The sequence below is a fragment of the Rutilus rutilus genome, assembly GCF_951802725.1.
Source record: "Rutilus rutilus genome assembly, chromosome: 1".
Taxonomy (NCBI): domain Eukaryota; kingdom Metazoa; phylum Chordata; class Actinopteri; order Cypriniformes; family Leuciscidae; genus Rutilus; species Rutilus rutilus.
Window position 1 is genome coordinate 49,038,218 of NC_140209.1, and position 144,179 is coordinate 49,182,396.

General features: G+C 37.5%; 4 protein-coding genes across 7 annotated transcripts; all 4 read right to left on the reverse strand.

The window, feature by feature from the left end:
• Positions 1-975: 975 nt before the first annotated feature.
• On the reverse strand, positions 976-19,682 carry syngr1a (synaptogyrin 1a). 2 transcript variants are annotated; one of them, XM_084420444.1, is made up of 4 exons: positions 19,338-19,674; positions 5,904-6,141; positions 4,786-4,931; positions 976-2,540 (listed from the first exon to the last, which is right to left on the reverse strand). In XM_084420444.1, the coding sequence occupies exons 1-4, from the start codon at positions 19,431-19,433 to the stop codon at positions 2,349-2,351; spliced, it is 672 nt and encodes a 223-aa protein (XP_084276570.1). In that variant the 5' UTR covers positions 19,434-19,674; the 3' UTR covers positions 976-2,348. The 2 variants fall into 2 exon arrangements, with proteins under 2 accessions (XP_084276570.1, XP_084276571.1); XM_084420445.1 differs by lacking the exon at positions 976-2,540 and adding an exon at positions 2,936-4,063 and having other exon boundaries at positions 19,338-19,682.
• Positions 19,683-21,018: 1,336 nt separating this feature from the next.
• fam171a2a (family with sequence similarity 171 member A2a) lies at positions 21,019-62,486 on the reverse strand. 2 transcript variants are annotated; one of them, XM_084420410.1, is made up of 8 exons: positions 62,030-62,486; positions 46,797-47,024; positions 38,730-38,822; positions 30,307-30,465; positions 29,968-30,147; positions 25,191-25,304; positions 24,825-24,951; positions 21,019-23,329 (listed from the first exon to the last, which is right to left on the reverse strand). In XM_084420410.1, the coding sequence occupies exons 1-8, from the start codon at positions 62,127-62,129 to the stop codon at positions 21,796-21,798; spliced, it is 2,535 nt and encodes an 844-aa protein (XP_084276536.1). In that variant the 5' UTR covers positions 62,130-62,486; the 3' UTR covers positions 21,019-21,795. The 2 variants fall into 2 exon arrangements, with proteins under 2 accessions (XP_084276536.1, XP_084276537.1); XM_084420411.1 differs by having other exon boundaries at positions 24,825-24,945; positions 62,030-62,254.
• A 41,029-nt stretch (positions 62,487-103,515) lies between these two features.
• On the reverse strand, positions 103,516-125,092 carry itga2b (integrin, alpha 2b). 2 transcript variants are annotated; one of them, XM_084431051.1, is made up of 30 exons: positions 124,786-125,092; positions 123,753-123,880; positions 122,706-122,803; positions 122,166-122,325; positions 121,977-122,026; positions 121,820-121,865; positions 121,538-121,612; positions 121,207-121,251; positions 121,025-121,068; positions 120,835-120,897; positions 119,840-119,892; positions 119,529-119,740; positions 114,727-114,912; positions 113,788-113,833; positions 113,316-113,423; positions 112,958-113,013; positions 112,178-112,329; positions 111,734-111,838; positions 111,582-111,649; positions 111,355-111,502; positions 107,816-107,908; positions 107,632-107,711; positions 107,313-107,393; positions 106,448-106,553; positions 106,200-106,352; positions 105,416-105,529; positions 104,633-104,749; positions 104,434-104,535; positions 104,235-104,357; positions 103,516-104,088 (listed from the first exon to the last, which is right to left on the reverse strand). In XM_084431051.1, the coding sequence occupies exons 1-30, from the start codon at positions 124,959-124,961 to the stop codon at positions 103,996-103,998; spliced, it is 3,081 nt and encodes a 1,026-aa protein (XP_084287177.1). In that variant the 5' UTR covers positions 124,962-125,092; the 3' UTR covers positions 103,516-103,995. The 2 variants fall into 2 exon arrangements, with proteins under 2 accessions (XP_084287177.1, XP_084287176.1); XM_084431050.1 differs by having other exon boundaries at positions 121,490-121,612.
• Positions 125,093-126,745: 1,653 nt separating this feature from the next.
• On the reverse strand, positions 126,746-132,583 carry LOC311304762 (aquaporin-1-like; the record flags this gene model as incomplete). Its single annotated transcript, XM_084431998.1, has 4 exons — positions 126,746-126,937; positions 127,089-127,169; positions 130,833-130,994; positions 132,137-132,583. The coding sequence occupies 4 exons, from the start codon at positions 132,581-132,583 to the stop codon at positions 126,746-126,748; spliced, it is 882 nt and encodes a 293-aa protein (XP_084288124.1).
• Between the last annotated feature and the right edge of the window lie 11,596 nt (positions 132,584-144,179).

Genomic DNA, 144,179 nt, shown 5'->3' on the forward strand with positions numbered 1-144,179 from the left:
TATTTTGTATCCCAGCTCCACAACTGCACATATACATTATATAATACCGTAACACATCTGATACATCACCTATATAACTGATTGTATTGTAGCGTTCCTTTTTAAGATTTTAAAATAAACAAGAAATAAAATAAAAAGTTTGCTGATTTAGAAAACAATGTCACTAGAGAAAGGATAAACATTATTCTATGACCACTTTAAATGCGAAATACATACTATTATTATTTTTGATAATTATTTTGGTAATAAATTTATAAAGATATGTTTGTGTACTGGATTATATTACATCTTTGTCATCAAATAAAAATATGCTGGTTTTATATATTCAGGTACATAATTATGAACATTGTTTCAGAACTCAATTTAAAATAAAAAAAAGATTTATCTGTAATGCATGACCTGCTGCTCTAGTGCAAAAGTTATTACAGTAACTATGATCAAAAATAAAATTATTAAATGATAGAAAATATGGCCAGATAACACTATGTTAAGGGTGCTACAAAGAAACTTGTTAGCATACACAATGATGAATAACATTTTCACAAGTGTCAGACCATTATAATGACATGGACATTCACCCTAAAGATTTATACTAGTCTATTAATCTGTTCTTCATATAGCTTCACTGTGAGGTATTGGCTGGATTTGTGTTGTTAGTTATTAGCACTAATTTTTCATGCTCAGGGGCTCTACGTCTTTTTGTTCACATTTTTGAGTGAAGCATACTTTAACTTCGCTGCTTTTGAAGCTGACTGCTAGTCTGGCCCTTTTCCCTCTCAAAAATGTGTTTCAAAGTCTCATGAATTTCAGTGTTGCATGACATATGTTTACATTGGTGATTAAAAGACATCAATAACATAAAAAGTCATCATGTCTAGATCACTGTCATAAAAATGTAAACGTGCACCATGTTGACAATGACATGCACAGCGGCCCTAAACATATGTGGACTCTTAAATCACACTTTTTTTTTTTGTGCATGAAAATGCATGAACTGACCCCACTGTGATTTGTAGTGGTATTTTCACCTCACGGGTATCCTAGCATGTTAACCACAGGTGTTCATCAGATGTTCGGCGCATTTCAGCGGGTGAAATCCAATCATTTCAATATGAATTTGCATCTGAAATTTTGTGAGAGGTGAAAGTTTTACCCCTTAGATTTCGGCTCAGACTCGAAGTTGGTCACGCTAATGTGCCTTGTTACCTAAAAAGAAAGCTGCTTGTTTTGAAAGTGGCTCCTGTGTAAGGTGTGCTTCATATATCGCTACACTGTTGACACTATTATATTCACTGGACCTTTTTTTTGCCCGCAAAATGTGACCGCAACTTACAGTAGCCTATAAGTAAAAATTTTATTTAAAAACTTTTGATTTAAAAGTGTGTTTGTACAGTATTTCTTTAAAAATAATTTGACACTTGGTTTGGTATTTTGTGCAATGTGACAGCCATATATTTAAGTGTTGCTTAAGTGTCCAAAACTGTTTATGGCCACTGTGCATATGGAAAGAAACAGACCTTAAATAATGTAATCACAGCCGTACAACTTTGCAGTTCAGCAGCTCTCACAGAATTCACTTTCAATAGCCTACAATCACTCTTTTACTTTCACTCTCACTCTCTGTATTACATTATATACTATTCTTTTTTTCTCCTCTTTGTACGTTCTATGTGAACAATGCAGAGAATGATTTATTCCTAGACCTGATATTGTTAAAAAATAAGATCATTTAAGACCCTTGGACATTGACAAAATGGCAGCAGAGAGCTATCAATGGAGAATATGTGACAGGTTAAGGGTTAAAGTAATGTTCTATTGTATCACCTACACTTCACCAACAAAAAGACACTGTGGTCTTTAGAAACATTTTGTTTGGTCAGATTTTGTCACAAGTGTCTAGTTAGCTTCTTTGCCTATTAGAGACAAACTTCTATCAGTTTAGATTTGTTTTCACAAATTGGAATTAAGTGTAATAAACCAAAGTGAATGGACATTTTGTAGAGTTTGCTCAGGAGGACACTGCTGACCAATCAATTGTCCCCAAACCCATAATATAACCCCAAAGGCAAAATTTCCTGTTAAAAACAAAAAACAAAAACATTTTGAGAAATCTAGTGCCACAGTCCCCAATCTGCAAAATATTATATTTTATAGACTATAGATGAAACACTCATTCAGTGTTTGAAACGCCCAAAACCCACTATAAATTCCACAAGTGGTTATTATAGCATCCATATTCTACCCCAAGTGCCCAAAGTTCATTTTTGTCCTTTTCACCCCATATTTTGTTTCCCCAACCCCATCAGCCTAGCTTGTTAAGGCTGTTGTGTACATCCTTATACTTGACCTTAGTAGTCTTGGTTCTGGTATCCACCAGAGCCGTCATAATTAGCCTCCATGTCGGGGGTGTATCCAGTGTACTCCGTGCCAGCAGTGGGCGCTCCTGCGGGATCCTGGCTGGGATCAGTGTAGTCCTGAGAGAAGAGAGATGAGCTTGCGCCTAATTTGTACTTCTGGAATCCAAGGAAAGCTTGACCAGCCTTTAAGAAAATGAAGATGCCGGAAGGAGAGGTTTAGAGGGTGGGATCAGAGGGATTAGCAATGGAAATTACAGGATTATGGCAGCAGGAATGGAGGATTTTTTTTTTCCAGTTTGGATGGTGAATAGTCAATGAAAAGGCATCAGTTAAGGAAGCCATGTACGGTTTAATTGGAAGGAGGGAATGAGAATGACAGGATGGGACAGAGAGAGAGACGGAGAGGGAGAGGGAGAGGGAGGGGGAGAGAAAGAAAAGCAACATTAGTTAAGATACAAGATTAAGATGGTTAGTCAGCTTTAAGCTTAACAGAGTCAAGAATAAATTTAGGAAATGCGCAAGTGACTGGCTAGCACATAGAAAACCCACATCCAAAACAAAATATGTAGAACTTGAGTCAAACTTAATAGAGTTTAATCAAATCTATCACAAAGGATAAATACACATCATAGATAGCAACAACAGCAGCTCAATTGTAAACAAAAATAAGATCATGAAATGCAATGGCAACAATAGAGGCAAATGAGCGGGAAATAGTGTATTTCAGACAATGTATCAGGAAGACAACCTATACAGTTACAAAACAATTCTGTAAAGAGCTCAGCTGAACGTTTCATGTGGAACTGCCGCCCCCTAGTCAATTAAAATTGTAACCGCAATTTAAAAAACAATCAAATAATAATTTTCTGGAGAAAACAGATTATCTGGCACCTTCAAAGGTTTGGGGTCGGTAAAATGAATTTTTGTTTTTGAAAGAAGTCTCTTATGCTCACCAAGGCTGCAATTATTTACTCAAAAATACAGTAAAAAGAGTAATATTGTGAAATATTATTGCAATTTTCTATTTACATTTATTTTAAAATGTAATTCATTCCTGTGATGGCATAGCTGAATTTTCAGCATCATTCTTCAGTGTCACATGATCCTTCAGATATAATTCTAATAATATGATGATTTGATGCTCATGAAACATTTCTCATAATTATCAGTGTTGAAAACAGTTGTGCTGCTTAACAGTTTTGTGGAAAACATGATACATTTGAACACGATAAAAAGTATTTTTCTAAAAAAAAAAAAATATTATAATAATCTCACTGACCCCAAACCTCTGAACGGAAGTGTACCTTTAACCCCAAGCGATAATCAGCATTACTATAATAAAATGAAGAAAAATTATGTTTTTCATAACTTCATAATTCCAGCCAGATATGTGTTGAAATGTTATTTGAAGCTCTTCCCAGTTCATACAAGGGGGTTTAGGGCTTGATATGGCACTTGATGTGGCTCTTGACATGGCAAGAAAACAAACAAACAAACAGATAACATGTAATATCTTCATTGGTATTCATTGGTGACTATAGGATTTGAAGGGTGCTTTTGTAGTTGATGTCTATGGCATAGTAAACAAATGTGTGCGGTAAATGTTAGACAAATGGAGGTGGCGTATGAGGGGTGAACAGTTTGTCGTATTCCTCTTCAAACGAGACTTTCTTTAGGCGCTCCAGGGCCAGCAGTGTAAGAACACCCTAGAGAAAAACAGATCGGCCAGAGCCAGCGATCAACAGAAAGAATGACTGGAAAAACATTTCAACAACACTGGGTTAATCTTATGGATGCAGCTGGGTGGTTTCTGTAAGAGAAGTGCTTTGAGAGATTAGAGGTTAGAAGGATATATGCAAACAGTGAAGCAAAGATTACTGGGGTCAATAATTCTCTGGAAAAGTACAGAAAGTAGATTAGAGAATGAAGCTGTGTTGATGTTCACAGGTCATTCATTGAGAAGAAAGACAGGCATGCAATCTAGCAAATTTTCAGCTGAAAGAGAAAATAGGCTGAAAACATGAACAGAACTTAGACTGGATAACACGTTGTCTCTGGATATTTAGATGGAAAGAGATTGCATTTTCAATGTATTTGAGAAATATTTTTACCTTTATTGGAAGTTATTAAAGGAAGTTAGTGTAATCACTTTAAAACAAATATAAATATGTTTTAAATATCTAATATTAATATATTAAATCTATAAAATTAGCATTTTGGTCAAGAGAGTCCTGAATGTTTTTGGTTTTGTTATTGTTAACTAAAATGATTAAAAAATATTTTCAGTGATTGAAAAAAAGTTTTAAATAAATAATTGTATTTATTTAAACTATTAGCTGAAATTAAATTTTTAGATGAAAAAACTCAAACTTAAAAACTTACTGAAAGAAATGACCGAAACTAAAATGGAAATATTCTCAGTACAGACCCATGTGAATATGGAGAAGAAGGCGAAGGTGATGGCTGCTCTGGCTGCGTCTCCGCCCTCTTTGAGGGGGTTGTCCTCTGGTTTAGCCACCTGCCACTGATTGGCCAGGAAACAGAATCCCACAAACCACACGAAAGACCAGAAGGCTGAGAGAAAAAAAGGGAAAAAGGTTCAGAATTTCAGATCAATAAACAGCACAATAAATGCCTTTGTTTGAAAAAACAAACTAACAAAAAAGCCACGAATAAATATAAAATGATCTGCAAACAAACCTAAAACAGAGTGATATTCACAATCTAAAGAAGGTCTGATCAAAACAGTCAATTTATATTTACAGGCATAGATGGCGCCATTGCACCACAAATCCAGCATAGCACTGCAGCAAGTTTAGAAGCAGTTACATTTTACCAACAGAGGGCAGTGTCTTAAAGTAATGCTGCGGTACAGGAAGTTCGGATCACTGCTTCATCCGAAAGCTAGAGGTAGAAGGCAACAAGATACCTTCATCTGATTGATTTTTGAAGGCAGCATAGATGTATCCTTCGCTGCCTATGATATCCCACAATCCTGTGCTTTTGATTCTGAGACAGTTGAGCTAAAAAATAAAGATGGCATCTGAAAGTTGCGGTTAGTTTGTGTGTATATGTACGTTTTTGATCAAAATTCCATATTTGATGTAATTTCTAGTGTGAAATTAGTGTTATCACCAAAGCTCTCACTACTTTGTTGTAGATCCTTAAACCATTATGCTGCATCAGAAGTTTGTCCTATATCAGTTTTGTGAGGGACCTTCGTGCGCAAACACTTCCTGCTAAGTCATGCTGACAAGGTAGCAACGCAACAAGTCAGCTTCCTAAGCTTTAGGGACGTAGCCCTTGACTCTAAGTGTGCTTTTGAGCCAAGAAGACCTTAGAAACAAATGCATATGGGAAACATTATTAAAACCTTCTTAGAGCCACATCAAATAATTTATAAGTGTTCAAATGAATAAAATATAATGTGTGGTTTGTAAAAAAAAGAAAAGTGAGGCAGATTCAGCATGAGCCTTGCAGTAAATGTTTCATATTAGTGATATAAACTATTGATATGCAATACTTCCATTCATATCAGCAGTTTACCTGAAACTCCAATATCAGCTAACACAGCCTTCTTGCGGTCTTTGACGCTGCTTATCTGAGGAAAGTAGATGTCCAGTGCCATAAATGCAGCACAGCAGAGGAAGGCCAGGGATCCCATCCCAACGGCATAGTTACAGGCGTTCTGGTTGCGGTTAAAGATGCAAAATTCCTCTACCTCATTTGGACGGTTCACATAGCCCTCGTTAGCAATGCATCCAAAGATCACGATGGAAAAGATCTGAGGAGGAGAATTAAAAGAAGGAGACCATGAAGGGAAAACGTGGAAAGAAAATGAGAATTTGGACTTCACACTTTCATTTAATAACCCTGGGTTATTTCGCATATTCACATTGTTCATACAGCCAACAGTATCCTTCGTACACAATGCCAAGTTTAAAGTGTAAGCTAGATTAGTACACAGAGAAGATGTGAAATGCAATGTACCAGTTTAATACAAGAAGGGATTTTGAGGAGGCACAAATTTGGATTTGGAAATGTTTGTCAGTATAATTTTAATTTTGTTAGTAAAGTCAGCATGAAACAGAAGTTTGGATAGTCTTTTCTTCCTTATTATGATGTATATGCTTCTCGAACAGGAAAAAATGTAGAGTGAGACTTGATCAGGAATTGATTGGATTGTTGGATGGTTGTGGTTTGCTATTGCTGTGATGTCATGTGAGTGACAGTTTGTCCCGCCCTCACGCCGGTAAACACGTCATCGGGAAAAGATGTCGCTGCACCATGAAGTTATTTTGATTAAAGAATATGAGGGCAAATTAATTTTAAATCAATAACGAGGTGCATGGATCAGTCATATAATATAATAAATACTGCAATATTCCATAAAAAATAAGTCAATTTTGCCCAAAGCACTTAGTAGAAAGTAAGCTAGATACCCACAAACAGAACTTTATAATATGCTTTGTTTTCTGAGTTATGTTATGCTAAAAAAAAACAGTGATTTAACAATTATAATAAAAAACTTTGGGGCAGATTTGATATACTATTTTACACCGCAAAGGCATTTTTACCTAGCCTGACTACGTCAGACTTCTTACTTCCGCTCAATTTCATTTCGCTTCTGTACTCAGTCTGAGACAGCGTAATAGCTTTCCGTTTTCCTCCGGCCTGAAAACAGCCGGCCAATCAACGAACAGAGGGCGGGCTGAGAGCCGTGACGTAGACACTGATTGTACCGTGGATGTGTAGATTTACTTCACATAATCTGCAAAAGTCGTTCACAGCCATGTTCACTCCGGTATTTCGCTCGATGGTTTTGTTTTCGCATCATACTACGTGTTTACAGTGGAAGTTAGATGCGGCTGAGCATGCGCATAACACACGCCATAACCAAACGTTATGTGATTGGCTTACGGGAACCAATGATTTTAAACTTCAGACAAGCGCCTCCCCGCGAGAAAGAAAACGTTTTTCAATTATGCCATGCCAGACTCTGTCTACGAAGCAAAGCGAAGTAGCAGAGTTTGGTATTACCAGGCTAATTTTTACCCTCCTCTGTTCATAACTTAGGTCTTAGTCCAGCGTTAAAAAGAAACATTAACCCAGAGTTAAACACAGTGTCAAAAGACCTAGAGCCAATTAAAGTTGTTGAAATGTTATTTATGTCCACTGTAGTGCTGATTTCAGCTTTTCTAGTATACAAACAAAGGAAATTAAACTGTCTCTCACAGCCACCCACAACTTCTGGCTGAAAACATTGTGTGCAGATGCCATCTATCACCACATCACTGATTGATTCATGTGTACATCTGTTTTTAATCTCACTTTGTTGCTTTCTACTGGGTTTGTTTTCTACAGGGAAGCTAGGGTATATTTGGCACTTCCATAATAATAAGTGCCTATTTAGATTCTGATGAGCCTACTGTATGTTCTCATTTTGGCTCCAGGAATAGTCAACTATCTTCAAGAGGATGAAGGCAAGTTTTGACAAAGGCCAGGGTTTTAACAGCTGGTCTGTGCATCTGTAATATATGTCTGAGAGTGCGAGAGAGGCACATCATTACTCCACTCATGCAATTAAGTTGAAATGCTCTTGGCTGCCAGCAAACTCTCCCATAGTTGTTCCCTTAATTGTCAGGTACAAGCCCATGATTTAACCCAGAGAATCAGCTTTATCATTAAACTAATGTTAAGGGGTTTGGCAACATCAAATCAAATAAACCCTAAATCTCCTAAGATAAAGGTTCAATGGCTCATTCAAACCTTAATCTTGATCAAGCACATATAATCAAGAAGATTAAAACATCATCAGCATGAGCTAGTGAGCGAGTAGTAAACAAAGAGCAAGATGAATCGCACTTTGGCAATTGTGTTTTTTATGTGCGCTGAGGAAGCGAAAGAGGAGAATATGGACGTGATCATGGCTAGGGAAAAGAGGCCAACATGGCATACCAATTTTGCAAATGGAACTTGAGGTAAGTAGTTTTTAAGTCTTAGCGCAATGTTGTGTTGATCAATGATCAATTTGCATTTCATGTTGCATTTTTAATGGCTAGTCAGTAGACGTAGGTCGTAGCAGCAAACACAATGTGAGGTGATCATGCTAAATTTCTGAAACTGTCAGAAAATGATCGCAGGCTATCTTTGGCCGCAAGAACGTGACAACGGCCGTCTTTGACCCTCTCTCACTGTATGATGTAGAACCACCGTTTAGGAGTGAAGACCACAGTCATCTTTTGTCTGGGACAGCCCAAAATCGTATAATGTGTACTGGGCATAATGGGTTCAGACTGCACAATATCAGCCCGATTTTGGCATGATCCGCTTGACATTGGGTGTCGTGGTGATTCATAAACTACAATGGTCGTTGGGACGCAAGAAACGCGTTTCATCACGTATAGTGTGTCATAGTGGACGACAACTGACGCCGCGTCTATGACAATGGTATTGGTGCTGCTAGGTGGAATTATGCAATAGAGAAAAGTTTAATGGAGCTATGGCAACAATACTCCTACCTTTATGATGTTTCCTCAAGGGACTACCACAACTGAGTGAAAAAAGTAAAATTTTGGCGAACGATAGCAGAGGCGCTTCAGCAACCCGGTGAGTACTGGAATTAGCATTAAAGCGCCTGTTTTATAATTTTTCGAATATTCCCTTTCATGCAGTGTGTAATACAGCTATTTGTGAATGTAAACGTTCTGCAAAGTTGTAAAACCGAAACTGCACGATAAATAGTTATTGCCCCTCAAAAGAAAGAATCAACTCTGAACTGCCTATACGAGTCGTTTCTATTTTAAATCCTACTGCGTGACGGTTTTACGTCACTAGAAAATACATTCGCATAATGCCCCCTATGTTGTACGTTGTCCAGCCCTCAAATCTCTCAAAACGCGGGATTCGCAAAACGCTTGCTCTTGAAAGATGGGTCAGTACCCAGTTTATTTGGACCAGCTTTCTCCTCAGAATCACAACCTGTAAGTATAAATAATTATTGATGCATATATTTTCTACCGGGTGTATATTGTGTATGTTTTCGGCTTACCGGCTAACTCATGTTTTTACTCTTACTGAAATACTTACTAAGCAGCTGTGGGCCACTATTACCTAAACTGTGTCTATTAATGCAGATTGTCTGTCGTTCTTACTACTTTGAGTAAAGATAAAGGATGGAGCAAGAGTTGTTTTAATATGTTTACGTTACATCCGTCATTCACGTTAGTGCTGGGCGAACATATGCACCGTTATTGATACAGTTCGCATGTGCACCACAATAAATTATAAATATACACATCGGTTTGTTGATGGACATACACTTGTTAATGCTGATGGTGAGAAATTACAGTTGCAACATCTCATAATGTACCTCAAACTAAGTAGTATATCACTGAGAAACGTCCTGCTCAAGTCGTCCTTGCGATGGAGGTTCGGGTTGAATAACCAGCTCTTCCAATGTTTCATCATCGGACTCGCACTCGGATTGATATGGTAAAATCGACGTCATCGTAAAGGTCTTTACAGTGTGTACCATCGCTGAGCTTTAGGAAGCCTCTGGACAGACCTTAAGTTCAGTTATGGTAATGGGCATTTAGCTTCCGAAACACACGCTGTACACGGCAAACCAATCACAACAGACTGGGCCATTTGGCCAATCAGAGCAGAGCAGGCTCGGGGAAAGGAGGGATTTAGAGAGACTGATTCATCCGTCGAGTCATTTGAGAATCGCTGAAAAATGTGGTGATGTGCAATGAATATTATGAGAAAATGAAACTGTTTTTTGACTTTTGATGCATATAAACCTGTTGTAGGAGACATCCAGAACAAAATTAGGAGCCTTTAAAATAGCATAATAGGGGAACTTTAAGCTAGTACAACCATTGTTTGTTTACGTTCTTGTTTCGGGAAGTCAGTCGCTCGTTCTGGCTTCTTGACATTACGCACATCGTTAAAGACGGCAAGCGGCAAGCAATAATAAACGTTAATTATGCACGACACAGCAAGAATTTAGAAGTCAAAATCGCATAATCTGACACAGTGACGATTGTAACAGACAAAAATATTGTGTAGTCTGTACCTGGAATAACAGTCCTGCATTGCATTTTAGAAAGTGAGCGTCTTTAGAACACATATAACACATATTTCTGGAGTTGTGAAAGTAGGTTTGCAGTCTGTATTGACTGTGATGCAATAAAAATACGATGTATCCCAAAAAAATGCCAAGAAACATCTATCGAGTTGTCCAAGTGGAACGAATGGAAAAAACATACACACGATGTAGTCTGATTCATGAACTAATTACACTATGAGCTGGAGCCCTTTTTAGTGAATCACAACCATACAGCACGACCATGTTCGTGACAAGATTGTGAACATGGATGTGACTGTAAGGTTAGCCTCAGTATTGTCACGGTTATATATGCGCCACAAGATATCATCATGACAAAGCAGTATCACTGCTGACTGATTGTCCATATGACAATGTTGTTGTTCTTGTAGAAGTTTTTTTTTTTTAATAATACATTTCTCTCTCTGAGTCTGTGGATTTAAGGAGCTACTGGTCAAGTATTTTGCATGCTTTTAATTAGCTGTCTGGATTACAAGGCTCCATGGCGAATGAGTGCATGAAAGCAAGCATTGTAACAGGCAGCACACGGGATCCTGATCTTGTGATCATCAGGAGCAGAGCTTTACATGCTCTTTTTTTCAACCTGATTGGAATGTTTTAGGCACATGTGTGAATGCGAAACAAGCCATTTGAATATTTACATTTTTTAAACAGTGATCATTTGTAAATGTATTACTTGTTAAAATGTTTTTTTGAACAAAATTGTCTTAGTTGTCTTTTTGTTTATCTTGTGACAATGAGGTTGTCTACTGTCCATATTCTATAAATACACATTATTTTCACAAGCTTGCATATTGATATTACAATAATATTAAGCATTTTAGAATACATTTAATTTATATTCTGTTTTTGTTTTGAATTATATCATACTGTGCAGTATTGTATTGTATTGTTATTTGCCTTAATTTCCTACAGTGGATTAATAAAGTGCTACCCTAAATATTAGATACATGTCACATTTTGTAGAGTTTAGCACCTCCCACAAGTTTAGTGTGTCGTATTTTATTGGTTTTCATTGGTCCTCAATGTAATTTATGGTTCTTCAATCATCCAGACATATCAGCTGGGGCTGGTTTATGCTTGCACCATTTTAGAGCCAGCAACCATGGCTCATCCACCAATAAATCAATCAGCACTTTGAGAGGAGGAGAAATACAGTCAAATAGAGCTGTCTAGTTATTCATCAGGGCTCTTTATACAAAGCACAGTGGTGTTCCTGTAGCCGGTTGTGTAATGTTAGATAGTGGCCAAGACAATGACAGGTTATAGGAAACCTACAATAAAGTAAAACTAATCTACAGCTCATCAGTGATGCTCTAACATCAATTAAAACCGACTAGGAAAAATTACAATTCTGTTATGAACAAATGAATTTTTTAAAGAATCATTTGACCTAGTTCAGTCTGAATCACTGAATTCAGACTAATCCAGTTCTTGAGTCAGTGAATATACATTTTTGTATTTTTATTACACAAGGCTTCAGATTACCTTAATTAAGGCTCATAGACCACTTTTATGATGGTTTTACAGTGCATTTGCATTCATTTTGAAGCTTGCTTCCATTTATTGTAATTAATTGCATGAAAAAGGGCAACCATTCTATGTCTTTGATGGTGTGAGGATGTCTTCTTGACAACTAAAAATATATAATTTCCTGTCTTTTTCTCAGTCTATTACATGCCTGCCGAGCTTTGCCTCTCACTCTCCTCTCCCCTCCCCCTCCAATCCCTCGCTTTTAATCTCCCTGACCTTGTGTTCACTATGCGGGGAAAGAGAGATCACGAGAGAGAGAGACTGAGTCATAAGACTACAGATGAAGACCACCTATACATCTATAGCGCTTCCCCACACAATCAGCCTGACCATCCCTTGTTCACAGTATTCAGAAATCATGCGTCCATGCAGCAACACTGACCGAAGAAACAAGATTAGGATATTTATAAACATCAGTCATAATGTACAGTAGAGCAATAGGTCTGCTGTGCTATAAACAGGAAAATTAAATCATACTGCGTTGGTAAACGCTCTGGTACATTTGCAAAATAGCTTACTTCATGTTAAAGATATTGTAATAGTGCTTCTGATAAAAACTACAATAGCCAACATGCTGATGTATATTCTTATATATTATATCAACTTTGATCAGGGGCTCCGTTGTGTGGTTGGGGGGTTGTAAGTAGGTCCTAATCTCCCCCCGTTACGGCGCCCCTGAATCTGACATATATTCTTAAAGGGGTTATATGATGGTTCTAAAAAGAACATTATTTTGTGTATTTGGTTTAATGCAATGTGTTTACGTGGTTTTAGGTAAAAAAAAAAAAATTGTACACATACTGTACATTATTGTTGCTCCTCTATGCCATGCCTTTCTGAAACGCGCCGATTTTTTACAAAGCTCATCGTTCTGAAAAGTGCGGTGTGCTCTGATTGGCCAGCGACCCAGTGCATTGTGATTGGCCCAAAAACCTTAAGCGTGTGATGGAAATGTCATTCCCCTTACCATATTTGGAACATCAGCTCCCAAAGCAATAATGACAGATGATAATGTCGGTACCTTATCAATTCGAGCCGAATCTGAACCGGAAATATTCAGATGACGATCAACTTTGTCAGCGCGACTGGACCAGACTGTATCACCGATTGATAAGGTTGTATTTCATTGGGGACATAAATTACTGATAATAATGACTTCTACTGTCTTTTTACACATCATGCAATCTACGGGTGTGAGAACACTATGTTAACATAAAACTATGTCTGCATTTGTGATCGTAGATTCAGATTCACATTATTTTATTTAATGCCATATCAGCATTCAAAGCTATTTTCATGGCAAAAAACTATATTACAAAAATACAAATATCATATAAATACAATAAAAACAAAACAAACAAAAACAGGAAGTCATATTATACAAGATTTTTTTAAATTAACATGATAAAAAAAAAAAAAACCTTTTCAGGCATAATCTTATTAAATATGTCCCTAAGAGAAGTAACTAAAAGAGCATTCTGTTTGTATTAAGTCCAGGACAATCCAATAAAATATGTTTGACAGATAAGGGAATCTTACAAAACATACATAAAGTTGGGTCTTCACCTTTAAGCAGAAAAGCATGGGTCAAACTTGTATGACCCATACGACTGTGATCTTAGAAACGACAAGCAAGCGCTACTCTATACTGCTCAAAACTCGCGTTTGAATTGTCAGTAGCAAAACATACTTACAGGCTGTGTCTGTGAGTCAGAAGCGCCAGAATGAACTTGCAAAGATGGAATTGCCCCACTTTTTAGAATCAGCCTTTGTGCACAGCCGGCCTTGTACTCTCCCAGGTTCTGGAAACAGTCCTCCGAAAAATGCGCAGCACACAGTCGAAAATTTTAGTTGTACTTTTCTCGAACAGTGTTGTAAATAAAGCTTAAGCACTGTTTTCTAATTGTGTCCTCTTTTGAAAGGCCAAACAAAGTAGTTTGGCTTACACAACGAAAAACACAGTGTCTCCACGACATGGCAGCGCCGGCGGCAACAATAACACAGCGAGAATAAAAGTTATGCCTTCTTTCTTTGTGTATACATTTGGGCGGTGTTATGAAACTCTGACCCACACACTGACGTAGATTTGTGGGGGTGTGTTTGAATGAAGCGTTTTAGGAAGGCGTTGAGCCTTAACTTTTATAAAGAATATCTCTTTAGGTTTGACATTTTGAGCTTTGTAACTCTGCAGATCTTATACATGCACAAACAGCTACATAACACACTAAAGAAAAACAAGAAATCGCATCATATAAACCCTTTAAATTAGTTCAAACTTAAAACTGTCCATTTAATTGAACTGATTCAAGAATCAATGATATGTAATGTATGCATCATCACTCTAAACCTTCACTTTAGCCCATGTGGCAGTCTTCATATATTGAAAAAATAAATGCCATCCGTCAAATTCATCTTTACTTTCTTTGTGTTTTTTTTCTTTTTTAAAAGAATCACACCATTGCATACAAAAGGCTTCTTATCACAGAATGATTATTATATTATTTTATAGTTTTCTATACAGTAATAAAGGCCATGTCGATTGGCATTGCATTATAAATATAGCCTACATAATCCTTATGAAAATACCCAAGATGGCTTGAAGAACACAGGTAAACTATGGATGTCTTTGTCCATATTAGGGTTTTCCTGGAATGTCATATAGGGTTTATTACTCTTATGAATCTCACTTGTGGACTTTCCGCGCGAGGGTTTCACAATCATGACAGAAAATGAAAACACTGCATTAAATTAAAAAAAACAGAAAGGCAGTAGGCTGGCTAACGTCAGACCTCGTCTCATTGAGACGTGGTCTGGGAACCACATGTTCATTTTCTCGTATTTGAGGCGTGGTTTACGAATGCCCAGAGCCGTTTATTGGTCGCTACGAATGTCTATCAAATGCGCCTGTACGTAGCTCATAGCCAATCGTTTCAATTATACCAGATGACGTATGTAGAGCGACAGAAATTAGACAAGGAAGAAGACGAAATAAACTTGCGTTCTAAACTACTTAGAACACTATCTAAGGCTGCATCGAAAGGTAACTTCGCGTCTGATGCCATGTTGGATCCATAGATATAAACAAACTGCTTCGGTGTGTCGCATAGACGCCGTCATCGTCTTGCTGCTCCCTCCCCGTTCTGTGATTGGTTCCCTTTTTGAGGGGAAAATCTGAATAAAATCGCGCTGCGCGCAAGGCAGCATGAGGGAACCCAGGCTAGAAAGGCAGCGCAATCCTCCTAATATGGCGTCTAAACAAGACAGTTACCCAGAATTCAACACTGAGTGACGTCAGCTTTACATTCTCAATATCGGTATATTGTGACGACCTAACGATATTTCATTTTTTAAATATCACAATTATTGTCAATACCAGTATATCGTGACACTCCTACGGTATATCCAGTATTTCTATGTATGTATTTTATATTGATGCATGTAAATTAATATTATTATTTTTATTATTGTGTTAATTTTTCTCGTTTTTATTCATTAAACACATTGGATCTACTTAGCTTTTTTGTTTTAAATACTGACTTGAATCCAGAATAAGAGTGCAAGATTGTATAAATGTGGATTAGATATGAGCTATGCTAATGCATGAGTTAATAGTGATCCATTGCCAGAATATCACAATCCTGCCAGGAAATAAATGAATCACAAACTATGATAATAATGTTAGAGAGATAAAGAGGCTCTGTAAACCATGTTTTCCCCCTTGACGTAGTAACTGTGCAGGAAAAAAGGTGGACATATGGAGAGAAATGGAGAGTGTGTCACCCTGCAGCAGTATTCAACTGTGCCATTAGTCCCATAACGGACAACAGTAAAACGACTGTGCTATATTTAAAGCATCACATGCGCACTGTAAAGGACTGGGCAGGCAGGAAGGGTTCTGATTATAATATATATCCTTAAAAAAAAAAAAGAGAGCAATTGCAACAGACGAGCTGGAAAATTATGTGGTAATTCTGTGTTTCACAGAAACAGACATGCTGGTTGAATACAGTATGACAGCTTGGGAAAATAAATGAATGAACTGCTGCTTATTCTTGCCAAGAGGTTTTTCATCACCCATGTTTTCAAGCTCTTTCTGTGAAATATTTGTCTGTGGAGCTTCCTGTGTGAAAGAGACTGCTCACATAAGTCAAAGATCCAAAAGATCATCAATTTTAAAGCGAGACTCTGTTTACAAACAGCAATGAGGAAAGACTCCAAGCCTATCGATCATCATATTTTCTACCAGATCTGAATCATGACTACTGCATGCTAATGTTACCGTTTACAGAAGGAGTGAAAGTGGAAAGAGACACTGTTATCAGACATAGGATAAATGAAAGGTTTCAAATAAATATTCTAGAAGCAATCCAATTAATGCCTTTACTGTTCATCTATTTTGATTTTCCTCATAGTGAGCCTGTTAGTATCCAGCCTGAGGTCTCTGATTGTTGTCATGCCAATGGAGCAGCATTCACTCAGCCAATCAGAGTATGAATCAGACAAATACACCTCCAATCCATCCTGAAGATTCCATACAGCACTGCACACACACACACACACACACACACACACACACACACACACATCCATGCCACTTAAAGGTGAAGGGTGTAATTTCTGTGCATACATGTATGCAGGTTGTCCGAACACTCTCTCTATCCTCCATTGGTTGGAAAAACAGGAAATCCCACCTCCAACTCACAGTACTGGTTGATCTCAGGATACTCAAACAAACAGAGGAACAATAACTAAAGCAACTTAAAGTCCCTGTAAAGGCAATTCTACAAAAAAATTCTAAACACATTATAAGTGCTAGAAATGTATTGCTAAAACATGTTACAAAGACTGAGAACTGTGAAGTACTAAATTGTGGAGTTAGACCGTTTAACAGTTTTTCACCCTTGCTGTGAGCCGGATTTTTTGGGCGGGGCTAAAACGGGGGCTCGATGACGCACTGCGACCCCCTGAGCTTGATTGGGCCCCTACTTGATGACGCACGGAGTCACTAAGCCTATCGCTCAATCGCGAGTTACTATCAGACAGCCTACAGTTTGCTAGCTACTATGCCCACGGCTCTGGCTATGCCTTCGTCATGTAAATGCGTATTCCCTGGATGCAATCACTTAGAAAACAGATCGGTGTCCTTATTTAAATTTCCGAAAAATGATCATATCAAGAAGAGGTGGATTTATCTTGTGAAGAGCTAACGTTACCTTGATGGAGAGCTGATGATCACCATCACACCCGCCTCTGTAGAGATCAGGATAGTTTACTTTCGTTGGAGACAACTGGAATTCACTGATAATCCGCTGTTACTGGTGAATGGGGCCGAACCGACTATCTCCCGCTGTCCGCTTCGGCCTTCATCCTCCCGTCGCGCCGACATGCACGAGCTGTGCGCGAGTCATATTTCCCGCGAGTGGGCGTGGTTTCAGCGCAGCCAGCGGACACGCCCCCAGCGTTTGAGAGCTGAGACTACTGCTCATTTTTTCGAGATTTTGATAGCTTATTTTATTTACTTGGCGGCTTTTTTAATCATTGAAATTGGGCTGGGTGGCTAATAACACATTTTTCGGTGGTATGACAAACTCAGAACACATACTTAATTTTGACTTTACAGGGACTTTAAGCAATTCAGCTTACCTACTAACAGTCACCCTGATCAACAATAGGCCTATATATCACACAGATGTATCCAATACAGCCAAAACCTTCCAACCCTTTCTGATCAATACATTTCCATGACTTTTCTAGACATTCATGATTGCTGCAAAAGTATTTAAATATAAATCTCAAAGTTTATCAGGGGAACGCAAAACATTTTGCGAGGGAACGCAAGATCGTTGACATAATTTTCCCTCCCATCTCTTTTTTTTCTTCACCATGTGCCTTTAGGGGTTTCGTACTATTTATGTGTGTTGTTATCATTAACTAAAAATAAACATTATTTTCGTTAATTGAATTAAAAGTGATTTTTGTTTGAAAAAAACGTGTAAAATTAGAAAAGTTGCCTTGGCAACGAACTGAAATATAATAAGTTAGAATTACTAATAAGTTGAGTGACTAAAATAACTAAAACCGAAATAAAACAATTAATTAAAGCTAAAAATATTTTTTAAATAACAAATGTAATTAAAAATACAAAGGTATGAAAAATAATTGTTTTTATTAAACAAGAAATATTAATACACAACACCTTAAAATATTAAAAATAAAATAAATAACAATAATTTGTTTTTATTTAAATAAATTACAACAATTTATTTGTCAGATTCAGATAATTATTCACATTTGCGTTAAAAAAAATTGCCTAAGATTTGAATCTGGCTCAGAGGAGTTTTCTAAGCCTCCATGTAGAATATAACCACTGAATTGTTTTATAGACATTTCCATTAAAAATGAATGTCTTTTTTTTTATTTTTTTTTTTATAAATGAGCAATGAATGAGTCAGTGGTCATATTACAAACTCATTATAAAGGCAAATGTATCGATTCTCACAGGTAAATAATTTCAATTCTTGTATGATATCACCTATTGTATAGTTGTGGCTTAATAATCACTTCAGACACCTGGCCACCCCTCCCCCAAATCAGCCACCCTCTTATAATCTCCCACCACCCCCTCACCATGTGTCTCTCTCTCTCCACAAAACGTTTTTATCAGCAAACATGCTCATTCATGCAAGAGGCACATCTTTAAACAAACCAGGAGCCACTTGATTGAGTTCAGATATGATTAAGGAAATAAATGATCAAATAAGCAGTGTTAAAATTGTTCAGTTAGTTGCCATGCAGTCAGAAATCTCTCTTGTGAAGGTAAGAGGCAGCCGTTGTCAGGTAGAGTAATCCACTTTTCCTTTATGAATACTGAGCTTCTTGAGCTAGTGTCAGACTGTGTTATTCTCTACAGCTGAGGTCTGAGTCATGATCAAACTCTCTATTTACAAATAAATTCATGAAATTGAGCTACAGGACAAGTATAGTTTTTTAGGTGATCTTATAGTAGGCTATAGCCTATAATATGATCTGGTCCATTAGTTATAGCCTACAATGTTGCCCTAAACAATGGTTGTTTACAGCAACATTTGTATGCTGAATTTCACAAATTATCAATCAGAATCACGTATTCCAGAGAGCTGTGTAATTAAAAAAAAAAAGAAATTGAAGAAAAATGAAATTGAAGAAATGCTTTGCGAGCGCGCAGATTAGCGCGCGAGATGTGCATTTAGGCGGCAAAGCTTTACAAGCCGTTAACGCGTCATCACATGACACTCGGGTTCGCGCTTAAATTATGCAATTAGTAGAATCACTCTCACCCATGACACTATTCGAAGAATAGTCTGCGGTTGCTGAAAGAACGTAATTGGATCGAAGGTGCCGCCAGCCTTGCCAGCCCCGTATGCCTGCTCCATCCTCAGAGGTTCGTGATTTCTCCGTGTCGGAAGTTTTTGTTATAGAGAGATAATTGACCTTGATTTCGAATTAATTTATCCCCGCGCTACACCTTGACTCTTCGTGCTTCACCCTCGTCTGTCGTGCGGTCTCGATCTCGGCTGCCCGTTCGTGGAGGGTTTCTTGTAAAACGATGTCTCTTCCACTCCGTACCTCTCTCATTTCAAGGGTGGAGAGAGGAGACTGAGTAAACGCGCATCCGGGGGAATGCGAGAGCGCGCATTATGCTGTCAAGCTTGATGCGCACTCTCGAGGATAGGCGCGCCGCCGACCACGTGCCCGCCAGACGCGTAGTAGTTACTGTCTGTTTATGTGACAGAAATACATTTGAATCACGCGTAGATTACTTTAAAAAAACGTAAAATGTATGTTAATATTCCCAAAAATGATGAGAACCCATAGAAGACCATTATATTGGATTTTATAATTACAAATCCTTGTAACATTGTGCCACCTAGTGACTGCCCATAGCCCACACCCAGAGGACAAATGCTTAGTCATATGTAGACACAATATTTAATAAAAAAAAATATTTATTTAGTTTATGTTAAGTAAAACCAAAAACAAGGATAGGGGTGCACCGCAAACTGCTCCAAATTTAGCTGCCAAATGCTTTTATGTGAAAATCTCAACTTTACAGGTGATGTACAGATCCAAATGATGAGATTATAATGCAAAATGTTTTTCAAAATGTATTTTGTAACCATTAATATATAATTTATTATATAATATAATGTAATAAATTCTTTAACATAACTTCAGTAATGATGTAGGAACATCTCTAAAACAATCTATACACTTTCCAGGAAGTTGAGGGCACTTGTGAAAATTCAGCAGTTCGTTTGAAGAGGAATGGTGAGAGACTTCTGTCGGTACATGCATGGTAGGTTCTCGTTGAGTGTATAATGTATTCAATGGTAATTGGCTAATGCTTCACAGGTTATGAGGGCAAGTCTTAAAGTCAGTATTACAATAAAATGTCAACTACTTAACGAAAATAACAGGTACAAGTGTGATATGAACAATTTGGCCAGGAACCAGAGCCCGAAGGTGATTGGTAATAATCAGACAAAAATAAAATGCATAAAACAAAAGTGAGGGTGTACATTTACTAAGGTGTTATTTACAAATAAGTGGTTCACAGAGTTTAATAAGAGCGCTTAAGCAATACTTGTTAAAAAAAAAAATTGACAATTTTTTGGCGTACATTCATCCATGCACATCCATATAAAAGCACAATCTCTATCTTCAGTCACACACAAAAACTCCATAAAAAAGGTTCAATTTTTTACTTCCACAGTTAACAGTTGCAGTGGTTCTGATTTATGGCAAAAATTCTGATGCAATGCAGCAAATATTAGTCTGAAAACATTTTCACAGGTGTCCAAGGTAAGTCCCTCAAAACACAATTCCTATTGCTGCACCGATCCAACAGGAAGGCTTATTCAGAGTACAAAATGTGTTCTGTATATAAGCAGAACCTTTTATTCATATCTAAAAGTAGCTTTTCCTAGCCAAAACAGTCTCCTTAAACATATATATATATTTTTAAATGGCAACACTGGTTTTAGATAAGTACAAAAGGGGAACTTTTACCAACAGTACAAAATACAGTGTCATTATCTGTCAACCACTAGGATTCAATAAGTCACATAGGAGTAAACACAAATTTATTTAGCAACCATTTCACCCGTTTGTGAAATGTACGATTTCCACACATCTTAATGGTTCAGGTCTACATAGTCACAAAACAAATTAAATGTTTAAGTAAACCACTACAATAAAAGAAATCTAAACTGATAAAATCTCTCAACTCTTACAACAGCCCATATTTTCATCAATATCAAATTTATATTCATTTCCATTCATATATCTTTTGAAAAGGAAAAAGCTTTTTAAGGCTTATGGATTGCTTCCCAAAGTCAGTTTTAAAATGGCTCATGGTAATTCTTACAAAAAAATGGGCATCACTTAAGGAAAGCGAGACAACATCTTAAGTGCAGATTCAAAGTTACGACTCCCTCTGGCCTCATAACTGCTGCTAGAACAACATCAGATGTCTAAACCATCTAAAGGACATCTAAGAGAGTGTGAGGACTTCAGACGCTTCATTACAAGTGACATTCAGTGCTAATTCTTGGTACCTAGTCTTGATGGCTGGAACAGATACCTCACTCAGGTAAGTGCCATGTCTCTTATTGTGCTTTTCATCCAACTTTTTTCTCCAGCTCTGCATCTTTACACCTCATCACTACTGAGCATCTATGCAAAAGAAGGGTATAGCCAAGACGGTGCCATAATCAGTCCTGGACAGCATGTGAGTTACTTGACATTGAACACTATGAGGGGCCTCTCTTCACGCTTTTGCCAGGGGCTCTTCTTATTCTCGCCGTCGTCATCTTTGTCGTCCGCTTCGTTGTCATCATCAGGACTCGTGACAGAGTCTCTGTGGACCTCGCTGGCACTACTGCGGGTGCTGTTGTCACGACTGCGGCCCTTACGAGGAAACGTCCCACCTCTGGACTCCGAGGTCTCATCAAGCAGTGGTGCTGTGGAGTTCTCCTCAGGGGAGTACACGGCTGAATGGCCCTCACTGCTCGAGTCTGGCGTTTCGATAACGGGAAGTTTGGAATAAATCTTTCCATGAGCTTTTCTTTCACCTCCCTCCTTCACCTTGCTCTCCTCTTTTGTTTTTCGGTGAGTAGATTTCCCTGAACTCATGGGGATTCTTTTAGTACGGTGGTCCTGGGCTAGATTGCTGGGGCCCACGGGTGCACGCAATGCTTCATTGCTCAGCTCAATGTAGGAGTGTCTAACAAGAGAGTTTGAACGGCCATCAAGGGAAACAAACCATGCACGGGGGTGCGGCTTTACCCCAAACTCCAGCAGCTTCTTCTCTGTCATTGCTTGCAACTCTCCATTCATTTGTGCAATAGTGGAGTCATTGAAAAGGACAGGAATACGGACGGGGGCAGTGGATTGTTCAGATCCCCAGTTCTCCTCTGAAGGTCCCTCTGCTTGCTGGCTAGACTCTTCCTCTTCCTTTTCTTGCCTGGGCTGCTGCTGCTGTTGCTTTTGGTGTTGACCCTGTTGCCGTGGCAGTGTCATGCTAACCTGGATGCCCTCCATATCATGCTGCAGCTGTTGCTGCCTTTCCATGGCCTGCTCCACAGCTGACAGGTCAGAGGACAGATGCATGTAATGTGCAGGGATGACCAGTGTGGGCACCATGCTGTGGTACATGCTCTCTTTCATCTGCTCCATGGAGTGACAGAAGATCAGCTGGCCAGGCTGGGTGTTGACAGAACTGGGCCGAGTGAGGGGATCCCCTGCCGATGCATAATACTCTGGAGGTTTGCTGTCCTGACTGTGATCCTGATAGTGACCAGCAAACGGTGGCAAAAGTGGAGGTGGAGACGGTGGGTCTGACGAATAACCCTGGTTGTCTTTAGCATTATGTTGATGGTATCTGCGCTCATCGGAGTCCTCAGCAGAGCTGTAACCTTTGCTATAGTCGTCCTGTAGAAGCGGATTTCGAGTTCCTGAGTTTGAAGAGTGAGTGGCCTTCAATGGGAAGCTCTCTCCTCGCTTTGTGTCAGCATTCATCCTGGAGTTGCGCTGCCTCTGGGTGGGGCCATGTTTGAAGAAGTCCTCTCGAGAGCTGTGGAGATCACGGTTGGAGGAAAGTTCAGATCTGATGCCGTCATGGTCACCGGCCGAGGAGGCTGTCTCCACGTGTCCACCACTGATGAGATTGAGGTGGGAAGTGGATGTGCCCTGGTCTCTCTTTGAGCTCTCCAGAGTGGATGAGGGGTGCATTTTCCGACTATGGTGCCGAGGTTTCAGACATCGCCTCCTGGAAAAATAATAACAATATCTGTTAGCTATTATCACACCAAGTACAGTGTATACATATATATATATATATATATATATATTTATATTTATATATAATATACACACACACACACTGAACAAAATGATAAAGCGCAACACTTTTGTTTTTGCCCCCATTTTTCATGAGCTGTACTCAAAGATCTAAGACTATAAGATCCAAGATCCAATACAGTAAAACTGCACATTTTAGAGTGGCCTTTTATTGTGGCCAGCCTAAGGCACACCTGTGCAATAATCATGCTGTCTAATTTAGCATCTTGATATGCCACACCTGTGAGGTGGATGAATTATCTCGGCAAAGGAGAAGTGCTCACTAACACAGATTTAGACAGATTTGTAAACAATATTTGAGAGAAATAGGCCTTTTGTGTACATAGAAAAAGTCTTAGTTCTTTGAGTTCAGCTCATGAAAAATGGGGACAGTTTTGCCAAAAGACAAATACAAATGAAGTTTAGTGTCTTGCTCAATTTGCTCATGGAACTGATCTTGCCATGACATATTCTAGGGCTGCCCCCGACTAAAGATTTTTCTAGACGACAAGTAGTCGTTCATTTAAGCCATTAATTGACTAATCGCATGCTTATTTTTAATGAAATATATACTGAGGAGAATACTAAACCATAAAGAGCGTTTAATATATAGGCGTAATATAGCCTATTCCACGCTCAAGCGCACACATCAAAGCTTGCTGCAAAGCAATGAATGTGTCAGAAAAAATAGCAAGGAGACATTTTATTTATTTGTTAATAAACAAAATTTTTTTTAGTTGGTGTTGGCTGCAAAGATGAAGTTCATGATGCTGATTTGCCATTTCCACAGTATAGTGGATGCGCCTATAGAGACAAATGTATCTTTCATATGGATTACATAAGCAGAAAGTAGTTCTTTTCATTTTGAATTGGTTCATTTAACAGTAGACATTTCAAGCTGTCTAATGATATATTTCTCATGTCTGTCAGGCAAGTAGCCTATACGCTGAGTTCATTTTTGTTAAGCGCTTCAGTTCACAGAGGCTGAGACAGCAGAAAACGCATCCTGTTTGTTTTCTTTATTTTATAAAAGCAAGTTTTTTTTTTTTTTAGCTTGTTATTGTGAGTTTACACAAATAAAAGTAGACCCTTTACAGTTTTCAGAAAAAATGCAAAAGATCGCGCCGGTGCCTCCATGTCATGCATATTTAACGTTTGGATTTCCTGCCGGACATACTGTAATTATCACAAAGAACCGTCGTTAACAATCTGTCCCTCTCACAGACTTCGTCACTAGTTTTTTTTCTTTGACTAACCGACTAATAAAATTTTGGTCGACTAAGCCTCTTCTAGTCGACTAACATTTAGTCTACTATTAGGGGCAGCCTTAGTTGATTCAAAACTTGCTATGGCCAAGCCTACAAGGATGAGCTTTTAATCACTTTTTCGGGCACACAACAAAAATGCACACAGAGCGAAAATACCTGCAGTAGTACAGTAGTAAACACAGCAGAACAAGCACTAGCAGGGCCATGGCACCCAGAATCGCTAGCAGAAAAATGGTGTGGTAGGTAGTGATGTCTCTCAGACCAGAGGTGTTCAGTCCTGTTCCTTCAACACAAAAAGTTTTTTTATTTTCCCATCTCTTAAGCATTAAAAAATTAAACCAACCATGTTTAGAAATTAATGTTATAAAAAGATGTAAATGGATATTAAACAAAAAATTGTAAAGTCATTGTGTGATTTACTGATCCAGAAAAATCCAAACCTTAAACATATTAAGTATATCCTCAAAATGTCTCTTATTTGTCATACAACATAACATGCCATGTAACTGCTGCTGTCCTCACCTGAGGTTGAAGGAAATGCTGCAAGCCAGTATCCTAAATTTGGAGCCACAAAACTCCATGTCATCTGAGTGCCCTCTTTTTTAATGTATCCAGCACCGCTTCTGATCCATAGACCTGCAGCAAACCAGGACTTTATTACAAAATGAGCAGACATGGATAAATGCAATGAAATCTTGCTTCAGCATACAGAAAAAGCTCAATTTAATGTGAATGGGCAGTGTGCCAGGGACAGATTAGGCCCAAACTGTGCCAAATTACACATCCAATAGCTTTTCTTAATTAAAAAGTAATTTTAGGATCAGCCTAGGTTACCATTCAATATTCAAAATCACATCTGATAATGGAATATGGTGCACCAAAGCAGGGCAGCGAGGGGCACACATTTTGCAACAAGCCCTAAGGCCAGACAAATGAGCACAGAGAGCTAATATGTTCTGACAGGGTGAACCCTGACAAATACGATTTCAAATGTCTCCCTCCACTAAAGACGAAATGCTCTCCCTGTGCTAGACTGAAGCATACAAATTGGACCTGTTACTATATAGTAGTAAAAAACAACAACAAAATTGAATTATTAGACATTGATGCTTTTTATTGTCTATTAAATATGACTTATTTATCATTTCAGATTTCACAGCTTTGTGCACTTTCAGCTCTACAGCAGAATCCGAAGTACCAAACCCTGACTCATGCACAAAAACAGACCCAGGCAGCTGCATGCAATGTGTAATTATGCACACTAGAAGGTGCTATATGTTCATCTCAGCAGGGGCTTTCCCTGTATAGTAAGCTCCTGAAGTACCATGTGCATAAGTATTCCCTGTCTCTGTATGGCCTACTTCCTCTGTGATCTGTCTCCAAAACAAACAGGACCTTAGTAGTCACATGGCAAATTTCAGCAACACAATGAATGTTTTCACAATCTGAACACATTGGGGCATTCAGGCCCCACCCTTTTTAGATAAAGCAGAGGGCTGGGACTCAGCAGTCTGTGACATCATGTCAATTTGTGCTGTGTTAGTATGAGACTTGGTGACTTAGGGCTTTGGGTTGTGCTTTGAGAATGGAATCGCCTTCTCATTTATATTCCCAACATCCACGTTTCTACAGTCTACAGAGCAAAGTCTTAGACAAAACGGACTTTTGTAGTTTACAGCCACACGTGTCCATCACATGGTCAAAGACACACTTACAGAAAGATTGTATCTGCCCACACTCAATAATACAGGATCATGTTCTGCAGAACTGACTCTTCTCTGGAACGCAGTTCTCTGACCACCCCCACACACTAAATATTCAGGGTTTTCTTTCTCTAAAGCTGTTCAGCATTCTCCATCTAGATTTAGACAAGATAGACTTTTCCGCATCCTTGTAACAGTTGGCACCGTTTGAGCAGCTCCATGTACTAAGCTACTATTTGCTCTAAAATCTTTCTTTCCTTGGCTCTAAATGGAGTGCTTGTCCACCTTATCACTCATGAAGAAAAATTGTCTAGAAAAATATCTAGACAAGACTTAATTATAGTTGAATTTTTTCATGTTCGAAGGAATCACAATATATGATATATAATAAATAAATAAGTGATTACCAAATTATGAATACATGATTCATACACTACCATTCAAAACTTTGAGGTCAGTATGATTTTATAATGTTTTTGAAAAATGTCTCATGCTCACCAAGGCTGCATTTAAAAAAAATGAATTACTGTAAAGTAATATTGTGAAATATTATTACAATTTAAAATAACTGAATTAGTATTATTAATGAATTATCGCCAATAATAATTTAACCAGTATATTAGAATGATTTCTGAAGGATCATGTGACACTGTTGGTAAAGCTTAATTTTCAGCATTACTCCAGTCTTCAAAGGAATAAATTACATTTGAAAATACTAGTGCAGTGCCCGCAAAATCAGTTTTTGTGTGTGTTTTTAGTAATTGTTGGTTTGGTTTGTTTGAGTGCTCATTGTTACAATTACAGAGCAAAAGTTCAGTGACATTTTTATTTGTGCATGGTAGAAAGCAAATACTGATACTGACATAATGACATACAATAAATATGGAAAATTGAACTACATGGTTGCAAAACAATTTATAATGGTCATATTAGATGACATGTATTTGGGTATCTGTGTACAGGTAGCAGGAGTTTAGATTAGATTAGATTAGTTTAACATTAGTTTCAACTTTGTTGTCATTGTGCAGATTATAATTATAGAGACAATGAAAGGCAGTTAGCGTCTAACCAGAAGTGCAAAAATGCAGTAAAGTGCAGCAGTAGACAAGTAGTGCAGTATAAACAGTACATGACATATAGTGCAGTGTAGACAGTAGTATACAGTTAATGAAGTGGTATGGTGTACAGTAAGGATATGGGGATTTGCCGTCACAATCGGTAAGAGGAGAGTTAACCTCGTTTAAGCCTGCATAGCCTACATGAGCTATCCTGTTGAATAGGCAGGGCAACTATTTAACATAGCAAAATAGTTACAGGCTAACTTCAGCGCGCATGACACAGTAATAACTGAGCAAACAGTTGTGAATAGGCTACTACAAATGATGGCCGTAAAAAAGAGACTGTGAACGCATTGAATAGGATATGTTTAGTTGGTGAATAGCATAGGCTACTATTACACAGTAGGTAGCGATAACGTTAAGTGCACCAGAATAAAATATTATATTCCAAAGTAAACAGTGTAGCTGACTTACAGATTCAGTTAACAGCCACAAATGAATAAGCATGACGATTCAGGGAACAGGCTACACAGTGAACTCGGAGAAAACGCTACTTAATCTCCGCTGCTTTCTTCGACCCTCTCTGTCTCTGGTCCTGCGCTGTGCTCACTCAGTGTGAGAGGGGGAGTGGCCAGCGGCTAGAGCGGCAAAAGCCAATGTGTGCTTCTTTTACAGATATATTTAACGATGTCTTTTGCATTTCTAATCCAAACAACGTCAAACTTGGCACTGCGCTTACTCGTGCCCGTAGAAAGACACCTGTCAAGTTTGAAATCCATCGGACTAATGGTTCGAGAGATATGCGAATAACAGACACAGACAGACAGAAAGACATTCCTGTAATTTATAGATAGATAGATGTTCAAATAGAAAACAGTTTAATTTAAATTCAAATAATATAACACAATATTACTGTTTTCTGTGTAAATATATTTAAAAATGTAATTTATTCCTGTGATGGTAAACCTGAATTTTCAGCATCATTACTCAAGTCATATTTTATCTTATGTATACATATATTTTTATATTATATTTTAAAATATATTCAAATAGAAAACAGTTCATTTAAATTCTAATAATATTACACAATATTACTGTTTTTACTGTATTTTTTAATACATAAATGCAGTCTTGGTGAGCATAAAAATAATTACATTATTTGTGCATTGTTAAATAATGCTAAATCTGAATATCCATCCAATATTAACAAAAAAGTCCAGTACTGTAGGGGTAATACTCAGACAACAGAACATCCTTTCAACAGACTTATCTGTCAAGGGTCAAAGGAGGCTTTTCCAGGCCAACTGACTCTCTTATTGCATTGTGAATTGAATGGGGACCTCTTATTGAATCTCTTAAATGCATTGTGGGACATCTTTAATTATTGTACTTATATTACCCACCAAGACCAGTTCAGGAAAACAAGCTGAGAATGACAAACATACAATCACACATGGCAAAGGGACCAAGACGTTGAGGCACTGCATACTGAAATGGGTGGGTAAAAGGGGGAGCTGGGATTAGGTTGCCATAGACTAAGCTGCTTAGTTTAAAATCATTTGAGATTTCTCTGTGGAGCTAAGAGAGGCTAAATGAATATTTTACCACACTTTAGGAGAGATCCCAATAAGCAGTCCAGACATTAGGGAGAAGAACTGAAAAAAATAATAACCTGGAATGACATGTGAAACTATATCAAAAGCAATCTAAGGGAAATTAAGACCTAAATGTACAGCCAGACAGTGGGCCAATACCCTCTTTTAGTTGTATTGATTTTTCCACCAGAGCTGTTCTCTTTATTAAGCGGGCACCAGTGAAGGATCTAGGGAATTCTGCAGATCTTGCCAGGTACTAAATCACATCCTGTTTTGGGAGCTGTGTCATGACAGGGTCAATGTCTGGAGATGATTTCTGCTTTATGAATTGGCAGGCTATTATCTCTCCGTTGTGAGAAGACTGAACAGCTTTCTTTAATTTGTACTGCACATTCACTTCACCTGCTCTCACTTTATCTGAACCTGCTTAAATAACTCAACTAAATTTGGAAAGTTAAACAGTCTTTCTCCATCTCCCCTTTGCCATATTTTCTTACCTTTTCTCTGCTTCTTGTACACTTCTTAACAATTTACGACCCCCTTTTCCAAATGCTGCCTTAATCCCTTGTGGTCTTCCTGGAGGCTTAATTTTGCATGTACTATGACATGGGTTTCTAATCCTGCCTCAGAAAAGTCAATGTCATACAGAGTTTCGCACCAAGCTGCCCCAACACACTTGTCTGGAAGTTTCTAGTAATCCTGAAGACATTGTTTAGCTGGTAAATGTGTTTAATTATGATTAGAGATAAACTAGACCACTATAGAATCTGGATCAGCAAAAAGGGGTGCATCAAGAGAACATGGTGCCCCCTAAAGTGGGCGTCCGTGATCACCCTCCTAATTACATTGGTAACAAAGTTGCTAGTTTGATTAATATAACTTGGATAAAATTGTCCATATACCAGTGTCCAAATCTACCCATATTTTGTTAAATGCTGTTTACCTGTTCTGTCCTCGAACCTCCAGACTGGGACACTGGTGGCAGTTTTGAGAGGAGAGTCAGAAGGAAGAGGGATAGAGATGTGAATGGCTTCTGACACCTGGACCTCAGTGCCGTTGGGCCCAGTGAGCTGAGCACACATTGCAGCTAGTGCAGTTAGCTCCACCCAGCTACTGTTGGTTCCTGAATCAGAAGTAATAGCAGAAAATGTATAACACTCCATGAAGCCACAATGTGCTGTGCGTGCGTGTGGGGTGTGGGTGGGGGGTAATAGTAATGGCCAGATAGATGGGTAACTCCACAGAAACATATCTCTTTGAAGAGGTGTTTGGATAAACTCACCTGTTGAGTTGTTCTCCAAGGCGAGGGGGTAGGGGAAGCCCCCAAGCTCATATTGACTGCGGGAAGAGGTGAGCATTGCAGAGAGTGTGATTTGGGAGGTGTTTAGTGGTGGTCTGATGGCTCTCCTCTGAATTTGTACCCATGGCTGTCTCCGGGATCCTAGACAACAGAGATAAAGACTTTTTCTTTTTAAATGTATAGGTATAGTGAGTAAGAATGGATTAATCGTAAAGAATTTATAGATTCTGTTAATGATAAAGAACTGAGTCACAACTATTTCTCACATTATTTCACGTTATTTCTCACGTTATTGGTTCCCAACCCTAATAATGAGCTGCTTTTGGGATTTGTTGTTTCCTGCATTCACTCGTGAATGCAGTTTTATAGGATTCAGTAACCACTTCCTTTAACCAGTGTTGCTGTTATAATGAGCAAGTGATTCAACCTCTCTCTGCTATGGCCAGTCCTCTCTCTTGCCAGTCAGAAGGAGAAATTGTGGAGCAGGATAATTAAGTAATTGCTAAAATACCGCAAGAATATAAAGAAAATGTTTCCCAGAACTATAGAGTTCTTCAAAGTTTCCTGAAACATTTTACAAGAATCCAGAGTTCAGAATCCACACTGCAGTAATCCCTTCCCCTCCTCCACTTGGCTTGCTTAGTCTGCGAGAGGCAAATAGAAAGGCCTAAAAATACAAGCGTGTATCTCTCACTGTAGGCTGTCTGCTCTGATTAGTGCTGGGTTAGCTGATCACTGATCGGCCCAGGCATTCAGGATAGCGTGGCTGCAGTGGCAGTGCTTGGGGACCGTTGAAAGCTGGCAGGCCTGGATATTCCCTTTTTGTTGGTAACTGTTTTTGGTCACAGTTATTCATTTACTTACCATATCCATCTCTTGATGAGAGGAGAAACTAATACAGTCCAAAGGAATCTCTAAAATTAAACCCTATACCAATTATCTGACCATCTATCTTTGGGCAACATAAACAAACATGTATACCAGCATTTAAGACAAGTGTGAGATTCAATTAGGCTATAAATGGCAAGGCTAATATGAGCCTACTCACAGTCTAACTTTAGCTTTCAGACTCTAAGCCTAACTGCATAATCGTGGCACTAGTAGCGATTTGCATCTTACATGATGATAAGGAAGGCTGCAACAGTGTCTGGCCAACAAAGCTTCCATTTCCTCTAGGATTGCTCAAGGATTGGGCTGCAGATGGGTTGATCCCCGGTAAACCTGACACTGAAAACTATGATTATGCAGTAGAAGAACGGAACGGCCTATTTGGGACTGATGCATTGCCAATTGGCAAGCCTCCTAAGGAGCTTGGGCATTATGAATTGCTTTGAGAATCCCCTTCATGTGCAGCATCATGTGGTTGGCCACCTCTGATGGGGCCGTCTACTGTCAGAGAGATGGTTAGTAGTGGTAAACCTCACAAATGTCAGTTGGCTTCATGAACAGAATGAACATAACTATATAAAAAATATATTCCCTTTAAAATGTCTTGTTGTGTCACAGATTTTCACAGTTTCTAGGTTTCCTTTATTCTCTTTTAGTTGGGCAATTGGGCCTATTTCGAAGTTCTGCCAACAGGCCAAAATCTTTCTGGTTCAGAGAGGAGTGTTCACTGACACTCATAATTTTTAAGTCGGACAGAGGGCTAGATTGAGAAAAATTAATACCCCTCAGGGAGTGAGCTCACCAAATAGACATACCACTCATGATAAATCACTAAAGTGCACTTCCCTACTAGCCTGACTTCGTCATACTCATATTCTAGTCAGAATGTGAGTCTGATACCGCTCCATAGAGATTTGATTATGGGGCGTGTCTCAACCGAACTAGGAAAAAAAAAACCTCTGCACTCAATTGGATAGACCTACAACCAATCAGAGCAACGGAGTAAATGACGCATGTCCTTCATTCATATTTTCAACCAACAAAATGTCGCGGGCGCGGCTCTCTGTTCCTCTTTTAAAATAAATGCGCTGTCGATATCTTCTATAACAGACGCGATGGCGGAATCTACACATGATGTTTCATAAACAAAGTTCGGGAGGAGCACGTACTCAATCCAATATCAACTTGTCATCAAACAATACCATGTCTAACGTTACCGCGGAAGCATATTCACTCTGTCAACTTACCTAACACTCCTTGACAGTTTTTCAGCATCCCTCGGTCCCTCCACCACCCCGAATCCTCACTCTTGTCTTGTTCTCTCACAACCAGGAACACGGGGGGAGTAAGGCTACCGAGCCCACAGCCCTCTCGGACAGCACGTCATATACGCATTTATTCTATCTTACTTATTTGTGTGAACTCATGACATCTCATATAGCCTACGCATTTATTCTATCTGACTTATTTGTAAATGTGAACTCGTGAAATCTCAATTCTCCAGCTGCAGTCGTCTTTGTTGTAAACTAATTCAAATCAAGTGCTCTTTGGTGACGTAACCGCAGACCATCTGTCCATCATCGATTAAAGCCCGCCCTGGCAATTTGATTGGCTCGGCCTTCTAGGAGCCGAGCATAATTACTCCTCAATGGATCGAGTCCAGACCGAACTTCCCGACCAAAAAATGTTGTGGGCGGGGTTCGGGCTGGCACCCAGGCTACTTCCCTACACTACACTAACCAATTTATCATAATTTCCATGACAAAGCTATAGATGTTAGTAGCATCAGTTGGCCTTTTGTACAGAAGGCTGTTTGAATGCTATAGATTAGTATTGCTGACCTTGGGGTCAAGCTATCTGAGGAAAACAATCAGAGTTAACACTGAGTGTCTGTTACCCACTCTGATATAGAGTAGAGACCTTCAAATGTGGGAGTGGCCAGGTCAATGAATGTGTACCATCTGCTTACTATAAATTAATGTAAGTTTGGATAAAAGCATCTGCTAAATTAATAAATGTAACTTTTGTCTTTAAGAAGATTAAATGGTTCATAACCCATCAGCTGGACTTTTGTCATGAGTATCAGAGATGATTGTTACACAATATTACATTTTACCTCAGGAAAGTAAACCATTAATCATAGCTTTCACAGAATCACAGCTCATAGCTAGAAAAATAAACTGATGAGCATATCATCACATAATTGAAATTATAATAATTTAAACTCATAACATCGAGGGATGTCCCGATCAAGCTTTTTGTGCCCACCGATCCGATCTGAGTAATTGAATATTGAGTATCTGCCGATACAGAGTCCCGGTCTGATACTTGTATTTACCTAGTGCTGGGTGCACAGAAGTACATTACAGTTATTAAAATCAATCAAATGTCTACAGGGATATGCAGAGTTTCTCAGGGGCTCAAATGTAAAAAGGGGGTATCTATCACTACAGAGTAACTCTAATATAACAATTACTAAAGTAATTATATTTATAGGCCTATATTATTTTATTTTAATAATAATATTAATAATGAGACTGGCTGAAATCCTCTTCTGCTGAATGGGGATAGGACAGCATTGTTAAAGGGTTAGTTCACCCAAAAATGAAAATTATGTCATTAATGACTCACCCTCATGTCGTTCCAAGCCCGTAAGACCTCCATTCATCTTCGGAACACAGTTTAAGATATTTTAGATTTAGTCTGAGAGCTTTCTGTCCCTCCATTGAAAATGTATGTACGGTATACTGTCCATGTCCAGAAAGGTAATAAAGACATCATCAAAGTAGTCCATGTGACATCAGTGGGTTAGTTAGAATTTTTTGAAGCATCGAAAATACATTTTGGTCCAAAAATAACAAAAACTACGACTTTATTCAGCATTGTATTCTCTTCCGGGTCTGTTGTCAATCCGCGTTCACGACTCAGCAGTGACGCTGCTGACGTAAGACATTGCTGACGTGTTATCTGGTGCGCCCGAGCTTCGTTTACAGTCTGAGGGAGACGCACGCTGTATTCAAGCTATTCTACATTGTTTGTATTGCTATATTTTTTTAAATGGTGCGTAAGTGTGCATGTCAGCAGCGTCTTACGTCAGCAGCGTCACTGCGGAGTCGTGAACGTGGATTGACAACAGACCCGGAAGAGAATACAATGCTGAATAAAGTCGTAGTTTTTGTTATTTTTGGACCAAAATGTATTTTCGATGCTTCAAAAAATTCTAACTAACCCACTGATGTCACATGGACTACTTTGATGATGTCTTTATTACCTTTCTGGACATGGTCAGTATACCGTACATACATTTTCAATGGAGGGACAGAAAGCTCTCGGACTAAATCTAAAATATCTTAAACTGTGTTCCGAAGATGAACGGTGGTCTTACGGGCTTGGAACGACATGAGGGTGAGTCATTAATGACATAATTTTCATTTTTGGGTGAACTAACCCTTTAAACATTGAAATAAACGTTTGCCCCTCATTTCGCCTTGTAATTCACTACTGGTTTTGTGTCTATAATATTTTATGTGGCTGTTATTCTTCATTGCTAGAGTGTATTTTATATTTTATTCTGGTAATTTTTCCAGCCTATTAATTTGTTCTGACTTTAATATACTGTAATCAAATATGCTGAAATATAAAGATTAACCAGAACAATAAGCAGAATAATTGCAACAAAAAGAAGAAAAAAAGTGGATTTAAGGTTAGAAAGCATAAAGCTTATAGTGACGCTTTATGGCAAGTACGTCTCAAATAGTCTGACGGCATATACAAATAAACAGTACATAAATGATTTGAGTAATTTGTTACAAAAGTATCCATCAAATATGTTAAACACCGTATGACGTGCTAGAATAGACTTTATTGGTTTTCACACCATTAAAAGGAAAAGATGAAGCTTGAATGTGCATGTGCATTTTCCTTTTAATGGCGGTTGGCAAACCCACTTGAAGGTACACACTGTGACCTACTGCATGACACCTCCGTGACATCTGATGTAAAATAAAGGATCGGGTTTAGGATAGCCAATGCCGAGCAGTTCTCCTCTGGCTAATGAACGAACAGTGTGCATTCTGGTCGTGTAATAACATTAATATAACATTATATACATTTAATTTAGTTAATTTTCTAAAAATTAAGACATTTTCACATAGTTGTTAAAATATATCTTATTATATTTTATTTGAACTATCAGCAAATATATTTTGTGATGTGTATATATTTACTGTGATGTGATCAACATTAAATGGTATTAAAAATACTCATACCATGATTGATTTTGGTCATACCACCCGCACAATGTAGCAGTCGAATGACTCAATAGCTATCTGTATCTCAATAGGCTCTGTGCCTGGAAGCTATTCATGCAAGCAGGTCTCAGGAGATTTGTATTCAACTCACACTGCTGCTTGATTCTCACCAGTTTATTCTCAGAGAAACACACTTCCCTCCTCTTTAACCCTGCCCCACTCTCTAGTCAAGGGAGTCATTTCTCATCCCTCTCTTCATTGCACATGTTATCAGTTACAGATGTGCTTGTGCTCTTTTGGGAGAGAAAGACATAATGCCCCTACTGGCCAGAGAAAACGAGATACTAACTAAAAAAAGGATGTACAATGACTGATTTATACATACATACATACTAGTAAGGTAGATTTAACTAAATATTAGGCTATCATGAAATTACAAATATTTTGTTAATGGTTAATTATGACTAACAATATGTGATAAGATTTTTAAGTGCTAAATGTTTGCGGTTATTGCATAAAATCACAATTGTATCAAAATTGCTATCAGGCGATTCTGTAATCAGGAAAGGACTAAATAGAATAAAATGGGGTTGCATATTGTAAATGTAATTCATTCCTGTTGTGAAATGCACCTAAAGATATCCAGATATACAAACACAACAATGATATACAGCAGTGGCTTTCCAAACATTCAGATTCACCATTTATATTAGCATGTTTCTAAACAAACCCCCAAGTCCAAATCAATTGAGTGACTTCTTTTCAGACTGGCACGCTGTGAACACAAAAATCCACCCACGCTACGGCTCAGAGTTTGTGCTGTTTCAGTCCGTACATTCGATTGACTCACTTTTCCTAAAAAATGCTCACAGAAAACATAACCCGACTCTGCAAACAAACAAACTAGAGGTGAGTGTTTGAGCAAAACAATAAATGCATTATATTTTGCATGAATTCATTCTCTAGATTCAGGGGGCATTAACAAGCTCTTTATAAGAGAAATTCAGTGGTCAGACAGCAGCAGAACCTAATTGATGGACTAGCCGATTTCAGATCAGGTTTTACATGACACATTCCTCCCACATAACAGAGACGGATATGCAACACTTTAATAACCCCTCCTCTTTCCAAAAGCACATTCTACTGGCACTGCCAAAGTTGCCATGGTAATGGATTTTGAGGCATGAGAAAAAACACACGCCAATGTGAGTCCTGATCTCCCTCTACTTCCCTCAGTGAGCACCATGTTATTATCTGAGGCTAGATGTACTGTAATAGTACATAAATAATACTAAAATAACACTTTTACAGTTGTTTTTACATTTAAATATATATAGTTATATATATATATATATATATATATATATATATATATATATATATATATATATACAGTATATAGTTATATAGTTATATATATATATAGTTATATATAAATATGGTTGTTTATAGACTGATTGTTAACTGTTGAAATTCCAGTCAAATTTATTCATCTTCGGCTGTAGGACAACAACTGAGATATGATGCCTGATGGTGACACCTTTTCCCAAGGACAAAGTTGGGGCCAATTGCATTTATTGTACATTTCAATGGCTGCTTAAATAAAATTCAAAAGAGTTTCAATATTAAGGAGTATTATTAAGAGTCCACACCACAACTACAACGATAATGGCAGCGCACACTTATAATAATAACAACAGGTTGTTGTGCACTGGTATGGAAGCTATTATAGTTATCATAGTAATCTTTTATAGTAAGCTCTTGGTGTGAACGTTTACTCAAGTCAGGTACAAAAATAATACTTTGGTACAGTAATGAATGATTACTCAAGGACTTTACACTCTTACTAAAATGTCTAAATCAGACTGCAAGGCCTTTTTTTTCTGTGCTGGGCCCAACAAGTTGCCCATTTATCTCTGGAAGAGCTTGGAGACACTGATGGTATTCTATCCTCTCTTACTGAATGTGAAGAGGGAACGAGAGCAAGCTGTTGGCTTGTCAGCAGAAGAGGGAATGGGAGGACACTGCAACATTTGAGTGCATGTAACTATAATCACTGATCACATCAGGGACCCACACACACACACACACACAGCTACACAGTCCCTTTATGCACAGAGAGATCGAGCTCATTAAGTTGATAAGGATCAGGCAGAAAGAGCTGTGTCAGGATGCCTACACACACATACATAGAAAAAGGATATGCAGGGCTCTGATATTCAAGTTTGCATGAAGCACATTACATCATACTTGGTAGTCCATTGGGTAAAATCACTTCCTACCCAGAAATCTTTCAACTAAAAGTCAGTTTCCCACACCCATAATTTGAGCCATTGCACTCCACATTAAACACCTGACTAGCACTGCAAAACACACAAGCCACCCAGGCAACACAGGCAGCAGTTTCTCTAAATCTTCCTTATGTTTCCAGAGGAAACAACCACCTGCCAAAGCAAATGTGTCATTTGATCATGTTTGTAAATCTTAGTGGACGTTTATTGAGCGTGGAACGTGGTGAAATAGCTTGTAGACACTGCGCCCAGTCTCAGTTAAATTGGATATGCTTATTGGCAGCTCTTGAGATACGAGACTATAGTGTTAGTCTGATTATTTAAACGACCAACTCAGCAGTTCCACACATCTGCACATGTAAACACTGCAGGATGTGTGTGAATCAATGGTGCTGCTTTTGGATCTCAGATTCCAAGCTAACCATGTGGAACAGAGCCTGGCTGAGTCGCAACACAGTATTGGACGGTAACCCCATATCACTGATGGACATAAATTATCAGTCAAACCTACAGGAAAACTGCGGTGCTCAAGTGGACATTACAGGTTTAAGTCCAAACTGGGATGCCTTTCTCTCCCTAGTAATTCCCTTTTTATAGTACTATAAATAGAAAAACTGTGGTGAATTTAGTGGTGAAGGCTATGATTAAAGAGATTACCCAATTTTTTTACTTTTTCACCATTTACTTACCCTCATTTCATTCCAAACCTGCATGTATTTCTTTCTTCTGCTGAACACAAAAGATATTGTGCAAAATGTTGAGAACCAATCAACATTGGAGCCCATTGACTTGCATTGTAATAGTAATAATAATAATAAAAACTGGGATATTTTTCAAAATATCTTCTTGTATGTTTCACAGAAGAAGGAAATTCATACAAGCTTTGGAATGACAAAGGTGAGCAAACGATGAGAGAATTTCCATTTTAGGTTAAACTATCCCATTGAGAAAAAAAAAAAAAAAAAAGAGAACTCACCTGGAGAACCCAACAGTAACTGCACAACATCGTCATATAGCAGGAGAGTGGCCGGTCTCTGGGGAAGTAAATATAGACTTACGGAGGCGTATACTGAAACACAAGAGAGAGAAAGAGAGAAACAGAGGGATAAGTACACTACTGTTCAAAAGTGTGGGGTTAGTAAGATATTAATACTTTTGTTCAGCAAGAATGCATTAAATTGTAAAAATAAGTCAAAAGTAAAGACATTTATAATGTCACAAAAGTTTTCTATTTCAAATAAATGCTGTTCTTTTGAACTTTATATTAATCAAAGAATCTTGAAAAAGGTACCACGTTTTTACCAAAATATTAAGCGGCACAACGGTTTCCAACATTGATAATAAGAAATGTTTCTAGAGCATCAAAACATCATATTAGAAGGATCATGTGACACTGAAGACTGGAATGATGATGCTGATAATTCAGCTTTGCCATCACAGGAAAAAATTACATTTAAAAGAATATAAAAATATAAAACAAAGATATTTCACAATATTACTGTTTTTACTGTATTTTTTATCTATTAAATCAGTAGGCCTACATATGTCAAGTCAAGTCAAGTATATTTGTATAGCGCTTTTCACAATACAGATTGTATCAAAGCAGCTTCACAGTATTAAATTAAAATAATACAACAAGGTTTGTTTCTAGTGGAATTTATTGATTGATAAAATCAAATTAAATATCCCCAAAATATCCCCAACTGAGCAAGCCAAAGGCAACATCCATATGCAATAAAATATATAATAACAGTAAGCTTTACATTCATAAATACTGTGCATTCCACTCTATTCTATATATACACACAATGTTTATCATTTATATACATACCAATAAATGAATCATACGGTAGATGCATTGACGTATAGATGTAATTAATAGACCTTAGATGGTCATGGTCCATATGTATGTCTCAAGAGAAAGTTCATTCTACTTCATGCTACTTTATCTTAGCATGACAAACTTCTGGATCTTACTTAGCCTTATTTGTAAGCTATTTGTCCATCCACATGTCCATACAAATCAGTTAATCTTCCACCGTCTCATTTTCAGGAATCATTTATCCTGGAGAGCACAAGGATGTTGTTTTTCCTGTAATATACAGTAGTTCACCAGATGTAGCTGCTTATTCACAGGTGTGAGACATGACTCAGCAGAGTCAGTCTATTACAACACAGCAGGAAACCGCGTTCTCGCTTCAAACAAGCCTTTGATGACAGACACCATGTAAACCCTGACAAAATCTTGAGATAGTCCTGCCGCTATTTGTCTTCCTGTCAAACACTACCAGACCATCAGCTCTGTTGCCGTTCAGTGGATCTTTGTTTTGGATCCACCAATATTTTGTCCAGAGGACAGACCTTTGACCTTTGAAAGTATTATTCATATTATGTGAAGTATGAGAAGCATAAAATAAATGTTACCCGTTGGCATGCCAACATTAAATATTTCTTTATTTAAAAGTCTTTTTTAGTCATCTATCTTTGTCAGCTAATCTGAAATGTACCTCACCCTTGAGTGCTCCTCTACGGACAGGAGGACATATGCTGGCAGTACTCCAGAAGACTGCTGCATGCTGGGAGCAGAAATCCTCTGTGTCTCTTTCCCATCTGCTATGGCACATTGTAATGTCCCCCTGACTACCCTGAGCTTAATGTTTTCCAGTGTTTATTTAATAAGAACATGATTTCATTCAAGCTCTTCAGTGTAATGAATGCTCTCAGGATTATTAGCAAAAAAATAAAAAAAGTTTGATCAGTTTCTATATGCAGGGTTTTTCCTGGGTCAAAATTGGTCTTCGGTGGTGGCTGACCGACATGGTCATCCACACACAGCAAAGAGTACCCTAGTACCCACATGATCCGCAAGCCCAATATTGACAATAAATGTTCAATTTAAAATAAATACAAAGACACAGGTTGTGTTTTTTTTTTTTTTTTTTTTTTTTTTAGGTAATTTACTACACATTGTCATAGGCCTATACATACTGTGGATTATTAAGGCAAAATTTTACTAAACACTCTTGCTAAATTAGGTAAGCACACTTACTTTATCATTTCAGATTAGGGGTGGGAATCTCTAGGCACCTCACGATTCGATTCGATTACGATTCAGAGGGTATCGATTATTAAAGTTTTTTTTTTTTTTTTTTTTTACTTGGGTACTTTTAAAGCAAAGTATTTATGATGACCCATAACGAACTTACTTCCATCTTCCTATATTAATTTTATTAATAAAACAAATGGAAGTGATTTGAACATTGCAAAGAACCAACATGAAAATACATGTGTGCCTGTACTAGCAGTGTACTTGTAGTAAATTAATACAAACTTCAGCATATTCTGAATATTTAATAATAGACTCTAACCAACATCCTCTGGTTATTTCCAATGAGCAATATAATCCTTCAGACAAAAAACATTTTGCTGTAGCAAATTCACAAACAGTTTTCATTCAAAAATATAGAATTATGTACCAGCAGCTCTCATATAATGCTTGTGGACTTATGCATATTCTGAATAACATACAAAGCCTCTCTTATTCACAACTAAATAATAAAGAGGTATGACTTGAAATGTTTGCTGTATACCACAATCAAAAACAGCTTATACAAAAAAAGTGAATGAACATCTGCAGAGAGCACAGTCAAAATGTAACTTTTTGTGACTGGCATTGCACATATTGCAGGGCAGTACAACGTAAGTATAACAGATCAGTTTACAGTATGTTGATGTGAAAACTAAATAGGCTACTGAAAGCAGCTTTCATACAAAAAATACTAAATAGGTAACAATGGAATTGCCAATTTTCCATACGCTAGCTTTTAACGAAGAGGGTGCCGTTCGAATTTGGCGCTCAGGCATCATGCGTCTGTTATGTGCGCGAGTCTGTTATGTGCGCGCCACAGACTGCACGCGCACTGCACGTCCGCTAGAGTTCCGCCTTTTGCGTTCCGTCAATATTATGTTTTTTTAGAGATTTGATTTTTTTGACATTTGTGAATCGATTCAGAATCGTCCACGTCCGCATCGCGATGCATATAAGAATCCGCGCGTTGCTGTGATCGTTCTCTCCGTCACTCCGTCAGTAGCCTGCTTCACTCACAAAACCAATTACAGATCAAATAAGGCTTTGGCGGGACAAAAAATCGTTTTGGCGGCCGCCAAAAAAATGTCAATGTAGGAAAAACCCTGATATGGACTGTGTATTTGAGAATTTAGCAGGCCACCAAAAGACATTAGGACCCAAATGCACAGTAGAATGCATTCAGATTTCCCTGAGATCAAGAAAGCTTGTCACTTGCAGGAACAGACTGTAGGAAACATGACACAGGCGATTCATGCACATTTACACCCATGCAGTTATGCATACATGAACGCACACACAGCACAGATGCCCTGAACAGAAGGGGCTCTGCTCTCTTTAATATTCTGCTTGGTAGGTATGTGAACAAAATAAAAGGAACAACAACAATACTGCCCACACTGCATTAGCTAGAAGCTCAAAGAAAAGTGTGTTTGAAGAGAGGGAGGGTAATGCATTGGGATTATGTGGTTTCATTTTACATCATTTGTAACCTTAGTTACCTTCTGAAGCATTGTGACGACACATAACACATTTATACACCCTGGCTTTGATCATACAGAATTCACTCAGAATAATGTATAGATGCACAATATATTAGTACAATATCATAGAGAGTCATCTACCATTCACTTTATCTTTTATCTCAATTTATCTTTAAAATAATTTATTAACACCATTAAATGTTATCTTTGACAGATCTCAAAATAAATTTCTATTTTTCATAATGTATAAAATAATGTTGTGATGTCTAAATCGACTTGTAGCATTTAAAACAATATTTTAGGTTTAGTTTTACTTAAAGACAAAATAATATGGAATTTTAATATCAAGCATTTATTATTTAAATAATTATAAGCTGACCTTAATTGGTGTCAGTGTGAACACTTGTTTAATAGATCATTTAATGGTGAACTGTTCCTTTAAATGCTTTGGGGTCACTGCAGATGGCCTCAAGCTAATATTAGCATGAATTGAAAGACACAGAACCCAATTGTGATATCATGGGCTCTTTAAAACCAGTAAAATAGAATTATTCAGTTAAACCATAATGGACTAAGAGAGATAGGCCAATGGAGGACAGAACAAGTGTTCCCGACTTCAATTGATTTAATCCGAGCCGCAAGCAACTGCCTTATCACTCCATGAGAATGACTCACTCTCTCTCCCGAGTTTGCGTGACTCACACAGATTATCAAAGTGCTGCAGGGACAGTTAAAACTCCACGACACTGAAGTTTTTTTTAGAAACCCTTTTTCAGCATGGCTAAGAGACGAAATGGAGGAGGAACAGGGGGCAGATGTTTTGGGGCCAAACAGATTGGAGTTGGAGTACAGACCAATGCATTATTATCATTCAAATGACTGGCATCAATTCATTTTCACACCGCTGCTAGTCATGTAATTCATCTGCCCTGCATTAAAACAACCATCCAGATTAAAATATGAGTCTGCCAATTAAAAGGACTTTATCAACTATTAGTACGATTATAACCATCACAGGAATGTGCTGTTAACAAGCCACATGCAGGTGTAAATGAACAGGGACTGAATGATATATATTAATGTTAAAACATTTTTTTTTAATATATTTGATATTAACTTATTATATACTATAATATATAGTCTATTAATAATATAATTATTATTTCTTTGAAAAAAATATTATACTGACAAAATGGCCAGCTTTAACTCCCCTCTCACCAAATGCTAGCATAATGTATCCCGATCTTCAAGCAGAAGGAACTGGATAAAATCAATCCACAATCTGACTTGTGATGCAGCCGGAAATTAAACCACACCATGTTCATTCGTCTGACCAGAAGAGAACTGGCCCTGGGAGACTTGAAGGGTTTTTTCTCTGCTTTTGTCTCCGATGGAGCATGGGTTCCTTGTAACTGTCGCCTTTTGGCTTGCTTAGTTGGGGACACTTAATATTCTGTAATATTATTCATTGACTGCACTAACACTACTGGATGAGAACCGAACTGAGCTGGATGATGACATCACTGTTTTCTTCAGAGCTGCTTCCTTGATATTATTGCATAACTGATGAACTTCCACAGTTTTTGAACTGAACTGAATCAACATTGAAATAATTCAACTGAATAATGACTGTTTAATATTGTCTAGAGCTGCTTTACAGCAGAATTTAATTCTGTTTGCATCATTGCATCGTTATTTTACTGTGAAGCTGCTTTGAAACTATCTGTATTGTATAAAGCGCTGTCTAAAGGCGATTTGACTGACAAAGTGGCGGGAAACGAGTTGTCCTTCTGGCCTGCATGCAAAAACAAACACGCAAGCAGGCCTAGAGTAGTTTAATGATAATAACGAAATGTCCCAAATAAATCTGATTGCAATTTTTTTTATTAATCGAGAACTTGTGGGAAAATCTCTATCAATACCAAACTCTACTTACCAACTCTATTTGACTTTTTTCATTTTGGACAGATGATTGGTCTTGCCATCAATACAAAGAATATATCTTACATTTCTAATATCACTCAGACTTTGGGCATAGTATCTTAATCTCTAATTGATTCCTGTAAATTGATCTGTAAAGGGACTGTGTCCTCACATTTCAATTAATTCAATAACTTCCTTTCTTCGGCAACTTCATTTCATCTACACCAGGGGTGTCCAAACCTGCTCCTGAAGGGCCACTGTCCTGCAGAGTTCAGCTTGCCTCAACACAACTGTCTGGAAGTGTCTATTATGCCTAGTAAGACCATTATTCGCTTGTTCAGGTGTGTTTGATTGGGGTTGGAGCTAAACTCTGCAGGACAGTGACCCTCCAGGACCAGGATTGGACACCCCTGATCTACACAATATGTCATCCACATTTTTGACAGCATCTCCTAATTTGGTGTGACTCAATGGGAATGTGTGCAATGCCCCCCAAGAGGCTAATGTCATACTTAACATGCCTTCATTTACCAGCACGGCAGGTCTGGCACGACATGGAGTCACATTTGCTAGCTGTCTCCATATCTGTAACCCCTCTGGCTAAGTGGCTTCCAGCTGCTCGTACAGACAGCTTTATGCTGAAATACATGATTTCACTGCCTCCCCTCTCCAGAGGTCTGACCGCATAACTGGGTGGGGTTTGGGTGGAGAGAAAGGGGCGGAGGAGAGCATGCTGTTGTGCAAACAGAATTAAGCCAATCTTAGAGCGAGAGAGTCAAAAGAGGACACGGCCGTCTGGGGCCCGACTCCGAGCAGCTGCTAGGTATCACAACGCGGGCCGGCACGCTCCACACTGGGAGTGTTGTTTAACATTCCTGTCCATTTGTGTGCAAAGCTCCATCTGGATTACAGATCTAGATGGTTGATCTAAATAATAGGACGAAGCCAACAGATCGCAAATCACTCGTCAGATTTGGAAAGTTCACTGGGGCCATGAGCAAAAATATCACCATGTTAACAGTTGCACTCGAAACGGCAATGTAATGGCAAATAAACTAATAATACGTTTAACTAAAATACACTAAGATATTTTGAATAAAAGTAAATATGGAATATAAATTAGAGAGGGGTTGATTTATACATTTTTTTTGTGTTTTGTGTTTCTTTCCAATGTCACTCAGGGTGACAGAAACCTAGTTGAATTGTAAAATTTGGGCATTTAGATTAGGGGTGGGAATCTCTAGGCACTTCACGATTAGATTCGATTACGATTCAGAGGGCTACAGCACAATGGTAAAACTATTACCGATGCATTTTTTTTTTTCTACAATTGTATGTTAAAGGGGTGGTATAATGCCCTTTTCACAAGATGTAAAATAAATCTCTGATGTCCCCAGAGTGTGTATGTGAAGTTTTAGCTCCAAATACCCCACAGATATTTTTATATAGCATGTTAAAATTGTCACTTTTTGAGGGTGAGCGTACCGTTTTTGTGTCTGTCCCTTTAAATGCAAATGAGCTGCTGCTTCCGGCACAGAGGGCGGACCTTCAACAGCTTGTGTCCTTTTACCTCACACAGAAAATTTCTAAACTTTTAGCCTTTTATGTTCGAGTCACACAATGATGGAGAGACTCAAGAAGAGGTGACAACATGTAGAAGCAACAGGACATTTCTGAATGGTTAGTTGAAGAATTTATGCAGCTGATGTGGAGTTAACTATCTTCTAGTCATTGATTAGCATATTCTGTCATGATAATCTATAAATTGCATTCCCGGGGGCGTGGTTTATGTCAATTCTAGGGTTGGTGATGTCACTAACCCGGGAGGAAAGTGGTGTAGTCCCTACCAGCCGTTTGTTGTTAAAAAGCTATTTAAAAAAAAAGTTGCTTTGAACTTTGAGCGTTGGAACTTTGCAGATGTTGTTTATGCTCAAACAGCAACAAGACACACTAACTAAAGTTAGAAAAGTGAAATCATAATCAACCACCCCTTTAAGAATTTTCAGCTAACTATATAGGCTATACTATAGCTTCAAAACATACATCTAATCGGCCGCATTCACACTAATGTACAGCTCTATATTTTGACATATCAGATGTTTGTCTTGTCTGTCTAATCCCTTAGGACATAAATTACTGTGTTTACATTCATTTCGAGTCATGAAAGCAATTTGAGATGCAAGTGCATTCTGCAGTTAAAAAAAACGAAACTTCATAATCGATTCAGAATTGTTGAAGAGAGATTCCTAAATGCATCTGTGAATCGATTTTTTTCTCTCACCCTTAATCTAGATAGAAGCCAGGAACCTTTTAATCTACAGTCAAATGCTTCAACTATATCCCTCATTTTTAATAAGGGATTAACATGATTCCAGAGAAGCCCATAAACACTAACTGGTCTTGCTCTAACAGTTTTGACAGGAAGTCCAGTTAATGCGCATGCATTTCAGAATGAAACTGAATACTCGGTTTCTAATAATAATAATCTGCAGGCTTCCCCCAACACAATGTAGAAAAAGTTCAGTCTTCCAATAGTACAGGAAGTACTCACGTGGGATGCGACTGGCATGCCAGGGTGCTGAGTTTGTGACAAATCCATGCTTTGACGCTGTGACGATGACCCACGTTCCTGGCCGGTACAGGAATGTAAGTGTTACAATCCCATCTCCTCCAGCAAGACTGGATGCCAAGATGCTCTGGTTTCCACACACCTGAACTGTGGATTCCTTTAGGGGTGACAGGTCGCTGTTATCGAAAACCTGGACTTTAATCAGCACCTCTGTGAAAACAAGAATTAAAGGCTTTTTAAAAGGGGACATATTATGGTTTTTTTTATATTTTCAACTTTCTTTAGTGTGTAATGTTGCTGTTTGAGCATAAAAAAGGTCTTTGCTAAGTTACAAAGCAAAGTCCCTCCAAAGGGAGTTATTCTCTGTCTCAATAACTTGAGTTTCACAATATTCTTTATTTAAAATAAAAATAAAAAGGGACGAGGCCTGGTTGAGTTGTGTTAGAGTGCTGAAACTTGCGGTTATGATAAAGGGGTGTGACAATTCCGAAACATGCTCAAAGCAGTTGACCAATCACAACACACTAGTCCAGCCAACCAATCAGAGCACATTGAGCTTTTCAGAAGGAGGGGCTTCAAATATACCGTAACAAAACAGTATTACTGAGAGAATGGGAAGACAGGTGCTGCAACAATGTAAAATGTGAAAATATACTTTTTTTTTTTTTTTTTTTTACATTCAAGCATGAAAACCTATTCTAGACCACAAAAACAAAATTAAGACTTTGTTAAAGGGCATAATATGGCATCTTAAAGCAAATATTTATTTTTATAAAAGAAATCATTTTAATACAGTACGTTCTGAATATACAGAACTGACATGTACAAATAAACAATATTATAGTCAATAATTATTATAACAATAATTATACAATATTATTATAATATTATCCACAATATAGTCGAAAACAGGCAAAGGTCATAAACACTGGGTAATCAGTGCAAACAATAACAGGGTCATAGGGGCACAGGCAAAAACAGAGGAAACCAAGAAAACCGGACAGAAGATCGAAAACCAAGATAAAGAAAACCAGGAGAATGCTTGGAATTGCAGTGTAACACTAAACAAGACTTCGCAGGGAATGACAGAAAGAACCAGGCTTATATAGGGTGAGTGAACAAGAAGATGAGACACAGGTGAAAACAATGAGTGCTGATGACTCCAGGCAGAGAATTATGGGAGATGTAGTTTGTGAATGTGTGGTGATTGTCCGGGTTGGAGTGCCCTCTGATAGTAATTCCGGGCACTCTCACTGGTGATCGTTACAGAACAAAATGAAAACGAGAAATGTTGCCTTTGCAACTAGCTGAAATTGAATGTTTAAGTTCTAAAATAAGTACTACTACCATGGTAAAAATGTAATGGTTTTTATGGTATTTTTATGAAAAACAGTAGCAGATTCATTTAGTGTAAATGCACAAATGCTATAGCTATAAAATTACTGTAATTATATTCCATTACTTCTTTAATACATTTAAATCACGTCTTCATTAATAATATGCCACATTTCTGCCACAATAATACCATGGTGCAGTTAGTCTTACAACAGTAAATCCATGGTAAATGATTTGTAGATTGAAAAGCCTTCTGACTGTATCATTGGTAGTGTTTCTCCTGTTTGTCAGTGCTGTTTCATCTGGCTTTAAGTTTAAATCTCTGAGATATTTGTGTTCTTCACTGAATTTAAGTGCTTCTAATTTCTCACTGGATCTCACAGCGCTGTTTAGTGTTCGTGTGACCAGCAAGTAAACGCATCAGCTATAGTAAGCTTCGCTGCCATTTGAACTTTGAGCTGAGCGGACAAATGGTCCGTGTGGAGTAGTTGAAATGAGCAGCACTGTTTCGTTCCACTTTTGACGCATAAACATTCAATCGAAAACTTATCGAACTCTTGTTATCGTTTTATCGAGGAAAAATATATTATAATAATTGTCTTTATTGTTTTTTAATCACCCAGCTAGGCGCAAATCGCGCAATCTATTCCAAATCTACCTGTCCCTCAACAGCACATGACAGCAACTACGAATGCCAGTTTTAAATGTTAGTCAGACCATCTTTCCTTTCTAATTGATTGATAAGTGCTACACAAGCTACACAATACTGCATCCGTGTATGGTACTAAAACTTTGTCAAGTCTTATTGACTTATTGACCTACACATTCACTAAGAGTTTATCTTAGAACTTCTAGACCCAGTGACCTACACTGAACAAATGAAATGACTATGTTTAGAAGTGTCTGTCCTGATCCGACACGTGACGTACTCTGGTTTGTTTACATTGAAGACCATAAAGCATGGAGTGCAGTTGAGTCTCTACTCAGTGAGCCAGATTGTCTGCCACCATGTTCGATTGACACTGGGCAAATGCAGCAATGCTGTCTGGTTTAGTTGCTGGACATGTGCTTACTGTTCGAAACGGATGACCTGGTTCATCCCCCCCAGAATTTTTACAAGCCATTTAAAGACATGTAAACAGGCCAGGGAGATAGCAAGTCTTTGCCCTGTTTTTTGGTGATCTGGGTACACAAGGTTACTTCTGGATTCATGAAGTTTAAATATAGTTTTTTAAGTTTCCATTTTTTCTGCAAATATATTTTTATTGAAAAAACTTTTACTTTAAAAGTCATATTTTCCAACCTGAACTGCGTACCAATGTTTGTTTTGCTTTCTGTTCACGCTTGCATGCTGCAGTGTCCTTCAGAACCTCTCATTCTTTTGATTCTAAATGGGTCAATTGATGCATGTTACCATGGATACTAGGAGATGTCAGCAGGCTAACTGTGGGAAAAAAATGGGTCCCTGCATTTCCTGGTGAGGGGATACAAGTTCGGTTCAAAAAATAAGATCCTTTGAGTTAGTGATGGGCTGCAGATCTAATTGATTACCACAGATTAGGGGTGGGAGATATGACCAAAATCTTATATCACGATACAAGTAATTTTATTTTTTACAAGTAAAGTTTGCTTTAAATAAGGTTGATATAAAATAAATAAGAATTGAAATTTTCTAATTCTCATCACCAATTTCAATATCACAAAAATAGGCTAATACAAGCCTAACTAAATAAAAAATTAGCTTACTAAAGAAAAGTAAACAGTCAATTATAAAATAAGATCAAAGAAACGAAGTACAAGCAATAGAACAAAAACTATAGAACGAAGACACAAATGAAAAAGACCTACCTGATAAACTTCAAGCACTACATTAATTGTATAAAGTACTCAAAAATGCAAAAAACACTGCATAGTCATCACTGTGTAAATTAAATATACATTTATTTAATATATTCAGTCAAGAGCAGTGAGAGATTTTCTCTTTGTCTTTTGTTCTTTGATTAACATTAATGACAGACGGCAGCAGGTTTATTAGGCTGCTGTCCCTTTAAGAGTAAAAGCACGGATCTAATATACTGTTACACATGCGTTTGTTTTCTTAACGGTTTACCTTCATTTAAGACATAAATGACTGTGTTTAGAACGATACTTGCAAAGACAGGCATTTTGACACATAAGTGTGTGTTTTTGACCATTCAAGCCCACTAAGGCGCCCAAAATAACTCACATGCTGTATGAGCAGCGGCTTCATATGTGTGCTTCTCTCAGATAATAATAATGACTGTTTAGTGCGAGTTAAATCAGTTTTTTGCCCTATTTTACCTGTAAAAGAAAACCTGCTTAATAATTATCCACATCTGAATATACGTTTTTCACTTCCAGCCCGCATTAACAATTATATAGCCCTATCACTTACATATAAAATTAATAATAGTTATTGAGATTGATGTGGTTTGGAATTGGTAAAATGAGCATGGATTTTTATTTATTTATCAGAATATCGACTGACATATCGACCCTTTAACTGAAAGAGGAATCAGAGACAGCGACATGCTTAATATATTATTACATTAATATATATATATTTTAATATTACACATTCATGATTCCTCAGAAGAAGAGCTGAAAAGGCTTTTAAAAACAAAAGAATCTTCACTTCCACTCAGCCACAAGGATTTCCTGCACACAATTCCATTTCCTGTCTATTGTTTGAGTCGAAGTACAAGGCGCAAATAATCCAGGAAACATTTCTGCGACATAAAAGTTCTCAGCCTCAGCAGAAAACTAAATGTTTATTGAAAACTAAAACTAAATTTGGAAAATATAAATATTTGTCTGCCTTTGAGTGGAAGGTGAAAATGAACCCTACATTATACTACTCTTTCCATGTTTAGTCCTGTCCACTGTGATAGTCTCTTTAAAACAAACAGCACTTCATTATTTGCTTGTATTAGGGAGCGAAATCTCTTCCACTCACTCACACAGTGGCCGTCAGCGTTTCCCTGCAGGCTGCGTGTTTTTGTTATAGGCAGCTGATGAGACTGCATGGAGACCACAGCACTCGGAGTGAAGCACTAATGGACATTTGCCGGCAGTTTGCAAAGTCTCACTTTTGGATAATAAACATTTTCAACATTTCTACCCCATTGAAATGTCTTCTAGTACCACTCAACAGACCATAAACATCTCAAATGGCAAAATTATCAATATAAACCATTACGTTATGCTTTTAAACCTTTTTTTATGCAAATTTCTCTATATCTTTATCTCTGGTTTTGTTTTGTAAAGCCTTATTGTTCGGGCAAGTGTTACGGCAGAATTGAAAATGGGAAAAGATGGTCAAGTTAGGAAGTCCTACAAGACAAATTTCTGCTCTATATCTCCAGAAATACAGGTTAAACCCATGGGGGGAAAGGTGATATTAACAGGTTGAGAGGTGGTCCTGGTGTCACCAATGGCTCCAGACCACCCTGTTGTTTTTTCAGGCAGGCAGATGATGTGTTAATAGCCAAGCAGGAATGTCTGCCTGTCAGGAGCCCTGTTTGCCAAAACCACTGGGTTTCACTGGGATGCTCAGACATAAAGGCAGCGTAGCCGTATCCTTACTGTGAGGGCTGAATAAACAGCACATTTCAGTGCTAAAACACACACAGTGATGTATTAGTGGTAGCAGGGTCCAAAATGAACATTCACTCAGCACCAAAAGCAAGTAAAGATTTGGCCAGAACATAATACATCATTTAAGTTGATTTGTAAATGAAATATTTGACTGTTGCTGGAGTGATGTGCACAAGTATCCACATAATAAGCCACCAAAACAAAAACATAAGCAACGCCTTATGATCATGTGAATGATGACCTGGTCAGTGACACAATGTTCTGTGGTATAAGAGAAGGAAACCGCAAAATAGTTACATTTACACAAGAATACAAATATATAAAGTAATAGAAAAAAAATATTTATGTAATTAATTATAAATTAACTCATAAATATCTAATTAATTAATTAATTAATTAATTAATTAATTAATTGTATTTTAATCTTCAGTCACACTTTAGATTAGGTCCAATTCTCAGTATTAACTATTAAGTACAACTTATGCCTTTATAAACTTCTAAGTACTGCTTATTAATAGTTAGTAAGGTAGGTATTGGGTAGGAATAGGATTGTAGAATATGGTCATATAGAATAAGGCAGTAATATGTGCTTTATAAGTACTAATAAAAATCCTAGTAATATGCATGCTAATAAGCAACTAGTTAATAGTGAGAATTGGACCCTAAACTAAAGTGTTACCTTATTTTCAAAATAAATTAAGATATAAAAATAATAAAATAATTTTACAATGACAAAAAATTATATAGGCTATAGAATTACTATGAAATGTTATTCAATATTATTATTCAAACAGTGGCCATTAAAGGGATAGTTCACCCAAAAATGAAAATTCTGTCATCATTTACTCACCCTCAAGTTGTTTCAAAAACCTGTAAGAATTTCTTTTTTCTGCTGCAACACAGAAGAAGATATTTTGAAAAATGTCTGTAACCAGACAGTTGATGGACCCCATTGACTTCCATAGTAATTCTTACAGGTTTGAAACAACTTGAGGGTGAGTAAATGATGACAGAATTTTCATTTTTGGGTGAACTATCCCTTTAAGCAAAATTTAAGGCGAGTACATTTTCTACAGGCATTTTGTGTGTGTGTTATTAAGAGCAAACTCTCACCTCTGACAGACAGAGACAGACAAATGGATGGACACTACAGACAGACAGATAGACAGACAGATAGATAGATAGATAGATAGGGTCTCTAAACCTGCTTTGTAGAGTCCTGAGTACAGAACATCTCATAAATCATTCCCAAAAGCCTCACCCTTTCCCTAAGCACCAGCTGGATGATGTCCTTTGTCCAGGAAAACAGTAACTCAGGTCCGACAGCAGGACAAAACGTTATGCAATAGTTAGACAAAAAAACACAAAAAACAACACTATCTAACTGAAAACATACTTCTATTTGTTCTATGCCAATATTAGGGCACACCCACTCTTCATGTGATGATAACACTTCGAGATGCAGGTGGTCCCTGTCTCCTCATGAGATGCTTATAAACCAGGAGCTTTTGCAGATATTTTCAACATGTTGGTTGTTATGTGAGGAAAAAAACACTGCTAGGATCCAAGAAAAAAAGAACAAAAAAAACAACAACGTAAGATCAAATAGCTCAAGGTCTGACTTGTGACTTAGTACACATTTAGCTTGTACGCTCTGGCATCTTTACAGATTTAAAAGGCTGCAAAAATAAACCAGTCACCCAGAGTGCCAGATTTTGCTGGAAGTGAAAAAATATCTTCTATGGTCTCTGAAGGTTTTGATACAACCCCGGGGAGGAAAAGCACAGCAGAAATTTGTTGACTCAGCTCTAATGAACCCATTGTTGCTCAGGGAATTTATATAGACTTCTGCACGAGGAAATGTTTGTCGAGCCTGAAATTCACAAGACTGCTTGCTTCATCTGTCAACGGTAGGCACTTAAAAAAGAAAAAGATTTAGACAATTTATCAAGAATAAAAAAGCTTCAGCAGAAACGTATCATTTTTATCAATAAAACATTTAGAGAGCCAAGTGCGAGATTTAAAATGACTTTAACAGATAACTACCTACAACATGAATATTTATATGTTGTGCATCAACAATAACATGATTGAATCGTTCCGCTTTTCATTACTACATTTTATTTATTTCCACTGAATGAGTTGCCCAACAGTAACTGTAACAGTCTGCTAAGAATACTGCATGACGAAAAAGGATTACAAGCAAAATTAGAAACCCTTTTTAAAGCCTAATCCAGATTACTGTTTCAAAACATCACTAAACTCATATTAGACAATAATACTTAGCAAAACACAGATTTAACATAATAAACAAGCTGCTGTGCTAGAATATGTCTGGCTGTAACGTGTTTTATGGGCAAAGGGCCATCTTGGGTTTAATGTAGATGATGTAATCTCCAATTTTTCATGCATTTTTCCCAAAGCTTTTCACGCCCACCAATCAAAACATCTAGACACATTGTGATAATGTGAAGCAGGATCTGCTCAGAGGTCAGGTTTACAGGGGCTCTGCTGCTGATAAATCTGCCATTTCCTCTAAGCGCGAGGGTGTCTGGTGTCAACAAAGAAATTCCTACCTTTGAACAGCTGCCTGGGGAGTTCATGGTGGGCTGATGGCCAGACGCACACTCCTTAAAGATGTGACGGCCCGTATAACCAGAAAATCCTGCCAAGCTATTCTGTACCCTTCCGCCCACAAACAGTCCCAGATATAAAGAGCCTTAAATAAAAGATCTGCTGTCAAAGCACATGACGTCATCACCTCAGAAAGACCTTTCTATGACCTGCAAATGCAGGTGCTTTAAATGACTTGCTTTGCAAAATCACAAAACAAAACTCAATTCACTTCATATCACTCTCTAATAGTGGTTAATTGAACCATTTCAATACAAGTTAAACTCTAACGACAGCATATGGGCATGTAAAATAATGCGATCATCAAACATTAAACAGCATATAAATCAAAACTTCCTAACATTACCGAATGAAATGTCGACCTAGGAAGTGGTTAAGACTGTGCAGCTTTAGGGGTGTTGATGGACTCGATCTACCCCATTTGTTTTGATTGTCATTGTTAATCACGTAGTCTTTGACAAAAACGTGATTTTCACAGCTTTTTGTTCAAAGTAGCCTTTTTTAAGAAGATTACCCACATTCAAGTTTTGATTAAAACAAAGAATGCATGAAGCTAGAATCAAATGTTTTTTGTTTGTTTGTTTAAAAGCAGAGGCTCTGTTCTTTCTTTTGATATATTGCATGTTCAAATATTCATACAACAAAATATTCTGGGGGCCATGAAATTTTTATGAAAATGATTAAAAAAATGCTGCCGCTGGCTGGCAGGGAAAGAGTTAAACTCCTCGCTCAGTTAACTCTCTCCCCACCACTGATGGAATTTTCCGTCATTTATGAGACAATGCTTCCCTGCCATTGATGGATTTTTCTGGATTTTGGGATTTTTCGCTGTTATATGGTAGAGGGCGCTATTACACATCTTCTGAAATAGTACAGAATCTCCTGATCAAAAGACATGCGAAGAAGAAGCAGAAACAAGCGAAAGCATATAGATATATAAAATAACGCGATCATCAACACTAAACAGCATATAAATCAAAACTGCAATGTTACTGAATGAAATGACGACCCATGACGAGCTATAGGACTGTGCAAGCATTAGTGGTGTTCAGAGATGGGGGACTCGAGTCACATGACTTGACTCGAGTCAGACTCGAGTCGCAAAATTAAGGACTTGAGACTTGCTTGACTAAATAAAGAAAATGACTCGACTTGACTTTGACTTGAGATCCAATGACTCGAGACTTGACTTGACTTGAACTGTATGACTCGAGAATGACTTGATATACATTTTTATATAAATCATCGCAACATCAATTGATGAACAAAATGAAAGCAACGGAACCATTGACGCCAGTCATCAGATTCTGCGCGATTGCGTGACGCTGCACAAGCCCTGAAAAAACAAACATCGCGGTGAGCGCGGCAGCGCGCTAAATACAAAAACATCTCACAGCATCGTTTCTTTTTGGATATAAAGACTAAAATTGACCATATTCATACAAGAAGATTTGCTGTACGCATAATAACTGGTAAGGGATATCGGACGACCATCACAAGCTCGAACAGTTGAACTTCATTCACCACGTCTAAAAGTAAGCTATGGCTTAACCTGTTTGTTAATTTGACTTTCTTTAAAACTAAATCTTTAAATCTAGAGAGAATATTGGTCAAAACAGCATGCCTCTTTATACACAATTATGTTTTCAAATGTAGCTTAATGTTGTCAATATTCAAATGATAATTAATGATGGCATATGTTTTGTATAACATTTGCCACATTTCTTTCGAATCATGCTTTAAAGCCAAATATATTGTTCTTTCCAATGACAAAAAACAACATAGAAAACATAGTCGTGTTTTATGTTTCTCTTAAAGCAGGGTCAGATGTTATCAGGGGGTTGGGGGCAAAATGCCAGCAGAATTAATATGCACCCAAAATTCAAAATGTGGTGGAAAAATTTCCCTAGTATGAGTTATTTTTATAATTAGCCTAGGCGGATTTAACTTCATATTTAAAAATATATAACTTATATAAAGGGGATGCCAGTTTGAAGAATGCCATTTGGTGGCATAGGAACCATTATACTTTTTGTGAATTGTTTAAATACCTTTTAATGGTCTTCTGCAATGTTTGAGGCATATTTATTTTTTCATGCTTTAATGTTGGCCTAATTTCAGTTACATTTACATTTTAGGCTATGTAGTTTGAAATTTTATTTATTTTTTATTTTTTCGATTTTTATTGTAGTAATCACTCAGCTGTATGTGGAAATGCATATTTTAAAAAAAATGTTGCAAATAAAACCATAGTCCACAACTTCTGTAGTTTTAACTTATTTTAATATATAAATTCAGTGAAATCATCAAACGTGTGTATGACTTGCCAGTGACTTGTGACCCAAGCTACGACTTGACTTGACTTGCTTGACATAAAGCAGTGACTTGACTTGACTTGACTTGCTTTTCGCAAAATTGACTTGGACTTGCTTGAGACTTGAAGGTTAAAGACTTGAGACTTGCTTGTGACTTGCACATGTGTGACTTACTCCCACCTCTGGTGGTGTTGATGGGCTCGATCTACTCCATCTATGTTTTTTTGATTATCGGTCTGAATCCGATCTGGATGTAGTCTTTGACAAAAACACAATTTTCTCAGCTTTTTGCTCAAAATGTAGCTTTTTTTAATGAAACTTACTCACATTCAAGTGTTGATAAAAAGGATGCATTAACCTATAATAAAACTTTTTTGTTTAAAAGCAGATGCTCTGTTCTTTCTTTTGAAATATTGCATGTTCAGATATTCAGACTACAAAATATTCATGGGGCCAAAAATTATCAAAAAATCAAGCGTAGCATCAGTTCTGGCAGGTCACGTTAGTCAAGCTCGCGTCAGCTGACTCTCAGCTGATCCACATCTACCTATAGGAATACGACGCCCAGGGTTCGAATTACGTGGGAGCCAGTGGGAGCTGAGCTCCCATAGAGAGAGGATGAGCTCCCATGAAAGCAGTAAAATCATACACCTGTGGGGGTCTCTAAAAATCATCAGCACCATTATTTTAAATTACAAATAAAGCACTTTTTCCTTCGGACTACTGTAGCGTGACTTAAAATATAGGACAAGATGCCAAACACATGGATCTCACGGGATCTCGGATCGTCATAACACTACATCCTTATGCTTAAATCAAGTGATCAAAGTGCTCGTTGCCGCTGCGATCAGTGGCGCGGATACTGTGTTTGTTTGTGGCTCGCGCACAGTCTTCACTCGCTTCAATCCGTTGTGGAGACTCTCTATTCGTTCCAGTGAAATTACAAAACAAAATGCACACAAACGTGTCTCTGCCTGATATACAACCACTGATAAACATAATCGGATTTGATAAAAAAAAAAAAAAAAAAAACTATATAAGTACGGATTCGAACCCAGAACCTCTGACACGCTTGGCAAAAGTTCTACCACTGGACCACTTACGTACACACTTAAACTTGTCGGATCTATTTATTTACTCAGGGGAAAATCTCATTAAACGACAAATTAAACCAAATGTACTATTTAAATTGAATTGTGTTACCAACGCTTTTTTTTTTAAATTAAATTTGTATTATATTTACAAATTTTTATATTTTTATATTACATTATTAAGCTACGCCGCGCCTGCTCATAGGCTACTTGTTTTTTTTTTGTTTTTTTTTTAAGAGACCCCCACAAAGATGAAATCATAATTCGAACCCTGACGACGCCTATCACTGTATATAAGCTCCTTCAGTATTATCAGCAGCTATCGTGTTTCTCAGGAGTTAATTACCCTCCTCCATCCCCAGCTCCTCCTCTCGCCCAGCCAGGATTTGGCATTATGATTCCCCTTGAATCAGAATAAATTCTCAAATTATGTTGTACTTTAAAATCTTGAATTAATGATCCGCATACATTCATGTTGGTTCTGTTCTGTTTACCCCAAGGGGGGTTATTGCTGCTCTCCCTGCTCTTATCCATGCTAGGCTGCATGGATGCGCAGGGAGTTCTTGCCCAGAACAGAACCATACCGCCAATCCAAACTGTATGCTAATTGTCAATCGTATTTGACGATAGTGGTCCTGACAGAAATGCTGGAGCTGGCTGGCAGCTTTTTTCAAAAATGCTTGCAGGGAAAGAGTTAATGAAAACATCTTTAATCATCAACAATTTTTGGCTTGTTGCAATTCTCTGATCATGGCGATTTCTTTGAAGAATTATGGGGAATGTAATTTTTCACTAGGAATTTCGATGATAAAAATGCGTTGAAATAATGCGGGCTGATATACCATCGTTTAACAACCTCGTTGCTCACAGTAGGTCTGTCTTTATAAGTTATCATTAAAAAATAATTCCCCTGTAGAGAAAATGTATGGGATATGTATGTATACTTCCAGAACCTGACTGTAGTAGTCAATTATAAAATGATCTGTATGGCTGATTTGATTTCAATGGAGCTGCATAAAGTCATACAAGTTTCGATGACATCTCATAAAAGCTTCATGCAGAACAATGCAGGGATTGTGTCCCAAATAAAAGCATAGAGTGGCAAGCCGGGGCAGCACTCAAACAAGTGCTGTCATGGTAACACTCGACTTTGCATGAGAGGAGGATGTAAAACCCCCTTAAGGGAAATCTCATCTACTGGAAGTTGACAATGCAATGACTTGCTATGTGGCGACTGGACGGTATCCTACACAATCATGAACACAAGACAAAAGGGAAGAGCAAAACAACTTTTTTCAAACGTTTCAATGAAAACACCCCAAATCTGATTTGAATATAAACCAAAAACTATTATAAGAGGAACAATACAGCTGTTTTTAAAACTGCAAAATGGGCAGGGTCAACACCTGCCTAAAGGCAAAGACCAATGCACTAAAATCTCTAGCAGTCAGTTTGCATTAGTGTCTAGGCTGGCCTTCCCTCGCCAGGCCTTTGTCCCGAATCAGAGGTGGCGGCTCTAGGTGTCAACTTGATTAGGACAGGGATGTGCGTGCCTTGCCACTGCAAAAACCCATCAGGATAACAATATTTCACGCTCTGGTAGATGCTTCACAGCGTGTCAGTAATAAACAGCGGATCCCTCAATGCGATTCACACAACCAAAACTCAACCCTTTACCTCACAACTGTAAAGCTACGCTGTTTAAACAGATGCAAGATCTTGAAAAATCTATGATCACAAAAAATAAATAAAAAAATCCTATATACACAAGGACGTAAGTGAAAATCAGTGTCAAATTTCCTGAATGTCACGATGAAAGAAGTGACAGGAAGCTGCCCTGCCATCCTGCCATTGTGTTTAAAGGGTGAGTTGACAACTTATTGTATGCAGTGCTGAGAAGCATAATCAGATTAATTTGAAACTTCACAATATCACACTTTAAAAAAGTACAGACTTTAGAGGAATTAAGAAGGATGTATAATGTTGATAATTATGCGAGAAAATGAGTCATGCTGCGGTAATTAGTTGCTGTCGTCCCAATCAAACAGTAATAAATGAGAATAATTCTAAAACAAAAAAAATTCAGTCTTTGAATCCTAGGCCAAGTTTATGTAAGACAAACTTTAATGCTGCAAGACAAAGCCTGAAAAATCTGAAAGTCAGAAAGACAGACAGATATACAAACAGATGGATGACAGACAGATAGATAGACGGACGGTCTAACAGATGACAGACAGACAGATGAACAGAGACAGACAGATAGATGGACAGACAGATGACAGACAGATAGATGAACAGACAGAGAGATAGATAGATGGACGGATAATGGACAGATAGATAGATAGATAGATAGATAGATAGATAGATAGATAGATAGATAGATAGATGAACATACAGATGGATAGATAGATGAGGAATAACATTATCTCTCACTGGGTTTTCAGAACAAATAAATTTTCAAGAACAACTCATTAATATGTATGACATGCTTAATATGTGCATAAAAAGATACTGCACATAGAACAAAAAAAAATCTCTGTGGAAGGATATGATAATGCACTCTTGTGCTTGTGCCTTGGTCCATTTTTTAAATCTAATTTTACTTTTTCATATGTCAAAAGAAATTCAGAAAACATCACGTTTTTGACTGACTCTGATTTAAATGTTTCCCATCAGCACAACAAGGAGAGCTTAGTCAGCGGAGCCCTTTCCAGCAGACTGCTTTGCAATAAAACATAGATAAAAAGGATCCAAGGCTTTTTAAAACGTCATCCCAGGTTTCTCTCAGCTCCGGAACAGGGAACTCACACATGGTTTTATTATGTGGCTTCACCTTTAGGTCTTTCTTCAAAGGGTCCCAGTAAAGGTGGAGTCCACAGGCTAGCGGTAAATTAACTTCTGATGTCAGCTTAAAAACCTCTGATGACTTTTCAGAATACAGATTACAAACCACAAAAAGTATGCTGACAGTCAAAGTTTCAAGTATTTAGGCTTTCTTTGCATTTCTGTATTTAAATGACTCAGTGATACAGGAGAACTAATAGGCCGAAATATCTGTGCCTGAGTTTGTGAGCTGCTCAGTGCACATGAGAGAAAAGACGCTTCAAGCCCACATTAATATTCATTGGAAGTCGCTGAGGAAAAAAGGGGGTTCACAAAAGAGTTTGCACAAACAGCTCTTAAAGATTCGCTTGGTGCTATGTTGACAAACTGGCAAGTAAATTTAAGTAGAACTGTCTTTAACAATTATACTGATTTTTTTTATGTTAATTTTAAGATAAAATACATTATTTAAACTAACATTAATGACAAACAAATTTGATTCAAATATGAGTGCATGTATTGTACGTAGGCCTATATTTGCAGAATAGAAGTGTTTTTTCTCTCTCTTATATTTCAATATTTGTTGGCCAAAACAATGGTTTGGTATTTCTATTTCTATGTGTTACATTTTTATTCTTGGATTTTCATAATAATAATACTCTTTAAATTATGCTGACAAGTCCACAATATGCTGTGACAGGTTTTCACTGGGGCAAGTTGTCACAAAGACCAACATGTGTTCAATGAACTTTTTTCCTCTGGTGGAGCTGGGGAAACTTAGATTTGAGAGATTTAGATGCAAAAGAGAGATTTTTATAAAAAGGATTTGTACCTCAATAAACTCTGACTTTCAAAAACAGAAATATTTTCTGGAATAAAAAGTGTGACAACTAGCCCAGGTCTCCCCTATGTATACTTTTAACGTAGGCCTAAATACATATAGATTAATTCAAATGATTAAGAACTACCGAAGTTAGAGAGGCCGATAGGGAACAATGTTGCCGCTCAGTTAACTTTCTTTTTCATGGAATTTTGGGTGGGCTTGAAAATACGAAACGATGCCAGCTTTAGTATAGTTAGTTGCTAAATACTGTGTACTTTTTTACATAAAGATAAGAATGCCACACACAACTTTGTTTCTGAAGCTCAGGGCCTGTTTAACAAACTTCTTCCCTTTACATATACACGGAGGGGTCATTTGAGGGGCCGAACAGTTTGAAATCCTTTGTTTCAAAACTGTAACTCCCATAAGGCTCTAAAGTAAATGTGCGCAAAAACAACGGCGCGTGATAAATTGCTGTGAGCCCAAATGCGGCAGTTACATAATGAAGTCCTACACGCTCTCTACACAAACATATCCCGCTCAAAGACGGATGCTACAATCTCAAATCAAACTCACCAACTGGTCCTGGGGTCGGCAGTGATTTCGCCAGCGTCCTCCAAGAACTACAGAGGAAAAGAAAAAGAAAAAAGGAACGGGAGGTGTGCGGTGGACGCATTCTTACAGCGGCATCGTCAGATCCTCCTTAAGTAACAGTTCATCCATGTTTGTTTGCGGGATGGCAGAAGACTGACTGCTCTAAAGTGCGGTTGCCACTGATGCCCACTCCCTTCCCGAGTACGGCTGCTCCGCTTCTTTCAATCCTGTTGTCCTAGATGGAGGGAGGGCGAGAGGCGAGTGCAGGGCTCCCGTGCGCCCTCTGTCGACCGAGGCTCATGCAACTTTTGAAATTTGAATCATTTTTGAAGGCCGTTTCCAGTCCTTCGTTGGCTGAGCCTGGTTTCTCCCAAGGTTTTATTTTCCTTCTCCATTCTGTCACTTGATGGAGTTTGGGTTCCTTGCCACTGTCGCCTCTGGCTTGCTTAGTTGGGGACTCCCCAACTAAATGGCCATGGGGGCACTTAATATTCAACAATATTATTGATCTGAATGGACTGACGCCGCTGTGAACTGAACTCTACGATGAAATCATTTTTGCAGAACTGCTTTATGTATCAACCCATTTAATCCCTCTGGTCTACCTTACTTTCTACCTAATTTTACACACACACACACACACACACACACACACACACACACACACACACACACACACACACAAGTTTCAAGTTTCGAAAAATACAACAACAAACAGTAAAATTGTTAAATATAACAACTGAATTTATAATTATATAGGATTAGGCTTGTAACGGTTTACAAATTCACGGTTCGGTTCAATCGCTGTCTGTTGCATTGAGACTCTGGTATGGCTTTATTTTGAAATTCTCGTCAGCAGAATAGAGGGGAAACAAACAATGTTGACAATATTGTTTATAAAATGTAACTCACAATGTTAATTTATTGTTAATTTAACTGTTCCGTTCCGTTCGCCTTACATACTTAATAATCGTGGCTTAAACATTACGTACACCAATAGCAGCGCTTAGAAATCGTGACGTACGCCAATAGCAGCGGCAAAGCAGAAGCATTGTGGGAAATACCGACTGTTTTAACGACTAAACGTAGAATTTTTGTTCTTGTCGTGTTTAACACAACCTCGCGAGTATAGCCAACGTGAAAAATCGCAGCTTGAATATCCACTCACCATCGAAGAGAAACACAGGTCGTGTCTGCCCTATAAATATAAGTCGCGCGCTTTCTATATTTGTTGTTGAGGGCGAGCAGGCTGTCGCCATCCCATTGATCGCTAGATGGCTCGGCTGATCTGGGCGGGTATACTCCCATCGTGACTCGACGATCTTTTTTTTAAAAAAAAACGTTTCTTTTTTATTTAAATAGCTGTTTTCAACATTGATAATTACAGTGAATGCTTTTTGACCATTATTCATATATCATATTAGAATGATTTCTGAAGGATCCGGTGACACTGAAGTAATGATGCTGAAAATTCAGCTTTGATCACAGAATTAAATTAGAATTATATATTCGTATTGAACCGTAATTGGCTTTCGGTTCGGTCCTGCCGACCAAAATGTAGATAGCAGTCGCGCTGGCGCGAACACAACGCAAAATAAAAAAGACATTCATTTCCACTCTCAGATATTTATTTTTTAATCGGTTTGCTTTTGAATTATTTCGACATTATGAATAAAATTGCTGCCCTCAAATGTTAACCTGGAGTCTTGCAAACTTAAAATAAAACTAAAATAAAATAAACCTTTGTTTATAACTAGGCTACTACAATAATAGCCTATACATTTCATTTTTTTATAAGGAGCGGTTTTTGGTTTATATGCTGCTAAGAAGACACCCCAGAAGATGGGTCAAGTATAGCTCCATCATTGTTCAAAGTAAAAAAAGATCATACTTTATCATGTTAGTTTTAATAAAAAAAATAAATAAATAAAAAAGAATCAAGGGAATTTATCGGGCATTTCTTTCTTTTTGCTGTATCGAAAACGTACCGAACCGTGTCTGTCACCACTCACTGTATCGTATTGAACCGAACCGTGAATTTTGTGAACGTTACATGCCTATTGAATGAAAGTATTCATTTGTTTTGAAAAACTATACTGACCCCATACTTTTGAATGGTATAGTTGGGTTCATTACTACATTTACACTACATTTATTAATTTAACATACACTTTATTGACTTAGAAATTAAGAAAATGACAGACAATTTATGTTATATGAATTTATGTTTCAATATGTGGTATCGTCAGGTTTGTATACCTCAAATTAAAGCCCAGTGATGTCCACAGATCTAATGGTAACAAAATAAAAAACGAAACTAAGATTATGCCCTGCACCATGAAGAAAAAAAAAAAAAAAAAAAAAAAACCTTTATTTTGTGTTACATGATATAAATACCAATTGGTGTTGCCTATGGTAGGCTACCTCTATGAACAGTGCTAATTCAGGTTAAGAATGCACTGTGACAAGAGCCAAACATAAAATAATAAAATAATAATAATAACAATAATGATTATGATGACGCATGCAAAACAGAGAGAAAAGACTAAATTCTGTTAGAATAATTACGCAATATCACTGTTACCAGTCAAATTAAATCATTAAATGAAAATCCATCTTTGCAGTGCATAGGTGACACAGAAGTGGCATCAGATCTGGCATTCATATATTTTCACTGCATTTACAATTGCATAAATAAAGCTATGAGATCGTTCAAATTAGAAATCAGGACAAAACATATATATATATATATATATATATATATATATATATATATATATACTTTTAATATATGTCCAAATAGAAACTGTTTATTTCAAATTGTAATAATATATCACAATAGCCTACTGTTGTTTATACTATATTTTAATCAAATAAATGCAGGCTGGGTGAGCATAAGAGACTTATTTCAAAATCATTTAAAAATCCAACTGACACACACACACACACGTTTCAAGTTTCGAAAAATACAACAACAAACAGTAAAATTGTTAAATATTATAACTACTGAATTTATAATTACACAGGATTAGGCTTGTAACGGTTCGCAAAATTCACGGTTCGGTTCAATCGCTGTCTGTTGCATTGAGACTCTGGTATGGCTTTATTTTGAAATTCTCGTCAGCAAAATAGAGGGAAAACAAACAATATTGACAATATTGTTTATAAAATGTAACTCACAATGTTAATTTATTGTTAATTTAACTGTTCCGTTCCGTTTGCCTTACATACTTAATAATCGTGGCTTAAACATTACGTACACCAATAGCAGCGCTTAGAAATCGTGACGTACGCCAATAGCAGCGGCAAAGCAGAAGCATTGTGGGAAATACCGACTGTTTTAACGACTAAACGTAGAATTTTTGTTCTTGTCGTGTTTAACACGACCTCGCGAGTATAGCCAACGTGAAAAATCGCAGCTTGAATATCCACTCACCATCGAAGAGAAACACAGGTCGTGTCTGCCCTATAAATATAAGTCGCGCGCTCTCTATATTTGTTGTTGAGGACGAGCAGGCTGTCGCCATCCCATTGATCGCTAGATGGATCGGCTGATCTGGGCGGGTATACTCCCATCGTGAGTCGACGATCTTTTTTTAAAAAAAAAACGTTTCTTTTTTTTTTAAATAGCTGTTTTCAACATTGATAATTACAGTGAATGCTTTTTGACCATTATTCATACATCATATTAGAATGATTTCTGAAGGATCCGGTGACACTGAAGTAATGATGCTGAAAATTCAGCTTTGATCACAGAATTAAATTAGAATTATATATTCGTATTGAACCGTAATTGGCTTTCGGTTCGGTCCTGCCGACCAAAATGTAGATAGCAGTCGCGCTGGCGCGAACACAAAGCAAAATAAAAAAGACATTCATTTCCACTCTCAGATATTTATTTTTTAATCGGTTTGCTTTTGAATTATTTCGACATTATGAATAAAATTGCTGCCCTCAAATGTTAACCTGGAGTCTTGCAAACTTAAAATAAAACTAAAATAAAATAAACCTTTGTTTATAACTAGGCTACTACAATAATAGCCTATACATTTCATTTTTTTATAAGGAGCGGTTTTTGGTTTATATGCTGCTAAGAAGACACCCCAGAAGATGGGTCAAGTATAGCTCCATCATTGTTCAAAGTAAAAAAAGATCATACTTTATCATGTTAGTTTTAATAAAAAAAATAAATAAATAAAAAAGAATCAAGGGAATTTATCGGGCATTTCTTTCTTTTTGCTGTATCGAAAACGTACCAAACCGTGTCTGTCACCACTCACTGTATCGTATTGAACCGAACCGTGAATTTTGTGAACGTTACATGCCTATTGAATGAAAGTATTCATTTGTTTTGAAAAACTATACTGACCCCATACTTTTGAATGGTATAGTTGGGTTCATTACTACATTTACACTACATTTATTAATTTAACATACACTTTATTGACTTAGAAATTAAGAAAATGACAGACAATTTATGTTATATGAATTTATGTTTCAATATGTGGTATCGTCAGGTTTGTATACCTCAAATTAAAGCCCAGTGATGTCCACAGATCTAATGGTAACAAAATAAAAAACGAAACTAAGATTATGCCCTGCACCATGAAGAAAAAAAGAAAAAGAAAAAAAAAAACGTTTATTTTGTGTTACATGATATAAATACCAATTGGTGTTGCCTATGGTAGGCTACCTCTATGAACAGTGCTAATTCAGGTTAAGAATGCACTGTGACAAGAGCCAAACATAAAATAATAAAATAATAATAATAATAATAATAATAATAATAATAATAACAATAATGATTATGATGACGCATGCAAAACAGAGAGAAAAGACTAAATTCTGTTAGAATAATTACGCAATACCACTGTTACCAGTCAAATTAAATCATTAAATGAAAATCCATCTTTGCAGTGCATAGGTGACACAGAAGTGGCATCAGATCTGGCATTCATATATTTTCACTGCATTTACAATTGCATAAATAAAGCTATGAGATCGTTCAAATTAGAAATCAGGACAAAACATATATATATATATATATATATATATATATATATACTTTTAATATATGTCCAAATAGAAACTGTTTATTTCAAATTGTAATAATATATCACAATAGCCTACTGTTGTTTATACTATATTTTAATCAAATAAATGCAGGCTGGGTGAGCATAAGAGACTTATTTCAAAATCATTTAAAAATCCAACTGACACACACACACACACGTTTCAAGTTTCGAAAAATACAACAACAAACAGTAAAATTGTTAAATATTATAACTACTGAATTTATAATTACACAGGATTAGGCTTGTAACGGTTCGCAAAATTCACGGTTCGGTTCAATCGCTGTCTGTTGCATTGAGACTCTGGTATGGCTTTATTTTGAAATTCTCGTCAGCAAAATAGAGGGAAAACAAACAATATTGACAATATTGTTTATAAAATGTAACTCACAATGTTAATTTATTGTTAATTTAACTGTTCCGTTCCGTTTGCCTTACATACTTAATAATCGTGGCTTAAACATTACGTACACCAATAGCAGCGCTTAGAAATCGTGACGTACGCCAATAGCAGCGGCAAAGCAGAAGCATTGTGGGAAATACCGACTGTTTTAACGACTAAACGTAGAATTTTTGTTCTTGTCGTGTTTAACACGACCTCGCGAGTATAGCCAACGTGAAAAATCGCAGCTTGAATATCCACTCACCATCGAAGAGAAACACAGGTCGTGTCTGCCCTATAAATATAAGTCGCGCGCTCTCTATATTTGTTGTTGAGGACGAGCAGGCTGTCGCCATCCCATTGATCGCTAGATGGATCGGCTGATCTGGGCGGGTATACTCCCATCGTGAGTCGACGATCTTTTTTAAAAAAAAAAACGTTTCTTTTTTTTTTAAATAGCTGTTTTCAACATTGATAATTACAGTGAATGCTTTTTGACCATTATTCATACATCATATTAGAATGATTTCTGAAGGATCCGGTGACACTGAAGTAATGATGCTGAAAATTCAGCTTTGATCACAGAATTAAATTAGAATTATATATTCGTATTGAACCGTAATTGGCTTTCGGTTCGGTCCTGCCGACCAAAATGTAGATAGCAGTCGCGCTGGCGCGAACACAACGCAAAATAAAAAAGACATTCATTTCCACTCTCAGATATTTATTTTTTAATCGGTTTGCTTTTGAATTATTTCGACATTATGAATAAAATTGCTGCCCTCAAATGTTAACCTGGAGTCTTGCAAACTTAAAATAAAACTAAAATAAAATAAACCTTTGTTTATAACTAGGCTACTACAATAATAGCCTATACATTTCATTTTTTTATAAGGAGCGGTTTTTGGTTTATATGCTGCTAAGAAGACACCCCAGAAGATGGGTCAAGTATAGCTCCATCATTGTTCAAAGTAAAAAAAGATCATACTTTATCATGTTAGTTTTAATAAAAAAAATAAATAAATAAAAAAGAATCAAGGGAATTTATCGGGCATTTCTTTCTTTTTGCTGTATCGAAAACGTACCGAACCGTGTCTGTCACCACTCACTGTATCGTATTGAACCGAACCGTGAATTTTGTGAACGTTACATGCCTATTGAATGAAAGTATTCATTTGTTTTGAAAAACTATACTGACCCCATACTTTTGAATGGTATAGTTGGGTTCATTACTACATTTACACTACATTTATTAATTTAACATACACTTTATTGACTTAGAAATTAAGAAAATGACAGACAATTTATGTTATATGAATTTATGTTTCAATATGTGGTATCGTCAGGTTTGTATACCTCAAATTAAAGCCCAGTGATGTCCACAGATCTAATGGTAACAAAATAAAAAACGAAACTAAGATTATGCCCTGCACCATGAAGAAAAAAAGAAAAAGAAAAAAAAAAACGTTTATTTTGTGTTACATGATATAAATACCAATTGGTGTTGCCTATGGTAGGCTACCTCTATGAACAGTGCTAATTCAGGTTAAGAATGCACTGTGACAAGAGCCAAACATAAAATAATAAAATAATAATAATAATAATAATAATAATAACAATAATGATTATGATGACGCATGCAAAACAGAGAGAAAAGACTAAATTCTGTTAGAATAATTACGCAATACCACTGTTACCAGTCAAATTAAATCATTAAATGAAAATCCATCTTTGCAGTGCATAGGTGACACAGAAGTGGCATCAGATCTGGCATTCATATATTTTCACTGCATTTACAATTGCATAAATAAAGCTATGAGATCGTTCAAATTAGAAATCAGGACAAAACATATATATATATATATATATATATATATATATATATATATATATATATATATATATATATATATATATACTTTTAATATATGTCCAAATAGAAACTGTTTATTTCAAATTGTAATAATATATCACAATAGCCTACTGTTGTTTATACTATATTTTAATCAAATAAATGCAGGCTGGGTGAGCACAAGAGACTTATTTCAAAATCATTTAAAAATCCAACTGACACACACACACACACGTTTCAAGTTTCGAAAAATACAACAACAAACAGTAAAATTGTTAAATATTATAACTACTGAATTTATAATTACACAGGATTAGGCTTGTAACGGTTCGCAAAATTCACGGTTCGGTTCAATCGCTGTCTGTTGCATTGAGACTCTGGTATGGCTTTATTTTGAAATTCTCGTCAGCAAAATAGAGGGAAAACAAACAATATTGACAATATTGTTTATAAAATGTAACTCACAATGTTAATTTATTGTTAATTTAACTGTTCCGTTCCGTTCGCCTTACATACTTAATAATCGTGGCTTAAACATTACGTACACCAATAGCAGCGCTTAGAAATCGTGACGTACGCCAATAGCAGCGGCAAAGCAGAAGCATTGTGGGAAATACCGACTGTTTTAACGACTAAACGTAGAATTTTTGTTCTTGTCGTGTTTAACACGACCTCGCGAGTATAGCCAACGTGAAAAATCGCAGCTTGAATATCCACTCACCATCGAAGAGAAACACAGGTCGTGTCTGCCCTATAAATATAAGTCGCGCGCTCTCTATATTTGTTGTTGAGGGCGAGCAGGCTGTCGCCATCCCATTGATCGCTAGATGGATCGGCTAATCTGGGCGGGAATGCTCCCATCGTGACTCGACGATCTTTTTTAAAAAAAAAAAACGTTTCTTTTTTATTTAAATAGCTGTTTTCAACATTGATAATTACAGTGAATGCTTTTTGACCATTATTCATATATCATATTAGAATGATTTCTGAAGGATCCGGTGACACTGAAGTAATGATGCTGAAAATTCAGCTTTGATCACAGAATTAAATTAGAATTATATATTCGTATTGAACCGTAATTGGCTTTCGGTTCGGTCCTGCCGACCAAAATGTAGATAGCAGTCGCGCTGGCGCGAACACAACGCAAAATAAAAAAGAAATTCATTTCCACTCTCAGATATTTATTTTTTAATCGGTTTGCTTTTGAATTATTTCGACATTATGAATAAATTTGCTGCCCTCAAATGTTAACCTGGAGTCTTGCAAACTTAAAATAAAACTAAAATAAAATAAACCTTTGTTTATAACTAGGCTACTACAATAATAGCCTATACATTTCATTTTTTTATAAGGAGCGGTTTTTGGTTTATATGCTGCTAAGAAGACACCCCAGAAGATGGGTCAAGTATAGCTCCATCATTGTTCAAAGTAAAAAAAGATCATACTTTATCATGTTAGTTTTAATAAAATAAATAAATAAATAAAAAAGAATCAAGGGAATTTATCGGGCATTTCTTTCTTTTTGCTGTATCGAAAACGTATACCGAACCGTGTCTGTCACCACTCACTGTATCGTATTGAACCGAACCGTGAATTTTGTGAACGTTACATGCCTATTGAATGAAAGTATTCATTTGTTTTGAAAAACTATACTGACCCCATACTTTTGAATGGTATAGTTGGGTTCATTACTACATTTACACTACATTTATTAATTTAACATACACTTTATTGACTTAGAAATTAAGAAAATGACAGACAATTTATGTTATATGAATTTATGTTTCAATATGTGGTATCGTCAGGTTTGTATACCTCAAATTAAAGCCCAGTGATGTCCACAGATCTAATGGTAACAAAATAAAAAACGAAACTAAGATTATGCCCTGCACCATGAAGAAAAAAAGAAAAAGAAAAAAAAATATGTTTATTTTGTGTTACATGATATAAATACCAATTGGTGTTGCCTATGGTAGGCTACCTCTATGAACAGTGCTAATTCAGGTTAAGAATGCACTGTGACAAGAGCCAAACGTAAAATAATAAAATAATAATAATAATAATAATAACAATAATGATTATGATGACGCATGCAAAACAGAGAGAAAAGACTAAATTCTGTTAGAATAATTACGCAATACCACTGTTACCAGTCAAATTAAATCATTAAATGAAAATCCATCTTTGCAGTGCATAGGTGACACAGAAGTGGCATCAGATCTGGCATTCATATATTTTCACTGCATTTACAATTGCATAAATAAAGCTATGAGATCGTTCAAATTAGAAATCAGGACAAAACATATATATATATATATATATATATATATATATATATATATATATATATATATATATATATATATATATATATATATACTTTTAATATATGTCCAAATAGAAACTGTTTATTTCAAATTGTAATAATATATCACAATAGCTGTTGTTTATACTATATTTTAATCAAATAAATGCAGGCTGGGTGAGCATAAGAGACTTATTTCAAAATCATTTAAAAATCCAACTGACACACACACACACACACACACGTTTCAAGTTTCGAAAAATACAACAACAAACAGTAAAATTGTTAAATATTATAACTACTGAATTTATAATTACACAGGATTAGGCTTGTAACGGTTCGCAAAATTCACGGTTCGGTTCAATCGCTGTCTGTTGCATTGAGACTCTGGTATGGCTTTATTTTGAAATTCTCGTCAGCAAAATAGAGGGAAAACAAACAATATTGACAATATTGTTTATAAAATGTAACTCACAATGTTAATTTATTGTTAATTTAACTGTTCCGTTCCGTTCGCCTTACATACTTAATAATCGTGGCTTAAACATTACGTACACCAATAGCAGCGCTTAGAAATCGTGACGTACGCCAATAGCAGCGGCAAAGCAGAAGCATTGTGGGAAATACCGACTGTTTTAACGACTAAACGTAGAATTTTTGTTCTTGTCGTGTTTAACACGACCTCGCGAGTATAGCCAACGTGAAAAATCGCAGCTTGAATATCCACTCACCATCGAAGAGAAACACAGGTCGTGTCTGCCCTATAAATATAAGTCGCGCGCTTTCTATATTTGTTGTTGAGGGCGAGCAGGCTGTCGCCATCCCATTGATCGCTAGATGGATCGGCTGATCTGGGCGGGTATACTCCCATCGTGACTCGACGATCTTTTAAAAAAAAAAAAAAACGTTTCTTTTTTATTTAAATAGCTGTTTTCAACATTGATAATTACAGTGAATGCTTTTTGACCATTATTCATATATCATATTAGAATGATTTCTGAAGGATCCGGTGACACTGAAGTAATGATGCTGAAAATTCAGCTTTGATCACAGAATTAAATTAGAATTATATATTCGTATTGAACCGTAATTGGCTTTCGGTTCGGTCCTGCCGACCAAAATGTAGATAGCAGTCGCGCTGGCGCGAACACAACGCAAAATAAAAAAGACATTCATTTCCACTCTCAGATATTTATTTTTTAATCGGTTTGCTTTTGAATTATTTCGACATTATGAATAAAATTGCTGCCCTCAAATGTTAACCTGGAGTCTTGCAAACTTAAAATAAAACTAAAATAAAATAAACCTTTGTTTATAACTAGGCTACTACAATAATAGCCTATACATTTCATTTTTTTATAAGGAGCGGTTTTTGGTTTATATGCTGCTAAGAAGACACCCCAGAAGATGGGTCAAGTATAGCTCCATCATTGTTCAAAGTAAAAAAAGATCATACTTTATCATGTTAGTTTTAATAAAAAAAAAAAATTAATAAAAAAGAATCAAGGGAATTTATCGGGCATTTCTTTCTTTTTGCTGTATCGAAAACGTACCGAACCGTGTCTGTCACCACTCACTGTATCGTATTGAACCGAACCGTGAATTTTGTGAACGTTACATGCCTATTGAATGAAAGTATTCATTTGTTTTGAAAAACTATACTGACCCTGTTAATGAAAAATTCATTGTTCTTGTGTCCATTCATTTAAAACTTGTTGATTTCATTTGAGTGTGTGTAAAAGCATTTCTAACAGCTGAATTGGGGGGCCAGTCCATACTAGATGTCTTTAAGGAAATTTACAGAGACTGGGAAAGGAGGAGTCAAGAATGTCAGAAACCTGTATAAAATGTCTCAGTTTTATTATGTCAGTAGGCTTTCTGTTTCACAGACGCTTCAGCGGACGCTTCTTCTCCTGGTCCTGAGAACGGATTTGACGGGAAAGTGCACAACCTCGGCAGCAACAGGCAGCCGTCTTATACCTCGACGGTTTGAGATAGAAACTCAACAGATTACGAGAGAAAGAGCCAACACCGCGTTCAGGACCAGAAGGGGAAGCTCCCACCAGGACAATAAAGAATCCGCGGATTGCGGGAGAAACAGAAAAAAAAGCATCTGGGTAAGAAACGGCAAAATTGTTTTATTGAAGTTGAGTGTAATTTGATAATTGTGAGTGAACGTGAACCATATTGGCTGAGTTTTGCTTTTGGTACGAGCGAAAAGGTGATTCAGATAATCACACATTTTTTGGGGAAGAAATTGATCTGACAGATTCGGATCGGTATCTACCACACTTAAGCTCGTTGGTGGACGGAAGTGCCACAGGTGATTCAGATAATCACAATTGCTGATTAATTAGTTTTACTCAAAAACTCTGTAACCTGAGGAAATCTCGTACAAGTGGACGGAAGAGCCACATCAAATCAATCGTACAAGTGGACGGAAGAGCCACATCGTACAAGTGGACGGAAGAGCCACATCAAATCAATTAAGTGAATCAGAAAATAATCGAGCGCTAGAAAGTGCCTATGGGAAAATTTTGAGTAGAACGTAATTACAGAAACCCGACCGATTTTGGGTAATGAAAAAAAATTGGGTCTGTTGAAGACGTTTGACAGATACTGTAAGACACGTGTCGAAATTGTGAAATCCAGAAGGGAGATTCAGCCAAAATGGGGTCATCTAACAGTAAAGTAGATCATTTTTATACACCAATTTTCTGTTAAAAGAGAAATAATGATGGTGGTAAATGTAAATGTATTTCCCCGAGGCGGGAACCTTGAGTAAGATAAGACTCAATGTTGTAAAAGAATCAATAGAAAAGAACGAGGGAAAACAGAATGGTTGTTATGTGTGTGTTAAACATGTGTGTAAAGGACGCACACACGAATGCATACGCTGATTTACTTTCTGCTACCTGCAATGAAAAAAAAAAAAAAAAAAAAACGGTTGGAAATCTTTATGGCTGATGAAACTTTGAGCAAAGCTATGACTGATGATTTGAGCAGTGTTGTGAATGATGAGCATATGAGATTGTACAAAGGTAGCCTACAGGGTTTTCTGAAATGCTAACTTATCCGTTACTAGTCAGAAAGGGTTGTTGAAGTTTGTTCATGAGTGTAAAACTGTGAACGGACAGTGAATTGTTGGATGGGAAAGAAGCAGATAAAAGAGAACAGAGTCGATGCAGAAGGAACTGACATGTAGGGAACGATAGAGTTCATGGAACTATTAAGTCAAATTAAGTTGAAATGGTACGAAAGGTGAGTTTTAGATGGAAATGGGGCGTTGAGTATGATTAACAGGGATTGATATGTTTATAAGGATAAGGAATGTTTCATTAAGTAAAACGATTGTCTTTTGAACCTAAAGGGTCCAGCTATGCTGGGAGTACAGCAACAGCGCTTGCTTGTTCAAACCAGCTTCTGAATGTTAAATGTATACTTGTTTTGTAATCAGTGTTGTTGATGATAATATCAAATTAGAAAATGTCCAGAGATTGGATATTTTGTTGATATTAAGCCATTTAAGGAAAATATATTGTTTTATAAAGGAAATTATGGGTTGGAGATAATTTCCCCAGACACGTGTGACTAAAGTTAATCAGAAACTTTGTGAAACCCGTTTAGAATATTTAGATTTTCCGTGTCGCTTATGAAAATTAATGTTCTGCCAATAATGACGATGTGAATGCTTTATTGTATTAATGTTATGAAAACAAGGGTATTGAAGAATAGATTGCCATACTTTTGTAACAAGAGTTGAAGGTGCAAGCGGCTAAGATAGCTCTCTGTGTAATTTAGAGACTGAGAAGATTTAGAGAATCTTGTGATTTCTGTGGAACAGTAGAGATAAGTGGGACTGAATAATGATAATATTAAGTTGAATCTGCATACTAATCATTTGAATAAGCTATCAAACCAGTGTTAATGAAATTAATGACATGCTAAATTTCTTTATACTGTATGAAGAGTAACTGAATAGTCCTGATACAAAAGAGAGCTAATGCTGTAAGCAGATTAATTTGCAGATTATGTTTTTGTAAAAGTTTGATTCTGATTGGAAAGATAAATAGTAACTTGACTGGCTCCAAACAAAGAAAGTGCCAAACTAACACAAATTTAAAGAAAAGTCTGTGTTAATATGAGTTAGAAAGTAGATCAGTGTTAATATGATGAAGATTGTGATTCGGCTATTGTAATTGAATTTGCAGCTGGGACAGTGGGGGAAAATGCAGAGAACTTATCAGTGGCTCTGTTTGCATTTCCTGAATAGGAACGCTCTGCTTCAGGGGCGTAAAGTAGGGTGGAGATGTTAAAAAGATCACAGTGATTGTAGGTAGAATAACAGAGAGTGTTTTACTGCGGTCAGCGAGGTCATTCAGTGACTGTAAAATGACAACTGTATAACTGTAAAAGTAGATGAGGGAGAAAAGAAAGTTGATAGATAAACTTTTGAAAGTTGTTAAGAAGATTGAAAGATATTAAGTGTAAGGAATTCCTTTTGAAAGGAAAAGAACTATAAAAAGTACCGGTGGACGTAAAATTACAGATGAGCTAAATGAGTTGCAAAATATTTTAAAAGTACCGGTCACTAAAAGGATGATTGTGTTTTGAATGAAATGCTTTGATAAGGTTTTAGATGATATGGAGAGACAAATCTAATGAATGATTTATAATGATAATCAAAAAAATGTATCACAAGCAGGGAGCAGCCTCAAAAGTGAATCATAGAAGCAGATTGATAAACTCCTAGAGAAAACATTGAAGTAAAATTGAAATGAAATTGTTATTAAGAACTAGAATAATTCGTATTATTTCTTTAAGATAAAATAAACAGAAGCAGTGTTACAGGATTAACAGTTGCTAAATGTAAAATGTGTAAAAGGCATTTGATTAAACAAAGGCTTGTTAATGTTGATTTTAAAAGATAAGATTGTGATTTGGCCAAAACAGGTTTGCTTATCTGAATCTGGCATGTGCTGTGACTGAAACTGCCACAGTTTCAGTGCAACAGAGACTCATTCTGAGTGGATATTATGTCTAAATTACAATACATGTAATTCATGGAAAAGATGCCTTAAGATGGGCTACAGTTGAAAAAGATGGTAGATAAAGTCTGAAGTTAAAAGTTTATGAGAATGCAGTGTACCAGTCCTGAATGCCTCAAGAGTCTCTCTCTCATTCAATATCAGCGGAAAGCTGTTGTCTGAGCCTGTGTAAAGCACAGTGTTTCAGTTGAAAAGATTCATAGATATGGAAAAGCTAAAACAAATCAGATTTGACAAATTTAGAGGACAATTTGTAAATGTTTTAAAAGTAAAACTGAATGATTTTAAAGAAGTCTTTAAAATAATAATGCAGACCTTAAATGATAGAAGTGACATTTTTTGACTAGTTTATTTTAGGACCGCTTCTTTGTCTGATTTTAGCCTCCACCATAAAACAGGGCCGATGGCTCCGGCTACAGAAGTAACAGTACACTGAATGTACGATTGTGATCTAAATTCACTGACTATAATCTAAGCAGGTTGCTACCTTTAAGATGATTAATGAATTTAAGTGATTAAATACTGTTGTAATTAATCTGTCTCCCTATGTTTAACACTAGTAGGCAGTCCGAATGGCTCTGATGACTCTTGAATGTGCCTTTTCCTAAGCTCCAGAAAACAACAGATTATGTTGAAGAAAACGGTCACAGATTCTGTAATGGGGAAAAGCGGTTACCAGTGTGTACGAGTGATTACTTCAACGACGGGTACGATCTTTTAGGCCAAAAGGACAACCTAAGACAGAAGGGTCACGCAAAAACACTGGGCATTTCCTGATGGAGGTGTTTTTATGTGAGATGGATATGAGAGTGGCGCTGATTGACTGAGTGGCGACCAGCATCAGCAGATCATTGAGAGGCGAGATGAGCTGTGAGAAGTTACGGCCGTCTGACCCAGAAAATGTGAGTTCCTCTATATACCACTCACCAGAAACCGCGTTGATTGAATGGCTTGTTTTTCTGACAAGTGTCTGCAACTATGCCAGGGGACAACACCCTGAAGAAAAGACAATTATAGGTTAAAAGCTGATCTGAATGGGCATTCAGGAGCCAGCAGGGACCATTGAACTAGTGGTTATCTGTTGTGGAGACAGCTTAAAAAAAAAAAAAAAAAAAAAAAAAATTTGTAATGTTAGTTGCCTGATGGGCAAGGAAAACACAGAGATTTGTGTCGATGCTGAACTAATGTGTCAGTTCTGACTCCTGTAGATCATTTAGACATGACAAAGGACCATTATAAGACATGGTGGTGGCTAAAGATGACTCAAGAGAATTTTCTGGAAAACAAAGGTTAGGTAAATTGAGTATTTAAACTAAAGATAACCTTAGAAAAGATCATAGAACGATTGAATATGACTATGATTATTTTAGTTACAGTCCTAGGAGGCTGTTGAAAAGATTATTTGCTTATAGTGAGAGAGAAAGAGACTGCTTGGGATGGTACTCTGTCTGTCTTTCTGTTATCAGTCAGCCAAAGAAAGCTGGAGCAAAATAAGATAATGAACCAAAACAATCCAGCTGACTTTTCTAAAATCAGATGAATAATGAACAGACATGCTTTGAAACTGGTTAAGAGGCCATAAAAACATTAGATAAAAGATACAGGAAAATGTAAGGTTAAAATGTCATTTAAAATTTAAATCTTTTTAGAGAAAAGATATGAATAAGAAATATGAGCAGTTCATAGTCAGGGATGAGTGTGAGTGTTAATTCATGTTTGTACAGTATGTGTTAGTTTAGGACAACTATTCTGTCTGAATAGTGTGTATAAATTTGTCATTAACCTCTGGAAAGAGTGTTTTAGCATTATAGATGGGTTAAGGCGAATGACAAATTTGAAAAGTAAGCTGAGGATTGTGAGTCAATCTGATGAGAAGGCAACACAGAACAGGATGAGCTTTAAGTTGATTGATCATCGAGCTCTGTCTGTTAATTATTATTTTGGTCATTCATGATGTGCAGTAGATTTGAATTACTTTCTGGACAGGTTTAAGTATTGATAAATTAGAATTGTGAAGTCGTAGATAGCCGTCAGTCATGTGTTGAGAAAAAGTTATAAATTTGACAGCAACAAACACGTACAGTAGGCTAAGTAAATATCAGATTATCCAGAGAGCCCTTAACAGTTATGTATTGTAAAAAGGGGAAGATTGTTATTCGACTGACGTTGACGAAGTGTAGTGACGTTGACAAAGTGTACACGACCTGACCTGACCAATTGATGACCTGGAGAATGTTCGTAGATGACAGCTGATTAAGAGACCAAACAATAGGGTTTAGGGGCCATTGCCTTAAAACAATTTGATAAGAAGATGAAATTGTGGTTTTAAGTAATATTTTTATTTCAGAGGCAGAGAAAGATGTCTAAAAGAAATTTGGCTTAAGGACAACGTTTGGGTTAGCAAACTTTATCCAAACAAATGTCACCAAATAAATATTAACAAATATTGTAGTTTTCTTGTAGCTCAAACATTAGAGTTTGACACCTGTAACGCCAAGGTCATGGGTTTGATTTCAGAGGGAAAGCAAGAACTGATAAGAATGTAAATGTGTACTTTGAAATGGAAGTCACTATGGATAAAAGCGTCTGATAAAAGTAAGAGAATTTTATTATGTTAAATTTATGCACGAGATGGGTGTCGTGCATCAAGAGGAGGATGAATATGCTCATGGCGGGAACAAGAGAACGCACAGTAAAACAAGTTATCAGATGAGTCCTTGAACTTTTAGTATGGATAATTTGTATTCAGGCCACAAACAAAGACATTTCGGCCTCACAGGTGGGAAAACAGTAAATCCAGGGGGGGAGGGCTAAACCCATTGTCTTCACAGCAGGCTGAGAGGTTATCTAGCTTTGACCTCATCGGTATATGAGGACAGTAAAGTCCAGGAGGGGTTTATTTGAAGAACTTTATTTGTATTAACCAGCTAGATCTGGTTTACTAAGGGGTTCACATTTGCTGAAAGCCATCGCACAGGTGGGAAGATAAATGTTGGGAGGACATTGGGTTTAATTGTGTGTATTGTTTGTATTTTAAGTGTGCTAATAACAAGAATTGTTTTGACAGGAAACGCCGGAGCAGAAGTGGCAGCACAGCAGACAAAAGAAAACTATGTGACAATAACCTCAACATTTGTTTTTCTTTACAGAAGATGCAGACTTTTGCGCATGGCATGAGCAAAGTGAAGAAACAGTGCCTAACCCTGTGTAATGCCTAACTTAAAATTTTCATTTTGCAGGATGCCAGGATGGATTGAACCAAACAGAACTGATTCTGTATTGTTTTGTTAACATGAACAACATGGGTTGAATGTTTTTCAGGGGAACAAGGACCCTGAGTGCTATTCAATGAGCAAGAAATTATCCGGTGATATGTTTCAGGTTGAAAATTTCACAGGTCACACCAAAGAGACGACAAGACACGCGCTCACTAACAAAATCACTTAAGGCCTCCATTCGCAGGTGACAGTAGACAGTAAATGACTCATTCCAGTGGGGGTGCGATCGTGATCTAAGGGAAAATCTTGGAAGGATCTGGGTCCAAGCTTCTCACCTTAAACTATACCAACCAACATCAGCAACCCCATACGCCACAACGAAGAATAAAGTGGAAGATCAAGGATATGTGCTAGAACATACCTCTCCTGCCAACGTTGGAAAAAGACCATTTCAACAGCACACAAAGTGTCATATTGGTGAAGATGGAACGTCCATGAGGCAACGAGATGATCAACATATCTGGAGAAAATGTTGACCAATTAATGGTTGAAGAAAAGTTTTGCGATTTTATTTGATTGAATCAAATTAGGGCTTAGTATTGATATACATGAAGGGTATAACTGTTCTTGAATTAAGACTTGAATTAATTCTATTCTTAAAGATTTAATAGTATAATGGGTTTGATTAGAAAACAGAAATGAATTTTTATTATTTTATTGGTTATCAGAGAATGATAAACAGGGGGGAGATGTTAATGAAAAATTCATTGTTCTTGTGTCCATTCATTTAAAACTTGTTGATTTCATTTGAGTGTGTGTAAAAGCATTTCTAACAGCTGAATTGGGGGTAGGAAAGAGCAGATGTAATAAACCAGATAGCCCGGGGAGATAACAAACACCTAGGCACGAGAAAGAATCTTAGTCGAAGAATACAGGATGTCATATAGTAGGGTCCCAGACCCCCTCCTGAGGAAAGCAGGAGGTCATTTAGATTGTAAATGAAGGCCTTTTGGCTTCTCAGGGACAAAGAACAGCATGACCTGCCCGGGGGGGGGGGGGGGGGGGGGGGGGGGGTAGAACCAGTCCATACTAGATGTCTTTAAGGAAATTTACAGAGACTGGGAAAGGAGGAGTCAAGAATGTCAGAAACCTGTATAAAATGTCTCAGTTTTATTATGTCAGTAGGCTTTCTGTTTCACATCTGGGTGGCTGCGGTTGCGAAAAGATTCCTCAAAAGAATAAAGCCTTTTCTTCTTTATTACAATTTTGCCTTTTGAGTGTTCCTTAACCCTGTGATGCTGTTTTTCCCAGTGAGATAAAAAAATTGCTATAACAACCCCATACTTTTGAATGGTATAGTTGGGTTCATTACTACATTTACACTACATTTATTAATTTAACATACACTTTATTGACTTAGAAATTAAGAAAATGACAGACAATTTATGTTATATGAATTTATGTTTCAATATGTGGTATCGTCAGGTTTGTATACCTCAAATTAAAGCCCAGTGATGTCCACAGATCTAATGGTAACAAAATAAAAAACGAAACTAAGATTATGCCCTGCACCATGAAGAAAAAAAAAACGAAAAAAAAAAACGTTTATTTTGTGTTACATGATATAAATACCAATTGGTGTTGCCTATGGTAGGCTACCTCTATGAACAGTGCTAATTCAGGTTAAGAATGCACTGTGACAAGAGCCAAACATAAAATAATAAAATAATAATAATAATAACAATAATGATTATGATGACGCATGCAAAACAGAGAGAAAAGACTAAATTCTGTTAGAATAATTACGCAATACCACTGTTACCAGTCAAATTAAATCATTAAATGAAAATCCATCTTTGCAGTGCATAGGTGACACAGAAGTGGCATCAGATCTGGCATTCATATATTTTCACTGCATTTACAATTGCATAAATAAAGCTATGAGATCGTTCAAATTAGAAATCAGGACAAAACATATATATATATATATATATATATATATATATATATATATATATATATATATATATATATATATATATATACTTTTAATATATGTCCAAATAGAAACTGTTTATTTCAAATTGTAATAATATATCACAATAGCCTACTGTTGTTTATACTATATTTTAATCAAATAAATGCAGGCTGGGTGAGCATAAGAGACTTATTTCAAAATCATTTAAAAATCCAACTGACACACACACACACGTTTCAAGTTTCGAAAAATACAACAACAAACAGTAAAATTGTTAAATATTATAACTACTGAATTTATAATTACACAGGATTAGGCTTGTAACGGTTCGCAAAATTCACGGTTCGGTTCAATCGCTGTCTGTTGCATTGAGACTCTGGTATGGCTTTATTTTGAAATTCTCGTCAGCAAAATAGAGGGAAAACAAACAATATTGACAATTTTGTTTATAAAATGTAACTCACAATGTTAATTTATTGTTAATTTAACTGTTCCGTTCCGTTCGCCTTACATACTTAATAATCGTGGCTTAAACATTACGTACACCAATAGCAGCGCTTAGAAATCGTGACGTACGCCAATAGCAGCGGCAAAGCAGAAGCATTGTGGGAAATACCGACTGTTTTAACGACTAAACGTAGAATTTTTGTTCTTGTCGTGTTTAACACGACCTCGCGAGTATAGCCAACGTGAAAAATCGCAGCTTGAATATCCACTCACCATCGAAGAGAAACACAGGTCGTGTCTGCCCTATAAATATAAGTTGCGGGCTTTCTATATTTGTTGTTGAGGGCGAGCAGGCTGTCGCCATCCCATTGATCGCTAGATGGATCGGCTGATCTGGGCGGGCATACTCCCATCGTGACTCGACGATCTTTTTTAAAAAAAAAAAACGTTTCTTTTTTATTTAAATAGCTGTTTTCAACATTGATAATTACAGTGAATGCTTTTTGACCATTATTCATATATCATATTAGAATGATTTCTGAAGGATCCGGTGACACTGAAGTAATGATGCTGAAAATTCAGCTTTGATCACAGAATTAAATTAGAATTATATATTCGTATTGAACCGTAATTGGCTTTCGGTTCGGTCCTGCCGACCAAAATGTAGATAGCAGTCGCGCTGGCGCGAACACAACGCAAAATAAAAAAGACATTCATTTCCACTCTCAGATATTTATTTTTTAATCGGTTTGCTTTTGAATTATTTCGACATTATGAATAAAATTGCTGCCCTCAAATGTTAACCTGGAGTCTTGCAAACTTAAAATAAAACTAAAATAAAATAAACCTTTGTTTATAACTAGGCTACTACAATAATAGCCTATACATTTCATTTTTTTATAAGGAGCGGTTTTTGGTTTATATGCTGCTAAGAAGACACCCCAGAAGATGGGTCAAGTATAGCTCCATCATTGTTCAAAGTAAAAAAAGATCATACTTTATCATGTTAGTTTTAATAAAAAAAAAATAAAAATAAAAAAGAATCAAGGGAATTTATCGGGCATTTCTTTCTTTTTGCTGTATCGAAAACGTACCGAACCGTGTCTGTCACCACTCACTGTATCGTATTGAACCGAACCGTGAATTTTGTGAACGTTACATGCCTATTGAATGAAAGTATTCATTTGTTTTGAAAAACTATACTGACCCCATACTTTTGAATGGTATAGTTGGGTTCATTACTACATTTACACTACATTTATTAATTTAACATACACTTTATTGACTTAGAAATTAAGAAAATGACAGACAATTTATGTTATATGAATTTATGTTTCAATATGTGGTATCGTCAGGTTTGTATACCTCAAATTAAAGCCCAGTGATGTCCACAGATCTAATGGTAACAAAATAAAAAAACGAAACTAAGATTATGCCCTGCACCATGAAGAAAAAAAGAAAAAGAAAAAAAAAAAACGTTTATTTTGTGTTACATGATATAAATACCAATTGGTGTTGCCTATGGTAGGCTACCTCTATGAACAGTGCTAATTCAGGTTAAGAATGCACTGTGACAAGAGCCAAACATAAAATAATAAAATAATAATAATAATAATAATAACAATAATGATTATGATGACGCATGCAAAACAGAGAGAAAAGACTAAATTCTGTTAGAATAATTACGCAATACCACTGTTACCAGTCAAATTAAATCATTAAATGAAAATCCATCTTTGCAGTGCATAGGTGACACAGAAGTGGCATCAGATCTGGCATTCATATATTTTCACTGCATTTACAATTGCATAAATAAAGCTATGAGATCGTTCAAATTAGAAATCAGGACAAAACATATATATATATATATATATATATATATATATAATATATATATATATATATATATATATATATACTTTTAATATATGTCCAAATAGAAACTGTTTATTTCAAATTGTAATAATATATCACAATAGCCTACTGTTGTTTATACTATATTTTAATCAAATAAATGCAGGCTGGGTGAGCATAAGAGACTTATTTCAAAATCATTTAAAAATCCAACTGACACACACACACACGTTTCAAGTTTCGAAAAATACAACAACAAACAGTAAAATTGTTAAATATTATAACTACTGAATTTATAATTACACAGGATTAGGCTTGTAACGGTTCGCAAAATTCACGGTTCGGTTCAATCGCTGTCTGTTGCATTGAGACTCTGGTATGGCTTTATTTTGAAATTCTCGTCAGCAAAATAGAGGGAAAACAAACAATATTGACAATATTGTTTATAAAATGTAACTCACAATGTTAATTTATTGTTAATTTAACTGTTCCGTTCCGTTCGCCTTACATACTTAATAATCGTGGCTTAAACATTACGTACACCAATAGCAGCGCTTAGAAATCGTGACGTACGCCAATAGCAGCGGCAAAGCAGAAGCATTGTGGGAAATACCGACTGTTTTAACGACTAAACGTAGAATTTTTGTTCTTGTCGTGTTTAACACGACCTCGCGAGTATAGCCAACGTGAAAAATCGCAGCTTGAATATCCACTCACCATCGAAGAGAAACACAGGTCGTGTCTGCCCTATAAATATAAGTCGCGCGCTTTCTATATTTGTTGTTGAGGGCGAGCAGGCTGTCGCCATCCCATTGATCGCTAGATGGATCGGCTGATCTGGGCGGGTATACTCCCATCGTGACTCGACGATCTTTTTAAAAAAAAAAAAAACCTTTTTTTTTTTTTTAAATAGCTGTTTTCAACATTGATAATTACAGTGAATGCTTTTTGACCATTATTCATATATCATATTAGAATGATTTCTGAAGGATCCGGTGACACTGAGGTAATGATGCTGAAAATTCAGCTTTGATCACAGAATTAAATTAGAATTATATATTCGTATTGAACCGTAATTGGCTTTCGGTTCGGTCCTGCCGACCAAAATGTAGATAGCAGTCGCGCTGGCGCGAACACAACGCAAAATAAAAAAGACATTCATTTCCACTCTCAGATATTTATTTTTTAATCGGTTTGCTTTTGAATTATTTCGACATTATGAATAAAATTGCTGCCCTCAAATGTTAACCTGGAGTCTTGCAAACTTAAAATAAAACTAAAATAAAATAAACCTTTGTTTATAACTAGGCTACTACAATAATAGCCTATACATTTCATTTTTTTATAAGGAGCGGTTTTTGGTTTATATGCTGCTAAGAAGACACCCCAGAAGATGGGTCAAGTATAGCTCCATCATTGTTCAAAGTAAAAAAAGATCATACTTTATCATGTTAGTTTTAATAAAAAAAAAAATTTAATAAAAAAGAATCAAGGGAATTTATCGGGCATTTCTTTCTTTTTGCTGTATCGAAAACGTACCGAACCGTGTCTGTCACCACTCACTGTATCGTATTGAACCGAACCGTGAATTTTGTGAACGTTACATGCCTATTGAATGAAAGTATTCATTTGTTTTGAAAAACTATACTGACCCCATACTTTTGAATGGTATAGTTGGGTTCATTACTACATTTACACTACATTTATTAATTTAACATACACTTTATTGACTTAGAAATTAAGAAAATGACAGACAATTTATGTTATATGAATTTATGTTTCAATATGTGGTATCGTCAGGTTTGTATACCTCAAATTAAAGCCCAGTGATGTCCACAGATCTAATGGTAACAAAATAAAAAACGAAACTAAGATTATGCCCTGCACCATGAAGAAAAAAAAAACGAAAAAAAAAAAACGTTTATTTTGTGTTACATGATATAAATACCAATTGGTGTTGCCTATGGTAGGCTACCTCTATGAACAGTGCTAATTCAGGTTAAGAATGCACTGTGACAAGAGCCAAACATAAAATAATAAAATAATAATAATAATAATAATAACAATAATGATTATGATGACGCATGCAAAACAGAGAGAAAAGACTAAATTCTGTTAGAATAATTACGCAATACCACTGTTACCAGTCAAATTAAATCATTAAATGAAAATCCATCTTTGCAGTGCATAGGTGACACAGAAGTGGCATCAGATCTGGCATTCATATATTTTCACTGCATTTACAATTGCATAAATAAAGCTATGAGATCGTTCAAATTAGAAATCAGGACAAAACATATATATATATATATATATATATATATATATATATATATATATACTTTTAATATATGTGACCCTGGACCACAAAACCAGTCTTATGGGTAATTTTATTAAAATTGAGATTTATACATCATCTGAAAGCTGAACACATAATCTTTCCACTGATGTATGGTTTGTTAGGATAGGACAATATTTGGCCGAGATACAGCTATTTGAAAATCTGGAATCTGAGGGTGCAGAAAAATCGAAATATTGAGAAAATCACCTTTAAAGTTGTCCATTTCTATTCGCGATTGTGCTGCATCCACTCACAAAAATATATTTTTTAGATATTTATGGTGGGAAATTTACAAACTTTCTTCATGGAACATGACCTTTACTTAATATCCTAATGATTTTTGGCATAAAAGAAAAATCGATAATTTTGACCCATACAATGTTTTGTTGGCTATTGCCACAAATATACCCGTGCTACTTAAGACTGGTTTTGTCATCCAGGGTCACATATGTCCAAATAGAAACTGTTTATTTCAAATTGTAATAATATATCACAATAGCCTACTGTTGTTTATACTATATTTTAATCAAATAAATGCAGGCTGGGTGAGCATAAGAGACTTATTTCAAAATCATTTAAAAATCCAACTGACACACACACACACACACGTTTCAAGTTTCGAAAAATACAACAACAAACAGTAAAATTGTTAAATATTATAACTACTGAATTTATAATTACACAGGATTAGGCTTGTAACGGTTCGCAAAATTCACGGTTCGGTTCAATCGCTGTCTGTTGCATTGAGACTCTGGTATGGCTTTATTTTGAAATTCTCGTCAGCAAAATAGAGGGAAAACAAACAATATTGACAATATTGTTTATAAAATGTAACTCACAATGTTAATTTATTGTTAATTTAACTGTTCCGTTCCGTTCGCCTTACATACTTAATAATCGTGGCTTAAACATTACGTACACCAATAGCAGCGCTTAGAAATCGTGACGTACGCCAATAGCAGCGGCAAAGCAGAAGCATTGTGGGAAATACCGACTGTTTTAACGACTAAACGTAGAATTTTTGTTCTTGTCGTGTTTAACACGACCTCGCGAGTATAGCCAACGTGAAAAATCGCAGCTTGAATATCCACTCACCATCGAAGAGAAACACAGGTCGTGTCTGCCTTATAAAGTCGCGCGCTTTCTATATTTGTTGTTGAGGGCGAGCAGGCTGTCGCCATCCCATTGATCGCTAGATGGATCGGCTGATCTGGGCGGGTATACTCCCATCGTGACTCGACGATCTTTTTTAAAAAAAAAAAACCTTTTTTTTTTTTTTAAATAGCTGTTTTCAACATTGATAATTACAGTGAATGCTTTTTGACCATTATTCATATATCATATTAGAATGATTTCTGAAGGATCCGGTGACACTGAGGTAATGATGCTGAAAATTCAGCTTTGATCACAGAATTAAATTAGAATTATATATTCGTATTGAACCGTAATTGGCTTTCGGTTCGGTCCTGCCGACCAAAATGTAGATAGCAGTCGCGCTGGCGCGAACACAACGCAAAATAAAAAAGACATTCATTTCCACTCTCAGATATTTATTTTTTAATCGGTTTGCTTTTGAATTATTTCGACATTATGAATAAAATTGCTGCCCTCAAATGTTAACCTGGAGTCTTGCAAACTTAAAATAAAACTAAAATAAAATAAACCTTTGTTTATAACTAGGCTACTACAATAATAGCCTATATGTAGCGGTTGTTCCTCTGCGTTGTGTTATTTTGGATGTTTTAAAATAAAAGGATTTTCCACTCAAAGCTGGTCATGCAAAAGATGAATTTAATTACAATACCTGTGTGATAAAACACATAAACAGACAGGCACTGTTAAACCGCAGCTCTTTTAACTGTACCTCTCCTCAAGAGACATTGCAGGAAAGAGCGACACACACTTCACCACACACATACACAATATATGTAATAATAGCAATAGTATAAATAATGATAATAATAATAATAATAATAATAATATTAATATTCACAAAAATGTCATTGTATGCAAATAATTCAAAACAGCATTACAGTGTTTCTTAGATCTCAATTAACATACCTGTGTGATAAAACACATAAACAGACAGGCACTGTTAAACCGCAGCTCTTTTAACTGTACCTGTTAAGCACAAAATACATGTTTAAATACACCAGTAAGTTAACTACAGAAACCAGTAAATGCGATGTACAATATCTATTAATAAACTAGAATATATATTTAGTATGCGTACCAAATATACACATCTCTATACACACACATATATAAAATTTAATCAAGACGTTAGCCGCTTAGCCACTAATGGTGCGTTCACACCGGACGCGTTTAGCGCGTCAGGCGCGAGTCATTTCAATGTTAAGTCAATGCAAAGACGCGTTACGCGCGTAAAAAATTCCTGCGGCGAGAATGAGGCGTTTAGCGCGGCGCGGTAGACGCGAATTCGCCTCATTCGCGCGTCAAGTTCGCGCGAATGACGCGAATTGAGCGTCTGGCGCGTTAAGCGCGAATGATTTTATTAGTGCTATTTGTGCATTCACGCGTTTGACGCGAATTCGCGTCTGCCGCCCGAGTTGAAAAATCTGAACTTCTGCGTCAATTCGCGCCGCGTTAACCAATCAGGAGCCTGCTTGCATGCTGCTGTCACGTGGTGAAGTGACAGTTTATAATGTTATTTTATGTTTGGCCTCAATAAATTATTTTGTAATATGACTAAAAATGCACAATAAAGCAAATAAAAACATAAAACTCGATTTCAATATATGAGAGATACTCATTTTGTATTGAATGCTATTTATTCCATATCTATTCTAGATTATATGAAACATTATTAATCTAATGTAAAGACAACAAACACAATTTAGTGTATAAAAAAAAAAATCACAGGACAGGTTTCATTTTTGAAGGCTGCAGCTCCATTTATTATCAAAACAAAAATAAATCACAGATTAGGTGCGGGCGAGGGTGAACCTCGCGCCGGGCTGTACAGCGCGGGCTCGTCAGGCAGCGACCACCACTCGAGGCCGAGGCTTATACGGCCTACGCTTTCCTCGTCAGCGTCCTCACCGTTAGGTCCACCAAACCTACCTCCTGGAGCAAATTGTGAAACCCCTGAAACCCTCCGGAGGGTTTGGTGGACCCGAGAACAGCGACGATGTCCACTACGCTGCTGTTTCTGCTCTCCAGAGCATATACGAGCGGTGACTCTCTCGATTAATGCTAATGCTAATGCTCGATAAACATCTAAAAAAAGATGGCCGCCAACAGGTTTCGAAACTTTCGCCTCTGACGCGCGTAAATTTCGATTCAAACTTTTGATTTTACGCGCGTCAATTTCGCTCTTGACACGCGAATGCACACAAAGTGGTCAAGCGTATAACTAGACGCGGCAGGCGCGAATTTTGACGCATTTTCGCGTCCGGTGTGAACGCACAGTAACACATCTCTCACTTGTGACGCACACACCCCGCCGCCATTTCACGCAACGCACTATTCACTCATTAACAGCACAAAAATAAACTTACTTTAACAAGTTAATGACTCGAACTAATAGTCAAATATAACATCTCAATGAATACTCTTTCACAAATGATTATTTAAACCTGACATGAACACTTTTAACTCAATTTAACATCAAGTGCACGGAGCTCATGAAATCGTACCTCTCCTCAAGAGACATTGCAGGAAAGAGGACGAACCTCCGATTGCACTGCTGTTTGAAGCTCGCTCCTACGCATGACGTCAGCCGACGTGCATACTGCGATGTTTACCCTTAGTAAGAGCACACAAACTTCTTTCAAAGTAAAATGCCCCAAAACAAATAATAAAAATAAATAAAAATATAAATAAAATGGTTTATAATCTGGTGTAACAACATATCCCTGCTACATCCACCCCCACTGTTTTACACCAGATTCTGCATTACATAGACCTACAAAGTCTTACCAAAGTAGCGATGTCAATTTTTCTGAAATCATATTAGATTTGCTCAGTTCTTAACTATCTCTTTCGAGATTAAGATAACCCAGGGGTAGCTAATCCCCAAATTACCCATAGAAAACCATGCCATATACACAGTTCTACTCATGACACCAACAATGTACCTCTTAATGTACATTACTCACAAAACATGTAATTACAAAAACAAGACAAAAAAATAAATAAAATAAAAATCCTTTAAACTCATTCCAAAAGACCCTTTTGTTTTTCTTAATGTAACCATTCAAATATCATGAATTGCATGTACTCTTTGTGTAGACATTGTCTGTATAAGCCTGTTAACTGGCTTAATGAGTCTCCCAAATCTTGACATATAACCCTCCTGTAGACCAGGGACTCTTACATTTTGCTGATTTTGTACACTTGACGTTGAAACAGTTTCTGCAACAGTTGAAATACACTCGTCAACTTCAGAAGCACATTTATCACTTAGAACTGCTGATACAGAAAAATCATCAGACACCAAAGAACATACAGACAAAGTAGAGGCGGGAATGTTTTCCACATTTGTCTTACACTCAGGTACACTGTCCAACTCAGCGTCACATTCCACAGCAGTGTCATCAAATGCATCACTCTGATCAGCATTAGAGCTCTTCACAGACCCTATTTTGGTCACATCTGTGCCAGCATTAAGATCGAACACCCAGCGAGAGGTCCGATCATCACTCTGAGTTTGATCAACTTCATCACATGAGCCACAGACAGTGGAATCCACAACATCATCACCACCATCACTACCATCATTCCAAGCTGGCACCGGCAGGAAATTGACAGGCATCAATAGATTACGATGTACCGTCTTGGTACGACCCGTCCCAGGATTCCTTATCTGGTAAGTGTTCAGATCACTCCTCTTTCCCACAACAACATACACCACCTTTTCCCATCTGTCCGCTAACTTCTTTTTCCCACGTTCACCCTTATTCGCCAGGAGTACTCTGTCACCCAACTCAAGAGAATGACCTTTACCCTTCCGATCATAATACTCCGCTTGTTTTGCTTGTTGCCTTTTAGCATGCTCTTGTGCAATTACCATTGCTTCCCTTAAGTCTTTCTCAAGAGACTGAACATACTTGTGAACATTAACAGTCTCACTATGCAACATGACATTTTCAAACAGAACATCCACTGGTAATCTTGGTGTTCGGCCGAACATCAAGAGAAATGGTGGAAACCCAGTGGTCTCGTGTCTCGTACAATTGTACGCGAAAGTAAGAGTGTTCAACATCTGTGGCCACTTGACTTTAGATCTTGAAGGCAGCGAACGAATCATATCCCCTAGAGTACGATTAAATCTCTCTGTTTGTCCGTTACCCATGGGATGATATGGGGTTGTGTGCGATTTTCCCACACCCGACAATCTCAACAGTTCGACCATGAGTGAGCTCTCAAAGTTCGCACCCCTGTCGGAATGTATTCGACCCGGAAACCCATAAATACAGAAAAACTTGTTCCACAAGACACGTGCAACAGCTTCTGCAGTCTGGTTCGGACACACATAAGCACAAGCGAGCTTTGTGAAATGGTCAGTGACCACTAGCACATCAACCGTCTTGTTGTTAGAATCTTCCGCTGACCAAAAGTCAATACACACCATTTCAAGAGGGGCACTTGTGTGAATTGACACAAGTGGAGCCCTTGCCTCTGGTTCAGGCCTTTTACTCAAAATACACCTCTTACACTCATTAACGTATGTCTTTATGTCCTCTTCCATAGACTCCCAGAAGAATCGTTGCCTAGCCAACCATAGTGTGCGATGCTGACCCTGATGACCAGCGTTATCATGCACCCCCTTCAGAACAGTACCTCGAAGAGCTATCGGCACCACAAACTGGTAAGTCTTTTTCTTAGAAACTGGATTCTTAGAAACTCTGTACAAAACACCCAACCTTAAGGTAAGTTTACCCCATTGGCGCAGTATCTTCACAGTTCTTTTAGACTCAAACACTTTTTCTCTGCGAGACGGACGTCTTTCTCTCTCCACAAAGAACTTTACTCTGTCAATCGCAGGATCCTGACTCTGTTTCACCAGCAATTCATCATGGGTAAGACTAGGGAGCTCACTCTGCCCTACATCCCCCAAACTCTCTAAATGCTGCACAAACGACATACTTCTAATGGCTGCACCATGCTCCCAGTCACAGTGAGAATGAAGAACAGCTGACAAATCTTGGTGAGAGACTTTTCCAGTTAGGTGAGTGGACCTTACATTCACATTTCCACCTACATCTGTAGACTCCAACAGGCCCTCTACCTCTTCGCCATTCGGACGCTCACACGAAAAATGGAACATGTCTTGCACCCGCTCAACAGCGACAGACTCAGCCTCATGCAACAAAATATCATAAGGTGTCCTTGTCAATCTGTGCAAAATTCTCGAAGTCACAAACGGTACCCTACTTAATGCATCTGCCACGACATTTTTCGGTCCAGGGATATACTGAATGTCAAAGTCATAAGGCGCAAGCTTCGCTACCCACCGTTGTTCACACGCATCCAACTTGGGTTTTGTGAGGATGTACTTAAGTGGGTTATTATCAGTCCACACAGTAAACCTGTGTCCCCGCAGCCAATGGCTGAATTTATCACAAATAGCCCACTTCATTGACAAAAACTCGAGTCTATGTGCTGGATACTTTGACTGCGCATGATTCAAAGATTTTGACGCGAAAGCAATAGGCCTTGCCACAGCACATCCCTCCTGAACCTGCGACAAAACAGCCCCTAACCCACTAGTGGAGGCATCTACAGACAACAGAAACGGCTTAGAAAAATCTGGGTGCGCAAGCAAAACCTGACTCACCAAAGCAGACTTCAAACTCTCCAGAGCTGCTCTGCACTCATCAGTCCAATCTGCCGGAGAAAGCGTACGACTTCTTTTCAATCCTTTCACACCTCTTCCCTTTCTGGGTCTTTTTTGTCCTGTCAAAAGCTGAAACAAGGGTTTAGCCACCATGGAACAATTTTCTATGAAATGCTGGTAGTACACCACCATACCTAAGAAGGACCTGATTTTACTTGCTGATGGTGTAACACAATCACTCTCCATCAAATCTTTTTCAGATATACTCACAATGGCCTCAATTTTTGCTGGATCACTGGCCACACCCTTTTCAGACACAATATGACCCAAGAATTTTACAGACTTCCTCAAAAACCTACACTTTGAAGGAGACAATTTCAAATTGTGGTCTTTTAGACGCCGAAACACCATCTCAAGCCTTTCTAAACTCTCTTCCTCAGACTTTCCGAAAACCAATAAATCGTCTAAATAACAAAGAAGGCTCAAAAAGTTCTGGTCACCAAACACAGTCAGCATCATTCTCATAAATGTGGCTGGGCTGTTGCACAATCCCTGGGGTAATCGATTATATTCATGGAGCCCCAATGGTGAACAGAACGCCGTGAACCTCTTGTCATCTTCATGCAACGGGACGTTATAATACCCAGAGGTCAGATCCATGGTACTAAAGTACGCGTTCCCACCCAACGCTGCAAGGACATCTGCTTGGTGAGGAAGAGGATGAGCATCCTTCACCGTGCGAGCGTTTAACCATCGGAAATCAGTGCATATCCTTAAGTCACCATTTTTCTTCCACACTAAGACCAATGGAGACGCAAACTCACTGCTCGATTTCCTTATAATTTCCTTCTCCTCCATTTCGTCTAAGGTCTCTTTCAACTTCAAGTAATGGGCGGGAGAAAGACGGCGGTATGGAAGGCGAAAGGGCTTGTCATCTGTAACTCTGATACGATGACAAAACCCCTTTGCTTCACCACAGTCCAAACTGTGCCTGGAAAACACACACTCATATTTCTCGACTAGGTCAACAAGCTTGTTTTGCCAAAAGGATGACACCTCGCAATCTTTGACATTAAGATTGTTCAACCCCAGGTCATCCAACCTGCTGTCACCCACTGAACTTGATCCACATGTAGAGTCCCTCACAGTTAGGCTACCACACGACTTGTCAGAACGTACCAAACCAGCATTTTGGCTAACCACCCAGTCAGTCGTTTGTTCGAGGTCCTCTAACGCAACACAAGGATACACATCGGCCACCTTCGCGTTTTTCCTCAACAAAATTTCTGAATTGGTCGGGTTGATCATTTTTACTGGCAGCCAACCATCACCCCACAAAGGTGAAACAACCCTCCCAACCAACACATTCCGATGCACGCAACGTGAAGTACTTGGTTCGATGACTACTGTGCTCCCTACAGACAGCACCGACCCTGGGGGCAAACGACCCCAAACAAGGTGTTCACTCCTTGGCTGGAGTGTCACAGCTGACCTCAGTCTCAGAGTACCCACCCTGTCAGGAATCAAATCACCCCTCCATCTCTCAATACAAGAAAGCATGCGCAAAAATTGGCTATTTTCCGATTGTATAGCCGTGTCTGGTCTGTTTACCACCCTCCAAAACTGCTCTGTATGCTTCATCTGACTTATTAGAGGCTTCAAGACATTTGTGCCGAGTATAATTGGGTCTTTTTGACCCCTCACAATCAGAACCGGTACATTGAAACTGACCCCATAAACTTCAAGCTTCAGATTGCATACACCATCCGGGCTAGTTTGTTTTCCACCGCAACCCACCAGGACAATATCAGAAGAACTCAGGATATCTTGGTCCAGCACCCCAGCGTCTCTGAGTTGAGGAACTACGTCTGCGCTCAGAGTAGTCGCCATGGAGCCACTGTCCAACATCCCCTGAAGCTCAACTTTGTCCTGCACTAAAACACCTGCATAAAACAAACTGCTACTTTGATCAACTTGCATGTTGTTCTGAAATACTACTGTTTTTGTTTTGTCAATGCTTTCACGGTAAAAGGAATAAACCGACTCAAGATCAGTCTCAGAGGAATTACTATACAGCCCCACCTCGTCCTCTGCCCGAAGGGAGCGGCCTAGTTTCCCTGAGACGTGACCTTGTCTTGCTGACCGGAGCCCACCCTTGACGTAGTTCTGTGACTGTCGCAGTTGTAGCTTGTGTGTCCAGCTGCAAAACACTTGAAACACAAGTTATACATTTTGCAATGAGCAGTCGTGCTATGTTCACTGCTATGACACACTCTACATTCTCGAATCTTATTGCCCGTACGTTTAGGCCAGGGACCCTGCACAGACTGAGAGTTGCACACTAATGCTTTTTCCAGCAAAGACAAGACTTTGTCTAATGCATTCTCGTCAGTTACGCCCGCACTCTGTTCAGACTTAGAAGGCGAGATAGACACATGAACATCTGGCTCTGAGACAACCGTGGTGAATTGTTTGACCGCTTGATTTGTCAACTTCCTCTCTCTTAACAACTCGTCAAGCTGCTCTTGCACCTCAGATGCGGTCCATGACTGTACAGGTTTACTCTTGAAAACAAAAGCTAATTCTTTGTCAGGGCAGTTACGAATGAACATAACTGCTACCTCTTTGCTCCTGTTATCCAAAGTCCTACCTTCCCATTTTAAACTTTGCTCAGCTACATCCGCAGCCTTGTTTAATCGTATCCAAAAATCCCAAGCACCCTCTCTGGGATATGGCCTCACAGAATAGAAGTCAGCCAACGGAATACCCGAACTGCTCTGGTCCCCGAAGTGCTGCTTCAAAACAGAAAATACAGAATCAACAGTAGGGGCCGTTGAAACATTGCGCAGCCATACTCTCATTACATCTCTGGCCCGCCCCATAACTCTGTTCATTATCTCATCGACCATTTCAGAATCCTTCACCTCAAGTTTGTTCAAATATACCCTCATCATATCTTCCCATTCCATGATTGAGTATTTGTCCGAACTTTCTCCTCTAAAATGTGGTGGTGCTGCCACCTCAGCTTTCAGGATCAAATTCATTTTTGAAGCATCAATTACAGTACTATTCGACTGGTCAGTCACATGGCCACTGAAACCTTCTTGGAACCTCTTAGTAGATGGATAATTAGGAAATTCAGGCCTCATCATACTTTCTCTAATTGATTGCCCAATCTCACTGCCAATTTGTTTTATGAGGTTACTCATCTGACCAGACATTTCTGACTCCTGTGGAGCGAACTCATAGTTACTGGCTGCAGCGATTGGACTACCCCGCATATCGATTGTTTCATAGGCAGAACCACCAATTGTTCTACCCCGGCCTGTGCTACAGTACTCCGGATCCTCAAACAGCTTAGTTTTGTCAGGCGTATCTAAAAGACTGCCCCGCCCTCTACCAGCTGTAAATGTATTGTCCCACCCCAAATCACTGTGTCTAACAGCCATTCCCCTCAGGTGTCAGAATACACTCTCAAAACACACAAATATTAACCAAACAAATCAATGGTAATGAACCAGTCTTAACTCAGAAAAATAAAATTCAATTGTCCTTAGAAAAATAGAAAGAAGAAACAAATAAAGAAGAGAGAGAAAAAAAAAAAAAATTCACTTGTTTCTCAGTCCTCCAATCAAAGACCCAGTCAATTGATGATGCAAAGTACCTTCATCTACACAGTTCAGTCAAAAACAGGTAAGTTGGTGACACTCTTCAATGATACAGCACGCTGCTTGCTTGATCCAGCTTAGTCACAACTCACGAGACCAACAGTCTGAACATGCGATCTCAGCGTCGAATTCACGTGACACACTTCATCAGCAGTCTCTACCTAGAAATATCACAACCCGTCTGACATCCGGACGCCACCGAAGAAACAGCAACAGTCAACTGAAGTCCCGTCTCTCCACCAGCACCCCACAGCTCCAGTCAGACTCGACGTCAGCAATCCCAGCGGTCGACTACGATCAACCAATCGAAGGGTCACGGCACCAGTTTTGTAGCGGTTGTTCCTCTGCGTTGTGTTATTTTGGATGTTTTAAAATAAAAGGATTTTCCACTCAAAGCTGGTCATGCAAAAGATGAATTTAATTACAATACCTGTGTGATAAAACACATAAACAGACAGGCACTGTTAAACCGCAGCTCTTTTAACTGTACCTCTCCTCAAGAGACATTGCAGGAAAGAGCGACACACACTTCACCACACACATACACAATATATGTAATAATAGCAATAGTATAAATAATGATAATAATAATAATAATAATAATAATATTAATATTCACAAAAATGTCATTGTATGCAAATAATTCAAAACAGCATTACAGTGTTTCTTAGATCTCAATTAACATACCTGTGTGATAAAACACATAAACAGACAGGCACTGTTAAACCGCAGCTCTTTTAACTGTACCTGTTAAGCACAAAATACATGTTTAAATACACCAGTAAGTTAACTACAGAAACCAGTAAATGCGATGTACAATATCTATTAATAAACTAGAATATATATTTAGTATGCGTACCAAATATACACATCTCTATACACACACATATATAAAATTTAATCAAGACGTTAGCCGCTTAGCCACTAACGGTACGTTCACACGGGGCGTCAGCGTCAACGCTTGACGGAAGGCGTGGCTGAAGTTTGGCACTGACGCCATGGTCATAGCAGCGTCAGCCAATGAAATTTAAAATGTATCCTCAGTTTGCTGCTCTTGAACAGGATGAACGTGATTGGCTGCCGCCTGGCTACTGTATTTGCATAGAGCGATCCTATTGGCTGACGCTTCCGTCTGCGGCGCTTCACTGGCGTTGCTCGCGGCAGAAGTTGAAAAATTCTCAACTTCTGCCGCGAGCAACGCCAGTGAAGCGCCGCCGACGGATCCACAATTCTTTTCGGCAACGCTTGACGTCACCCATTCAAAGTCAATGGGAAGCGTTGACGCTCACGCCCCGTGTGACGGTACGTTCACACGGGGCGTCAGCGTCAACGCTTGACGGAAGGCGTGGCTGAAGTTTGGCACTGACGCCATGGTCATAGCAGCGTCAGCCAATGAAATTAGACAGGAACTCAACAACAAGCTTCATTGCCGTGATTGGCTGCCGCCTGGCTACTGTATTTGCATAGAGCGATCCTGATTGGCTGACGCTTCCGTCTGCGGCGCTTCACTGGCGTTGCTCGCGGCAGAAGTTGAAAAATTCTCAACTTCTGCCGCGAGCAACGCCAGTGAAGCGCCGCCGACGGATCCACAATTCTTTTCGGCAACGCTTGACGTCACCCATTCAAAGTCAATGGGAAGCGTTGACGCTGACGCCCCGTGTGAACGTACCGTGAACGTACCGTAACACATCTCTCACTTGTGACGCACACACCCCGCCGCCATTTCACGCAACGCACTATTCACTCATTAACAGCACAAAAATAAACTTACTTTAACAAGTTAATGACTCGAACTAATAGTCAAATATAACATCTCAATGAATACTCTTTCACAAATGATTATTTAAACCTGACATGAACACTTTTAACTCAATTTAACATCAAGTGCACGGAGCTCATGAAATCGTACCTCTCCTCAAGAGACATTGCAGGAAAGAGGACGAACCTCCGATTGCACTGCTGTTTGAAGCTCGCTCCTACGCATGACGTCAGCCGACGTGCATACTGCGATGTTTACCCTTAGTAAGAGCACACAAACTTCTTTCAAAGTAAAATGCCCCAAAACAAATAATAAAAATAAATAAAAATATAAATAAAATGGTTTATAATCTGGTGTAACAACATATCCCTGCTACATATACATTTCATTTTTTTATAAGGAGCGGTTTTTGGTTTATATGCTGCTAAGAAGACACCCCAGAAGATGGGTCAAGTATAGCTCCATCATTGTTCAAAGTAAAAAAAGATCATACTTTATCATGTTAGTTTTAATAAAAAAAAAAATTTAATAAAAAAGAATCAAGGGAATTTATCGGGCATTTCTTTCTTTTTGCTGTATCGAAAACGTACCGAACCGTGTCTGTCACCACTCACTGTATCGTATTGAACCGAACCGTGAATTTTGTGAACGTTACATGCCTATTGAATGAAAGTATTCATTTGTTTTGAAAAACTATACTGACCCCATACTTTTGAATGGTATAGTTGGGTTCATTACTACATTTACACTACATTTATTAATTTAACATACACTTTATTGACTTAGAAATTAAGAAAATGACAGACAATTTATGTTATATGAATTTATGTTTCAATATGTGGTATCGTCAGGTTTGTATACCTCAAATTAAAGCCCAGTGATGTCCACAGATCTAATGGTAACAAAATAAAAAACGAAACTAAGATTATGCCCTGCACCATGAAGAAAAAAAAAACGAAAAAAAAAACGTTTATTTTGTGTTACATGATATAAATACCAATTGGTGTTGCCTATGGTAGGCTACCTCTATGAACAGTGCTAATTCAGGTTAAGAATGCACTGTGACAAGAGCCAAACATAAAATAATAAAATAATAATAATAATAATAATAACAATAATGATTATGATGACGCATGCAAAACAGAGAGAAAAGACTAAATTCTGTTAGAATAATTACGCAATACCACTGTTACCAGTCAAATTAAATCATTAAATGAAAATCCATCTTTGCAGTGCATAGGTGACACAGAAGTGGCATCAGATCTGGCATTCATATATTTTCACTGCATTTACAATTGCATAAATAAAGCTATGAGATCGTTCAAATTAGAAATCAGGACAAAACATATATATACTTTTAATATATGTCCAAATAGAAACTGTTTATTTCAAATTGTAATAATATATCACAATAGCCTACTGTTGTTTATACTATATTTTAATCAAATAAATGCAGGCTGGGTGAGCATAAGAGACTTATTTCAAAATCATTTAAAAATCCAACTGACACACACACACACACGTTTCAAGTTTCGAAAAATACAACAACAAACAGTAAAATTGTTAAATATTATAACTACTGAATTTATAATTACACAGGATTAGGCTTGTAACGGTTCGCAAAATTCACGGTTCGGTTCAATCGCTGTCTGTTGCATTGAGACTCTGGTATGGCTTTATTTTGAAATTCTCGTCAGCAAAATAGAGGGAAAACAAACAATATTGACAATATTGTTTATAAAATGTAACTCACAATGTTAATTTATTGTTAATTTAACTGTTCCGTTCCGTTCGCCTTACATACTTAATAATCGTGGCTTAAACATTACGTACACCAATAGCAGCGCTTAGAAATCGTGACGTACGCCAAAAGCAGCGGCAAAGCAGAAGCATTGTGGGAAATACCGACTGTTTTAACGACTAAACGTAGAATTTTTGTTCTTGTCATGTTTAACACGACCTCGCGAGTATAGCCAACGTGAAAAATCGCAGCTTGAATATCCACTCACCATCGAAGAGAAACACAGGTCGTGTCTACCTTATAAAGTCGCGCGCTTTCTATATTTGTTGTTGAGGGCGAGCAGGCTGTCGCCATTCCATTGATCGCTAGATGGATCGGCTGATAAACTCCCATCGTAACAGGTAAACTCCCATCGTAACTCGACGATCTTTTTAAAAAAAAAAAAAAAACGTTTCTTTTTTATTTAAATAGCTGTTTTCAACATTGATAATTACAGTGAATGCTTTTTGACCATTATTCATATATCATATTAGAATGATTTCTGAAGGATCTGGTGACACTGAAGTAATGATGCTGAAAATTCAGCTTTGATCACAGAATTAAATTAGAATTATATATTCGTATTGAACCGTAATTGGCTTTCGGTTCGGTCCTGCCGACCAAAATGTAGATAGCAGTCGCGCTATCTACATTTATAGCCTATATATATATTTATATATTTGTCCTGATTTCTGATTATATATATATACATAGGCGTAATTTGCGGGTGGGACATGTCCCCACCACTTTTTGCTAAGGTCGATATTGTCCCCACCACTTTTGAAACATCTCGCGGCACGAATGTACCAATACAAATAAATAAAAGATCTCCAGTTAACTAGCAGAGCATTCATTTAGTTCGTTTGTAAGAGGCGATCTAGCACTGAAATGTGTTGTTTTTGAAATCAAGTGATCAAAGTGCTCGTTGTCGCTGCGAGCAGATACAGATACAGACACAGGCATGAGGCATGGATACTGTGTTCTCTTGTGGCTCGCGCACAGTCATCACTCGGACGCGTGCTTCAATCCGTTGTGGAGACTCTCTATTCGTTCCGGTGAAATTACAAAACAAAATGCATATAAACGTATGATTGCCTGATATACAACCACTGATAAACATAATGGGTTTTAATGAGAAAAAAAAAAAAATATATACGAGTGCGGATTAGAACCCACAACCTCTTACACGCTTGGCAATAGTTCTACCACTGGACCATTTCAGCAAACACAATTATTTAAAGGATTTACCAATACCAACATATATCAAACCTCATTAAACGACAAATTAAACCCATGTACTATTTCAATCGATTGATGGACATGTTATTGTACATACATCGATTTATGATTTAGCATTCATAACCCCCCCCCCCCCCCCCCCCCCCCGTAAAAAAAAAAAAAAAAAACGTCCCACCCACTTTTTAAAACAAAGTTACGCCACTGTATATATATATATATATATATATATATTATATATATATACTGTATATATATATATATATATAGGCCTATATATATATATATATATATATACTTTTAATATATGTCCAAATAGAAACTGTTTATTTCAAATTGTAATAATATATCACAATACTGTTGTTTATACTATATTTTATTCAAATAAATGCAGGCTGGGTGAGCTTAAGAGACTTATTTCAAAAACATTTAAAAATCCAACTGACACACACACGCAAACACACAAACACACAGGGTCACGTCTTCTCTGATATCTGATCTCCACACACACACACACACACACACACAGACACACACACACACACACACACACACACACACACACACACACACACACACACACACACACACACACACACACACACACACACAGAGAAACACACACAAAAACACCATCACAAACACACACACACACAGTCACACATGGTCACTTCTCCTCTGATGTCTGATCTCCACACACACACACACACACACACACACACACACACAAACACACACACACACACACACACACACACACACACACACACACACACACACACACACACACACACACACACACACACACACACACACACACACACACACACACACACACACACACACACACACAAAACACACACAAATACACTGCACAGGTCAAATAGACCTATATTCAATCTGTACAATGGTTGATACAACACAGTATCCCACCGGTCACAATTGTGACCGATCATAAAACACACTTTTTCATACACTTTTCCATGAATATTTCTAAAAATTATGATTGATTGTTTCAAAGGGATACTAATGACACATGATTTGGATATTTTTGTGTCTGGGAAAAATTTGGGATTAAATGGGTTAAATGAACTAATTTAATAATTGATGATCTTTACAATGCAACTGAATCAACACTGAACTGACTTCAGATGAACAACAATCAGCCGAGATTTTTCCTAAAAGTGCTCTGAAACAATCTTAATTTTAGGCTATAAAGCACTGTATAAATAAAGGTGACTTGCCTTTTTCTTTGATAATTTATAAAGTTTTACACATACATAAATTAACAGAGCATTTGATGAATATGATTAAAATCACTCACAAGGTAAAGATGGCAGACAAGTATTGGCTTTAGCTAAACTACATATTGCACTTTTAAGAGGTGTTTTTTATTCATATTACTTCTACTCTGTTCACAATATTTCACCTCACTGGTCGTGTAAATGTAGGCTACTCACACCCTGCAACTTTGCACGCAAAAAACACATTTAATTTGTTACTGAAACCCAAAGCATTGTAGTTACATGCACGTTCTGAGTTAGACGCGTTCCTGGGTCGACTTATTTTGTTGATCCTGGAACAACATTCCTGTCCGAAAATGTTATCACCATATCCCTACCCCTAAACTTGACATAAACTGTAAACATGTCCCTTAAATCTGATATGTTGATTGGAACGTTGATCTGTGAACATGTTGTATTTAGTGAAATCACATTCTGCATAGTTGCACAGTGCAGACAAGACATTTTAATGACTGAAAATAAAAAATAAAATAAAATAAAAACACCAGAAATTACATGACTTACAATGATTGATGAAAGTCAACAACTTATGAAGTACATGCATAATGAATTTCTGTGCAAATAGTTCATGAATGAGATGAAATGAATGTATTTACATTGGTTTTATTAAAAAGGCTCAATGTTCATTCATAGCCAGTTCTCACTGATAATCATCACCTGCTTGAAATACTAGGAATGTTAACAAGGGCAATGTCAAATATTATTATATATTTTTTATTCTGCCTATTTCTCCTATTTCTGCCTAAAGCTATATGATATCTACTACATGCTGGGCTGGTCACCAAATGCCTGCAACTCCATACAAACCACTATGATACATGTTTAATAAAACTGCAGAAAGAATAGAAATACAAGTGAGTAAACAAACTTTAAAAGCTATAAAGCATTATAACTCAAGATTTTCAGTCTGACACCTCGTTCTGTTCACCACTCAGTTGCTGCGTGTCTTCATCATCATCGTCACATGGAGGACGGTTACGCTTGAAAAATCCCACCTTAAAACAACGTTGTATGTTAACATGGATGGAGATTTATGTGGTATCACATTTGTGTTTGTTTTACAGTGATAAGCTTTGTTTGTTGTTGGCCCAGAGGTCTATGTGAGACAAAGCACCCTCTGCTGTTCAACATATAGAAGTACCTTCCAGAAGATGGTGCTCAGGGCAGCCAGTAGCAGGAGTCCAGCGATGACTGACACTACTATCCACCACACAGGAACCTCCTCTTGTCCATCCGGCCGTCTCCATACTATATTTGTATGTGTCTAGATAGAGTTTATGAGGGGGTTTAAGAGGAGTTGCATATATTACGTGCTACAACCCAAAGAACTGACGTCTCACCTGTGCTTTTCCTCTGGGCAGGACAACTGGCTGGATTTTTGAGGGCACATCTGTCACCTCATAGTGAGCCGTGGAGTGAAGAACGTAATTCACATATGGTCTCTGAGCAGAGAACAGATACAAACAGTGAGAGAAAGGGGTATGATTATTAGACAACTTCTTTAAATGTTTAGAGTTTGATCTTTAAAGTTTGGCCCACCTTTAAGAAGGTTTGTACCCACAGCCTGCTCATCACTCTTACAATGGCTCTCTCATCTCTCTGCAGTCCCGCAGCCTCACACTCAAACAGAAGACATTGGTCACCACTAGAGCAGTTCTGCACAGTGAGAGATTCAGCAAAAATTCATTACAATTTTAAAATATAATTGTATGAGTCCTGAAAGATGGATGCATTTGCACATGCTAAGTGCCTAAAATCTAAATGAATAAGCAGCTTCTGTTTACAAGAACGATCTGTGATATCACCCTCTACTGGTAAAGAAGAATCACAACATTACTGTAAAACGAAATAAAATAAAATATCGTTTAAAAGTTGGGGTTCTTTTTCTAAGTTGGGTTTGTTTTTTAACTAATACTTCATTCAGTAAGGATGCATTCAATTAATCAATAGTGACTGTAACACTTTTTTGTTACATTGTTACAAAAATCAATTTCAATTGAATTAAATGCTGTTCTTGTGAACTTTCTATTCGTCAAAAAATCCTGAATAAAGTACCATAGGTTCTATAAAAATATGATCACGTGACACTGAAGAATGGAAAATACTTGGAAAATATATTACAATAGAAAAGTTATTTTAAAATTGTAATGCTATATCACAATATTAATGTTTTTACTGTATATTTGATCATATAAATGCAGGCTTGGAGAGCATAAAAAAAAAAAAAAAAAAAAATCTACAACCCCAAACTTTTGAACTGTGTATACACTATATATATATGTATGATGTATATGACAAATGATGTGATAGAAGGTTCTGTACCACATGGATTGCATGTTGCCACTGCTGCTCATATTCAGTTTTTTGCGACAGGTCACGTTTGTTGAAATGATGAACCTGGCCTACGGTGACGTTGGAGGACTCCAGCTTCACTAACTGTGATAAATAGGTAGTGTAATGTTTATTGCCATTGAATACATAAATGGCATCACAAAAATATGTCATGATAATTTGTGCATGGTACCATGGTTATGCCACAGTACCTTGGGGTCACTGTGATTTTGCCAAGTAAGACATGTTCCTGGGTCGAAATATTTTGTTAATCCTGGAACAACATTTCATGTCTGAAAATTTAGTCCTAACCCCATCCCTACCTCTAAACATAACCCTACCCATAAGTTATCCCTAAAATCAGAGGGAAATGACAGGTGAATAACACTGATGTTGAAGCACCAAAGCCAGTTTGTAAGCCTAAATTTGACATAAACTGAAAAACTTGTACCTGATTGGTTGATTGGAATGTTGTTCCAGGATCAACAAAAATGTTGATCCAGGAACATATTGTACTTGGTGGAATCACATTAACCAGTACCTTGGAGTGACATGTATGATTATGTATGATTATGGTAATCATTCAGTATCATCAGTTATTAAATGTTATGCACATGTTAACACTGCACCACAGTACCACCACTGTACATCATTGTTTACAGATATTGCTGTGCTTTTTCAATAGTGTAATAAAGTATACTAGTATAATATAATAACAAATGTCTTATTCAGAGGGTTTAGTTTCAAAATCATAGTCAGTAGGGGGCACTCTCACCCCACGCGGGTCGATGTTGGAGTAGTCTGTTTGACAGGAGATGAGCTCTTGGGAAGCATTAGCAAATACATATAGCAGATAGGACTCGTTTTGTGAAACAGGAAACTCCAGTGTAAGCTTGGCATTCACCGGACTGGGGCCCATGTTCCTTAGCTGAGACAGGAAATTAGAAACTTGTGCATAAGTATGGTAAAACCGCTTAAGTGAAGGTGTTAACAATAATCCTAGACCTAGACTGAGAATATTACCTCATATACATGCTCTACGAGTGGGCCTACTTCATTCAAGTCTTCTGGATAATCCTTTGGCTCCCATTTAGCAATAGGCAGGACACAGTCAACAGGAGAAGAGATTCTGTAATGAAGAAATGAAATGGTCATTCAAACATGAACCAAACCAGTTTGACTTTCAGAAGAGTGAGAAAAAATATTCAAAAAGAAAATTTAGCGACTGTAGTGAAGCATGTTAATACATTTGATTTTATATATACGCTAGCGTTAACATTTTTGGGGTCAGTAATTTTTTTTTAAATAAGTCTCTTATTTATTACCCAGTGTGCATTTATTGGATTAGAAATACAGTAAAAACAGCAATATTGTGAAATAATATTACAATTTAAAATAACGGTTTTCTATTTTAAAATATTTTAAAATGTATTTCTTCCTGTGATGGCAAAGCGGATTTTTCAGCAGACGTTACTCCAGTCTTCAGTGTCACATGATCCTTCAGAAATCAACATAATATTTTGTGGAAACTAATACATTTTTTATTTGACGACATTCTTTAATTAATAGAAAGTTCAAAAGAACAGCATTTATTTGAAATATATATATTTTTTTTAGAACATTATACATTTCATCACTGTCACTTTTGATCAATTATGCTTCATTGCTTAATAAAAAGTATTGAATTATTTCCATAATAACAGTCTTGTGAATGGTTTATATATATATATATATAGGCCTATATATATATATACTTTAGCATATAGTTATGCTAAAGTATTCTATCAAAGCCTTCTATCAAATCATTATCCCACTTCTGTTTCGTGCTTCTTTGAAATGGGGGGGGGGATAAAATGATACAGTGTGAGAAAATGACAGTAGAACTAACCCACGCATTTCCAGGGAAGCTGCAGCAGTAACATTAACCTGCAATTGGACCAGGTTACTGTCTGGTTTCTGGCTGTTCTTACTGAAAACAATAAGAGAGACCAAGAAGAAGAAACAGAAGATAATAATCATTGGCATCATGAGCAACATGTACCAGAAAGCATTTGTTATGGAGCAGACAAGCTAGCACAAAAAGAGATTTTTTTTTTCCTGTTTTGTTTTGCTAACAGCACAGATGTTGTGTGTGTGTGAGTGTGTGTGTGTGTGAGTGTGTGTGTGTGTGTGTGTGTGTGTGTGTGTGTGTGTGTGGATGTTCAGACCTTCGTATTTGCATTTGGAATGTGATGTGGTTCTCCACTTGTTCCAGACCACCCATGCTGAAGTAAAGACCTGCTTTCAGCTAAATGAGAGAAAACAACCGAAAGCAAAATGTTTTACAACAGGCTTATCATGAATGGTCAAATGATTTGAGGTGGGTTATTATGTTGATTATGTCACCCTGACCTGATGTCCACCCTCCATGGGGTTTCCCAGATCACAAACCACAATGACTGAACCATTCTCCTTCTTCTGACCGCAAACCAAGTGACTGAAGTCCTGCAAAACACATTTTACACCTTATGTGACACAACTCGGCAATAATGCTACTATTCACAAGAACATATAATAAGTGTGCTGACAGAAAGGGGACAGTCAGATATAATTTGTTAGGCTTGATCTAGTTGTCTGGCCAGTGGAAGACAGTTTCTTAAAAATATGATCTGTTTGGAGAACTTGTTTTCGTGAAGACTATATCAACATCAGTACCATTTGAGTTCAGACAAACCTTGTACCAGTGCTGTTATTGTTAACTAAAACAATTGGTTTCGTTTAGTAAAATTAAGAATAAAAGAAAATATAAATATTAGGGGAAAATCTTAAACTTAAAACGAAAATTAGAAATGTTGCTTTGCCAACTAACTGAAATAAATAAGTTGGGATGCACCAATATGAAAATTTTGGCCAATATGGATACCCTATAATTTCAAAGCCGATAACCGATATATTGGCCGATCCAATTTTTTACATAATGTTTGAGAGCCTGATTACAAAAACAAAAGTCTCACCATTAAATCCATGTCCGAAGCACACGATTATAATGTGCTCATTATAATTTTACGTAGCCTATATGACAGATTATTGTCATGTTTTCAGTTTGTGTTTTGATCTGTTTTTCTGTTCAGTTCATGTTTGAGTTTCTTTGTTCATCCTCTTGTCAGGCAATTATGTCCGTTCACCATTCTCTCCCTATTTGTCACTATATGGCTAATTGATTTGAGTATTCTGTTCAGGTGTATATTTTATATTATCTCGTTTGCCCATGCATTTAAGCCCTGTTTCAGTCAGTCCCGCATTATTTCAGTTCTCTGTGATATGTGGTTTTATGTTTTCTTGTTTAAGTATTGGATTAAAGTCTCCTAGTAGCCTATCTCCTTCGTCGTGCGCTTTATTACAGCCACCTAATCCGTGACAACTATATGACAGCACATGATGTTGCACTTAACTTTTTTCCTTTTTTGAGGTGACTCCAATCGTAGTTTTAAAGCAATTCAAAACCTAGAGGTGGGTAGATTCAGGCTTCGTGAAACACTGAAAAAGTTGAAGCAAATGTGCCATATTTTGTCGAGGCTTCGAAACAATCCGACACCCGTCTCCATGGTGACCCCTAGTGGTCAGAACAGTGTAAATGCAACAAAAACCCGGGCTAAACATGCATAAAACAAATCTATTGCAATTTTTTTATTGAAAGTAAAAACTTTCAAACTTTATTATAATCTAATACGATTATCAAGTGTATATGTTCTTTTATCAATTGTCAGGGTTTGTTTTGTTTGTTCTATCAATGGCTCAGCTAATTAGGCCAGTAAGACTATTAATTACCATTATTCATTTTCATTATAGCCTACTAATGTCTAATAAAAAAGTATACAAATGTATAAAACTGATCAGAGATCAGGTAAAACCCAGACACTTGTTCAATGGTGCAGCGAATCCTGGGTTGTCCGATCATCGCCCCCAGCGGTAAACCATTGAAACTTCAAAGTGTTTCGAAACACTTATGACGTAATGAAGCCTTGTTTACTGAAACCACGTGACTCTGGCAGTTTGATACATGCTCCTGTCACAGTTGTGTTTTGTTTAGTTTGTTCATAATTTGAACATCTGGTTCATATCCAAGACGTCGGATATCTTCATTGTCATTATCAGTTCATCTGTATCACCTGTGTTCAGTTAATCATTGCCATCTGTTTGCATTTAAGTTCCGTCTGTTCAGTCAATCTTTGTCTGATCTATGTTGTGTATAATGTGTGTTGCTGCCTGTCCGGCTATCCTTTATATTATTATCATTAAACCTTTGTGTTGGAAATGTATCCTCATCTTCGTCTGCCTTCCTGCAACCACACGTGACAGCGCCGATCCATTGATTCGGAACAAAAGATTCGTAAAGACTTCGAAGCTTCATGAAGCAGTGTTTTGAAATTGCCTTTACTATCAAAACCCTTATGGTGAATAGTGTGCATCTTAAGTGTCTCAGCTGAAGGAAATAAACCATTATTTATCAGCTTTAACATATAGGCCAAATCTTCTTATTGGGCGATAACGATAACATTAAAAATGACCATATATTGGCTGATACTGATATAGAGGCCAATATTGTGCATAAGTTTATGTTGAAATAATAACATTTCTAAATTTACACCTGCAATAAAATAAAGCTAAATAGAAATAAAAATGACAAAAGCACATGATCAAATTGCAAAAACTTAAATGAAACCGGAAAAATATAAAAATGAGCTAATTCACAGTATTAATAAATAGGTAACACTTTATAATAACGTTCAGTTGTAAGTCATTTGTAAGTGGTTAGTTAATGATGAACTAATCATTTACAAAACATTCATAAATGATTAGCAAGTGATATGCTAACATTTTATGTATGTTTTGTAAATTCCGTTACAAGTCATTTACAAGTGATTAGTAAATTATTAACTAATCATTTACAAAACATGACTATGCGTTTCAATAAATTATGTTAAAATTTTGTTTATGTTTTGCTCACATCAGGTGCACAGTGGTTAAAGACTCCATGTGTTTCAAAGAAGACAGCTGTCTATACCCTCAGCAGTCAGCACTTACACTGCAGTACACACTACAGTGTTCAACACCTGTTATAGATGTGTAAACGCATGAATAAATAATTTACAACACTTTCTGCATCCCCTAATCTAAAGTGTAAACTATTCATCACTTGTAAATGTGTTACACATCATTCGTAGATTACCAGGATTACCAAGAATCAATAAGGCATAAGATCAACAAATTTTATCTACGAATGATGTGTAACACATTTACAAGTGATGAATAGTTTACACTTTAGATTAGGGGATGCAGAAAGTGTTGTAAATGATTTATTCATGCATTTACATATCATTGTGTTGAACACCGTTACTTACCTGTTACAAATGATCTGTACGTGTATTCAAGGCATTTACAACACTTTCCACACCCTCTAAATGCTACATACATACAAAAAAGTAACATAATTTATTAAACATTTATGAAACGCATACTCATGTTTTGTAAATGATTAGTTAATCATTAACTAATCAATTGTAAATGACTTAGAACTGAATCTACAAAACATACATACAATAATTAACATATCACTTATTAATAATTTATGAACGCATAGTGATGTTTCATAAATAATTAGTTAATCATTTACTAATAACTTGTAAATGACTTGTAACGGAATTTACAAAACATACATAAAATGTTAGCATATCACTTGCTAATCATTTATGAATGTTTTGTAAATGATCAGTTCATCATTAACTAACTACTTATAAATTACTTACAACTGAACGTTATTATAAAGTGTTACCCATACCGGTTTGGAACAACTTGAGGGTGAGTAAATGATGACAGAATTTTCATTTTTGGGTAAACTATCCCTTTAATGTTCTGTAGCTATCAACAAAAAAAACAGAAAAATGACTCACCTCCCGGTTGCTCACAACACCCTGATAGTGTGTGTGCGCTGGCGGGCTGATATATAGCTCAGTCTCGTAAGCTCCCTCTCCCTGATTTTCGGCCTCGATAATCAGCAGTGCTGGATTCTCATCGCCGATCAGGATTGGTTCTGTTGACCTGTTTTAGATAAAGGTTCGCTTAAGATAAAAGTGTGTAAACATTTCATATCTATACTGTAGCTAACTAAGGAACCTACGCCACTGCTTTCAGCTTCAGGTCTGGAATACAGATGTTATCAATACCACAGTTTAGTATTATCCGTGCCTAGACGCAACAAAAAATGTCAACAGGTTAATGTTAATAAATATGTGCCATTGTAACAACAAAAACGATATGTGCAGCCTTCACCTGTCCAAAAGCGACACTTTGTCCATGCAGCACTGCATCTTGGGAGTCAGCCAGACTGTAGTTCATTGAGAAGAAGATTGGACTTAGCTTGTCCTTAAACTCAGGCTTAAAAGGAAAGGATTGAGATGAATGATAACTCACGAAACACACTGCAACATTAAAATTTTCTTGCTTTTTACATGACAAAAAAAGGATCATTAAGAGAATTTGATTGCAGAGAGATCACATGAATGACCCGTTGTGCAGTTGGGAGCACAAAAGCATTCTTGTTTTCATTTTTTTATTGGTACTCTGAGCAAACTGGATCTAATTTATGTGTGTATAGTTTTTGTACTCTCAAAAGCACTTAGAACATTCAGTGATCTGCAACATGAAGGTCACAGGACTTGTGGTTCTTATCCACAGGTCACATTTTCAGCGCATCAACATTTTGATGAAACACACCAGTAGGTAGGCCGTGAAGTTCCTACAGACATCTCCTGAGTTTCTTTCCATCGAGAGTTGGAAGTAAGCGTATGGCTGGTTAGAGTCCAGTAGGAGGGTTCGTCTGGCCATGCTCTGCTTCATCCTGTCCAACTGAAGCTCTGTGTTGAGCACTAGAGGAAATATTTTGCAAAAAGCTGAAAAGCCTGCAGATCTTTGATAACACCTTTAATGCACCCTAAATATTTTATTTTAAGATCCTTTATATGTACAATAAGCTGAATTCAAAACTCTAATAAAGGCTTGTTCACACCAAGGACGATAACTATAACAATAAAGATATAGTTTTAAATGTAAAATGAATAGCAGAGTTCAAACCAGAACTATTTAATGGCAATGAGAAACAATATCGTTGGAATCACTTTTAGAACGATGTTTTCCTGCTGATGAAACGCTCTGTTTATTACTAAATTATTTCATATGGATTACATACAACCTGATCTCACGGGAAAACGTACAAATTCTACGAGGTGGCTAATTCGTACGAATTCATACGACCTCACTCGTACGAATTAGTAAGATTTTTGCAAAATCGTACATATTTTACGAATTGCCCAATTCGTATGAATTCATACGAATGACCTACCCCTGACCCCGCCCCTAAACCTACCCATCACGTGGGTTTAGACAAATCGTACAAATTCGTACGAGTGAGGTCGTACGAATTCGTACGAATTAGCCAACTTTTTATCATTCGTACGAATTCGTACAAATTGGTCGTGAGATAGTGTTGTTACATACCAATCTCCTCAGGAATTCTGTGTCCAGATACACTGATGCATGCCATAATTATAAAGCTAAGGAAAAAGAGAAAACAAGTGGAGATGATAGATATTCTATAGAAGTACCACAACCATGTGGGTTGACATTCAAAGCAGAAAATATGGATTGCTGATCAATGGAAGTCCTTGATGTATTGAGTTTACTCCTAAAAACGATGTGGGTGTATCAATAGCTCACTGTACCATTCCTCACACGAACTCTTTTAATCCTTGAGAAGCTTTTTTTATAGCTGACTAGTCAAGCATTTTGAATGCCAGCCTCTTGAATCATAATGACACAGTAAAGCTGTCTTTTGTACTAAGTTCAGAAACATTACCAAGTAATGAAGGTGCTGCTCTGGTGGAGTCGACACAGTTTGTCTTCAGGGTTCAAAAGTTCAGGGAAGAATAAGAGTCGAGCCTGTGTCCTCACAACAGCTTGTGCTCTAATAAAGTCAAACACGTTATTGATCCAACACACAGAATCATAGTTCAGATCAGTGGTTCTCAATTGGTTGGTCACGACCCTGAGCAGGGAAAAACTGCTTAATGCATATTATATAATTCATAAAATAATATAATAAAGGATTCAAGGATAAAAGGAAATTCTTTGGTTTACTTTCATATGATAAAGTAAGTTTGGCACTGTGTTGGGTCACCATTTGATGTCTAATGTAAATTCCGGGTCCTGAAGCAAAACCAGTTGAGAACCTCTGCTTTAGACAAATATTGAAAAGGATGAAGTGTATATTGATTACAATAATGAATTTAAGGGTGTTTGCAGTAATTCAGATGATTTTAAATTAGCACCTGTAGGTTGCCACTTTGCTCACACCCCAAGCACCAATTATGAGATCTAAAAAAAAAAAAAAAAAAAAACATATTATATGCCTTGAAACACCACCAAGTGAGTGAAACAGGGATTGAGCTACAAGACAGCCATGTTAAATTGGAGGAAAAGAAGTGTGGGGACTACTTTGTCTGTGATAAGTGACCTAAGAGCACCAAGAGTCCCTCTTAAGAGATTGAGGTGTTTTGTGTCAAAAAGCATTGCCATGTCCACACTGGACCCCAGTGTCAGAGCCCTTTTCCATTTACATCTGTACTAAGAGGGCTGTGGCTCTGACTAAAGCATTCCTGTCTCATGGTGACTCCCAAACAGCTCTTTACTCCTCCCAAGGGATTGTGGGAAAGGGCTGTTAGTTGAGATTGTTCACAACAGACATTCGAACTTTGAGGACAGTCTCTGAAGCTTTTGTTGGCTCTATCATCCGGTTATTTGTGGGTTTTGTACTCCAAGCATGACTCATAGATGGCTATAAGGGGTTGCTGGGAAGGTTATGGTATTTTGATGCAGTGACCCAGCTGAGGTTTCCAGGTCAGATTTTAATGGAAGATAATGGGAGGTGAACAGGGTTCTGAGCTAGGTGAAAAGAGCTACAATTTGCTGACAATGGGTTGAGGCATTATTTTTAAAAAATGTAACAAAATAAAGTAAATGTGAATATTGAATTAAGTTTACCCCAAAAATGAAACCTGTCACCGTCATGATGTTCCAAACCTGTACCACCTCAAATCTTCCATTGAACACAAAAGGAGATCCATAGAATGAAAGTGTTTACATGCTTGTATATGGTGGCTTTCATTGTATGCATTTCATTGTATTCTTTATTGTTCCTCTTTTTGTGTTCCAGAGAAGAAATAATGCATGAATGCTTTTCAAATATTTTCAAGTAATATATCACATACCTGGATATCCATTATCATCAATATCTATCCCTCCTCTCATGCTGAAGCCAAACATTGGAGGATCTATGAGGGTGTGAAACGGGCTCTCGATGACTTGAACATACTGGGTGGTCAAACCATCACTCTGACCCAGGTAAATAAACACCTGACCTCCTTCACCAGAGCCAGGTGCCCCCACAGCTACATCTGAGAATAAAGGAATATTAAATCACATTTGTTTATTTTTATTTAAAGGTGCAATAAATATACAATCATCCAGCATACAAAAAGAGGATTTAGAGAAAAAAGAAAAAGAAAAAAAAAAGTTAACTTTTCTACAATTTTACTTACTACTACACTGTAGAATTATGTATTTTTGACAGTAAAAACTACAAATGACCTTATCAAATCTGTATGATATTTAAAAAGACAATACTTTTAAAATAGTGTTATTGTATACTAATTTTGGGGTCAGTAAGATTTTTTTGAAAGAAATTTTTAACTTTATTCAGCAAAGACCCTTTAAAAGTGTCTGTAAAGTTTTATTATGTTACAATGCTGTTTATAATGTTGTTCTTTTGAACTTAATATATTAATTAAAGAAACCTGCAAAATCTATCATTTTAACAGTTCTGGTCTGTATAATTCTGTTTTACTGTCATTGTGTTCTGTTTTCCTCATTGTGTATTTTTTTTTCCATGATTCATTATTAGATTGTGAAATAAAGACTTTGTTCATTCTCATACATTGTGCGTTCATTACAGTGCACCAACACCTAACAATCCACAGTTTCCACCAACAGTTTCCACAAAAATATTAAACATCACAATCACACAATCAGAAATGTTTCTTGAGCAGTAAATTTCATCATATTAGAATGATTTCTGAAGGATCACGTGACACTGAAGACTGGAGAAATGATGCTGAAAATTCAGCTTCGCCATCACACGAATAAATTGCATTTCACAATATATAAAAAAAGAAAACAATTATTTTGCTGTAATAATATTGTCACGCTTTAGGTTGCGTGAGGCACGTCGAAGCAGACTCAGAAGACAGGATGAAATGACAACAGGAATTTAATATAAACAGAAACGTACCAAAACTACAACACAGTGTTGACGAGATCCGACAGTGAACAGAGAACAATGAGGAACTTAAATACACAGATGAAAATGGGAAGACAACAGCTGAACATGGTGAGTAATGATGATGATCGCTGGCAGGTGCGAGTAATGGTGAAGTGAGTGCAGGTGTAAGCCGGAGAGGATGATGGGACATGTAGTGAAGACAGTGACTAACAGGTGACCGTGACAAATATTTCATAATATTACAGTTTTTTTCCAATCACATACATGCAGCCATAGTGAGCATTAAAAAAACTTAGTTTTGGAAAACATTCAAAAAATCCAACCAACCCCAAACTTTTGAATGGTATAGTTTAGGTAAAAAGTTATAAAACATCTCTGTTACGGATGTAACACTCGTTCCCTGAAGGAGGGAACGGAGATGTAGTCGACTGATTGGAATCACGCTTAGGGAGCCTGTCATCTTCGAGTATTGTTAAAATGAGCCAATGCACACTGGCGTGCGTGAATTGCATCACACGCTCCGCCCCGCAGCGCGGGTATCAATACAGAAGTGGATGCATGCACCAGTTGTTTTTTGCTGAGGAGCCGAGTGGAGCCCGGAGTCAGCGGTGGTCCAGCAATAGTGGCGACGGGACTATGTCTCCGTTCCCTCCTTCAGGGAACGAGGGTCACACACGTAACCGAGACGTTCCCTATCAGTTCGGTCACGTTCTACGTAGTCGGCGTGTCGACTGATTGGGATCCTCTATTAAAATGCCACTAGAGCTGCCACCTTCCAGCACCTAGACAAAAGCCTCCTGATCCCCCCGCATTATTGAGGTGGAGATAGGACAGGGCTTAGGCCAGGGAAGTCACTGCTGTTCCACAAGACCACTTGGAAATCGTTACCCTTTCGTTCGAAGGAATACGCTGCGGAAGCCACAACCTGCCCGTAGGGAGGTAACATGTGGGGAATAACACATATGGACTGGGCAGTACAACATATGGAATGTCACTGAGGTGGCTCCAGCCTATAAGGGAAGACCAAGGGAAGGGAAGGGAAGACACGGGCTCGCCGCAGGGAGCCGTACCATGGAAGAATACACATATGGGATCGCCGTAGGGATCACAACATATGGACCCAGCCTAGCACAGGTTCCACCAGTGCATACGAGTGTTAGGCCTGGTATCGGACGCTCCGCCAGTTCCGTTGCCGAAGGGTGTGGAGGAACTCAACAGGGTTTGGCTAAAGAGGAACTAACTGGAGCAAGAATGGCGCAGCAAGTCGACACTTTGAACCGGGCTTACAGTGAAACTGGCTTCATGTGAAGGGAGCCCACGGGAAGCAACAGGCTTGACACATAGGCTATTTTTCTAGCGAATGTGTTGGTGTCGCCCAGCCTGCAGCTCTAAAAACATCTGTCAGCGAGGCACCCTGTGTCAACGCCCATGAAGGAGCAATACTTTCTCTTTGGAGAGGCTCACCACCCAGGGGGCACGGTGCACCTTGGAAATATACACCAAGATGATGGCAACCACTTATCCAGTGGGCCAACCTCAGCTTGGAAACAGCCATCCCTTCTGCTGGTCTCTGTAACAGACAAGAGCTGGTCTGAGGTCCTGAGGCATTGCATTCTGTCCAGTTATAACTGCAAGGAGCGGAAGTGACGGAGAAAAGCCAGGGCTGGGTCTGCCTCCTCCGGGCAGTGCTTGCAGGGTCACCACCTGGTCCCGTTTTAAGGGAGAGGTAGGAACCTTGGGCACATATCCAGGCTGGGGTCTCAGGATACCGTGAGAGTTGCCCGGCCTGAATTCCAGGCACGATTCGTCGACCAAAAATGCGTGCAGGTCCCCTACCTTCTTGATAGAGGCAAGCAAGCAGGAGAACTGTTTCTTTAAAAACAGGATTTTTAACTCAGCTGCCTGCAGTGGCTCAAGGGGATGTCTCTGCAGTGCAGTAGCACCAGAGATAAGTCCCAAGAAGGTATAGAGGAGTGCAAGGCGGATTCAGTCTCCTTACTCCCTCAGGAACCTGACGATCAAGTCGTGATGTGCGTTAATATAAAGGCAACATACATTTTGAGGGCGGAGGGAGAAGGTGGCCCGAAGCGGGTTCTCAGTGTGTGGTGCAACACTTACCTGTCTCTACATGATGGCAGAGAGTGCGTGAGAAGGCGTGACCGGGTCCTCGAACCGCACCCAGCTGCTGGCTGGCGATACAAGAGGGGGCTGAGGGGTGCAAGGCTTTACAGGGTCGCACACTGCCAGTCTGGCCCTCTTGGGACCAAGGAACAGAGGAAATAGCTCTTTCTTTGAAAATGGAGACAGTGGCGGAACAGACACACACACAAACACAAACAAAGTACTCCACCTGTGAATGAGGAGTGAGGGACCCACGGGGCGTTCCCGGGCGGGGAACCCCTCACTGTGATCCTCAGATCACCCATCTCACGCGGCACTCCTGCCTTCTTCTGGGAAGTTGGCCCAGAAGAAACACTAGAGCAGGGCGTGGGAATAGGGACTCCAGCTTCGCGGACGAAGGCGAGTCTCGATCTCAACACCGCGATGGTCATGTTCCCGCAGTGAGAACATGAGTCATCCACAAAAGCTGCCTCAGCGTGCTTTAAGCCCAAATACGTGATACAGCTATTGTGACCATCAGAGGGGGACAGAGCCCTACCGCAAACATACCCGTGTTGCTCTTTCAGGAAATGGGAACCGTCACCAGTGAAGAACTCACTACTTCCACCCTCAACCAACCGTCAACAAACACGTTAGAAATTTGATGCTGTTAAAACAGCAGTTGAGAGCTTCAGAAGCTCGCAATCACCGCTGCAATCTCGCTGTAGAAACACCAGCACTGGGAGAGTCTTCCAGAAGAACACCGACACACTCGCTCGTTGTAACACAACAACACTCAGAGACATCGACACACGATCGGCTCTGAAGCTAAAGACAACTGGTGCGTGCATCCACTTCCATATATATACCCGCGCTGCGGAGCGGAGCATGTGATGCAATTCACGCAGGCCAATGTGCATTGGCTCGTTTTAACAATACTTGAAGATGACAGGCTCCCTAAGCGTGATCCCAATCAGTCGACGCGTCGACTACGACGAACGTGACCGAACTGATAGGGAACTGTAAAATTATGTTACCAGAAGCCCCTGTGTGTTGCATCACTTCTGATTATATTTTATCTAAATACATATGCTTCTTTTTTCTTCCCATGATACCTGAAACATTGTCATATACTATTATGTTGAACAGGATTTGTTTTACAGTGTAATCTCATGACAATGCTTTCCTTAAAATAAGCACTGAAACTCAGCATGAATCTGAATTATACTGTCACAGCTGAAGAACACCTGACCCATTTAGGTCAAATCACTTTCAGATGCTGCTTTCATAACAGAGAAAAAATATATGGCTTGTGCTCCTGCTGTTATTAAGTAACAAGATTAATTTGATTGCAGCTAGAAAAAAAGATTCTGATGGTGATGAATGCAATTTTATATAACAGCAACCACAGTGCCTAATTTAACACATTGCCATCTTTAAAGATCAATGCCTGGGGCAACTGACAGATTTTCCTTCTGATTCATACTTTGTCTACATTAAACTCATTTGGCTGTTCATTTTCTTCTTGTACTTATACACAGATGGTTTCTGCTCAGAATTATCAATAAAAACATTAAACTGCATGTTATTTTCACAGTAAATACTACTTTGTAGTGTCAGAGCAGTCCTCACCATTAAACCCATCATGGTCGATGTCTCCCAAAGGGGCGATGGCGCTGCCAAAACGCCCATAGGCATATGTCCCTGTCAGCATTTGGTTGGGCCTGGAGGAGAAGGAGAAGCCCTCTCTTTGCAGGTAAACATATACTTGTCCCACTTCTCGAAATTTCTGAGTGGACAGCTGCTCCATAAAAAGCGGTGCTCCAATCAGGATGTCATCGCACCTGATGACCACAGAGAGGATATAATTCATTTTAAAAAACATTTAATAAATTCTCATGAACTACCAGAACAAGAAATTAGTCTCTGCAGGAATCATTTACCCATCTCTGTTGATATCTGTTACTGCCACAGAATGCCCAAAATAAGATGCTATCTACAGAAGACAAGACAAAAAGTTAAATTACTGCATTTAAATCTTTAGTGTGTGTCCTTACCTTGACAACATACACTACCGTTCAGTCTGGGGCAATTTTTTAAGTCTCTTTTGCTCACCCAGTCTGCATTTATATGATCAAAAATACAGTAAAAACAATAATACTGTGAAATATTATTGCAATTTAAAATATTAACAATATTATATTTGAATTGTCACATGATCCTTCAGAAATCATTCTAATATGAGGATTTGATGCTCAAGAAACATTTATTATCATTAATGTTGAATTGATAATATGTTTTATGACTGATACTTTTTGTTCAGAATTCTATATAGGCTATATATATATATATTACTGACTCAAACCTTTGAATAGCGTATAATAATTTTAACAATATTTTATCGTTAAAGACAATGTATTGTCTTGTTAAATAACAATTTTCACTGTAAATTATAAGGTAATTTATACTCTTTACTGACAAAAATATATAATTTTACAGTGTAGTTGTCACTTTGTGGGTTTTGTTTCTTGTTCCTTGTTCTTGTCTGTCATGTGATCCCTTGTTCTAGTCATGTGATCCTGCCATGTGTTCCCTTGTCTGTTGTGTCATGTTGGCATTGGGTCAGTTGTGTTTAATTGTTCACAGGTGTCCCTTGTCTTGTCATTAGTCTTTTGTGTATTTAGCCCTCATGTTTGCCCTGTGTCTTTGTTGAGTATTAGCAATGTACGAGCTTGTTAAATCTAATACATTATAACAGTCTTTCTTTACTATCACTTTTGATTAATTTAATATATCCTTAAATAAAATCATTAATTAAAAATAATAATTCTGACCCCAAATATTTGAACCTATAATAATAGACACTACTGAGAACAATTTAAACACAATTGTACTGGTTCATATCCAAATCAAATTTAACCACAGATACAAGTTTAACCTGAGTGCCACTAAGCGCCTTCATGATTTGCAGGGGCTGTGATGCTCCATTTATTATTTTGACCTAAAAAAAAAAAAAAAGAACAGTACAATGACTGATTACACTGACTAATTCCATAGTCAACTGTGTAACTGTGCAAGAGCTTAACTGGAGTGCATAATCATCCACATAAAAGTGTAAGAGCACTTACAGAGCCTGCAGTGTGCAGATCGTTTGGGACGCCAACAACATAATCTGCAATCATTTTAAAATAAGAAAAGTCACAAAATATTGCTGATAAGAGCAGACCAAACTTATGTTGCATTTTTCTAAAAGCTTCTGTTTAAATTAAATATGTAAAAATTAAGATAACTTGTCAATTATGATTATCACCTGGGACATGGTCTTCATTAAACTGCCCAGCAGCAACAGAGTATCCTATGATGCAGAAAAATGAAGAATCCTCAATGGATGTTTCAGATTTTCATTATCATTTTATCATTATTATTTTTAAGTTTCTATATGGAACCTTAAAGTGTTCTGTCAGGTGCTTCATATATAGAACATTTTAGGGGTTCCCATCGTGGGATCATTTTATGGATTTAGTTCTAAATTAATGGTCTAATTAATGCGCTATTTTTGGTCTCTGTTTTGAATGACAGGTGTCACATCTTACCCAGATACAGGTCGTAGTAGTCATGCCTTTGTGGTGTTTTGGTCTCACCGTTCACTGAATGCTTGGAAGAGAACGTGCTGCCACTGCTTATGATGTTTGCAAGAGATACAGTGATTATCTGACCTGAAGTAAAAAGAAAGGTTTACATAGTTATAGTCACAGCACACTTCACAAAGACATATAGGCTAACTCCCACTGAAAGTGCTGTGCACATTTCAATGCACATTTAAAACAAAAACCCTCTTTTCAAATGTTTGAATCACACTATCACAGTGAACTTGAAGACAGCCACGAATCGAGTGGACTTCTAGCTTTTCTAACATATTTTACCTTGAAAATAATAGCCTCCTGGTGCACCAAGTATCACTCTGCCATTCTGTCACAACCAACGCAAGCAGTTTTTACATGCAGGAAAAAAAAACGAGATGTTAAACTATTTAAAGCCTATTGCAAATTACTCCACTGCCAGAAAAGAGAAACAATGTACCTTGGTGATGTCTGTGGTAAATCCAGCCTCACAGTAACGCCTGTCAGGATCTGTACACGGTCAGAGTACTTGAAACATTAGGCATTGAGGGTAATAACAATGTATTTGTATTTCAAATTTATAAACACTGGTGTAAATCTATAGCAGTTACATTTCTGTTTGTGACAGCAGTAAAATTCAGTGTCTTACAGCCTCTGTTGTAAATCGCCTCTACAAATTCTTCCCTGCAGGGGGCGTAGTTTGCCAACTCTCCTGTTTGCATGTTCAAAAGCTGGCAGTTCCCAACAGGCGTGTTCATGGCCTCCTCCTTTTCCAAGAGCACGTTCCAGTGGAACATGGGGGCACAGGCCTAGCTCATATGAAACATATAAAACTCGTTTTGAACTCCGAATTAAAACCGGGGAACCCCCCCAAAACGTAAATACAAAACATATTTCTCACTTTATCATATATTTATAGATGACAAAAACGTTACTGTTTTGTTTAAAACATTTTCACTAAAGCTGATGTTAGCTTTCAGTGTTTGAGGCGGCAAAATACAATTAGGGTTGCTCAAGACAGACCTAAAACTACAGGAAGAAATCCTAGAATAATTTACATTCTATGACCAATTATAACAAACTATATCAAACCTAAAAATATACAGCTTTGGCTGAAACAAACAAGATGCTTAAATCAATTCTATTAACTAGCTTTTGTGAGGGCTGTTTGTGAAATGCAGTAACTCACCAAGATGTAGTTCTTGTAGGTTCGAACTGAAGCGCCCAGCCACTGGTTTGATTTGTGAGCCATTAGGAGCATTTTACCAAATGTGATGTTTTCATCACCTATGAAACATTCATTGAAAAAAAGAAAGAATTTACTTTTACTGTATTATGACAACATTTCATGATACCAAATATTACATACTACAGTGTTTCCCACAGGAATTTGTGAAACTGTGGTGGGTGGACCTCTGTCCTTCTAGGGGTGGTCTGGAAGCATGACTACATTGATGTTTTTACATGTTTAAGTTAATTCATCAATCTAGTGCACTTTGAGAGTTCAAAATTAATTGCATCCGTGCATTGTCTTGTACCTGAACTTTAAAGGGGACTCAAACCTCTTTTTAGCTGTGATATAGTGTTTCAGTCTACATTACACTACATAATAATAATAATAATTTTATAATATATTATTCCTATGACAGTAATAGCCATATATTGTAAAAAAAAAACATTGCAAAAAAATGTTTGTCCTAATTTCTATACTTGAAAGAGATAAACCACAAGAGCTTTTAATTTGATGGAAACTGCATTCGAGCTTTACAAATGGGTCTCATTACAAATCTGGTGAAATTCTGTAATCGTCAACTATGCAAATGTGAAAATAATGCGTAACTGGTGGCCGTTAAGTTCCCACATGCACGCTAAACTCAGCACGTGCATAGATGAAGTTCACTGCATTCATTCACTGTGAACTGAGACGCGGATCTGATCACGTGAGCGAAGTGCGCACTTCTCTCTGTGCGGCACAGTCAGTCTTTTGTGAATTGATAAGGACACAAAGCCTTCTCGCACTTTTGATTTTAGTTTGTTTGACAGCAATGGCAAAAACACGACATTAAGGACCTTTTGTTATTATAAGAAGTTTAAATACATTTTCGGGCCGCCACAGACTTAATGAATGGGAAGCATTAAAATCTATTTGTGGTGGGCTGACACAAATAAATAAATGTATGGGAAACACTGCATACTGCATACTTAGCCTGTACATATTACATGATGCCATACTCACCTTTTTGGTCAAAGTTTAAAGTCTGACACGATTCTCCACTTGTCGAGTCACACATGAAGACAGAGCCACCATGCGAGATCCCAGGCTGCCTGGTGTTTGCTCTGGGTGCTCCAACGACCACACTTATACTGCAGGGTGGACACCAGAGCATACACAATCAGAAATGTTCACAGAAAACCTTCAGCATTTTTACATAAAAAAAAAAAAACCCATAAAACAGAGAAAGAGAGAGAGAGAGAGAGAGAGAGAGAGAGAGAGAGAGAGAGAGAGAGAGAGAGAGAGAGAGAGAGAGAGAGAGAGATCCGACTATAGTTCGAAAGTTTTTATTCAGCAGGAATGCATTCAATTGATCAAAAGGGACAGTAAAGACATTTATAACCACAAGATTTCTATTTCAACTAAATTAAATTCATGAAAAAATTTATCAAAGTTTCCAATTAAATATTAAGCAGCACAATTTTCAGATTTTCTTTATCAACAAACCAGCATAATAATGATTTCTGAAGTAATGGCTGCTGAACATTTAGCCTTGTCATCACAGCAATAAATTACATTTTGAAATATATTAAAATACACTCTTATTGTTTTTACTGAATTGTCAAATAATTGCCTGCCTTGGTGAGCATAAGAGACTTGTTTCAAAAACATAAAATTTTACTGACCCCAAACTTTTGAACGGCACTGTATAATTGTAGCATTATTATAGTATCATATTTGGGTGAAGGGCTTAAAGGGATAGTTCACCCAAAAATGAAAATGCTGTCATAATTTACTAGTACTAATACTAATAGTATTTTTTTTTCCCTATAAGTCAATGGGGTCCATCAGTCGTTTGGTTACCGACTTTCTTCAAAATATCTTCTTTTGTGTTCAGCAGAAGAAAGAAAGTCATACAGGTTTGGAACAACATGAGGGTGAGTAAATGAGGACAGCATTTTCATTTTTGGGTGAACTATCCCTTTAACAGATTCTAGAGCAGTTAACCAGCTAATCCATATGCAGAACGTTTGCTGTGGAGGTGAGCACCACTCACCTTTTGCTGCTTGACTGATAAAAGTCCACTGAGAAACCAAAGTAGCTGTCTTCAGGGCCAGAGAAGACTGTGTAATTGTTCAGATCCAGGTTAAAGCCACTGATGTGATTTGGATAAATGAGCATGGACAAATATACAGTAAAAAACACCAGAATGACGTTCAGCCTTTTCTCCATCTTCTCTGAGATTTTTGGAGTCGTCCAAACTCTTTCTACACAATTCTCTCTGCCATTAGGAAGAAGTTAATGTTGCTCTGTCCCTTTGGAAGATGTCAGCACAACTCGTTATAATACTCTGTGGTTATTGGAGTTAATATGACACTTGTGGGTGTCTGTTTCTGATGTGCTTCCTTCAGATAAGATGAGGAACATGCCATGGGTTTCCTGAATGCTCAGTGTGTTGTGGCATTTATAATTAAAATAAATAAATTAAATTAAATTAAATAATAAATTAAATAAATGAATTTTAAAACATTTTCTGTTTTGAGATTGCAGCATATGAACACCCAGCTATGCCTTTCAATGAATCCACATTAGAGAAAGTGAACATGCCAATGTACCAAAATGTAATTTGACAACAGCTCAAAATAGACAAAAAGAAGGAACATTTTCAGAAGTGATAGCAGAGAAGTGACAGAATTATGTAAGCAGAGGCAATGCTCAGGAAGTCTCATCCTAAGAGACAACACACTTCTATAGCTACTCATCTAATCGTAAAAACGTTATTACATTTTTCAATGTTCTTTTAGATCTGTTGCAGATTTGGGTCTGAGTGCAGCCTGGAGCAATTCATTAGCTCTTTAAATATGAAAATTTACTTGCTGTTCAATATGCCTTCCAATAAATGTATTAGTTGTTGTTTATCCAGTCTGATGGCTGAGTGAATGTCTTTCCTACTCTCTTTATTGCGTCCTTCCCATAGAGGGGACACACAGGTCAGATTAAGTACTGTATGTTTGGGGATGTTCAAATATGACTTTATTTCTGTGCTTTTCCCAGTGCATGTTAAAGGAGAATTCTTTTTCTGTTTCTGTTTTGTTTTGTTAAGTTTCATTGTTCTTTTTTTTCACTACATTGTTTTATTTCACAAAACAAGATGTATGCTTATATTGTTTGAATTAACATTAACCAGCCACATTACAATTAGTTTTAAAAAAGGGATGCATGAATAAGCATTAAATATTATGCTTAATGTTTGTTTGATGTCGTGCATTTCTATTCTGAGACAATCTGTTCACTTCAGCCTAATAAAAACAAAATGACATGCTAAATATTTACAAGCTCAGAGGGATTTTCATCTTATTTTATGACATTGGCTACATTCTGTATTGCACTGAATTCATTTGAAAAAACTACGCAAAGATAATAAACCTAAGAGGCAGATATATTGATATAAAAAAACAGTCAAGGACAAGGGAATGACGTTTGCACCAAGAAGCTGTCAAGGTTATGTTGTCATTCCATATTTCCCTGTGTGTTTGTGTTTGTTCCTTTGATTGATTCATCTCACTCACCTGTTGTTCATTAATTAACTCATTAGTTCCCCTTGTTTGCTCTGTGTAGGCCTATATAAGCCCTCAGTTTAAGTTAGTTCTTAGTTAATTTTGTCCAGCATTGTTTGTTAAGTGTGTAGTTTTGACTTCTATTCTCCTGTGTCTTTTCCTTTTTTGATGAAAAAGTTTTTAGCTCAACAAATCTAACAAGTACCAGTCGAGCGAGAGATTAGATGCTGTTTGGACTGATCCTGATATCATGGCTTTTAAAATAGGGATCTAAGCTTGGAATTACACACCTACAATCCTACAATCTCTGTCAGTAATGGATGGTCTGAGGATGTGCTAATTTGCTTTAGTTAGTAAAAAAAAATTGGACGTTCAGTCAGTGATGTCTTAAACAAAATTGCATGAGATACAAGGTTTATTTGAATGACTATGATTTTGATTAGATTAAGTAATTCTGTATTAGATTTCTGACAATTCCATATTGTTCCCTTCCATATTGTTTTCAGGACCTCTGGGCTGCTTTGAAAGATCTTTCCAGAGCACCTTACATTCTGTCACCCAGTCGCCAAGGCAGCTCCAACGAGGATGGAGCACCAGATCATGCACTAACCAGGCAAGGAGAGAACCAGCACAAGGCCCCAGCCAATACACCTGCACAAGGCCAGGTGAGACATGAGCATGTTACTTCAGTCAGTTTGTTCATACAAAATAAATACTTCATTGACTTGTAAAATGATTTAGTTCATATTTTTATCTGTCTATCTATGATTTGTTTTTCATCACACAAGATTTGTTTACTCACCCAGTGATTGTGGAAGTTCAATGCAAGCACAGCTGGACCAAATGACCTTGCAGGATTCATTCCACAACCTGTGAAGCCGATCTGCAGATCAAAATACACAGGACAACTACTGTATGGGTCTCCTGCCAAATTCAAACTTCTTGCCAAATCTCTCTCTATTTATTTTGGGGCAAACAAGCAGTTCATTTGTGTTTCAGAAAAAAAATTAAATAATGCAGCCAAGTATGTTCAGCTGCTCGACTTGAATTACATGCCATTTCAAGAAATCATGAATAAAATAAAACAAGGAACATGTAGGAGAATCACAGGAAATAAAGCTCAGGAAACAACTGCGTGTAACAGAAACGAGACTGAACACAGAACAGAAAGACCTCAGTGCTTAAATACACAGGGAGGGTTATTTGGAGCTTGATGGGACCAGCAGAGACACATGAAACGTGGAGCTGGGTGGGACAATCAGGGAAATATTATCTTCTTCCATTTCCTTAAAAAAAAATTTAATAAAAAAATACAGAGGCCAGCTACAGCTCATTGTCAGCGGTGGGAGTGTGGGTGGGGCTTTCCTCCATGCCCTTGTATTCCACAAGCCAGTGCCGGCCTGAGCCTTTTGGGGGCTCTAAGCAGAATTTGATTTGGGGGCCCCCTCCCACCACGCGGAGTCACCTGTGCTTGACGATTATTGACACAAATGTCACGCTGTAATGTTACATTATAAATTAATACAATGAGGTTATGTATTAATACAAAACCAATACTTAATAAAAAAATAGATAAAGTTTTTTAACTTTTTCTGTACTCTTTTACTAACTCTTTTAATATAAAATAAACCGTCACAAAACATATTAAATAAATTATTAGCAAAATATCCTCCAACGTTTTGCAACACTTTGCAGTTTGAATGATGTCTTGTATGAACATGACGGAGTATGTTTTTATGTTTCCAATGTTCGATCGCGCCCGCGCCACACACACACACAACATATTCCAGCATTGCAATCTTGACATCACAGCCTGTTCATTAGAGCCATAATAAAATATAATAATAAAATAGTCAACCTAACATATAAAAATTACACTGCTCTGTTTATATAGTCAGTAGTACGATTCGTAGGCTACATTCAGTGTAGGCCTAAGCACCTCTCCACTGTGATGTTTCCAAGCACATTTTTGCGCATGTGAAGATGATTTTTTCCGTCGATATTGGAACGTGAGTGAAGTATAAAGAAGCCTATAATAAAGAATAGTTTACCAACCAAATACATCGCGAATGTTGAAACATTTTGATTCTAATGAGAGAGTTACGTGAGCCCAACGCCGCTTAGGCCTACTTTCAATTTCGTTTTAAATTATTTCGTTTTGGCTTGTTCATATTTTTTTTTTTTTTTTATTCTTGTTCTGTTCTGAATATCATTAAATTTAAAGGATAAATCATTGATTTAAATGTCAATCATCAATCATTGATCAAATAAAAATGTTGTGACATGGCTTAACATTACCGTGACCGTGCGCACGGATTGTCTATGTACGCGAGGTGTTTATGCGCATGACTCAAACAATGGTAGACACAGCAGCAGTTGTAGGCAGGTATATTGATCATGAAATCAGAATTTTATTTTCTTGAATTATTCATTCATTGGCTCTCACTCTCTGTGGGGCTAGAGCTCTGGGGCGATGGTTTGCTCAGTCCTCTTGTCTGGCTCTGTCATCGTGGCAGGCTTGGGCTCTCCGTCTGCAGTGGGCTCTGGCGTTAGCTCCATGCTAGGCGTGGGAGACGGCTGGCAGGGCTCTGTAGCGGGGCTGATGACGTCCTCCTTTGGTGGGCAGATGGTGAATGGGGACCCGCAGTTCACCAGCACCCACTCCACAAATTCTGTGAAATCTTCCAGAGGACCAACACCAGGCAGACATTCGTTTAAGCTGGATATGAAAAATATGCACAGTGTGTGTTCAGGAAAATTCGTTAAGCGCAGCAGTTGAAGAAATTTCCTGGTGTGGTCCTCGAGAGTTTGCTGTTCCTGCTCCATGCAGAGTAGCTGGACGGCTGATAAGTCAATCCTTAAATACTACTCGTTATGAGGGTTTGGTCTTCTGTCACAGTTTGTTGGCTGGCCAAAGCGAGCATGTTAGTGCGTGCCAGGGCCAGTCGTGTTTACTCTGTCACTTCTGGGGTTTGATTGGGCCTCATCTGGGCTTCCTCTGGGCCAACGGCCTAGGTTTTTTGGCCCGCCGGATACCTTTGTCCAAAGCGGGGCAACTGGGGCAACTCAATTTTCAGCTCAAAACTCACTTTCAGACACCAGCGAGTGTTTGAAATAACTTCCTTGCGATCTGATGGGGATTCTGATCACTGTATGAGGCAGAAATATATTTATATGCGATGCTAAAGGCTACTTATGCTAACCATTGCGATAATAAATATATTATGTTTATGGAAAATACCAGCGACTGCTTGAAGAATGTAGACAAATCATATATGATTATAATCGTGTATTTATTTGATTTTATGTTTTATCTCTTCCCTGTGCCTTTGTTAATACCGTACTAATGCATCCGCATATGTCATAAAAAAACATGCACTCCGGTTAACTCGTATAACTCATAACTCCTGTTTTCATAACTTTTTCATGAGCTCCCTCTGTTACTCTGTCTGAAAGGATAACAGTATAGTGAGAGGGGAGAGATCGCTCAAACCTCCTCAGATCGCATCATTTCATGGAAAATTGATAGAAATGTTCACTCTTTCTTTAGAAATATGATGAAAACATGATATTTTATCAACATTCTTCTAAATGTGTAAGCCTTTGGACTTAAAAGCCTTAGTGGAGTTGGGCATTCCAGTGATCGCAATAAAATGGAGACAGGTTCAACCGTGTGTTCTCTTTTTATGTGAAATGGTATATACCAGTTTGATTCAGCGTGATTGATGTGCACTCCTGACACAAATTAATAATTTACTGTCACTGTAAAATGTTTTATTGTCAAGCATTGGTCAAATATTGATGCTGGAATCTTAATTCTTCAAGTAAAGACCAAACGTTCGCTTCTGTCATGCTCATTTTGCGAGCTATTTTCAGTCAGCTGGTGAAATGGTGGAGTTGTGTGACATCGTTCTATGGAGGCGTGTTAAGGGCAGGTTTTAGGGAAGTGCAGCGGGGCTACTGGCCCTACAGTGGAAACGCAATTGATTTTGGCTTCGGTGCTTGAGGTCCAAGTCTATTGGCCCTGCTCGGCACGTTGTTAGCCCTGACTCGCACTGGCCCGACAGTGGAAAAGCGGCTATTCACAAAGGAGATCACAAAGAGTCCTTTAATAAATTCAACAAGGAACATGTAGGAGAATCACAGGAAATGATGCTCAGGAAACAACCAAGTCTAAAATAAACAAGAACAGAAAGAACTCTTAAATAAGGCTCAAATACACAGGGAGGATAATCAACTGAACAGAAACAAGTGTGTGGAACTAATTAACAACCAAGGAAACTAACTAGGTAACACATGCAGGCAGGCAAAACAGGGACAGAACACAGTGAAAACCAAACCAAAACTGAACAGATACGGTACAAACTAAATATACACTAAATTTAAAAGATATTTTAATCAAAGAACAAGAATTATGACTTGACCACTGTTTTCTTGTGCACCAGTGAGCATTCAGTTCACTTGGAAATTTGAATCATGAACGTGAGGTTCAGTTTTATTCAAAACTTTAAATAAAGTCTGACGTTTTCTCATCTGTCATCCTTACCGCCATGAGATGACCAAGGGTGACCGACAGGCCAATGACTGCAGGGGCCACAGAGGAAAAGGCTGATTTGGGATGAGTGGCAGCCTGGACACACAGCACTAGCTGGAATGTAACAGCCATCTCCACTAACACAGCTTGATACAGATATACCCCCGGGGCCACCTGAAGGAGGGTAAGTGGAGTTTTATCTGTTATTGTTGGACACTATCTGTCTTTTCAGACTGACTCAACTCCTTTCCTCTTTCACTCCAATTACGTGACAAACTATAAACTCATATTGCTTTTCCTCACTTTCTCTGATACACACATAGACCTCTTTTCCCTTGCTCATTCATTTTGATAATTTCTTGCCATTTCCTTCTCAGTGATTACCCGACCTGTCTTTCTATTATGATGCATCTGTATTTATGTTTACTATTACAAACTTTTTGACAGATCTGTATTGTACCAAAAAGAACACAAAAAAGAGAATACAGAAGAAAATGTAGTGTTCCACTTTTATAAGTGCACTGAGATGTAATTTCATGCTGAACGGGAACAATACAGAATATAATATGGTTTCTTACATTTCTACCCTGTACTATAAAATTTCTTCATTATGTATTTTCTTCATTAACAACCATCAATGGTTAATCAAAACTGAAAGCAGAATTAGCTCATTAGAGAATTAAAAGTATAACACTTTGCATGTCACAATGAAATTAAGAATAATTTGCAAGTAATCATTAAATTAGATTGTGGAATAAATGAGAATGGCTTAATAGCTTGGCAATTACCCAGAGTTAACATTATAATGGTGAATAAAAGCCCTAATTTTATCGAGCAAGCGCATTAACTATAGACACAGAAATGTGTTAGATAAATCTAAATTGGTTTCTTCGAGATTTTCACAGGTCTCCAATGAAACCAAATGGCTACATTTAATTTTGATTCTGACAAAGTTGAACACAGAGATGAGAAGATCCAGATGACGAAATCAGAGGATCCGAAACACAGAGATAAGATGATCTACAGAACAAAGACATCAGAAGATGCAGAACAAAGACATCAGAAAAATATATACATCAGACGATCCAGAAAAGACATCAGAAGACACAGAAAGCAGACGATCCAGAACAAAGATATCAGAAAATACTAAAATCAGACAATCCAGAATCCAGATATCAGAAGTTACAGAAATCAGACGATTCAGAACAAAGACATCAGAAGATACAGAAACCAATATCCAGGACACAGATAATAATATTAGAGAATCTTATAGACCTATAACCTAGGAGAAACCTGTAAGATCAGAAACCTCTCACCTCAGTAACCCCCAGGTTGCTCCTTAGGGCAATCGGTGTAGTGCCTAACAGCAAAGCACAGGCACTGAGGGCACCAAGCAGCTGGGCTCCCACCAACAGGACAGCCCGCCAGGGACTCACCCTTAAGCCTGCGACCAATGCCAGGGTAACCACTGGGTTGAGGTGAACCTCACCGAGGCAGACACGGGCCAGGGCTAGCGATACTCCGAAGGCAAAAGAAACATGCAGTGGGTCGGTCGAGCATGCCGGAGAAGAGTCCAGCGTCGGAAGGGGTTCGTCTGTAATGGAGTCCCAGGACATATGCCCTGGATGCGGCCACAGCACGACAGAAGAGAGGCTGATGAAGAGGAAAAAAACAGTTCCCAAAAACTCACTGAACATGTCACGTAAAAACAAGCCAGTCCATACATCCCTCAGGATCAAACTGAACGTGGACATGGGTTTCATGGTGCTTCTTCTTTTTCTCGTCTTCTACAACTTCGATCAGTTTGTACAGCTCCTCGTATAAGATCTCCAGTAGCAATTAATTTTGAATTTGCAGTTCTGATTCTAGATCTTGAAGAGACATCAGCATGATAAGAATTATCTATTTAAATTGCTCAAATTCACACGCACGTCGTTCTTATATTTGCCATTCAGCACGGGATCCTGTGACGTCTACAGTTGGATCCCTCAGCTTTCACCCTGCCTTCTTTTGTCCACTGGCCTGATTTTTCTTGAACACTGTTATAGAAAAGGCTTTCACCGGGAGCTAAGTGAAGAACCAGGAACTGCTTTCAGACTCTCTCCATATGCTAAATGTCTCCTTTCCAACCCCAATTGGATTTTCTTATCGAAAACCAGCAGTCCTCTCTCTGGGATTTCACCTGCCAGAGGGGGGTTGAGGGTCTGACTTGATTCAGTCCCTTTATCGAAAAAGCTCTCATGTATTCTTTTGAGGTAGTCATGACTGAAAGGGATTAAGATGTGTCAAATATCCAACATTTTACCCAGCAAGTGTTAAGACGAAGAAAGATTAGATCGTTGTTGCCGTTAAAAATCAGAGAGGAGCCAATATTGTGAAGACTGTAAAGAATGGTGCAAAGGAGACTTTTGTGCTTTCATTCTGAGCTGGACAACCCCAAAATACAAACAAAACTCAATTTCAAAACACAAAATTAAAGTGCTACTCTAAGGGATGTGGTCCATGGCTATACCTGCTCATGCTTTCAGCTGCAAGCTCTCTCAAAGTGACGGAGAAGAAAGAGTGGAAACGAAAACTCTTGCGATAACATGGCTGACCACAACAATGGCTGCACAGTTTGAGACTGAGCTTCTATGACATTCTATAGAGGTCACAGTATGAATGTAGGATCAGGATAAGTTTGATATGAGTGAAACATGATTAGGAACTATAAGGTTACCTTTTTAGGGGAAAACAGCTAGCTCTTCTGTATATGATGAGGCTTTTGACGGAAGGACACTTGGAGGACTCAATGTATGGACAGAGGGAGCAGCTCATAGCCTTCCTTTGTGAAAAAGACATGAAAATGGTTAGTCTGTATAATGCATTTGTTTGAAATCAATGTATCATTAACTAATATACAACAACCTGTAGCTGAATGTGCTCAAAACAATAGAGATGATTGTGGAGAACCTTCGCAGCTCTCCCCCTACTCACCATCATGAGCAGCAACAGTGAAGTTATCCAGGTTGCTGGGCACGAACCATCACTCAGGACTGGAAATGGAACACTAACACAGGCTCCATTGTGAAAAAGGCCTAGCAGCGGCTGTATTTCCTTCGCCGGCTGAGGAAATTCAACCTGCAATAGGAGCTGCTGATGCAGTTCTGCAGTCATAGAGTCTGTCTTCTTCACTTCTGTAACTGTCTGGTTTGGCTCTGCAACCAATGCAGACCTCAGAAGACCCCTCTCCAAGAACTGTACTCATTCAGAGTGAGTAAAAAGTCCAGTGGATGCTGCACACTGGTGGTGGTTGATGGGAGATCCCCTGATATGATTGTAAAGCGCTTTGGGTGTACAGTAGAGGAGTACACATGAAAGCGCTATATAAATGCCTCATTCTATTCTATTCTCTAAAAGGGCCGGCAAAATTACTCTGGACCCATCACACCCAGGCCACTTCCTCAACTGTTGTCGTCTGGCCGGTGCTACATAGCACTGAGCACCAGTCAGGCACAAGAAAAGTTTCTTTCCTCAGGCCTTCTACCTCATGAACAGTTAAATGCTCCCACTGGGCAATAAACTGCAATGCACAACACCATTTATACTCATATTTATTTAGCATACCATACCTCTTATTCACATTCCCTTGCATTGCAAAGAACATACCTGCACATACAGATATGGTCTATTTTGTATTTTGTGCATTTTTATATGTTTATTTTATTCACTTATTTTAATTAGATTATCTGTCTTGTCGCTGTCATTCTAATTTGACAATCACACTAAGCCATATCGTGATTTTAGTTTTATTTAGTTTTATTTAGTTTTATTATTTTTACTTTTATTTAATTATCGTGTAGCCCTAATTGTCAATACTGACATTACAAAATCACATTGTTTATATTGATAGACGTTAAGATTCTGTGGGAATGAGATAAAAGCAAAAACCTCTGGAGCAGGGATGATGCCCTTTGCCTTTGTGCTTTACAAGTAGGTTAGAATGGTTGACCCACAGCTGTAAAGGGTCCAGAAATGTGAAACTCTTGGTTAATATTTGGAAAACAAGCATTGAGATAAAATCCACCAGTGTAGACAGCAGTGGCGGCTACTGGAAAAACATCCAACAATTTAAGCAAACATCCCAGTATGATTTAACATAAGGAAAACATATTTAGACTTAAAACTTATTTTAAAGGCTTGAAACGTAATTCTCACAAAACTGTATTTTCTACGTTTTTTTTTTTTTTTTTTTTCATGGTCAAATAAAAAAAATTTTTTTTTTTTTTTAATAAATATAAGTAACTACAAGTGAACCTGCAATACCAAACAGGACAACATGCAGATGCCAACAGACCACTATACCAGCCATTTCAACCTTACTGTACACAGCCAAAGATCCATTCAGAATTATTGAACACAGCAGAACATACCTCAGAGTCTGCCTTCGACATCCCTTTATGTGAAATTTAAAGGGGAGCTATTATGCCCCTTTATACAATTTTGTTAAAAAAACTAAATAAAAGTGAATTTCGTATAATAGCAAATATCTGACATTGACCAGAGAAATAAGGTACACAAATGAGACCAATGACTCAAATTTTTTTTTGCTGATATCCAAGAGAAAAAGGCTGTCTAGGTCTTTCTAAGGTCAAAGCGGTATTAAGATTCCAGTTCAATATTCTCGTCTCAGTAGGTTGATGGCGTCTTATCTTACAACATCAGTCTGCGGTTTTAGCTGGCTCTCAGATTTATGTTCATTTTGTTCTGTCTCTCCCCTGGACAGGGTTGGGTTTATATTCATTGTCCATCCTCAACCTGTGGCCATCTGTAAATGGTTTCTGAGCTTCTGCAGAGCCTCAGAACCATGCAGGTATAAATCTAATCAGGCCACCCCTCCTGCATTTGAAGATTACATTTGGTCACCCCACCAGCACAAGGGCTTTGTTGTTCCAAGAAGTTCAGAAGAGTATCATTTTGAATTGGATTCCACTGGAGGATTTTTTTTGTAATGTATTCAGGCCTCAGGGGTTTCACATCAGTTTCTGTTCTTTTAGTGAAACTTCTCTGGGAGCAGAAGTCTAAGTCATTGCACTTTTCCGCTGACTTGCATATCATGTCAAGCGCTGCTGTTCAATTCACACCAAAGAGCAAATCATATAAAGAAAAAATTTAATAAAAAAGTGTTCTCATTGTGAATCACATTGCTAAAGCCCCATAACATTTGTGAATATAGCAGGAGAATTAGGTGCATGAATAAAAAAAGTTTCTAGGCAATTTTGTCCAATTTTGGAAGATAAATATCTCTAGCCAAGTCTGTCTTCAAACGACATCCGATATAATTACCTGCAACTTCAGCCGTCTGTATGTATTATTAATGACAAATCTAATAAGACTAAAACTGTCAAATTTTTTATGAGGTGAAAAGGTTTCTGAAGTTATGTGATTTCAGCCCTAAAGGAGGCATACATTTCAGCGAGTCCATTTAGCAAGAGTTTTCTGACTCATTACTCATTTTTAATGAATGAAGTGGGCGCAGTCAATGGATAACCAGTTCCTATTTCATTTTAGACCTCTTTTATTCAAAGGACAGTGAAAAAGTGACAGGATGTTAGTGGGGAACCTGTTTGATAACAGTCATTATTGTTTGCCATATATAACACATTTTGCCTCATTATTTGAGTTAAACATACTTAATCGAAAAAATGAATTGATTGAATCTGTCCACTAAAATTCACAAAAAACTCAGCAATACAGACTCAGCCTTCACTCAAGTGTTTCATTCATCATCCGTGCATTGAAGACCGCACGGAGGTCAGTTAACGCTCGGCAAAGCGCCTCCCTGCACACACCTCTAACTTCCCATAATCGAAGGCGATGACACATCCATTTTCACGCACCGTCTTCCAGGCTGCTTCTCACCGGCGAGGGTGAAGCTGTGTGTCATGATCATCCAGCTGATAGCTGTGGTCTGTTGACTGCTAGCTGACCTTGAGTCATTGTAACACTCAGTGGAATCCAAACTTCAAACTAGGGCAGTAGTTACCTGTATATATGTAGCAGTCATGATTTTGGACTTTTGGACCTGCCATTACATTTCCTAAGGACTGTCAAAGATTGTGTGTTTCTACAAAGTTCTGTCATGAAACTCAAAGCTCAGGTGTCGTGGAAATTCTTTCTCAACTTTAAATAATAATTGGAAGACAGCTGGAGATTTCAAAAGTTATAAAGATCTTTATTTCTTGCAAGAAATTGACATTCTCATACAGAACGCATCTGGTATGGGAAGGTCCCGACTTCTGCTTTTTGCCCAGCTTATATACACAAAACACATCCTGGTTAGGCTTCATCATTCGTTTACCTTAAAAGGAGGCATCTCGTCCAAAATCTTTGTCTTGCATAAATTATATCCAAACAGAACAATATCATGCCTAGATACAAGTTCCTGTTTTTAGCTGCTGCTCAAAATTCACACCTTTTGTCTATCGTTATTTTGATCTGAAGCTGCGCACATATTTTCACACCTAAAGTCCAACAATAGGTCACTTGAGTACTCTTAGTCTCTTTGCTACTAAGTCTCCTATAACTCAAAACATTTTGTCCCTGCAAGCTTGTCTTAACTTATGCATTTCTAACACTTGATTACATATCTTTAATAACGTGCTTTAGCTTATATGAATATATTTCTTCAAATGCTTATGAGTAAAAATAAAGTGACAGATGTTAATACAAGCTGTACACTTCTAAAAGTAAAAAACACATCTAAAAGTAAAAGAACACATCTAAATGTAAAATTTCTATCACACAGGCTGATAGGTCCTTAAGTCAATCTGCTTGCAATCACATCATTCTCTATAGGGCACAGCGTGATGTATCAGTAGCCAATGAGCTCGCTGCTCAACCTTTAAGTACTTAGAAATTAGAAATGAATATGTTTGTTCAGATTTCTATTTCAAATGAATGCTGTGCTTTTGAAGTTTCTATTTATCAAAGAATCCTAAAAAAGAATAATTATTGTATTTCACAAAATTGTTGCTGTCATTACTGTATTTTTGGTCAAGTAAATGCAGCTCTGGTTGAGCATAAGATATTTAAAAAATCTTACCAAACCAACCCCTACTCTTCACATGTCAAAGGCTTTTAAGCCATTTCAATGCAAAAGCATAAAGATTTGTCAAAAGTCTGAGATATATAGAATGTTTTAGCTCTTCCAAAGGCACTGCTGTTGAAACATGCCATTTGTCCTTGATAGCCACGAATGCAGAACTTTGCTAGAGTGTAGAGATTTATTCAATAATAAAATGACAGCCAGTGAAGTAGGACTCAAGGGCACACAGCAATATTACCTTTCAGTAGTTATAAAAGACAAAAGAAGTAAAGTTATTGATTTGAAAGTTTTACGGCAAAAGTCAGATATTAAACGTCAAAAGCATTCTTGATTATTAGCATCATCCTCTTTTAAACCTTGTTCAACATGCTCCACTGCTTTTTTAACATTCTCTCACTAGATGGCAACATTACCATGTAACACTTGCTCTCTACAGCAATTAGACAGTATTTCCAAATCCCTCATTTACCCAGCAATGCTAGCATGCCAGATTTGTGTAAAGATGTATTAAATATATTTTAAACCTCCAGTGATATAATTCCTGAATTGCATGAACATGATATTAATGGCAAGGTAGAGGAGTAATGTGGGCAGGCCACTCTGCGACACTTGTCAGTTATTTTACGCACTCTCATTTATTTGTTTATCTGGCTGTGAACGATATTGCACACAGAGGTTTAGAGTGCTCCTCCTCCGCCAGCACATTTGAAAGAGCATATTTCCATGTGGCGGGGAAGCTGATATTTCAAATACCATGGCAACATTTGTGTCATTTTGTGTTGAGCCTAATGAAAATCAGTGTGACACTAATCTGATAAACCAGGGGGATGCAAAATATTTGCTAGCAGTCTTATCAGGGTTCATTACATGATAACTCATTTATATATTTCTTTGTATCTTACAAGAAAGGCAGTGCAAGGAAGTAAACAAAAACACAAAAGGTGTTTGGTCTGACATTGTGAGAGAGTCTATTGGTTTCATACAACAGATTCACTGCACTGGCAAATAAAAATCAAGTTCTGTCCGCTTGTCGTTCGACAACCCTGGTGTTCACTGCATGATAACTGCTTGAAAGAACTGAGATCTGAGAGTACTGCCAGCTCTGCTCTCAGAAACCTGTAACCCATTCCATAACTATTTAACTCTTCTGACTATAGGATAAAAGGCTTCAAATTTCAAACTTCTAAAATCTCATTGCAAATAAGCAAAAATAAATAAATAATAATAAAAAAAAATTCTGTAGCACTAGTGTCACCAAAAAAAAAAAAACTGCAAAAATAGTTACTGTTTTGAAACAGGTTTCTCAAACCCTCCATCCTGTAATAATAATGCCACAGCTTAGCTTTCTGGGAAATCAACAAACAAATAGTGTAGACTTTCTGTATCAAAATGTACATTTCGGATTATATAGTACAGTTATTTGGACCTTTGAAAAAGCTTTCCTACTAAGAAACTCAAGTATGTTCATCCCAAAGCAGCCCTCACACTGTTAAGTTGACAATTCGGTTGCATGAGACAAATCTTAAGATGTCAAACAAAACCAAAAAGCACACACTAAGTTTTGCATTTCTGTAACATTCCAAAATGCATTTCTGCATCATTCTGAAGATTATATTAAAAAAATATATACTATAATTTTATAATATTTACATTTTTAAAAATGATTAAAAAAAAAAAAAAAAAAAAAAAAAAAAAATATATATATATATATATATATATATTTTTTTTTTTTATTATTTATTTATTTTTTTTATTTTTTTTATTGGGAACCTTGACATTTTCTATTCACTAAACATGCTGAGAAATGTGAAACATTACAGGTCAATCCTTATAAGACTGCTACATTTGATCTATTTTAAATAGTTTTCTGCCAAACCTGTTGCTATAACACATTTCAGAGTGGTTAAGCCCATATTTAGTGAAATAGGTATTATTTACAGCAATTGTAGCAATTTTGCTATAATGGGTCTTTGAGGGTTACGCTGGCAATTGCAAAAAGTATTTTGCAATAAAAAATACACACTTTACCTTAAAGACAAATGGAACTGGGTTGCTCATTAACTCAAATATCATGTAATCACTGTTTTACAAATCTCCAACCACAAACTATAGGTCTCAGTGAACAAATACAGCTATATAGTTGAAAAAAACAAACAAACATGGAGACGGTTTACATTTGAGTTTACATGGAGTCGGCATAGGTCCTACATACATTTGTTTAAGCAACAGTTCAGTAGAAAGCAAGTCATGCAATGGTAATGCGCATAGTCTAGCACGCACATCCCAGCACTTCTTTCAAGTCAAGTGTTTTCCAGTGGCCGAGCAGATAGTGTACCAGGCAGGACTATCTGCCAGAATAGATAAAAAATTACCCTTGCTGTCAAAACAAAACCTTATGTTCAGTCTTTTCCTCTGCTTTTGTAACAATTTCATGGCGATTGCACAAAACAAATTGTTACAGCCGGCTCTCAGGCTGCAACAAAAAGGAGACCAGACGCGTCAATTCTCAGCAAAACATTTATTGCAACGCAAGAAAAAAACAAACATAAGCATAACATAATAAAGAGATGTATCAGGGACACTCAGCAAAGCGCAGACCAACGAACTCCATACCGGAGACCAAACGCCCAAAAGCCACACTTCACGAGCAGGCTCCACCACATTTATTCTGCATCCAACAAGTGTGAGGTGTGTTGGCCATGCCCCCTCCAGACGGCACCTAAAAACATACACACCAACCACACACACGCACGTACGTACACTCTCAGAAAATAAAGTACATAATTGTACCTTTAGGGGTACAATGGCTTGTCACTGGGGCTGTACCCTCAAGGGTACAATATTGTACCTTAACCTTTAAAAGAAACGGTATATATATGTACCTTTTTGAGGGTCAAAAAGCATTAAAAGGTACATATATGTACCTTGAGGTCCAATAATAATTGGATTAGTGTAGATTGTACCTTGGGGGACAGAAATGGACTCCTACTGTACCCCTATTTCTGACAGTGTACAGCCTAGGCTGAGACGTCACAAAATGCTTTCAAATAATGACACAGCATTCCGTGTTATTTTTTTTATCAAGCATCACTACATGCTCTATTCAAGTCCTCCAGGTCAGTTCCTACTTTTAGGACATCAGAAATGTAATTCAGACATACTTTACGTTCAAAATATTTTGTTCTGAATCAAATAGGTTCACTGGACAATTTTATATTTCTCTTGCTTTCCCATTTCACTTCCCAACAAAGACAGGAAGGTCTTTTATTACTATTGTATCATAAACCAACCAAATTAATTATTATTCAGTTTATCGGCATTCTTCATCAACAGAACACAATAATTTACATAAGCTACTGTATGTCAAGCTATTCTGAATTTGCTCATCAGAATCTACTCATTCACTCTAAAAAATACAGGTTCTTTATTTGCATTGATGAAGAACCTTTAACATCCATGAAACCTTTCCATTCCCCAAAAGGTTATTTATAGTGGAAAAAGGTTTAGATTATTACTATATATTTCTTCACAGAGATCAGTCTTTTAAGAACTGTTCAATGAAAGGTTATGGTTCTTCTATGGCATCGCTGTGAAAAGCCCCTTTTGGAACCTTTATTTTAAAGAGCATTCATCTTTGCAATAACCTCAGTGGATGTACTTATGTGTCCGAACGGCCACACACTACCATAGTATACCAAGCAAGTCTAGAGGGTTCTAGTCTTGCGTAGCCAGACCATAGAGCCAGAGCTTCAGACTGATGGCAGAAGGTCTGGACTCCATAGCAGCTTTCATTTGCCAAGGACCACCCATAGGCCGTCTGACTGACATGTAAAGCAACCAATCCCAGTTCGTTTTTTATTTTTGTCATGTTTAGGTGAGTGAAAATGTAACGTCGATGTACCTACAATAACAGTCCGGTGTGTAAAACTCTTGGATGTATTTTAAAGAGTCTATGCCCCAAACTTTACATACTTCACATACTTTTGAAAATCCAGTGTTTAGTTGATCCTGATAAGCGCTCATTGTCACAGTTGTAAACATGACAGCTTACTTCTTCCATGAGGGGATTTGGCATCACAGCATCTTTGTTTCTAGGTTGACCGTTTAAGAACGCAGCAAACATGTCTCCTGGACATCCTGTAGAATTCAACCAATCAGATGACGACTTCAAAACTCCTGAAGTGTTTAAAATTTTGTTTGTGTCGGAAATCTTAAAAATGCTGCCTTCGGATGATGCATCCTAAGAAGGCATCAAGGCACGTCAGAGTCCAATGTTAGCTTCACTTCCTGTCTCCTGAGATACCTTCATCTTAACGATTTTTGAAGGCAGTATAAATGTATCCTTCTCTTCTTTTATAAAGTTAAATGCCTTGGGTGGTTTCTTGAATGTGTTGTAGCATGCTGAATACAGCATGTCTTTACTAGCATACATTTATGACTAATTTGAAGCAATTCCACAGGCTGTTTCTGAATTACTTAAATCAAAAGGTAATTATAATCATACTGAAATATGTATTAAAAGTTGCTAATAGTACTACTTTTTACTGAGCATTGGCTTTGTATTTGGGTGGTACTTCTAAGATGGAGTAATTATAATATACCTTATTATGGAATTAAATACATGCTGTGCATTAAAGAGGCCAGAAAATACACACTTATCACATGAAACATGATGTGCATGCAGAATGTTTTTTCAAGAATACCTTTTTAACAGCAATATTATTATTATTTTAAAGTTATGTGTGAAGAAGCCATGGTATGCTCGTTCGTACAAATTTATGTGCATTTATATTAGTCATCCTCCACATATTTTTGGTTATCAAACCAGCACAAAATTCTGCAGAATCTTCAATCCCTCAACAGTAAGGGGTTCGTGTTGGTCCTGGAGAGAGGATTGTTGTTTTTGTGTGCAGTGTACTGCTAGTGAGTTTATCTTGGAAGTTCATCCCATAAGATCCTCCAGATCAGTCACACAGGAGGTCCTTCAGTGTTTTTCAACCAATCCAAAAAAGGCACAATGAAAAAGGCAAGTGAGGCACTGTGGGAAACAGAAAACTGAACAGAATCAGAGTCAGACTTTGGGCAAACGTTCAGTTGTTCGAGCACCAGCTTTCCACTCTTAAAACTGCTAGCTATTGTAAGCTTTTATTTTAGCTAGGGTTTGAAATCCATTCCATATATCTGTGTGTGACTGAAAATGCACTTTAAAACACCTAAACTTTCACAGACAAGCCTTAACCCTAGTCTAGTCCCAGACTAAAATGCATGTTTGAGCTGTTTTAACTGAAAGCAACTTGCACTGACAAATGTCAGTGGCATTGTGTTGTCTTAAGATACACACAGTAAGGTTTTTATTTATTTATAAAAGCTACTTAAATGTCTTAATTGAACTAAAGCCTAATCCTGACTTAATCTAATCCCTGTCTGTGAAACCAGGCCTTTGAATTAGAAGAGTGTACCAGTTGGCAACTAAATATGCTACATGTTTTGGCACTCAAAGGACGGAAGTTGCAACTGATTTGCTTTTTTGAATTAATACTTCTAAATAAATAAACATTATGATCTTATTCTGATGGGAAACATACTGTGTCCATGGATTAATTTAGAACAAACTTTATCTTGCTGTGTGTTCAACACTTTGTTTCCAAAAGACTGAAATGGATTTTATTGGAATTTTGGGGAGAACAGAACAGTTCTGAATACATATTGAGTTAGTTTTCCATAATGTAATGCACTTGCAAACACTCTGGTGCATCAAGTAAAAGCTCAGAGCTTTCTTTCAGAGAAAAATGTGATCCATCATAACCAGATGGTGCAGATCTTTACAGATATTTGGATTTAGGTTTGAAGCCCCCCACAAGGAAGAAGGTAATGCTATGAGTGTATTTCAGGTATTTTATAGCAGATTAATTTTAAAACTGCAAATTTAGTTATAGTCTTATTATTTTAATTTGTTTTTTAATTTTTAAATTTATTTATATTTGCTAATGTGAAGATAAATCCAAAACACAGATACCGTGAGGTCCAAAAGTTAGAGACTACAATTGAAAATAGTACTATTGTTTTGTTTGGGGTCAGTTTATATCATTTTAATCAGCAAGGATGCATTAACCCTGTTCATTTGATGCTCACAATTGGCAGGTTCGCTGGTCATAAATGACCAAATACCATGATTGTAGCTCTTTTTTTAAATAATTTTTTTCTTCAATAATATTTTTTATTAATATTTTGTATTTTGAGGGTATTTTATGGTACTAAACAATATTTATCAC

Excerpts from the sequence above, each read along its gene's own strand:
- syngr1a (XM_084420444.1), bottom strand. The coding sequence starts at position 19,433 with ATGGAGCAGGCATACGGGGCTGGCAAGGCTGGCGGCACCTTCGATCCA. Across the intron at positions 6,142-19,337 it reads TTCTTCGAATAGTGTCATGG|ATCTTTTCCATCGTGATCTT; the intron begins GTGAGAGTGATT and ends TCTCCTCCTCAG. Across the intron at positions 2,541-4,785 it reads TCTTCTCCATATTCACATGG|GCTGGTCAAGCTTTCCTTGG; the intron begins GTCTGTACTGAG and ends ATTTTCTTAAAG.
- fam171a2a (XM_084420410.1), bottom strand. The coding sequence starts at position 62,129 with ATGCGTCCACCGCACACCTCCCGTTCCTTTTTTCTTTTTCTTTTCCTC. Across the intron at positions 25,305-29,967 it reads GAGGTTCGAGGACAGAACAG|GTCTATGGATCAGAAGCGGT; the intron begins GTAAACAGCATT and ends GGTTTGCTGCAG. Across the intron at positions 23,330-24,824 it reads TTACTACTGTACTACTGCAG|GAGGCGATGTCTGAAACCTC; the intron begins GTATTTTCGCTC and ends TTATTTTTCCAG.
- itga2b (XM_084431050.1), bottom strand. The coding sequence starts at position 124,961 with ATGGAGAAAAGGCTGAACGTCATTCTGGTGTTTTTTACTGTATATTTG. Across the intron at positions 121,613-121,819 it reads AGGAGGCTATTATTTTCAAG|GTCAGATAATCACTGTATCT; the intron begins GTAAAATATGTT and ends TTTTTACTTCAG. Across the intron at positions 107,394-107,631 it reads TTCCAAATGCAAATACGAAG|TAAGAACAGCCAGAAACCAG; the intron begins GTCTGAACATCC and ends TATTGTTTTCAG.